Genomic DNA, 137,472 nt, shown 5'->3' with positions numbered 1-137,472 from the left:
AAGAAGATTAGAAGAAGACAACCGGGTGCGTGGCTAGAGGTCGTCGCCGTCGTCAGACGATGTGCTCCACTGCTCGTCGCAGCTTTGCAGGATAGAGATCGATAGATGGGGGGCGACGACGATCGGAGTCGGAGACAATCGGCGCAGAGGACCACCTGGGGAAAAGGCGAGGTTTGCAGCTACCTGCTCCTCCTTTTCCCCCGGTGTGGTGGCCTAGATAGCTTCGCTAATCGCTACCTCCCGCGCACTGTACTGCCATGCATACGCGCACGCAGAGGCGCAGCGGCCAGCGGCGGTGGCAGCGCGTGTTCTTGGATGGGGACCCCAGGCGGCCGTCCGGCCGGCCGGCCGGCCGCCCTCTCCACAGTGACGGCGCAGAGGGAAGAGGGGATCGGTCGGGCGATTAGGATTTGACCCCAGCCTCCTGCCATGTGCTGCGCCTGACGGCTGCGAGAAAGGAGTCGAGGCTCGTCACTGATGGATCGATCATGCATGGATGGATGGATCTCTCAATTGTCCCCCGCGCGCGTGGATCGCATGCACTGGGAATTGACGAGGTGATGGTGCAGCGAGGCGACACACGCAGCCAGAGCGGCACCTGCAAAGCTGCCTCTGGCAGCCTGGAAGGGTTCAGCTCACTTTCTCCGGTCAGAGCTCTACAGAAACCGGTCGATCAGAGCCTGCTTCGTTTGCAGTTTTAACTTCCGTTTGGCTTGGGGAGTGGGAGCAGTAAATCAATCATTTTGAGCCGCGATGCAGTGAAAGGCTAGGTCGGAAGAATTACATGCCATTGTTGCGTGGGTGAGCTTCTCCTCCCGGAAGAATTACAGTTTGGAAGCTTGTGCCGATGTGTCACCTGGCAAACAAAAGGGCTCTGCAGCGGCAGGCCGGCAGCCAAACCTTCATCAATCCACACGGCCAGGGTCAGTCGTCACGCTCGTTTTCTCATGTCTTGCGGTCTCGCAAAAAAGAAAGGAGCAGTCCGTTCCTGCCACAAAACAAGTGTTGGGCCGTCGCGTCAGGGGTTGGGCTGCGTTTGCAGGAAGAACTAGGCCTAGGCCCATCAAGGTGACAGCCCAAAAAATCTACCCTGTCTAAGGCCTTACAGACACAGATTACACGGCAGAGGTCTCTGAAGCCCGGCCCAAACAATGTTTGTAAGCCCTGTTTCATTCACGTCGCCCCACACGAGATAAATAGTCCCCCTCAAAAAAAAACACGAGATAATTAGTATAGTTACTTAATTAACGATATTCAAGCAAAAGTTAGGTGTACCTAGAAAATTCAAAACGAATAATAATTTCTAAAATTTTTAAAAAGATCTAAAATTTCTAAAAAGAGGAAGTTAATTACCGACACGTGAGAGGAAAAACTACGAAAGTAGCTGTAGCCTGGTACGTGCTGAAACTGCTAGGGATGCGACTGATGCAAGGGCTGATCTGACGAACCCGAGACGACTCATCATCGAGGCCAATCACAGCGTGGCCAAGTCAAAGGTTGTAGCGCGTGGTCCATCGTCCACACGCACCGACGAGAACACACTTGGATCATCAGGTTAAGGAACGGAATGGAACTTTCCTTTACGCAGGGAAATGGGAGTGGAAGTCCACTGTGGAAGGTATTCGTGACGTGCTGCATTCGTCGGCGGTCGGCGCAGCACCAGGGAGGACTGCAGCTACTGCAGTTGAGATTTAGCAGACGATGTTTATGGAGTTCAAAACTCGAGCTAGCTTTTCCTAATTTTCGGATGGAATTTGAATTCGTTTACGATCCTGGTTTAAAGATTGGACGAAAAGAAGAAGACGAAGAAGAAATGGGATCGGACGCCCCCCAGGCTTGGACGAAGGTCAGCTACACAAGCATACAAGTGGCGTGTGGTTCCTTGTCCTAGTCCTAGGCTCAAATTTTCAGTCGGGTGATCAACGCTAGGGAAATATTCTATCTACAATACTAGCATCTCCAAAGCGCACTATATGTAGACTATACATGCATGTATATTCCAAGAAATGCCTCACGGTGCGGGCAACATGAACCTAACCTGTGCGCACGGCCCATCTCTGTTTTATATACAGCACATCAGCAGGGATATGCTTTGGAGTTGAGACAAGATCATTGAGTGTAAACAGTATGTGACAGTAGTCAAAGCTTGCCCAAGGATCATCATCTCTCTTGTCTAACCTTATCGTGATCAAGACGAGTCGACGAGCAGCTCCCCCATGCCAGGTTTGCCAGTGGCTGCCTGGCTGGCGTGTCGGCCCAGCCCGTCTCCCCTTGGACTCCGGGGCAGACGCGGCGTGCTGGCGGCGACCGGCAACCTCGTCCACGTCGCTCTCTCTCTCTCTCTCTCTCTCTCTCTCTCTCTCTCTCTCTCTCTCTCGGGCCGCATCCATCCACAGGGCCCACCCACCACCACCGCACGCAGTCGCAGAGAAGGTCAGGAGGAGAGGGAACGTGTCCAAACACCTCACCACCCCGTCAGCGGCCTCATCCGCCTCGCCCTCGCGGCAGGAGGATGAGGCGCTGGGGGGGTGGGGGCCGGGCGCCAGCGAGAGCGGGGGCGGGAGCGAGCTGGTGCGCGGCGCTAACAGTAACGGATAGGGACGGCCTGCTTGCTTCGTCGGAGAGCCCACAGGAACAGCGGGGGGCGGAAACCGCGGGTGGGCGCGGTCCACTGGCCACGCAGGAGGGACGGCAGCCTCATCCGCTCGGATCCTCTGCGTCGGGCGGGAGAGGCTGGCAGAGCTCGGGACGGGATCCGTGTGCTCGGTACCTCGACGTGCTATGATTGAATTCTTTTCTTTTTGGATATGCTACATTTACCTTGAGATACGGTCAGATACGATGCTAGACTTGTACCGCTGTTTAATATGATTGGATAGATTGAGATACTGTTCCGCCAGATCACTAATCCAATTTGCGTGCAATTTGGCATACAGATCAGTAGCACAGCTACACCGCGCATATTCTGTGCTTCGCTGCAGAGGATCCCGGGCCTTGCGGCCTCCTCCAGCCTACAAAGACCCCGCGCACCCAAGTTGCGTCCTGGTCCTTGCTCTTATCCTATCCTGCGTTTCGCTTCATCTTTCCCCTCCCTCCCCCCATCACATACCATACCAAAGTTGTTGAGTTCCTGTCCCTGTTCTTGGACGGACACATTTATCCAATCCACCCGAGATTTGCTCGATCGCTCCGAGCACACACTGGCACCGCCCGGGCCGTCGGATCTCGCGGCGCAGGAGTCATGTCGACAGCGGTGGCCGAGGTGCGGCCGGCCTACGGGTTCCCCGGATCCGGGAAGAGGAGCGCCGGCGAGCAGGCGGCCGTGTTGGCGGCCGGGAAGAGGAGGAGCGACGGGTTCTTCATAGAGGAGGACGAGGCGGAGGAGGAGGTGCTCACCGAGACCTCGTCGCTCGGGGCGCCGTCGCCGTCGGGCTCCTCGATCGGGGAGAACTCCTCGTCGGAGGCCGGCGGGGAGGACGGGGAGGAGGAGGAGGTCGAGAGCAAGCTCAAGGAGGGTGACGCGCTCGGCTGCTTGGACGCGCTCGAGGACTCCTTGCCCATCAAGTGAGTTGATAAAGCTTTCATCTTTATCATCATCTTGGCTTGTTTATGCTTATTTTACTTCTGCAAAAAACGAAAACTTTTTTCGAAAGGAGAAATGTTTGGAGCCTTTGCTACATTGCTAATCTTGTTTGCGATGTGAAATGGAAGTCTAGTTCGCGAGAATGGTGTGAGAAATTGCAATTTATGGATTTCCCCTTTTGTAACATAGGAGGAAACGGAAGCTTTGACCCAATTGGCTCAGATAGCTCACAGAATTAACTCGACTTTAATTTGGTGTGATCAGGAAGGGCCTCTCCAGCTTCTACGCCGGCAAGTCCAAGTCCTTCACCAGCCTCGCCGAGGCCACGTCGACGGTGGCGGAGGCCAAGGAGCTGGCCAAGCCGGAGAACCCCTTCAACAAGCGCCGCCGCATCCTGGCCAACTGGTCTCGGCGAGCCTCCTGCAGCTCGCTCGCCACGGCCACCTACCTCCCCCCGCTCCTGGCCCCCGACCACGCCGTCGCCGAGGGGGACGAGGGCGAAGAGGACGACTCCGACGACGACGAGGAGGAATGCAACCAGCTGCCGCACCGCGGCAAGAACATCCGGGGTGCGCCGGCATTGCCATTGCCTCCGCCGAGGCTCCTCGGTGTTGGCATGCAGAGGAGGAATGGCCTTGGGAGCTTCAGATCCCCTAGGTCCTTCTCACTGTCCGATCTGCAAAATAGCAGGATTGATGGTAGTGATTAGCAGCTGCAAATTTGCTCCCCACTTTGGCCCCTCTTTTGGCCAGTAGAGATGTAGTAGCCACTTACTATATAATTCCAGTGTATAAGATCCAAGTTTGTTGTGTTCATCCTGCCTTTCTTTGACCTCAGAAGTTGTGTATGAACTGACCTAACCTGAACCTTGTATCATTAACTAATGATGATGATCGTGGTGGTTAGCTGCCTTTGATCCATTTGATTAATTTTGCTGCTGTGCCATGATTTGCTCGATAAGGTATCCCATGATTGTACTACGCCACCAGCTAACTAACCTGCCATCAGGCCATGACCAGTGTTATGGCTTGCTTTGTTTGCAGATGTGTTAGCCAATGAGTAAGGATCAAAGTCTGATCCGATCCCAAGAACGAAAGTCACTTTGCAGCTAGTTAACTTTGTTTTGAAAAAGCAGCAAATGGATCCATCCATCCCTGTTTCCCTCATCATTCTGCGTGGTGCGTAGATCGACAACAATGTGAAAAAGGTTTCTCAAAAATGCAAGGCAACGCCCTCTGTTTTCGCCAAACACAACGGGTTGCCACATAAACAAATTGCAAGGCACTACAAGAAGAAGAAGAAGAAAAATGGCGTGAAAGTGAAACCGTTTCGTTTTCCTGGGAAAGTGGTGGGTGAGGTAAAAGGGTGGTGAATCAACATCTTTCCTGACGGCTGCGCCACATTGTTTTCATACGCAATAGCAGCACCGGGGCGTCGCATGGGGGTAGCGACCTGCCGACCTTGCTGATTGCTCATCCTAGTATTTTTCTGGTTTCCTTGGCGAGTAGTCTCGAGCCGGAGAGATAACAGACAAGGGATGGCGATGAAGAATCCTATGCGGATTGTTTATCCTTTTATTGCTCTTTGGTTGATGCCCTAATCCTTACACTTGCATCTCCAATGCGAGCGATGTGATTGATAATTATACTAGGTTTGGTGGGTTAGGGAGGGAGGGAGGGAGGGGTCGGGGGGTGACTGTGCATGTGCAATGTGATCTTATCCTGTTGCACAATTGGCATTGAAAAATATTCTGCGTCCGTACGACGGATTAGCTAGGCAGCTTATCTTGTAGCATGCTTTGCTTGGACATTTTAATGCCTGGTAGTTGGGGGCCTGTCTTTCCAACCAGGGGGATTGGAAAGTTAGGTCAGCTCCAGCCTCCAATGGGACTAGCTGGAAGAACCAGACTACGAGCAGATCTTTCTTTTCTTCTTTTCTTTCAATATAAAAAGGTTGCTGCTTCTTTTTTAGCTGTTAGATAAACATGGCTGGCATGAGAGTGGATTCACCACAGATATTATCCTGATTCTTGCACAAAATATGAAACCGTTTTGTCCGTGAATATCCAGTCACCTTTCTTAAGGAAATGCCGTCTGTGCAACAGAAATAAAACCGAAATAGATTTTTTGTGCGTGTTTCATGCGTCACGTACATGTAGTTTATGGATAGACCCACTAAATGCGTGGCTGATATTTGGACATGTGATCCATGTCTTCTAGATGGGAGCGACTTCCGTTGGGACGACTACATCATCATTCGTGATAAAGGAAAACTGACGCTGAAAATGAAAGGCAAACCACATCGGAGTACTATCTGACGACCAGCAAAATAAATCGTCCGTCGTCACAAGTCACAACTGACGGCGAAAGCACAGGTTGGGCCATCGCATTGTCCTCGCGATCGTGGCCGGCTGCTAGAGCAACTCTCGTGCGGCCGTACGTGTAAACTAACCTATAGGTGAAATAGGAATCTAAGACACGAGAGTCATCGACGATACATGCTTATCCAAGTGTATTGCTGGCGATGCGTGCACGTGGAGTTGCCATTGTTCATGTGAATTCTCTTCCTGCCCAGTTTCACCGCACGGTTACATATTTGTGTCACTGACTCATTGCTAATTTGTTACCACCAAAGACACACTTCTTCTTATTCTTCTTCTTTCTTCTTTTCCCTTTTCTTTTATATTTTTTTTGCAGCCTACCGAATACAAACTTGGAAGGAGCAACCTTGTATACAAGAGAGGAGGACCTTCATCTTAAAGAAATAGGTACGTGGGCTCTAACCTACTGTAACACCCTAACTTTTCATCTATTGTAGTTAATAAAAAATTAATTAGAATTTATCTAGAATTTGTTTGAGTTCGTTTATGGCCTTAAGGTTTCTTTGTGAATTTATTAGGCATTAAAATCTTTTCCTAAAATTGACTTAATGAATCATAGGTTTAAGTGTGTTGCATTTCTTATTCCTTGAGTGTGAAAAATTTTAAAAATGCGTTCAGACGATGATTAGGTTCCTCTGAGACTTTTTCAGATTTTTCTGAAATTTATTCTTATTTTTTAGAGATTAATCCAATTTTTGGATGGTTCTACAAGTCCTTCTAGGAGCTCCAAGTATTTTATTTGGGTTCCTCGTTTCCCAAGTCATCTCCGGGAATTTTTCTGAATGTTTTGGAGTTTTCAAAGTATTTTCGTGAGTTAATTATGATTTCAGGATTTTTTGAAATTATTTTTGAATACGGAATCAATTCTCGAAATTAGAAAAAAGAAAATACCACCAGACTCTAACCCGACCTATAAAGCCCTAGCTACCACATCTAGACACCGAATGTACGCATCTGTTAAACTCCGGCGAGTTTTCCGACGAGCAAATTCGGCGAAACCGTCACTCCTCGGTCAAAGATGAGCGCACCAACACGTTCCTCTCGTCGTCCTTGTTCCGTTTTGCCGTTGAATCGCGAGTTTGGAGGTCGTTCTCGGCGAATCTCTCGTTTTCCCCTTTAGTTCTCTCCTGTTCCGGGTGCGCTCCATGGCCGGCCATGGCCGAGCTCCAGTTTGCCCAGCCCCGTGTCCTCCGCGCCACCGCCCTGTGCGCCTCCGCCGCCAGCCGCGCGCCACCGCCGCCGAGTGCTGCCCCTCCCGCGCCTCCAGTGCTCCGCGCTGCCGCACCGCTCGCCGCCCCGCGAGCCGAGCCGCGCCCTACCACCACCGCCGAGCTCCCCCCTCTCAGCCCGAGCGCCGCCGGCAGGTCCGGCCCACGGGCCTGTTTGGTTCCTTTGCTTATTTTTAAGCACGTGTCACATCGAATGTTTAGAGGGGTATTAAACGTAGACTATTTACAAAACCCATTACATAAGTGGAGGCTAAACGGCGAGACGAATCTATTAAGCCTAATTAATCCATCATTAGCAAATGTTTACTGTAGCAACACATTGTCAAATCATGGACTAATTAGGCTTAATAGATTCGTCTCGCCGTTTAGCCTCCACTTATGTAATCGGTTTTGTAAATAGTCTACGTTTAATACTCCTAATTAGTATCTAAACATTCGATGTGATGGGTGCTTAAAAATAAGTCAGGGAACCAAACCAGGCCGAAGTCGCTTCTGCAGTTTAGCCCTCGAGGAAAAAGGAAATCCTAATCTAAAAGTTTGTGTCTTGTAGATTTTGCGAAAAGTCCTAAGAAAGTTCAGACTCTCGTGATCCAGTCCGTCTTCAAGCTTTTGCACGTTAGCTCTCGAGTTTCTAGATAAAATTATATTTATACCCTTGTTTTCTCGCAGTTAAGCCCCTGGAAGTTTTAAAACCTCGCCAGCAAGTCCCTACAGCTTCGTTAAGCCATATCTTTTGCGTTTTAACTCCATTTTGAGTGATTCTTTCGCTCATGTGTTCGTATTAATGTGTAGATTAGTTTTGTACCACTTTTCAGTACTATTTATGATGATTTGTGTACTATTTTTAATTTAATTTATTTGTTTGCTTGTATGTGCGTGCTCTGGATGTTTACTTTGGATGATTGTAACGAGTAGAACGAACCCACTTCGAGAACATTCAAGAGTAAGGAGACGGAGACATTCTGAGCAGCAACAATACTGTGGATAAAGGCAAGTTGTGTCCTTAATCACATTCCATCCTATATAACATTTATATATGAAACATATGCTATGCACGCTTGAGTCTTAATTTGATGGGTCCTAATTACGGATGTACCTAGTTTTCATATTATTCCTTGTCAACCTGAGTTTTACTTTATTGTTGGGTAGCTATGCTAGTTGGTCCTGGTTTATGGTGGGAAGTAATGAACAATGATGAACTTGATTTATTTTATGTTACACACCTTTGTTAATTACAACCACTTACATGCCTTAATTGGAACATGGAGTGACCACCCAGGAAAACAATACAACCATAAGATCAACGGGCTCTGATCTTGGCTAATTAATTAGAGACTCTAGTTTGTGATAGTCTTACCGAAAGGGCAAGAGAGGCTCATAGGTTGTGCGATGGCTTGTCCAGTCAAGTGGTGTACGCACCACTTCGGGGAGGGTTCATCCCCTTATGAGGAAAACTTAGCAGGTTATCACTTATTAGGGAATTTTTGTAAAAGCCTCGTAGCGTTCCCATGCAGTCACATCTCGGTAGTGTGATAAGTGTCTATTTTTGCACAGCATGGTTGGGTCTAAAGTTCTCTTGAACTTTTACGCGACTTATGGTTAAAGTCTGCTACCTCTGCAGAGTGTAAAACTGGTATATCAGACGTGCTCACGGCCAAGAGTGGTCTGGATCCTCGCATGATAATTGAACTTGAAGAATAATTAACATATGTTTTACTTATGTTCGTGATATATCCTTACTCTTATGCTTAATTGGGTGGTATAAACTTACATCCTAATAAATATGCTAATAAAACTTGACAACTTTAAAAATGTTCAAATGCAGTAAACCAGTAAATTATTTCCTGACTTGGCCTTACACTACACATTTCCCCGTACTTGCTGAGTAACAGGTACTCACACTTGCTATATCTGCTATTCAATATAAGACAAACTTGTTGAAGACTTTGAAGATTTGCTAGGCGTACGTTTCCCTAATCAACTGCCTATGGAGTTGTTGGAGATCCGTTGCTTATACTAGAGATTTTTTTATCTCATTTCTGGTTATGTAATCTATGTAATTTTCTCTTTACGTTATAACATTGTATTTGATATTTCCTAAAGTCATTGTATGTGTGAAATTTGATCCTAGCACACGTATGATAGTCACCTGATTTTGCTCTTAAAACCGGACGGTGACACCTACTCGAATCATGGATCAAGCGGAGACCTGGGAACGGAACACACAGACAGCCAGAGTGGACTGACTGACTGAACTACATACCCAGCTGAGGCTGATCTGTTTTGCTGAGTGGGCTGAATAATAAGCCCATTTTCGCAGACTGGGAACATGTCGAAGCCCGAGACCACCGTTCCGGCCGTGAAGTCAACCATCTACCTCTGTTGATCCTACACATAACTCAGGTCTAATAGTTCATGCTCGTCTATTCACGGGTCACCAATCCAATCACACGCATAGGTCCAGGCTTGAGGATGGTCCGCCCGTTTCTTGTATCTGCCAGCTCCATAGGTCGAGGTCGCGAACTGCTCGGCCAAGAATTTCTGTAGGGGAGGTGTCTTGTGTGTCGAAACAGGACTCATTCTAAGTAACACGAATGTTTAAACAAATCTAGAAGGGGCCTACAGAAAAAAAAATGGATCTAGAATTTCGAATCGAAAGGATATTTTCACCCACCGTATCTGACGGATAAAGATCTAACCGTTTTATAGCAATTTTGCACAGCGAGCGATTGCGACGTAGCGGCTGCTGCCTAGTCAAGGCTGTCGGGCTCGGGCCTTGTTCTCGTCGTCCAATTTATATGCTGCCGGCCCCCGGCCCGCGAGAGCAAGGCCTGGGCTATCTATCTGTGGAAACCAGGCCGGGCCCCATCGCGCGAGCCCTTCCCCCCTCCGCCGCCGACTAGGGCACCCCCGGCACCCCCCGATGATATGTTTTTTTCTTCTGATACTGGAAAGTTAGACCTTTTTCATATTCAGAAGATCCAAGTCGGAACCGGCCTGTGGTAAACTGGTAATGCATCAAGTTTCTGATATTTGGTCATTAGTTTATCTCTTGTAATTACCATGGTAGTTTGTTGTTGGTGAACTGCGGCATCTTCTTCCTAATGCGAAGTTCGAAGCGGATTTCTCGCTTTTTCAAAGTTGGGATCAGCATCTGCTGGTTACATTACATCCCTCGGATCCGGTGCTGTTCCTCATGTCAAAATGTCAAATCCGAACCTTGAACTGAATGAAACCGAGCTTAAATTTTCTTGCATCTCGTTTTGTTAGCGCAATCATTAGTCTCAGTTGCTATCTAGTAGCCATCCGTACGTATATGTACTCTGCAAGTTGTGTATACTGTTTTTTCTGTTTAGTTGGTCTGGTGCCGTGCCTTGCATGCCAAGATCTCTAATTGCTCTTCAAGTGGCATCACTGCATCAGCAAGGGCAAGTTATTATTAGTTATTCGTGCGAGCGAGTAACCAGTGAATATATTTCACTTCTTGTTGAACGAATTTAGCTTTTGTTTTTTCTAGATTTTATAATTACTGTGCACCAGAGCTTTTGGTTCAACTGGTATTTGACAAACTTGTTTGGCCCTTCATTGCGCGCATATAGCACTATTACGTTTCAGGAGGTATGGAGTAAATACAATCTTTTCTATTTGCAGCATACGTTTCATGTTTCAGTGGGGTGTGATCCCTTTTAGATAGATAGGACTCATTTTATCCATGGTCTTCTGGGTCATTGTTTGACTATTGCATGCCTTGTAGCAATCTTGTTTGGAGCATAATTCGAGATTAAACTACCATGTTTCAGAAAAAACGAAAGGATGGAATTGGAATTTAAGGCACCTGATCACAATATGTGGAAAAAGGAGGCAGCTGCCTGCGACAAAGATAATGGTAATGGTAAAGATGAACCGATTACAGTAAGAAACGAGTATCCTCGGCTCCCTACCACTTATTTTGAATTTAATAAGGAATTCAATTTGAAAAAGGCTGAGGAGGTACGATAACTATCCATCTGTGTGATATTCGCTTCCCCTTCAATTTTCTTCCCGTAGTGCTGACTCTTGACATTCTCTCTTTCAGATTATGTCAGAAAGGCATATTTCGATGGCCCAGTCCATAGCAAATGACATAATAATCCCAGACCCTAGTCCCGAGGTAAGTTACCTTCATTTACAGAATTCAACTGATGAATCTTTCCATTAGTTATGTTATTTTGTTTAATCATGTAATTTATAGGCTACTTAACTCTACTGAAACAATTTGTTTAGTGTTGTCATATATGAACCTTCGAATAGGAACATATGGTTGATTCACATGCATGAACCATGATAGGCTTTAGATCCCCTTATATTCTTTCTCTTCCCTTGTTGTTAATGCGTCATGTTTGGCTTCATCTCTACCTACCCCAACTTGCTTGCTTTACAAGGTTTTGTTGTTGCCATATATGCACCTCCCTAGGGCAGTTTATTTGTTGTGCTTTGTTATATGGATAGCTGATGCCTTTCACCTTTTTCAGTTGTGATGGATCCATCTAGCGGGTGTGTGAGACCTTCTTTCACAAATATTACCAATTGGAGCCCATTCTTAAAAAGGACAGTGTCCAGTGCTTCCTCCAATTATTCAAGAACTGTGCAGGCAAGGGCATGTCATGGAATCTTACCATCACTGCACAAACCTTGACTCACATGGTCAGTTTCAATGCCCTGCAATGTGCAAAAGTTGTATTGGAGGGCAAGGCACTTGAGCTCCATGGGATGCATGCTAATCCCAACTGCATAAACTCCTATGGATACTTCCCGCTCCATGAAGCTGCTGAAAGGTTCTCTATTGACATGATCGAGCTGCTCTTATGCCATGGTGCATCGGCCAATGTACGCACAGTTGGTAATGATGTCATTGAGGACCTGCTCCCGCTCCATGTTGCAGTTGAGAATACTTGCCTGCATAAGTATCTGGAGGACAATCTTTCTCTCAGCCAGAATCCTCTGGAATACATCTACAAGCTTGTCCTTCTGCTGTGTCTTCCTGAAATGGTTTGTGTCACTCTCCTCCATACACAAAGTACTACTTTTACATCATGACAATAAAAAGTAGATGTGGTCTTGCCATAGATCCCAGACAGCTGTTAAAATAAATTAGTGATACCAAGGACTGAGCACCCTTTTCATCTCGACTTGGCAGAGAAAATATAGTTCCCCGTTGATAATCTTTTGCCTTCATGTGTGCATGTTCTTATAGTAAAAGACAAGGAGTCTTCAATAAATATACAAAAATGTTGCTATTAACTAATTTTATTTTGTTTTCCTTGGAGATTGTCCCTAATCCATATTTACTTTGACTGGAGACAGAGCGATATATAGAAAGTTATTCAGCACTACTTGCTTGCATACAAATGCTAAATGGTACTTCCATTTTGTTTGCTTGCTGTTCTACAGAAGATCTTCTTGGATACAACTAGACTGCTTGCAGAAAAAACAAATAATCTACTTGAGGAGCTCTGGAATTACATCGAGGATGGAAAACTTATCCAGTCCGCAGTTCTACTGCTGGCCGCTCAGGAGCAGATCCGTGGAGGCTGTTCCTCTAAGATGGATGGCAAGAAAGATGGGTTTGACATTCTCAATAGGCGTATACTGAGGCTTTATCTTGCCTTAAGGTGGGGGAAAGGCTCAAACGAAATGACACATGAGCTTCTGGAGGAAAGGAGGACACTTATTCATTGTGCAGGGCTTCTTGTTGATGTAATTTCCCATGTTGGTGAACCTCTTTCTTCATACATCCAGGCACATTCAGAGGTAGGCAATTTTTGGCATATTGCCGCTACGGTGCCTCAGATGTCTGCTTTTATTGTTTTAATATTTTTATTTTGCTACAGTTAGTGCTGTTGATAAGAAAATACATGCCCTTGTCTTATTAGCATGAAGAATGTTAATATTCTCATGTCAACTGAAAAGAATAATATATGTTATATTTGACAGACTTGTAATTTTTAGAAAAAAGATTTGTCTCCGGCCTCTACGACCGCACACAGCCAATATCTTACATCATTCTCAGCATAAACACTGATTACGAATTAAAGGGAAATGTTATATTTGACAGACTTGTAATAAGAGTTCATTCTTTTTAAGGGATCTAGACAGAAATGAACTCTGAAAATAATAACACTTTTGCAAAATCACTGGTTGGTTTGCAAGAGTCTGGTTGCACGGATTTACATTGCCGGCATAACTTTGTTATTTGTTCTATCTGGTGGAGTTTCAACTTCACCTTAAAAACATCTCAAGATTATAATAACCTAAAAGTGTTGTGGCTTCTCATAAAGCTTAAGAGCCCCGTTGTGTTGTGTTGAGAAGCCGGAGGCCTTCTCAAGCTTGGACCATGGGCTTAGCCCATAGCAGGAGCGGTCAATCCCTCCTAGGTTTGCTCCAATAGTGATACTCATCCTTAAGATAGGATAGACCATACTCTTGTCTGGTCGACTTGAGATAGGATTGCATTAGTTAGATACTATATACTAGACTACTAGGGTCTATTCCATCCCTAGAATCTTCCCAAATAGCTACTCAGAGAAGAAAGATTATGGAAGGAACTCAACCTTAAGTGATATATGTTTTACTATCTGAATTCAAGAGTTGGTATCAAGCAATAATAAGATTGCAACACAGTTACTGATCATATTGATATCGTACAATTTGGAGTATGGAAGCGTTATATTTTGTTGAACTCATATGAATTTCGTTTTACCCTCTTGCTGCAATGTTTCAAGAGGTGTCTTGCTTAAACCAATGAACTTTTCTTACAGCAAGTATATATGAACTACTGCCGTCTTTTTGCATAACTCAGAGAACTACACTTCGAATCTCAAAATTATCAATGAACTAACTACTAATTTTTCGAACCCTTATCCTAGAAGGCCAGAACTATACATATTGTGCCCATATTACCATAAAGATGCAAAATTTTACTAGCTGACGACAACTATGACCCCACATGTCATCACATATGGCTCTGCTATAACCTCTGAGTGGTTGACATGTGGGCCTAATTAATATTTCAGTTCACGCCAAAAAAAGGTGTAGTTTTCTGATAATATGTGCAAAGAAAGCATAGTTTGTGAAATTTCTTTTTCAGGAAGTGTAGTTTTTGATAATTTTGAGCAAGTAAGTGTAGCTCACTGAAATGTATTCATTCTTTCTTGATGTTTTAGGTTTGTGCACTCAAATTTAGAAGAACAAACATGACCACATGCCTCCACTAAAGTTATGCCTCTTGCTTCCTCATTGAATCAGTTTGTCTCGACCACCCACAGTAACCAATGTACAAAGGAACTGAGTCTTGTAAATTGTCATTATCACTAAATAAATTGAGATGTAGCAATTTATCTTCTTGGAATACTATAACATCAAATAAAAAGGATCACTTTTGATGTATCAAACTAAAAGAATCGGAGGGAGTATCCGTTAATGCAGTAAACATGAACTGGAGAGAGCAAAATTCTACAGTTTCTATTTTAGGTAGTAACCTAGCCTCATATCAGAGTTACTATAAGTAGAACCTTTATACATCTCGTAACTAATTACTATATTATAATTATGCAATAAATAATGAATATATTTTTACAAAATGCTATATGTAAGATAGCTAACGAGTCTGTATTAATTCCATTACTAAATTGTTATAAATTCAAGTTGTGGTAATGTAGATCAGGGGTGAAGCCAGCCCAAAAATCCACCGGGGTCAGCTCTTTTAAATGATGGGGTCAAATCTTACTTATCTTAGTGATGAACAGTAATTAAGCTTAGGAATTCCATAATCCATCAGGGTCAGCTGACCCCGATAACAAGGCCTGCCTCCACCCCTGATGTAGATACAAACCATTCAATGTTGGGGCACAGATAGTGGTGACCTTGTTTGGTTACAAATGAGTATAGATTTATAAAGAGCTTCTATAAGTATGCTTGTGGTCACTACTGGTGTAAAGTTTCATATTAGAACAAGTATTTAATTGAATGCAATTGTATGTTTATAACTATTTTTTGCACACTGTTCTATTGCTTTCTGATTCATATTGCAACCCATTATTTCCATCATCTCTCTGCTACCATGGGTTATATGATCGCTACATTACAAAAGGCTAGCGATGTCTCGCCTTTTCTGTTTATTTTTGCTATACCTTATACAATAGCTTGTATATCATACAGGTCCCCCGTATGGAGGTCTTGGAACATGTTTCATCTATCCTCAAAGATTATGCTTTTCGCCCTAGCCCTACTGAAGAAGTCATGGATACTATAAACCTGTACTGCTCTTTGTATGCTTCACACAATAATTTTCTATGCGTCTCCTGCATATTCGAGAGAAAAAATAATTTTCTATGCCAATACATGTTTATTTTGTTGATTATTTTATTTTGTCTTCCACTTTTTCTTGAAGCCGGCCTTATGACTGCAAAATGTCAGACAGAGAGTCATGTAGCAAAGGTGTGTTGGGTGCATGGTTCTTTTTTCCATTTGACAAAAAATGAGCCCTAACCTCTCCTTTTTTTCATGGAGAACAGGACTTACGGATGCAAACAGGGCAGTTACCGAAACAGCTAGTGTGGATGCTGCAGAGGAAAAGGTAAAGATAATCATATATTACTGTACTGGAGCATCTCTATCTTTGCTTCTTGATCTTTTTGCAAAGTGCCATGTTGTGAGATATAATGCACGAGGTGTTGTTCACACAACCAATATTGAGGGCATTGTAGTATGCAGGGGGCAGCAGTCAGATCAGTCACTTGCATGTTTACTTTGTTATCAAGTTAGATTTGGTTGCTAGTTCATTGTTTTGGGTCTAGCGTATATAAGCCATGACATTATCTCTTTATTAGAGAGGCAAAGCTGTTCTCAATTTCTCATTTCTAGTCCCATCTCTCTCACCCCCACCTTCTACAAGAAAGTTCTTGGGCTTGACGGTATTTCCCCTGTAATCGTCTACATGCTCCAGTTTCTGTACCTTCTTTTTTTTTTTGAAAACTAGTTTCTGTACCTTTGCATTTTATGGAACAATACAAACTGTCTTAAGTCAGGGAATTGTCCTAGAACTTAGTACCCTGTGAACAAATCTGGAAGTAATTGGTAAGCTATAGGTAAAATGTATTTGCTTTACTTGCATTATGCTAACATCTATTTTCTTTTTTTGTGAGTGCATGATCTTGTAGCTCCCCTTGTCTTGTTTTGGTTAGAATGGTAATAAGTAATGATATCGTGGTGGTACAAAAGAAAGAAAGCTACAAGAATTTCTGCCTTTTCCTGTTTCATTTTTTTAATTTTACAACAACTTTAAAATTATGTAAGGAATTTGATTTCCCAAATTGATGAACCACATTGCTTTGAATTGCCACAGCATTCCAACTATGATTCGTCTCTGCCATGCTAATGTGATGGAGGTTCTTGACCAAAGAAAAGGGTTAAATGCAATACTGTATTAATGAAATTCAACTAGTGTTTGCCCAAAATCTTATTGAACATATTAGCTCAATAACATGGCTGAACCGGGAAGTGATTCCCCAGTAACGACAAAGGGGGCTGGCTTATTATTGTTATTTTTAACACCCTGGTGTTGTTGAATGATTTGTTGCATCTGATATTTATTTGGTGCCTGTTGGAAAGATTGTGATAAAGGGAAAGGCGGAAAGCAGGTAACATAATCTTTAAAGGCAATAACAAAACAATGTGTCGCTTGTTATGTTTGTGCCATGCATTGTGCTGGTTCAGCAGCTTATCATGTTATTTGAGCATGCTACTTAAGTATCATTCATATTGTGTGTTGACGAACATACGGCATCTCAAGCGAGAGGTGTCTGATCATGCTGAAGCGATGTTGCTGGCCTTTTGATGTTGTACCTTTCTTCGAAATATGTGACAGGCAGCAGGAAAAGAAGTAGGTGATGGATGGGACCCCACATATAGAAGGAGAAGTTTCTTACCATGTTGGAGGGTTTATCCAGCCTATGCAAGAGCAGATGCTAGGCCTGGGCATGATCTTGAACACCGTGTCTCTCGGTGCAGCCCATTTGTCAATGGATCTACTTCAACTCCAAATCATAACCTTGGTTCGGTGGGAAGAACCTTACCACTTGCAAGCAATCATCAAGCCAAAAGGAGCTTTAGCACTGCTTCTATTGGTGCATTTAAGGCTCTTGAGAGTGCTAAAGCATGCATGAGAAGAAACTAGGAAGGTACAGCACGGGCTCTGTTTTTCCCCCTCCAGGTTTGCTGAACTTGGACGTTCCTCTTTCTTTCTTCTCTCAGATATCTTTCGTAACATAAAAAAGCTTTGGTTTTCTCTTCCCATTTTCGTTTTCTGAAGATGAATCACCAACAAGTCGATGCGGCAAATAAGTGTCGTCCTGCCAACAACACAGTAACGTTGCTGTATTTCCTTGACCTTTCTCCTCTCCCCTCTCATACAGTTCCAGGCGGGCGAGAAAAGGGCGATGCCTCTCCCGGTGCCGATTTGGCTGCGTTGCTTTTTTTTTTCATCGATTCCGGCGAGGCGGCGGTTGATGTTCCTCAACGGCTTCAGATTCCCTTGCTGTTGTGGTGGAAAGCTCCGGTCCGGTCAATCTGTCGGCCTCCGGCGGCGGAGTTCATTGGAGTTGAGGACGAAGAAGACCTGTGTGAGTTTGGGTGTAATTTTGTATTTCTTCAGGTTCTTCTTTGTAATTTGCAGTCGTACTGTGCTGCTCTTAATATAATCCCTCCTTTTGTGAAAAAAAACATTTCGTGAAAAAAAAGTGTCGTCCTGCCTGTAGAGTGCGTGCCTGTAACAGGTGGATTACAGATTACTGAACAGATACGGCAAGATAGAATGAAATCCGGTTTATAGGAGCACCGTATAGGCAACGCAAGAAGGGATAGAAAGCGATGAATATTCCTGCAATCCACGAAACAAGGAGCAGACATGGCAAGACAGAATGGAATCCGGCAACACAAGAAGAGATAGAAAGCGACCTTGTTCAGCGTGAATGGATCGAGAGCGGATCCTTCGCCCCAGAACTCTGCGGAGTGTCAACGTCCAGATCGAGGCATCCACGCATTATAAGGCAACATCCTCCCACAACAACTCCTGCTCTGCTTCGGCCGCCAGCGCGGCCTCCACTTCGAGGCCTCAAGCGATGCCCGAGCGCGACATCGCCGCCGCCTTTCATTCCCCGGGTTCCAACGGGTTTATCGGCTTCAACCCGCAAACCGGGAGTTATTTCCTCGTTTTGCCTGGTTCCTGAGCGGTCTCGGACCAACCCGGTCACGAACCTAGGACGACGGTTTCATCTAGCTTGGTTCCAGTCCGGCAGCCAGTTTTGTTGAACCGGTGAACAGGGCTAGGATTACTGAACAGGGAGAACTTCGTTGGTATCGGGTAGGCCGAGCTTGGTGTCCACAGCTGCAAATCCACAACTGATACCGACGCATGTAGGACGCGACCAATGGAGCTAGTGAGAAACAACCATCTCCGTAGTCCACGACACGTACGCAAGGGAGTGCGAGACGGCTCCTTCCACAAGGCCAGCTCTTGCTCAGCGCAGGCGGTGAGCACGCTGGGTTCTCTGGCCAGGAACAAGGCATCGCTGGCGAACTCCGTGCCGGTCGGGGCAGCCGGTGGCCATGCCAGGTCCGTTGAGGCCGGCGGCAGCATGACAACGGGGCCGCGTGTGCGTGGGACGAGGCCGAACCACGGCGTCGCTGCCATCGCTACGGGCAGGGTAGGAGCCGACCGGCGGCGGAAGGTAATGAATGGATGGTCAGGACTCAGGACTCACAGACTCAGGAACACGGGAACTCGTGTGGGGAGGGAGGGACGGGGCCACGGATACATCAGATTTTGCTTCATTATTGTGGATATTTTTGGATGTTACGTGTCGATAAAAGAGTACGAAAGTAGGAACATTGATATATTAACATATGACAATTACAAGGTTCCTAATATTTGATATTTTAGAAGCATAAAAATCATCGGTCATTCATCTAGACTACTTTATTGATCTAGATGTTAAAAAATGACATGAAACTTTATGGCAAACATATATAAATATAATACATGAATAAGAGAAGTGGCTTCACAAGTCTTTAGCATATCTTTTTCACATGGAATACAGTTGTCTAATACTCCATTCGTTTCTGTTTATAATAAGGCGCACACGCATATTAAGATTTAAACTTTACAATCTTTGACCAACAATTTAGCAAATATTTTTTTTATTTTTTACACTCCTCAGGAAACCCACAACCTCATCAGTGTTATAGCAGCCTTTTCTTCTAGCGCCTCAGGTTGTTTTGCAAGCCTTCTTTTCTAGCAAGTCGGTCCGCAAATCAATTGCCAAGACCTTCCCATCTGATTTCTTGCTTAATTCTTTAAGACCATCCAGCATTTTTCTGGCCACTTCAGAATATTCATGTTTCAATTCGAGGCCACTGAACATTGCAAGGCAAGCAGTCGCATCCAAGTCCTTGTTATTAGTCTCCCTCGGTCTTAAACTCACTGAGGAGAAAATGACCGCAAGTCTATTACTTCGACAACACCTTCCAAGTTTCTCATGAATTTATCCACATTGTACATGTCTTGGAATTTTCTGTTCATAAAACTTATGCCATTAGTTGAGATGGACAATAATGGTCACATTTATGAAAATAGTCGTGAATTCCTAGAGTAAAGGCTCATACTGTATGCACAAAATGTTGCAGCATTTACGTATCTGCAACAGGATTTATCTTAAGGAAATGAAAGTCATCTTCTTATCAAAGAAGCATACCTCTTGTTTCCTAATTCATTTCCTCTTATATCTGGAAGTACAAGTGTTGCACCTAGATACCTTGCAACAACCACAGCATCTGTGATCTGCAGATGAAAATTGTGGAATGGTGTTCCATGAATTCAATCAAACAGAATAGCAGACACATGGCTTTGTTTTTGCTTATATGAGAAATCATGCCAACAAGTTAAGAGTTAGAGGTTCACCTGTGAGATGTGATATTCTGGTCCCATAGTCAAGGAGAATGTCACGTAACCATTAGATGGTTGAGTTTCTACAGAAATCATATTAGTTAGTATCAGTAACCACTTTTTTTCAGGAAAAGGTTCAGATCTGAAGAACTTATAAAATTTAAGAATGGATTATTACTTACTTGGACTTGGTATGGTCCAGCAAGGTTTAACCTCCTCATCAGCGTCCATTAGGTTCTCAACTCCACCCGTATTGATATTGCTCATTTCAGCATTATCGTCAAGCTTCATTGTGTTAAACTCTGCACCTGTTGCCTCCAAGCCCAGCTGTTCACAAACATGGATTCCGGTTACAGCAAGCCTTGATCAGTTGAAAAGACAAATCCTCCCAATAACCCTGATCTATCAGATACTGATAATATCACTACATCAGCTCCCTAGTCTGCAAGATTATGCAGATAATTCAGCGGTTTGGCAAATTAGATGCAGCCGGTTAGTTGAGGACACCTTTTAGCTTTTCATTGTTGGAGAGACTGATGGAACTATCTTAAATTTTAAAATGCGATGTAGGATAGTGACTGTTTGCAAAGAGATTTAAGAATAATGACTTCCCCCTTTTGCTTTATATCCACCCAATTGGTGTTTTTCTTCTCAAGGATGTGGCCCACCATCAGGCTTTTTCTGGGGACGCTCCCAATAATGTGTTGTTTACAGATATCGAGATTCTGATTCCTTTGACTTAAGTACCTAATAACCTCGGGGCAACGTGCTAATGGACTGGAATTGAATAATATAAACCCTAGCTAAGCCCCAGAAGTCAAGGCCGCAGAACAGTGCGAGATCCCCCTTCAGTATTGGATCCCCAAATCACTTCAGATTTGCAAGAACTAAACCGAAATGGAAATCCTAATCACACGCCGCACTCCACACAGACCAGCAACGGGACCAATCGCCGCCATCCATGTCCCCTCACACAAACAACACGGATTATAGTAGAAGAAACAAAAGCATAAAAATCATCGGTCATTCATCTAGACTACTTTATTGATCTAGATGTTAAAAAATGGCATGAAACTTTATGGCAAACATATATAAATATAATACATGAATAAGAGAAGTGGCTTCACAAGTCTTTAGCATATCTTTTTCACATGGAATACAGTTGTCTAATACTCCCTTCATTTCTGTTTATAATAAGGTGCACACGCATATTAAGATTCAAACTTTACAATCTTTGACCAACAATTTAGCAAATATTTTTTTATTTTTTAGTATAAAATTGACATGGTTGGATTTGTAATCAAATGCACTCTCCAATAATTATAAGTTTAGAGCCATAAATAATATAATATAAGATAAATAAATGATCAAAGTCTAAATAGTAATAATTTAGCAAATAATTTTTTATTTTGTAATGTGGAAAGTAACTCAGCGAAATCACTGTCATTACGTGGCACATCCTTAAATATCTCCACCCAGATCAACCATTTCTCCTTCCAAATAATAAAGGCCAGCTTGGCTATTCCCTTCTTAGTGAGCCTACCAAGTGCTGGTCCACCACTTTGGATCTGGTTTAGTTCATCAAATGACGCGTCACATTTCCCTCAAACAAAGCTTATGTTGCTTTCACGAAAATCATATTTCAATAGCTCGATGTTGCCATAGGTGTTCAACCAATCATCTGCAACAAGCACCCTTCGATGGATGATATGATCAATAAGGGGCTTCCTCTCTGATTCCTTCAAACCTTTCACTCTCAGCATAGCTTAGGTACAGTACCTTAAGTTTACTTATTCCATGAACCGTTCCATGAAAGAAGGCTATCATATCATGATCCACATTGGAGGGAAGCATCAAGCAATGAAAAGCAAGCAAGGGATGAATGTCGCTTTCAAACTCAGCTCTGAGTAACCTAATGTCAAGCTCCGTGCTGACGGTAATATCCACATGCTGAATAAAGCCACTGCTATCACCAGGTCCAAGCTTATAGAAATTCTTGGTGTAGTTAAGCTCACTGTCTGAATTATTGGCACCAAGTTCCTGACCATCTGGATCTGACTTTGTGCTGAAGTGCCTCATATTCTGGAGAAAGCCAAAACTATCACTAGGACCAAGCTTATGGACACTCTTAAAATTCCCAATCATCTTTTGGGTCTGGCATGGTGCTCAAGGGCCTCCAGGGAACAACAAACTGTAAGGGCTTCTGAGCAGAAATGACTCTTCTATGTTTCATCAGAAAACTCTTCTATGTTTCTGAGCAGCTCAATCGAAGTTAGGTCAAGAAAGTTACTGTGGTAGGGGGTGAGGAGGTATTTATACCCCTTCACCAAAAACTAGCCGTTGGGAACGACGAGTTCCGGAGATTCTGGAACTTTCTCCTAAAAACTCTGGAACCTTCGGAGTATTCCGCAACTTCTTGCGGAAACTCCAAAACTCTCAGGTCAACACCTCTTTGTGTATATCCCATGTGAAGTGCAAGTGCGAAGGTGTCTCTCATAGGTTGGTTAGGTCATCTTGAGCACCTTTTTTAATGTAAAAACCACGGATTAAGTATCCCTCTTAATAGTGCGGCATTCTTCCTAAACTCAAATTCAAATAAAAAATAAATTTAGTCTTCAATGAACGCCTTGTTCACAATTTGTTTCCTTTTTGAGGGCCATTCAAGAGTGCTACATGTCCACCAATCCTTTTATACCTACTCATGCGCTTGAAAGTTCATTAGACACTTAGTTTTGCATCATTAACTTATCAAAACCCACTTAGGGGACCAAGATACTCTTTCACGCGTGCTATGACCATCTCTAGCAGTGTCTCTATGGTCAGATTAACTCATATTGCCTCTCACTTAGGGGAAAATGGTTTCAATCATTTTTTTTAAAAAAACTGTCTTCAAATATGCACTGCACTTTATTAACAGTTTGGTAACTTTTGTTGATTATACAAAGGGCCATCACCATGAATACATTGAAAAACTATTGTAATTGACACTAAGATGTAGCATTGATCGTGTGGTGGGTTGAAATATATATGCTGCAGTTGAAATTCAAGTTTTGTTATTTCTAAATGAAAAAAGCCTTGATCTTGCGCAATGTTATTGGTCAATTCTTCCTAGAATGACCATTATGCATGATATGAAATTTGTCATTACAATTTCATTCACTTGCTTATAATCATCATGTGTTTTGCATGATTTTTTTAATAATTGTTATTTTGTTCAAATTTATGTGCCTGTAGCAAGGCACGGGCTATTACCTAGTAATCATCATTTGGGAGAGGAAGCAATATGCGGCCCGGCCTGGTTTTGGCAGATAGTCCAGGCCTCGCTCTCGCACGGTATTCCTATCTGGCTTCCAGAAGCCAGACTTGGGTTAGCTTGGCACGAGCCTGGCTCGTGAAAAAACAATTTATCTGTAAAAGAAGCTTTTCTTAGTTCTTGACTTATTTTGTAGGAAAATGTTTGGTAGAATGATTTCACCTAACTTTTTAGAATGTATAAAAGATGGCAATTATCCATTATGCCCTTGCATATGTATGTTGCTTGCATATACGAGTTTTATGTGCGGCCAATGTTGATAATGTGATTTGTGTGAAATAAAAAATAGTAATAATGTAAAAGATAGCTAAGCTAATAATTAGGTTTGTAGTGCTCTTAACTTTTTTTTTCACTTTTCTTTCTATTTCTTTCTTCCTTTTTTATACCCTTTTCTTTTCTCTCTTTATTTATTTTTTCCTCCCATATATCTGGTCCTTCTCCTAACCGCAGCTTTTCTTCCTCAGAGCATCTCCAAGAGAGTTGCTATCTCACTCTTTAAGCTAAAATTTAGCAAGTCTGCTAGAAAACTACAGTCCAATAGAGTTGCCATCCGACTTGCCATCCCATCTGACTTGCCAAATGTTCCTCCAAACTCTCTGAACTTGGCAAGCAGTTTTGGCTTGCTAAACGTGGGTCCCGCACACAAAATGGAGAGTGCAAGATTGAGAGTCTGTTGTGGTAAGAAATAGAGAGGCTGTTAGAGTGAATGGAGAGTGTAGATGTTTAGAGAGGAACCTAGTTATTAGGATTTGGAGAGTGAGAAATGGATAGTCTGTTGGGATAAGCAACTCAATATAGAGAGGAATTTTTTTGCCAACTTGGTTAGAGAGTTAAATGGAGAGTCAAAAAATGGATAGTCCATTGGAGTTGCTCTTATCCAAGCAGCACTGTAGCACTGCACCGTTCTGCTACCTACACCACTCCTCTCTCTAACTCTGCAGCGCCGCTCTTCTGCAGCCCCGCTCTTCTGAGACCCCACTCCTTTTTCTAAACAATTTTGTGGTTGCTTAAAAATAGGAACTTTGGAGTTGAGATAGACCACTCCTTTGCATTTGTAATCAATTTCCAGAACTGTGTCCTCACATCATCACCACCTCACCCCTACATGGAGATTAACGTCACCAGCCAACCAGTCATAAAGAGGCAACAGAAGTTTGGTCCAGCACTTCTAAAAACATACATACTGCCATCCAGCACTTTTGAACTCCAACACATCAGGTTCAGTGATGCTCTGCAATGACAACTAATACAACAGGCTTCGGCAATGTAAGTAGGATCAGTTGATATAAAATAAGTATTGCATAAGAGTGGTTTGCCTATGCATGATAATGGTAGTCTTGTAGCTTGTCCATTTTAGGTTGCTTACCCAACATGTAGTTTAAGAAAATCTCCAAAAGTCCAAACTGCACGGAAAAGAGAAGGAAATTTTAAGTAGTAGAATTCAACAATATTAGATTTTACTTTGTCATATTAAATTCAAGAAAGTGTAGGAATCTGAGCAAACATGAATCTATATTCTAATATCAATTATGAAAAATTGCTCTCATACTACTAGGCCTATGATGCATACTATCAGGGTGACCTGGACTCCCAGCAAGTTCAGCTCAACTGCAAAATCTTACTTCATTTCAGTTTTCATTGAAACCTTTTCAGCTTCTTAACAGATATAACAATTTCTTGCTAAATAATCTATAGTTGATATGTTGCTAAATAATTTTGATAACTTGTGTAGCAACCAGTACAGTAATAAAATTCATGGCCTGATCCATCTATGGTTTGTACAACTTAAGACTCCATAAAAAATTCAATCCAACAGTGCACACTGTTTGTAAATTGTAACTCAAGCAACCTTCTTGGACAACAGCACACCTAGATACGAAGAATCGTAATATTTTGCATTGAACCACCATTAACCAATAACCTGGCTTTCTTGGCAGAATGGCATGGATGGGAAGGAATCAGTAAAAGCAAAATAAAACCATATTTGGTATTGATTGTACAAGGGAAAGAAGGAAAATGATGTGTCCTAAAATCTAGAAGGCAAATCATTGGGCATTAGTCCTCACAAATACAATGGTTAATGCAGTTCTTGATACCTAAAGCCGCCCATTTACAGATTAAGAGTTGGGAGCCAAAAGTTGAATTTGAAATAAATGCCAGTGCTTTGTAGGCTTGAAACCAAAATTCATAAAATAAATAAGGATTGGAGAGCCTAAAGCTGATATGAAACAAATACCACTGCATGTACCCCTGAATCCAAAATTCACAAAATAAACTGCATGTAGTCCTGATTATATGTTTGTTTGAAAATTAACTTTTCCACCTCTACCATGTTAAGATACATTGCATGGGCACCAGTACAATAAGTGGCCTCAATAACAAAAAGATTGGCTCAAGAATCAATATTAATATATCATCACTGATTGCTATAGAAAGTTGACGAGCAAAAGGCCAAAGTCTCCTAACTGCAAATTTTAAAGAAATATTGTCGAGAAATTAACATGCACAAAATAAAGTAGTCAAGAATTCCCATATTCAGAATATGAGAGCATAAAAAACTATTTCCAGTAGGTCTAACTATGGTTCAATCTAGCGAGTGTGTATAAGTGTAAACTGGGATGAAGTAATGGCTCTGAGAAATTAGCCTATTTATGTTGGAAAAAAAATCTCAGTTCTATCAAATTAGGAGCAAGATTAAAGCTACTGTCATCTAAAGGCACATAAACACAGGGAGACTCAAAGCAAACGATGGATAGTTGGATACCTTATCTGCAATACCACATCGCAGAGCAGGTCACAGTCCTCCATGCCCTCCAAATCTTCAATATGCTAGCACTTTGTGATATGTTCTGAAGAATGCGCTACCAATATTCCCGGCCTCTTATTCTCTAGCAAGCCAGCTCCTCTCAAATAAACACATAGTAGCATCATTCTTCCTTCACACCTTTATTCTCCCTCTGCCTCCACCGAGCAAGCAATCCTCAATAGCTAGCAACCTGCCAACCAGTTTCTTTCTTTTTGTTCCTCCAAATTAGCAAGCAAATATAATCAGCAGCACCCGAGCCGGGGGGGGGGGGGGGGGGGGGGGGTTGCGGCGAGAGGAGGTCGGGAGGTCGCGATGGGGCAGCGGCAGGCACGAGCATCCCCACAGCGGTGACCCGGAAAGCAGGCAGCGGCGTGGCACGGTGGTGCGGAGGAAATGAGGGAGGGCAGTTGGAGCCAATGTGATGCGAAGGCGGAGACTGGGGATCGCCAGCAGCTCGACGCTCGTCCCCACCACGGCGGCCACGCTCCCGGCCCTCATCCTCCTCTCCACCGCCGCGCGGCTACAGCACCCCCGTGGAGTAAAGCAGCCCTCTCCGCACCCTGACCCCGCCGCCTACACCGAAGCGCAGCCACGGCGGGGTCGTGGACCCGTGTGGAGCACGGGGGCGAGGCGGACCGCTGGGGAGCCGCCGAGCCGGAGGGTCGTGGGGTGCGGCGGTGGGATAGGGAGCGGGAGGCGGCGGCAGACTCTCGGGATCGAGGCACGGGGAGACGACGGAGGAGGACAGCTTTGTCGCGCCTTGAAATTTCTTGAATTTTTAGGATGTGAATAAAGGAAATAATTAAATAATGATTTTTTATAATTTTAAATTTTTTTCTAACGTTTATTTTTCTTTACAGGAAATTTAATATAGAAAAAATAATTATTTATTTTTGAATTTAATAATATTGTTATGTGTCTGCGCATTCATGCGGTGCATTGTTTTTGTTACGTTGAATTCAAATTTATGTTTGAATTCAAATTTGAATTCGTTTGAGGAAGCCCTTTTTCCTTTTTCTTCTTCCTTTCTTCTTTGGGCCGACTTCTCCCGCTTTCTCCTTTTCGGCCCAGCCGTTTCTCTGGCCCATCCCTGCGTCGGCCCAACGCCGCACCAATCCTCCTGCCGGCCCAGCAGCTCACCCTCCGGCCCAACCCGCGCTCCCTCCGCTGGCCGGCTCAGCTCCCGTTCCAGCCGTGTCATCGTCCTCCTCCCGCAACCGCCTGCCGGATCCCCTCCGCTTTCCATGCCGCGCGCGGAGTCCGCCTCGAGCCCGAGCTCGAGTCCGAGCGGGACTCCCGCACCGCGTCCGCCTCGCCCTTGGGCCCGCACGCCGAGACGCCCAAAAATAGCCGCCGCCTCGCCTCTTTTCCCTCAAACCCTAGCTCGCCTCCTCCGCATCAAGCGCCGCCGTCACGCTCCTCCGCCGCCGCCTCTTCTTCTCCCTTGACGCCGCCCGAAACTCCGCGCTGCGGTAAGGACCTCGGCCGTGCGTTCCCAGGGCGTCCCGAGCCTTCCTCCGCCCGCACGAGCCGCCGGAGCGCCAGCTCGCCACCGTGCCCCGCACCGCCGCCTCCGCCGCGTTTCGCCCGTCGTCGACCGCCGCAATGCGCTTGCCGCACCCTCCGCTTCCTCCCGGTCCATCCCGCGCTCGAAGAGACGCCCGGACGCGATCGCCGCGCGCCGCCGATCAGCCGCCGCGAAGCGCCGCCGCGCCGCTACTTTTGCATTTAGGCCCCTGCAGTTTTTGCAAATTGCTCCGCAGTCCACCACAGTTCAAAGATCGTTTCAAAGAGGTTCTGTTTTCTTTCGTTTTAAACCCCACGTTTTTGCGAAATCAACCCGCAGTTCTAGGTTGCATTTTTGCGCGATAAACCGATGGTTTATCGCGTAATTATGTTTAGGTCCTTGGTTTCTTGCAGCTAAGTCCCTGAAAGTTTAGTTTTCTGTTAAATTCCTGTAGTTTGTTTTAAGCGTATCTTTTGCATCCTAGCTCCGTTTTTAGCGTTCTTTGTGTCCACGCGTTCGTCTTGTCGTGTAGAATAGTTTTGTAAGCTTGTTTCTTTCTGTTTATGATGATTGGTGTACTGTTTTTAATTTAGTTCTTTTGTTTGCTTGTATATGCGTGCTCTGGATATTTGTCTTGGATGATTGATGCGAGTAGAACGAACGTACTTCGAGGACATTCAACGGCAAGAAGTTGAAGACATTCTGAGCAGCAACACTACTTATAGGAAGGCAAGTGTGTTTTGTGCTTTTGTCCCAATAACTTTATTTAATCACTATTGCATATGTTTGCATTTAATTTGATGGGTCCTATCAAGATTCGCCTAGCCTTTATGATCACTCCTTGTCAACCTGGGTTTATCTTTCTGTTGGGTAGCTATGCTTAGCTGCTATACTTGGGTTATGGTGGTCCTAACGAACAATATGATGAACTTATTTTATTGATGCTATACCTTTCACTAATACAAGATCGTAAAGTTTAATCGGAACATGGAGCGACCATCCAGGAAAATAGTGCTACCACAAGACTAAATGGCTCTAGTCTTGGCTGAATAATTAGAAACCTTAGTCTGGGGTAATCTTAGTCATGAAGAGGCAAGAGGGGGGACTGAGTCGTTACATCATCGGCCTGTGATAGGTTGTGCACGCCAGACACCGAAACCTTAGCGGGTTAACACTTACTAATGAATATTTGTAAAGGCCTCGTAGCGTCCCTATGCAATCACACCTCGGAAGTGTGGTATGGTGCCTGATCAGCACCGCATGGTTGGGTCAAAGTTCTTTTGAACTTTTACGCGACTTGTGGGTAAAGATGTGCGACCTCTACAGAGTGTAAAACCGATCGATCAGCTGTGCTCAGGGTTAAGAGCGGTCTGAACCCTCACATGATTAATATACTTGAAGATGGACTTAAATCGAGGTTACGGTTGTGCCATATGCTTATGGCTTATGTTTATGTTTCCATTAATTGTGGGTTGGTATATACTTATACCTTAGTAATCAGGTGTTAATAAAATTTGACCAACTAAAAATGCTTAATGCAGTCAACCAGTCAGCCTATCCTTGTTTAAGCCTTGCATTCATATTCTCCTCACACTTGCTGAGTATGACATGTGCTCACCCTTGCTATAAGCAACATTGCTCAGAAGAAGAAGCTAAAAGTTTGCTAAAGATGGTGCTGAGTTCTAGGCGTACACAACCCCCAGTCGATTGCCTGTGAAGTTTGGAGCCTCTGTTTCCAGGGTTTAAGCTGTATATCTCTGATAGTCTTGTAAGTCTTTAATTGTATCTTTTTACGTGATACTGTTGCTGTTATTCACTTATGATGTCACTATATGTATGAAACTAGATCCTGGCATACATATAGGTAGCACTTGGTTTTGTTTTAAAACCGGGTGTGACAAGCTTGGACTGGTAGTCTCGGTTCATGGAGTCTATGGACCAGGGTGCTAGAGTAGTCTACGGTGCACCACATCCACACGAAGGGGTATGGTTTATATCTGATCTAAGCCATCGGTTTTGGATCTAAAGGTTGCAGCTTCATCTTCTAGCTCCGATCCTGCCCGACGACGACCACGCAGCGGCGCCATGCACGTGCATGGCTGGAACTTCGCCGGAGAAAATGTAGGACATAGTATGAATGGCGTATTCCGATGATAAACACAAAAACAGAAAGAGGAGGCAAAGGGGATCTCAATTTGAGCCTACCAAGGGGCTGCGGTGGTTCGTCTCCGACCGGGTCGTGAGTGCCGCCGCGGCCGCCTCCGCTGCTCAGGGAAGTACATAGCCAAACAAAGAGGGAGGAACCGAGGAAGTGCAGGTGTTTATCACGCGTGAGAATTGGCTGTCCCATTTTGAATCTCGGCAAGATGATCGGACGCGATGGTGTGGCGATTGAGGACGCGACGGTGGCGGTGTGGTGATGGACCACGAGCACGATTGGTGGGACGTGAGGGGAAGGATGTGAGGGGCAGCGGCAGCGGGGAAGGGGAGAGGTGAGAGGCACGAATCGATCGTAGGGTCGAAAAATGTTTCTGTACGCGGAGGGACGTTCCAGGGCGTGCGGAGGGGGTTCCTTCGATCGTAGGGCGCAGAGACCCCCGTCGCCGCTTCTGTCGGGCACGAAGGGCTCCAAATCGATGGAGCGCGGGACGATGGAACGGAGGAACCGTGACGTACGACATTTCGTCACCTCTTTTGCGTTTTTTAGGAGTAGAGATTTCCAGCCACTCATCGTGGTCCTCAGTCCTCCCCCCATCGCGAACCCACCTCTGCCCTCCGGCGACTAGGGCAACCCTCCCCGCCCCAAACTCCCGGCCGCCACCGCCCCGCACCCCAACCCCAACCCACTATCTCGAATTCAACTGCTTGATGATATTTTTCTTCTGATCCGGAAAGATTCACCCGGGAAAGATTCTATCTTTTTCGTATTATAAGCAGATCCAAGTCGGAACCGGCCTGTGGTAATGCATTACGTTTCTGATATTTGGTCATTAGTTCCTCTCTTGTTATCAACACGACAGTTTGTTGTTCTGTTGCTTTTTTTAAATAAAAAGAACCTTTGGTGAACTGCGGCATCTCTTCCTATGGCGAAGTTTGGAACATATTTCTTGGTACTTTAGAGTTGGGATCAGCATCTGTTGGCTACATTCCTCAGATCCGATGCTGTTCCTCATGTCAATACGTCAAATCTGAACCTTGGACTGAACCCGAGCTTAATTTTTTTGCACCTCGTTTTGTTGGCTCAGTCTTTAGTCTCAGTTGCTACCTAGCCATATATATATGTCCTCTGCGAGTTGTGTATACTTTTTTTTTGTTTTGTTGGTTTGGTGCCGTGTCTTACATGCCAAGTTCTCTAATTGTGCTTCAAGTGGAATCAGCAAGGGCAAGTTAGTTATTCGTGCAAGTCAGTGACCAGTGAATATCTTTCACTTCTTGTTGAACTCAAACATCTAATTTAGCTTTTGGTTTCTAATTTCATAATTCATATGCATCAGAGTTTCTAGCACCTGGGTTCAACTGGTATGTTATAAAGTTGTTTGGCCCTTCATTTCACATATATCAATCATTGTTACATTTCAGGATTTATGCAGTAAATACAATGTTTTCTATTTGCAGCATATGTTTATGTTTCAGTGGTGTGTGATCCATTTTAGATAGAATGCCTCGTTTTATTTCATGGTCTTCTGAGTCATTGTTTGACCATTGCGTGCCTTGTAGTAATCTTCTTTGGAGCGTAATTCGAGATCAAACTTCCTTGTTTCGAAAAACGCAAGGATGGAATTGAAATTGAAGGCACCTGCCTGTGACAAAGATAATGGTAATGGCAATGATGGATCTATTACAGTGAGAAACGAGTATCCTCGGCAGCCTGCCCCTATTATTGACACTACCAAGGGCGGTTGGAGTTTCCATGAGAAGGTCGATAACTGTCCATCTGTGTGATATTCCTCTCCCATTCTATTTTCTCCCTGTTGTGCTGACTCTTGACATTCTCTCTTTCAGATGGCCAGGTCCGTAGTAAATGACATAATCATCCGAAACACTACTCCTAAGGTAAGTTACCTTAGAATTCAATTGATGGATCATTCCATTAGTTATGTTATTTTGTTTAATCCTGTAATATATATGGTGCTTCTACTGAAACAATATGTTTAGTGTTGTCATATATGAACCTTTGGATAGGAACATGTGGATTCACATACCTGAATCATGATAGGCTTTAGGTCCCCTTATATTCTCTATTCCCTTGCTGTTGATGCCTCATGTTTGGTTTCATCTCTAGGCTACCACAACTTGCTTGGTTTACAAGGTTCTGTTGTTGTTATCACATATGCACCTCCATAGACAGTTTGTTGAGCTCCTTTATATATATGCTGATGCCTTTCACCTTTTTCAATTCTAATGGATCCATCTAGTGGGTGTGTAATATATTCTTCGACAATTATGACCAAGTGGAGCCCATCCTTAATAAGGATAGCGCCCAGTGCTTCCTCCAATTTTTCGACAAATGCGAGGGCAGGGGCATGTCATGGAATCTTACCATCACTGCACTAACCTTAACCTACATGATCAGTTTCAACGCCCTGCGGTGTGCAGAAGTTGTATTGGAGGGCAAGGCACCTGAGCTCTCTGGGATGCGTGCCAATCCCAACTTCATAAACAAGAATGGATACTTCCCGCTCCACGAAGCTGCTGAAAAGTTCTCTGTTGAGATGATCGAACTGCTCTTACGCCATGGCGCATCAGCCAATGTACGCACAGTTGGCAATGTTGTCATTGAGAACCTACTCCCGCTCCATGTTGCAGTTGAGAATACTTGCCTGCATAAGTATCTGGAGGACAATCTTTCTTCCAGCCAGAATCATCTGGATTACATCTACAAGCTTATCCATCTGCTGTATCTGCCTGAAATGGTTTGTGCCCGCCCCCCCCCCCCCCCCCCCCCATCTGCTGTATCTCGCGCGAACACAAAGTTCTTTTTCCAGCATGGCATGTAAAAAGTAGCTGTGGTCTTGCCATAGATCCCAGGCAACTGCTAAAATGAATTAGTGATACTAAGGACTGAGCACCCTTTCCATCTCGATTTGGCGGAGAAAGTATATAGTTTCCCGTTGTTAAGCTTTTGGCTTACTTCATGTGTCCATGCATGTCTTCAATAAAATATACACTAAATATTGCTATTACCTTTTTTTTTTCCTTGGAGTTTTTCCTTAATCCATATTTACTTTGATAGGAGGAAACAAAGCGATATATAGAAAGTTATTCAGCACAACTTGCTTTCATACAAATGTTAAATGACACTTTAATTTTTGTTCCTTGCTGTTTTACAGAAGATCTTCTTGGATACAACTAGACTGCTTGCAGAAAAGACAAAATCTACTTGAAGAGGTCTGGATTTACATTGAGGGTGGAAAACTTATCCAGTCTGCAGTTCTACTGCTTGCTGCTCAGGAGCATATCCGTGGGAGCTGCTCCTCCAATATAAATGGCAGTAGTAAGAAAGATGGGTTTGACATTATCAATAAGCGTCTACTGAGGCTTTCCATTGCCTTAAGATGGGGAAAAGGCTCAAATGAAATGGCACAGAAGCTTCTGGAGGAAAAGAGAACACTTATTGATTGTGCAGGGCTGCTTGTTGATGTAATTTCCCATGTTGTTGAACCTCTTTCAGCATACATTCAGGCACATTCAGAGGTAGGCATTTTTCTGTCTATTGCCGCTGCAGTGCCTCAGATGCCTGGTTCTTAGTATTTTATTTTTTTATTTTACTACAGTTAGCATTGCTGTTAAGAAAATACATGCTCTAATCTTAGTAGCATGAAGAATGTTAATAGCTCTTACGTTGAATGAAAAGATTGATATATATGTTATATTTGACAGACTTGTAATAAGAGTTCGTTCTTTTTAACGGAGCTATACAGAAATGAACTTAACTTTTGCAAAATCACTGGTTGAGTTCATTATTTTTAATGAATCTAAACAGAAATGAACTTAACTTTTGCAAAATCGCTGGTTGGTTTGCAACCTGTTGACTCTGGTTGGATTTGCATAGACGGCATAACTTGCTTTGTTCTATTTGGTGGAGTTTCAACTTCGCCTTAGAAACATCTCAATTTTATACTTTCCACAGTGTTGTGGCTTCTCATTAAAGTTTAAGAGAGCCCCTGTTGTGTTGAGAAACTGGAGGCCTTCTCAACTAGTGCTTGGACCGTGAGGAGCAGTCATACCTTCCTAGGTTTGTTCCAATAGTAGTACTCATCCTTAAGATAGAATATATCGTACTCTTGTCTAGTGAGCTAGAGATTGGATTGCATTGGTTATGAGAGTAGATACCATCTATTAGGGGTATTCCATCCCTACAATCTTCCAAGTAAATTTAATATCTGAATTCCAGAGTTGGTATTATATTAATAAGATTGCAACACATTTACTAATCAGATTGATATGTAGTACATATGTCACGAGGTTTCTTTGGTATAATTTGGACTATGGAAGTGTTATATTACGTTGAACATATGCCAATTTCGTTTTAGCCTCTTGCTGCAATGTTTCGAGAGGTGTCTTGCTTGGACCAATGAACTTTTCTTACAGCAAGTATATATGAACTACGCCTGTCTTTTTCCATAACTCGGAGAACTACACTTCCAAGCTCAAAAATTACCAATGAACTAACTACTACTTCTTCGAACCCTCAACCCAGAACTGTACTTATTGTGCCCATATTTTCATAAAGATGCACATTTTACCAGCTGATGACAACTATGACCCACATGCCACGCATATATGGCTCTGCTGACCTCTGAGTGGTTGACATGTGGGCCTAGTATTGCAGCTCATGCTAAAAATAGATGCAGTTTTCTGAAGTGTAGTTTCTGATAATTTTTTAGCAAAGCTCACTGAAATCTATTCATTCTTTCTTGATGTTATAGGTTTGTGAACTCATAATTAGGAAAAAAACATGACGATATGCCTCCATTAAAGTTATTTATCTTGCTCCCTCATTGAATGTCTAAACCACCCATAGTAAGCAATGGACAAAGGAATTAGTCTTGTAAAATTGTCGCTAGCACTAAGGGCTTGTTTGGATGCTGCCTGCCAGGCAGCTTGTCAGCCCAGGCAGCAGCGCCAGCCGCAGGTGTCCAAAATTGGACCCCTGAGATCGCTGCCTGCGCCAGGCAAATTTGGCAAGACTCGAAGCAAACAGGCCCTAAATGAGGTAGTGAATTCTCTTCTTGGAATCATAGAACATCAAATAAAAAGGATCACTTTTCATCTGTGGAATTAAAATAATCGAAGGGACTATGCCTTAAAACTGTCTCTTTTGTTTAATGTAATAAACATGAACTAGAAACAGCAAAAACCTCTACAATTTCTGTTGTAAGTCGTAACTTGGACTCATATATTGAGTAACTACTCCCTCCGTTCCGAATTATAGGTCGTTTTGGTTTTTCTAGGTTCATAGGTGTTTCCATGCATTTTAGATGCATACAAACACCTATGAACCTAGAAAAGCCAAAACGACATATAATTTGGGACGGAGGGAGTATTAATGAAACTTTTATACATCTTGTAACTGATTACTATATAATTATGCCATAGTAGTGAATATATTTTTTAGTTTGTATCAGATGCTATATGTAAGATGGCTAACAAGTCTGTGGTAATCTCATTAATATATTGTTATGAATTCAAGTTATGGCTATGTAGATACAGGTCATTCTATGTTAGGGTACAGATAATGCTGACCTTGTTTGTTTACAAATGAATAGACATATTTATAAAGAGCTTCTGTAACTATGCTGAATGTTCGCAGCTGGTGTTAAGTTTCATATTAGATAACCACTTTCTAAAATTTAACATGTTTTCTAAAATGTCTGCCCCTCAATTTTGTTCTTGTTAACATTCTTATTATGTAGTTTATAGAACAAGTAGTAAACTGAATGTGATTCTATTTTTGTAACTGTTTTTTGCACGCTGTTCTATTGTCTTCCAACTCTTATTGCAAACAATTCTTTCCATCATCTCTTTGGTACCATTGTTTATATGATCGCTACATTGTATGCACAATAGGTTAGCAACGTATTGCCTTTTCTGTTTATTTCCTCTACCTTATGCAACAGTTTGTATGTCATGCAGGTGTCCCGAATGGAGGTCTTGGAACATGTTTCATCTATCCTCAAAGACTATGGGTTTCTCCCCACTGAAGAAGTCATGGACACTATAAACCTGTACTACTCTTCGTACTGCTTCACACAATAATTTTCTTGGCAAATACATGTTTATTTTGTTGATTATTTTATTTTGTCTTGGACTTTTTCTTGAAGCCAACCTTATGACTGCAAAATGTCAGACAAAAAGTCATGTAGCAAAGGTGTGTTGGGCGCAAGTGGTTCTTTATCCATTTAACAAAAAATCAGCCCTAACCTTTTTTTGTCATGGACTTGTAGGTGCAAACAGAGGAGTTATGGAAACGGCTATTCTGCATGCTGCAGAGGAAAAGGTAAAGATAATTAAATGTTGTTGTATTGGAGAATCTCTATCTTCGCTTCTTGATCTTTTTGCAAACTGCCTTGTTTTGTTGTGAGATGCAGTTCATGAGGTGTTCGCATAAACAATATTGTGGGTAATGTAGCATATTATCATCAGATTAGTCACTTGCATGTTTAGTTTGGTATCAAGTTAGATTTGGTTGCTAGTTCATTATTATGGGCTGGTGCTTATAAGTTATTATAAGCCATGACCATTTATCTCTTTATTAGAGACGCAAAGCTGTTGTCAATTTCTCATCTGCAGTCTCACCCCCCCACCCCACCCCCCGAACACACACACACAACAAGAAAGATCTTGGCCTTGGCAATGTTTACTCTGTAATGGTCTACATGCTTCAATTCAGTACTTTAAATTTTATTATGGAACAATGCAAACTGTTTGAAGTCAGGGATTGTCCTAGAACTTACCCTGTGAACAAATCTGCAAGTAATAGGTAAACTAGATGTTAAATGTATTTGCTTTACTTGCATTATGCTAACATCTATTTTCCCTTTTTTTGGTGTGTGGGTGCTTGATCTTGTGATAACTGCTTTTGGTCTTGTTTCAGTTAGAACGGTAATAAGTAACACTGTGGTCGCAAAAAGAAAGAAAGCTACAGGAATTTATGCCTTTTTCCTGTTCCATTTTTTTTATTTACATCAACTTCAAAATTACTTAAGGAAATTGATGTCCCAACTCGACAAACTACATTTCTTTGAATTGCTTCCAAATAGACAAATACACATCATATTGCAATGCCACAGCATTCCAACTACGATTCGTCTCTGCCATGCTAATGTGATGGAGAATGTCAGTCTGGCACATTATTGTTATTTTTAACACCTTAGTGTTGTTGAATAATTTGTTGCATCTGGAATTTGTTTGGTGCCTGTGAGAAAGATGCTGATAAAGGAAAGTGCAGTGCAACCTCTTTCGAGGCAATAACATAAGTATGTTTCGCTTGTTATGTTTGTGCCATGTCTTGTCCTGGTTCAACAACAGCTTATCATGTGTTATTTGAGCGTGCTATTTGATTGTAACTTTATTGAAATATGTTACAGGCTGCAAGAACAGAAGTAGGTGGCGGATGGGATCCCACATATGCAAGGAGAAGTTATTTCCCGTATTGGAGATCACTGTTACGAACCCGTTGTCCTGTGAGAGTGTATCCAGCCTATGCAAGAGCAGAGGCTAGGTTCCCAATGGTCAATGGATGTACTCCAATTACAGATCATAAGCTTAGTTCAGTGGGAAGAATCACAGCACTTACAAGCAATCAACCCAAAAGGAGCTTTAGCACTGCTGCTATTGGGGCGTTCAGGCTCTTGAAATTGCTAAAGCATGCATGAGTAGAAAGGTATGCCACAAATTTTGTTTCCTTGGCCCAATTTTTCTGAACATGTCCCACATAACCACAAGAATTAATGCGGTGAAGTTGCTAGTAAGACCAATCGCCCGATAGGACTTCTGTAACTTACTTGGTAGGGTTAGGTATTCTTTTACCGTGTCTTGTTTTCTGCTGTTTAAGTTTGTATGACACCATGCTCCAACATACCTTTGTGCCACCATGTTTTTGTTTGAGCAGGTGCCTGGTGGCAAATGGGTGTTACAACGTGCAAGTTTCTCCAAGATCGAGCTGGTTGGTCACTGAGTGTTGCGTTTTTTTAGTGGATGTTCCCAATTAAATGGCATTGATGTGGCTAAACCTTATGCTACTATGGCCTTTGTGTGTTAATGGCCGTGTAATACTAACTGACTATAACAATTGTGGGTGACCTGGACCTAGACAATGCCCTAGGCTTAATGCAATGGGAAATGTGCTTTTTTCCTCCCAAACGTGTCGGTTTGTGTCTCAGACTCCAAAATGCAAATTCCACCCGCCTCTGAAATTACATACTATAGGGAAATGTTCATCGTGCCATCAAATTCGTTCGCGAGAGGTGGTTATCAAAGAATAACTAAAATCTTACGAAATTGGCTTCTTTTCTGAACTTCTGTATATGTGCTACGAAACATGTTTAAAGAGGACTAGGATCGTGCCCGTGCGTTGCTACGTGTGGCAAAATTTGTATTATATTATGATACACTGAGTATTCAATATGATGATAATAGTGTATTAAATAAACAAAAAACTCCTAACAAGAGTATAAAAATTATAGTGCTTTGTTATCGTACGATTCTAACAATTTGTTGTTTTTAGCCGTATTGAGATACACAAGGATCAATTCTACATAAGTGTCAAAGCAAATATGAAAACATATAAAGTGGCTCATATTTGAGCCTTGAACTATCAGATTAAATGCATGAAGTGCACAGGACTTTGAGTAAGAAGGCACAAAGCACTTAACATTTAAGTTCATGCCTGCCATCCGATGCTAACAAACAATTATTTTGCAAAGGAAACTAAGACTAACACACTGATCACTTGAGTGCCATCTTCGACCTTCCCCATGTTGTAATTTTATCTTGTTCTACAGAATTGTATTCACATTTGCCAGTGCACGGTTTCTACTAACTCAAGTACTAAAGTAGACATGTAGGATTGTATTGACGCAAAAATCGGACCACTGTGGCTCCATCGGTTGGGCTACTGTGACTTCATCTGCTGGGCTACAGTGACTCCATCGGCTGATTCTACCAGCCTTCGTCTTGTACCAGCACCTTCGCTACCTTTTGACGCCTTTTTTTCCGACACGTGTCAAAAAACGGTGTCAACAGATTGCTATAATAGCACCGATTAATCTTCTATATACCTATCTCATCAGCAACATAAGCTATGAAGAGTATTCATTCTTTTCACCAATCCATACTAAATAATAATGTATAGATCGCATTAGAACACATAAAAGGAAGTAGAGGCAAATAGTATGGGACCAATCAATATACTGTAGAATCATAGGCTTTCCCTTCCATCAATAACAGCTGGAAAAAGCTACAAAGAAAGTTAACAGTTTCAAAAGATAATGACCAAAAAACCAAGTAGATATTGTCCTCTTTACCTGAAATTTGTTACAGTTTTCCAAAATAACCAGATGGAGTGCACTCATAATATTGGAATGCAGATTCAATTTAGAGTCTTCAACCTATGAGAAGGTGGGCAGAAGGATCAATTAACATCCAGTTGTTTGAAAGAATATGAATAAGAAGTTATCACTGCCTATAAATATGCCAGCGAGGCAGTCCAACATCTGAAGAAAGCATCTATTCAGGCTGAAACAAAATGAAGTTTTCATCTATTCAGGCTGAAATAAAATGAAGTTTTTATCTGAATATCAGGCTGAAACAAAATGAAGTGTACCAGCTCATTGGCCACCCCAATGATGACTTCCCTCATGTGGGCTCAATCCTTGTGAGCTCATCTTTCCTGTCAGGCTGAAACAATGAAGTACGTGAGACCAAATTTGCAATATATAATTGTAACTGAATAGTAAGTCCTGGTTATATTTGTAATCGATGTACAAGTCAATGGCTTCTTACCATAGCACACGTTCATTTTCTCCGGTTTCATTTATCTGATAGTTTAAGAACTGCACAAGTTATCGTAAATTGCCTACCGGTGATGAGTATTCCCAACCAAAAAAATAAAATTATCCACATTCAAACTTGGTACTGCATACCAACCAATTGAAAAGGTGCAAAAACTAGGTGGCGAGATGGTAGTAATAGAATAGAAAATGGGAGATAACTGAAATGTGGTACCCTCCTGATAGGCTAAACAACAGCTCTCTTAGCACGAACATCTATATACAATGACTATAATAGTGCATGCTCAATCATTTTAGAGAATCAAAACAGTAGACAAGAAGCAGAAAATGGCATGACATACAATTTGCAGACCACAAGCAAGCAATGAGCTATACAGCTCGGTTTGTAATCTCTTGTCATCCTTAGTGTGCGCAACCTGGTCCGTAGAAAAGAATGAAAAAAATATAGAGGGGAATGATCAGTAGCAGAGAATTGGCAAGTAGAGATATCGTGCCTTTTGTAGTATTAAAGTCATCATCCCATAAGAAAACAAACAAAATAATTATATGTAAACCTTGCACATTCAAATGAAAATTGTGTAGCTTCTCAAAACTTTTAGCAGAATACAAAATGTTTTGCTAAATATTAGTTTCTTATAAATTTACAATACACATTCTTATAAAAAAAAGAAACCTAGAAACATAGGTTCAGTTTGTTTACTTCAGATTCAGAGTTGCTCCAAGGCAGCATGTTGCAAATTACTGAAATTAGCAAAATAACCTGCAACCTATAATTAGCTACAGGGAAAACCTATGATTAGGTATAAATAAAACCATAAGAGAAATGCACTTCACCCTGAAATATCAAGCACTACGCTGTATGGTAAGCACAATGTCTTCCTACAAGCAAACCCAGAACACAGTCATGATTATATTTCTTTGCAGCCACTCCACCAGTAAGGTGATCACCACGACCAAGACTTGCCGCGACCAGGTGCACCGACTAGGCGAACAGCACAACCCCTCGGCCATCAGAACTAAGACTTGCGGCCACATGAGCACAGGACTTGCTGCAACACGACTGCTTCACACAATAATTTTCTTGGCAAATACATGTTTATTTTGTTGATTATTTTATTTTGTCTTGGACTTTTTCTTGAAGCCAACCTTATGACTGCAAAATGTCAGACAAAAAGTCATGTAGCAAAGGTGTGTTGAGCGCAAGTGGTTCTTTATCCATTTAACAAAAAATCAGCCCTAACCTTTTTTTGTCATGGACTTGTAGGTGCAAACAGAGGAGTTATGGAAACGGCTATTCTGCATGCTGCAGAGGAAAAGGTAAAGATAATTAAATGTTGTTGTATTGGAGAATCTCTATCTTCGCTTCTTGATCTTTTTTGCAAACTGCCTTGTTTTGTTGTGAGATGCAGTTCATGAGGTGTTCGCATAAACAATATTGTGGGTAATGTAGCATATTATCATCAGATTAGTCACTTGCATGTTTAGTTTGGTATCAAGTTAGATTTGGTTGCTAGTTCATTATTATGGGCTGGTGCTTATAAGTTATTATAAGCCATGACCATTTATCTCTTTATTAGAGACGCAAAGCTGTTGTCAATTTCTCATCTGCAGTCTCCCCCACCCCACCCCCCCAACACACACACATACAACAAGAAAGATCTTGGCCTTGGCAATGTTTACTCTCTGTAATGGTCTACATGCTTCAATTCAGTACTTTAATTTTTATTATGGAACAATGCAAACTGTTTGAAGTCAGGGATTGTCCTAGAACTTACCCTGTGAACAAATCTGCAAGTAATAGGTAAACTAGATGTTAAATGTATTTGCTTTACTTGCATTATGCTAACATCTATTTTCCCTTTTTTTGGGTGTGTGGGTGCTTGATCTTGTGATAACTGCTTTTGGTCTTGTTTCAGTTAGAACGGTAATAAGTAACACTGTGGTCGCAAAAAGAAAGAAAGCTACAGGAATTTATGCCTTTTTCCTGTTCCATTTTTTTTATTTACATCAACTTCAAAATTACTTAAGGAAATTGATGTCCCAACTCGACAAACTACATTTCTTTGAATTGCTTCCAAATAGACAAATACACATCATATTGCAATGCCACAGCATTCCAACTACGATTCGTCTCTGCCATGCTAATGTGATGGAGAATGTCAGTCTGGCACATTATTGTTATTTTTAACACCTTAGTGTTGTTGAATAATTTGTTGCATCTGGAATTTGTTTGGTGCCTGTGAGAAAGATGCTGATAAAGGAAAGTGCAGTGCAACCTCTTTCGAGGCAATAACATAAGTATGTTTCGCTTGTTATGTTTGTGCCATGTCTTGTCCTGGTTCAACAACAGCTTATCATGTGTTATTTGAGCATGCTATTTGATTGTAACTTTATTGAAATATGTTACATGCTGCAAGAACAGAAGTAGGTGGCGGATGGAATCCCACATATGCAAGGAGAAGTTATTTCCCGTATTGGAGATCAGTGTTACGAACCCGTTGTCCTCTGAGAGTGTATCCAGCCTATGCAAGAGCAGAGGCTAGGTTCCCAATGGTCAATGGATCTACTCCAATTAAACTTTGTTCAGTGGGAAGAATCGCAGCACTTACAAGCAATCAACCCAAAAGGAGCTTTAGCACTGCTGCTATTGGGGCGTTCAGGCTCTTGAAATTGCTAAAGCATGCATGAGTAGAAAGGTGTGCCACAAATTTTGTTTCCCTGTCCCAATTTTTCTGAACATGCCCCACATGACCACAAGAATTAATGCGGTGAAGTTGCTAGTAAGACTAATCGCCGATAGGACTTCTGTAACTTGCTTGGTAGGGTTAGGTATTCTTTTACCGTGTCTTGTTTTCTGCTGTTTAAGTTTGTATAACACTATGCTCCAACATACCTTTGTGCCACCTCCCTAATTGGTTTTTCATGCAAACACATTGGGTATAGATGCCACCGTGGCAGTTACAGGATCAACTTACCTACATGCTGCAGAGGAAAAGGTAAATACGATATTCAACTAATACTGCAGTGTTTCTACCTTGGTTTTTTTTTTTTTTTTTTGCAAAGTCCCTTCATGTTTGCATCAGTGAGGTGCTGTTCACACTACAAACAAACAGTATCGTATGGTATTGTATCACATATAGCAGGAACTAGATGCCTCAATTTCTGTATTTCTCTTGCATGTTCAGAAAATCCTTTGGCTGTAATAATGCAAACCTTTCACAAAAGGGTATCGTCCAAGCTAGATCTTAGTATTCTGTGAATTAATCTGAAAGCAATTGGTCAGCTAGAGAGAAAATGTCCTATTAAGTTTTACTAATATGCAGAGACCTATTTTACCTCTTATCTCTCTGGCTGTCTTGTTTAGTCATTTTGATTATAATTTGGAGATGATATATGTGTAATATTTATCAAATCCATTGTTATGACTAATCATATTGCGAATTTGCGATGGCAAAAAGAAAAGAGCAGCCAGAGTATCTGTATTTTGTCCTGATTGGAAATGTTTATATTTTCCTTCATTTCTTTTTTTTTTGCAAGGATATTTTTCTTCATTTCGAATCCTGTAAAGAACAGGAAATTTCTAAATTGGCAATGTGATGTCCTCTGCGCACGCCTTTGAATTGCCTTTAAAATCAAGTGGTATATTTGCAATCGCTAGTACTCCAATGACAGATGATTTACATCTGTCAGACTGTCACACACTAATATAGTAGAGAGACTACAATGTTCCCATCTGGCGTTTAACCAAAGAAAAGGGAGAAACAGAATAAAACGTTAAAAGAAAATTAAAGTTGGCTCAGCCATGGCTGAATTGTGTAGATTGTTCAGATTCGCCAAATACATCCAATGTGAGACCTGAAAATGGGGCTCGGTACATTTTGTTTTTCTCTAACTAGCATGATCTTTGACTGCTTTTACTGTTATTGAACAATTTTGGCAATCAGAAAAAATTACTGGGTGCTTGTAAGATAGATCCTGATGAAGCAAACTTGCACTGTGAATAATCATCAGAGGCAATAGCAGAAGCATGTTTCAGTTGCTATGTTATGCATGCAGATTGCTCGTTCAGTAGTGTATCATGCGCCTTGGGCGTGGTAATCAGCTACTAGCCTACATTCTAGTAAACACCCTTTGTATCTGATGTTTTATTTTTAATTAATAATTTTGAATAGATTATGATATCTTTTGAACTAGTAGTGCAAAATAACATGCATGTACCATTTGGAGTGTGTTCCTGGCTAGTTGCAAAAATAAGGATGCTATGGGTTTCTAGTTTCTACGATCCTTAATTATTTTTACTGAACTCTGCCACAAGCTGCGCGGAAGAAAATCAGAGGATGGGATCCAACATACAGGAGGAGAAGTTTCTTCCTGTATTGGAGATCGGTGCTGCAAGCCAAGTGCCGTGTGAGGATGTATCCAACCCTATGCACGACGAGAAAACGAAGGCATGTCTGAGCTTTCTCTCGAACAACTCCGGAACGCTTCAAGCAACTCATCAATGGGCAGTGGAAATCGTAATAAAGTTGGCCAGTCGGGAAGAACTCCCCAGCAACTGGTGAGCAAACATCAATCGAGAAGGCTCTTTTGTCACCGCTGCGTTCACTCTCTTGAAGGTGCCAAAGAAAGAGTGAATGGTAGAATAATGGTATGTGTCGCGTGGTTTTTTTTTCCTGGTTGATGATTATGTGCGTTCAAACACAAAGTGCATGAAAGGAAAGCTTTGAAAACATATCATTGAAAGTGAATTGCTGAAGATATAACCTCAGTAAAATCCACGTCGATTGAGAATTCATCAAAGTTTGCTGGCCGAGTGCCTTTTTTTTTTTTTCAATTGAACAGATCGACGTGTGAATTGTGGCTTGTCGTACACTTGTACTATTGCTGCTGCTTTTTCTTTTTTACAGCAATCACCTCGGCTGCACGCAGTGTTTGTGTGTGAGCAGAGAGATGCCTCTGTGCCTGTGGTTAGTTGGGCAGAGCTGTGTATTATTGGGTACTGCCCCGCCGTACTAGGGGAGAATTGTTGGCTTTGATCTATAGAAGTAGCATTTTTGTTGCACCTTATCATGCGCAAATGGTGCATGCACGTTGCTGGTCTGCAGAAAACGCTCGAGGCATGACCTGACTGAAACTTTATCGGCAGAGTTGTGCTATGCTATGGTCTGGCACTCTGGCGTGTTGATTGATCGGACTGAGCACAGAGCACGCCAGGTCGGGTCGGGACTCGGGAGCAGCGGCCAGCGGCGACGTAGCAACGGGCCAGCGACGACCGCGCGCTGGCGGCTCGTGCGCCCAGCGCCAGTTGCTGCGCACTCTTGGCTCGTCCTCGGTTGACTCCCGAGGGCGCGGAGGCACGTGCTGTACTGCTGTGACCGAAGCCGAACCCAACGGGGGAGGACGAGCGGGTAGCGCGTGCTGGATCGCGCGCGCGCGCATGCCACGGCCGACGGCGCGCGCCGCGCGGAGGGTGCTTTTGGTCCTGGCCTTCCGGGGCTCTTCTCTGTTTTCAGTCCGGGACCAGTTTCTCCTCTCTTCCTACGCAGTAAGAAAGAGCAATGCTCAAACAAAACGGCAAAAAGTACAGCTACAGTACGCGTCAATAGAGCCATACTTGCCACCACCGTTGTATAAGCCGCGCTACAGCTGTTTAGTACTCTATCTTCGAGAACGAACTACATTTACTACAACTTAAACTGTCAAATCAAGATTGTTTAATCTCAGCATCTTTGCATATTAATGCTCGGATCTCATTCTTATCCCAAACTGCAAAAATCATGCTCAGCCAGTAATAATCTAGCACAGTATAAGTAGTACTGCATTTTATCCACATGGTCAAGTCAACAAGAGAGGAGAAATCACAGCCGTGACTGCTACCCTCAGGGCCCACCTGTCAGATTCAGAATAACAAAAATCCGCAGCAAAATCGTCCACCCCGGCCTCGCCACGCCGGGATACCCGCCGGCTACTCCGCCACCAGCCAAGCCAAACCGAACCCAAAGCCACCTTTTACTAGCGCTGAGCCGGCACCCCCGCGTGCGGACCGTGCTTGCCTCGCACTGTCGCCATCTCGCGCTCCCTGTCGGTGGTCGCCCCGCTCCTTGCCTTCTTCTCCCGGCTCCCCCACTCCACTCCACTCCACTCCACTCCCCTCCCCCTGTTTCCACTTCCCCCAGCCGGCGCGGCTCAGGCTCCGCGCTAATGGCGGTCGACCCGCGGCAGGTGGTGGCGGGGTTCCTCACCCTCTCCATGTTCGTCATGCTCGGCAACATGATCAAGCACGACCACTTCTCCTCCCCCGGCCCCCAGGTTCGTCCCTTCCTCCAAGGATCTCCCCTTCCCCTCTCTCTCGATTTCCTCTCATGGGGTCCGGTGGTAGCTTGCTGGTTCTTGATTTGGTGGTTGCGTGGCAACTTCGCCGTGAGTGAGAATCAGGCACTTTGTTTCTTCTACTATAATCCGTGTTGTTTGTGTGAGGGGACATGGATGGCGGCGATTGGTCCCGTTGCTGGTCTGTGTGGAGTGCGGCGTGTGATTAGGATTTCCATTTCGGTTTAGTTCTTGCAAATCTGAAGTGATTTGGGGATCCAATACTGAAGGGGGATCTCGCACTGTTCTGCGGCCTTGACTTCTGGGGCTTAGCTAGGGTTTATATTATTCAATTCCAGTCCATTAGCACGTTGCCCCGAGGTTATTAGGTACTTAAGTCAAAGGAATCAGAATCTCGGTATCTGTAAACAACACATTATCGGGAGCGTCCCCGGAAAAAGCCTGATGGTGGGCCACATCCTTGAGAAGAAAAACACCAATTGGGTGGATATAAAGCAAAAGGGGGAAGTCATTATTCTTAAATCTCTTTGCAAACAGTCACTATCCTACATCGCATTTTAAGATTTAAGATAGTTCCATCAGTCTCTCCAACAATGAAAAGCTAAAAGGTGTCCTCAACTAACCGGCTGCATCTAATTTGCCAAACCGCTGAATTATCTGCATAATCTTGCAGACTAGGGAGCTGATGTAGTGATATTATCAGTATCTGATAGATCAGGGTTATTGAGAGGATTTGTCTTTTCAACTGATCAAGGCTTGCTGTAACCGGAATCCATGTTTGTGAACAGCTGGGCTTGGAGGCAACAGGTGCAGAGTTTAACACAATGAAGCTTGACGATAATGCTGAAATGAGCAATATCAATACGGGTGGAGTTGAGAACCTAATGGATGCTGATGAGGAGGTTAAACCTTGCTGGACCATACCAAGTCCAAGTAAGTAATAATCCATTCTTAAATTTTATAAGTTCTTCAGATCTGAATCTTTTCCTGAAAAAAAGTGGTTACTGATACTAACTAATATGATTTCTGTAGAAACTCAACCATCTAATGGTTACGTGACATTCTCCTTGACTATGGGACCAGAATATCACATCTCACAGGTGAACCTCTAACTCTTAACTTGTTGGCATGATTTCTCATATAAGCAAAAACAAAGCCATGTGTCTGCTTTTCTGTTTGATTGAATTCATGGAACACCATTCCACAATTTTCATATGCAGATCACAGATGCTGTGGTTGTTGCAAGGTATCTAGGTGCAACACTTGTACTTCCAGATATAAGAGGAAATGAATTAGGAAACAAGAGGTATGCTTCTTTGATAAGAAGATGACTTTCAGTTCCTTAAGATAAATCCTGTTGCAGATACGTAAATGCTGCAACATTTTGTGCATACAGTATGAGCCTTTACTCTAGGAATTCACGACTATTTTCATAAATGTGACCATTATTGTCCATCTCAACTAATGGCATAAGTTTTATGAACAGAAAATTCCAAGACATGTACAATGTGGATAAATTCATGAGAAACTTGGAAGGTGTTGTCGAAGTAATAGAGGAACTACCTGATGAAGTGAGTGCTAAGAAGCCAGCACTTATTAGAGTACCAAACCGAGTGACTGAAAGCTTCATCACGGACACCATCCAGCCCATCTTCCAAACAAACAACTACTTAAGACTTGCGGTCATTTTCTCCTCAGTGAGTTTAAGACCGAGGGAGACTAATAACAAGGACTTGGATGCGACTGCTTGCCTTGCAATGTTCAGTGGCCTCGAATTGAAACATGAATATTCTGAAGTGGCCAGAAAAATGCTGGATGGTCTTAAAGAATTAAGCAAGAAATCAGATGGGAAGGTCTTGGCAATTGATTTGCGGACCGACTTGCTAGAAAAGAAGGCTTGCAAAACAACCAGAGGCGCTAGAAGAAAAGGCTGCTATAACACTGATGAGGTTTTGGGTTTCCTGAGGAGTGTTGGCTTCTCTGCTAATACAACCATCTACTTGACTGAGACCTGGTGGCACAAAGGCCTCAATGATCTGAAGGAAGAATTTCCAAACACCTATACCAAGGCAAGGAACTTACTCCGCGTCTTATTAATGTCAATTATATTTTGTTTTCTCCCAAGCATTTCTTCCTAAATGCTACACAGTGAGAGATAATCTCCTGTTCCCTTACCATGGTATAAAAGCTGTCAATCGTATTCTGTTTATGCTAACAGACAAAAAAAAGCTTGTCTTAGATTGCATAGGAAAACAAACACAACTATTCTTTTCAGGTAAACTAACTAGTGCAGTTTTGTGTTCCCACAGGATGACATAATACCAGCTGAGAACAAAGGCGAGTTCCTGAAAGCCAGCAACGCCGACCTAGCGAGGGCTCTGGACCTCGAGATCTGCTCCCAGAGCGACGTGTTCGTCCCAGCCATCGCCGGCCTGTTCTATGGCCACGTGACCGGTAAGAGGATCGCGTCGGGCCGTACCCAAATCCTCGTGCCTTCCCCTAGCGCCTCGACCCAGGCTTCAGACTTCATCTCCACTTACATCTCCAGCAAGAACCACCTCGCATACAAATGCTACTGCTAGCATGGCTTTTCTACCGTCGCTAATAAGAAGATCGGCTGAAGCTAGCCGCTGGGCAGTGCTGCGCTCTGGGTGCATATACAAGTACCTCGAGTTGACATGATGTACACTAGTTAAGGTTTTGTTACGAGGAATATTAATTAGTCGTGTGTTGTATGTTGGTTACTTGTTTGGGGATTGAAATTTGGTATAACAGCGAGGAGCAAAGAATTGCAAGTATGCTGTAAAATGAGCATGAGGTCTACCTGTTGCTGCGGAAACTGTGAAATGCGTGAGCTCTACCTGTTCTTTCATGGAAATCATTGCGTCGGCAGGTTGATGCCTTCACGCCGACGGCGGGCAATTGCGTTCTGTGGGCGACTGGGCGGCCCTGGGCCCTGGGGGCACGTTTGAGCTAACAAAGCACGGCGGCAGGTGGTCCCCGGCCGGACCCAGAACTGGCGTCGCGCCATGGGCGTTGGGCCCCGGGAGAACGATGCCGCTGTTGGCCCGCTTGGTCCAGGTGGGGGAGGCCACGGTCCCGCCATTGACCAAGTCAGTGGTGGCGCATGACTGCGTGCAACGGTAAAGACGTGAGTGATGAACTGATGATTGACGAGGGATGTTTTGCAGTTCAGACCCTGCTTTGTTGAACATTCCTGTTAGGCTCCCAGGGACCGGATCGTGAGTATATTCTCCTGATCAGGCATTGGCGTGCTCGATTCTTAATTGTTCCTGATCAGGCATCGCATTGCTGCACTGAGGCCGACTATAGAAATGACAAACGAGCATAATTAGAGGGGACAGCAACTGCAGTTCGCAACACAACTAGCTAACCAATAAGCCAACTAGATGGAAATTCATGGGCAATGTAGGTCTAGTTTCAACAAATTTGCAAAGAATGGAAAGGGTAGTAGTTGCACAGCACAGCCTGCAGCTGCTTCAGAAAATGCTGTTCAGACAAACGCCACGGCCTTTTCCTAAACGCCGTTCAGCTGCAGGTTTGCTGCACTTGCCAGCATCCCTGCTAAACCTCAGCTCTTGACGCCCTGCTCTTCATCTACAACGTGCAATGCAATAATGCAGGCAGGGACTAGTGTAAGCTTGCTGAGTGAATGCAGATAATCAATGGCAAATGATCGGGGGTTTAGACATACGCTCGTGAATTACCTTGGTGTGGTCTTCTTCCACGACAAGAACACCGCTTGAAGTAGCTTTGGAAAGGCCTGGCAGGCACGGGAATGAATTTCCCAAGATAGGCGAGGGGCCAGCTGGATTGAAAAAGGGCACGGATCATCAGAATGTAGTTATGAGTGAGAGACGTAAATGAACCGAGGATGATTGGGCTGTCATCGAATCAGATTCAGAGCTTGTGAAAGAGTACTGTAAAGGATATGTTGATTCTAGCCGGCAGTCATGCGTATTCTAGTTGTTCACTGACGTAGCAGAGAACATAACTGCAAGCTAGGTTTATACACTTAGGTTGATGCAAATGTGTTAACGTTCAACATCATTGTAGTTATGCATTCATTCTTCAAGGTTAGCATTACAAACTGTTTGGTTTGACATTAACCAGAAATAATACTTGGGCATAAGGAACACTAAGCCACGCTGTAGGTATTTTGAGTGAGACAAAAGTAGCATGCTTGCATACCTCACTGCACCGATAGCAACTGACAGCAGCCATAGTCTCCAATTCAGTCTAGCAGTATCGAAGAATTTCCCAAGGAACTCAATTATCAATATCTGCTAGAGAGTGTTAATACCTGCGCTCTGTCAAACCATGTAAAAGCATTCAAATAGCATATTACCTGAAGCACAGTAGTTGCACCCACTATGCCCATGAAAAGGTGGTTGTTTGTAACTTCCTTGAAGACATTCTTCTCTTCAGGCTTACGGGCATTAAACTCATTGAAGATCTGACACAAATGGCACAGCAGATATGGGAAAACAATTAAGAATACGTACCATGATATAATATAACACTTGCCAAGCCGCTAATAAGCTATAGAACACAAATGACTTTGGTATAAATTTACAGGGGGTATATCCAAATAACAAAGTAGAAATATAGCTAGCGTATAGCCTAAAAATTGACAACAATCTTATTACTGAAATCTTGAATTGGAGAGCAACCAACTTACTTGGCAGAAGACAAATGCATTAAAGACAAAGGTATTTTTCATTTTATCAGCATGCTCCCTACTTTCATTCTGTAAACGCAGAATCCTTTTGCCATCAAAATTGAAGATGAGAAGAACTGCTATCTGGTAAAGAGCCTGCAATGAAATCAATATGTGAAAATGTATACGAGCTCATTCAACAGGACATACTTCAATACATAAAGATGAGCAACTAAGAGACCTGGATAAAGAGGTTTCTCCACATAACATTAGTCACAAGAGGTTCCCTGCAGAAGTAAATTAGAAGTATATCAATACTGCTTTTTGCACAACACCTAACTACATAATAGAACAGAGTACACAAAACAAAGGTGCTCATAGCTATCAAGGATGCTGTGCCATGCCTTCGGCCAACAGGACGCCTCTTCATTAGGTTGTCTGTTGGTGGTTCAGTTGCCAATGCAAGAGCTCCCAGTGTGTCCATGATAAGGTTGACCCAAAGAAGCTGCCAAGGGTGTACATTAAGTAGACGAAAACAAACTGAACATAATTTGCCATAATTTGCAAGAAATGCACCAAATAAAATTCCTGCAAGGTCTAAATTAATTGGTTTACTATTTTTTTAAAAAAGAATAGCAATCTATTGTAATAATCGGTAACAATTTTTTCTAATAAACAGAAAGGATTTTTCATTATGCTTTTCATGCACATGACAAGCTAAACTACTCCTGTAAAAAGTGGAATAGGAGAGAGGAGATGGCTCCTATCGTTTCCCCTCCCGCCGGTGTCCACCCCGGAGCCGGCAGACACCACCAAGGCCGTGCACTCCTCACGGTCAACCTCCCAGCCCCTTCCCCCGGCGTCGGCTTACCCGTTCTCTCCCCTCTCTCCTTTGGCGCAACCTTTCAAGCCGGCGGGACGCTTGAAGGTGGAGCGCTGGAGCGACGGCTCTCCCACCTCGGACGTTTCCATACTGGGAGGGCCTCCTACCGCGACGTGCTGCTTGCCCCTGCCGACTCGGCCGCTGCTGCGGTGTCCATGGAGTCTTTTGCTTTGCCGGTCGACCGGCCGCCGGTGAGGGAGCAGCCGCGCCCGCCATGCCAGCTCAGGTCAGTAATCGTGGGCACCATCCGCTCCGAGGTACACCATGGCCGCTTGGCCAGTCGTGGTCCGGATGCGGATGGATTCCAGATGGTGTAGCGGAGGCGACGTTGCCGCGGCTCTGGCATGTGCCGCCCCGTTCATGGAGGCCGCCGCCAGGTCCCGGAGGATTTGAGGAACAAGTGCTTCAACTGTTTCTCCACGGCCCATCCGCGAACATGCTGTTTTCGTTGCCGGTGGCCTAGGCATCGCTCGTCCTGCTGTCCGGCTCGCCGGGAGAACGGAGCCCCTCCGGCCCGGGCACCGGCGTCGTCTGGATGCCGCGCTGCGGTGTTCCGATCGTCTTCTGCCCCAAGGAGAGTCTCGGTCTGGCGGCGCATCTCGGCTCCCATCGAGGTGTCGTGTGCCCAGGTTCAAGGGCGGCATACGACTGCCGGTACAGAAACCGGCGGCACGGGTGGCGCTGGGAGGCAACGAAGAAGGAACAGGCGCAGGCGCTCATCTACCCGCGGGAACTGAAGACCCTGACAGTGGCGGCGACGATGATTCTCAACCCACAGGGCCCTTGGCGCCGTCCATGGCCACTGCTTCACCATGCATAGGCGCGCCACCAGTCGAGAGGTGCGTCCTTGACTGGTCGAGTGACATGACCCGGGCCGAAGACTCTCTCCGGCATGCTTTCTTCGTCTCGGTCATCACCAGCGGGCGGCGATCTCAAAGGAAATGGTGATGGCTGAGCTTGTGAGTCGATTCGAGCTGCTTGCTAGCTCCTCCTCCCTGACGCCGGCGGAGCTTGAAGACTTCCCGCTCGTCCTGCCGGATGAGCAAACAGCGTCGCGTGTCTATGGGAATGGCAGACCCATCAGAGCACCGACATTCAGACTTCACCTGAAACGCTGGTCACGGCAAGCTCATGCTGAAGCTGGTTCTTTTCGAGTATTGGTGAATTTGACGCTAAGGGGTGTTCCACAGCATGCATGGAATCTAAGGACGGCTGAGCATCTCTTGAACAAGCACTGCTGGGTACTCCGTCTTCTTCCTGAGACGGTGGATCGTTCGGATTTGACATCCTTCAAGCTCTTGGCCTAGTGTTCCCAACCTGAAGCAATTCCATCGGCCAAGTTCTGGAAATTGTTGAGCCGCCCACTGGAGACGATGAGTGGCCACCGATCAAGAGAAGTCTTTGCTACAACATCAGCATCTCTACTGCTGTCATCTTCCCAGCTGAGGGAGAGGGCGCCTCTGGTTCGTCTTCCTCCTCTGAGGGTGATGGCCATGGTCCAAGGCGTCAGCGCCGTCGTCGATCGCCGTCTCCTCCCCCGCCGGCTGACTGCTCCGGTGAGGGTCGAGGAGCGCAGATCCCGATGCATGACAGCCTGGGACCCAGAGCCCCCGCTTCGGGTGAAGACTGTGGCCCACATCAAGCTGCCACGGCGTCATTCTCACCAAGAACCGAGGAGGTTAGCACTGAAGGCTCTTCGAGTCCCGTCCCGGAGCCGGAGGGAAGCATGACTGGGCCTTCGACTCCGGCTGCTTCGGGTCCTGCCCCCTTTACGCATGCGCCGGACTCGAGACCGGGAGGAGACGATGCTGACCCCAACCCTTCGATCCCCATGGCAATTACTGCTGTGGCGGCGGGCGTGACACTGGGCTGTTGCAGCTTTCTAAAATTTTTAGCTTTTAAAAAGTTTTAGAGGTCCACCTTGCTAAACTTTAGACGCTAAAGTTTAGCAACTTTTAGCTACTAAACTGCCAAACACCCTTGCTAAAACTTGCTAAAGTTGAGTTGATAAAGTTTAGCACTTTAGCAAGTTTTTGGTTGCTAAAACTTGCTAAAAGGTGGGCTGGACAACATATACCCCTCATTTATTGCTTATCTCCCCCCTCCTGAGCACCTTTAATAAGGGTAGATAGGTCCTTTTATAGCTCATTAAATGCATTTTAGCAAGAGTATCCAAACAGCTTTTGCTAAAGTTTAGCAACTTTTAGCGACTAAAGTTTAGCAAGTGGAAGTAAACACCCCCTTAGTCCCACTTTAGTCCATGGATTAAAGGTTGTTTGGTTACAGGACCATGCTGCCCTCCTAAAAGGTGAGAGAGAGGGGGGGACAATAAATAAGAGGTAGTGGGAGTCGGTTTTAGTCACTTTTAGGACGGGATGAAGGGATTAAAAGATTTGGAGCCTCAAGTTTTTAGTCAGTTTTAGTCAAGATGTTTGGCTCTTTAGTCCCTTTTTAGTCACCTTTGGCTCTTTAGTCCCTTTTTAGTCACCTTTAGCTCTGTTTGGGAAGGGGGTGTTAAAGTTTAACACCCCTTTTAACACCTTTTTAACACATTGGCTGCCAAACAGTTGTGTTAAAAGAGTTGTGTTGAAGTTTAACACCCCATTTTTTATAAATACATGGAGGGGGTGTTAAAACTTGCTAAAGGTGTTACAAGTGGTCCCCTAGTTCACATATCCCCTGGTTGCCCCCTCTCTCTCCTCCGCTGCCCCCCATCTTCCTCCCCCGATCCGCGTGCGGTGCTGCCGCTCTGCGCTCCCTTTGCTGTGCGCCTGTGCCCGCCGCCGCCGGTCGGCCCGTCGCACGCCGCCGTTGTGCCCGCCACTGCCGGTCCGCATTGCTCCTCCCCTCCGGCCCCCGCGGCTAGCAAGCGGCCTCGCGCGGGCGGCGGGCGGCGGCGGGCGGCCTCCAACCAGCGCTGCAGCCTCGACGAGCAAGAGGGGCAAAGGAGAGGAGGGAAACACCCCAATGTGTTGAATTTTAACACTCCATTTGAGGTGTTAAACTTTAATACCCTGTTAAAGTTTAACACGGTGTATCCAAACAGTTCCTTAGTCACTAAAATTTTAGAAGATGGGAACCAACACCCGGCCCGGTACATTGAAGGTGCTTCGAGTCTCGTCCCGGAGGATTGCGCGACAGGGCCTTCAACTCCTGTTGCTTCGGGTCCCGCCCCCTTTATGCATGCGCCGGACTCGAGACCAGTGGGAGCCTTGGTTTTGGTCTGCAAGAGAAGATTGATGTTGCTGCCCAGGATGAATATGGCAAGCTCTAAGGACAGCTCCTGTCTGAATCTCATGTCTCGGCTCTAGCGGCAATCTTCGGCTGGACAGTGGAGGAGGGGGAGCAGGCACGCTCTGCTGACCTGCTTGCCTCCCTCTAGTTTGTTTGTTTGGTCGCCTCTTTTTGCTTCCGAAGATGAATCCTTCCTCAATTTTGATTTGGAATGTGCGGGGACTCAATAGAAAAGATAGGCGCAACAAAGTCAGGGATGTCATACTCTCGAGCAATGCTGAGATAGTTTGCCTTCAAGAGACTAAGGTTGAGTCTATGAATCAGCGCTTGTTTCTCTCAGTTTTTGGCTCGTCCTTTGATAAATTTGTTGCTTTACCGGCTAATGGAACTAGGGGCGGGGTTCTGATTGCTTGGAAGAGCAACGCCTGCCAAGCCATCGCTACTCGGGTAGACTCATTTTCAGTCTCAGTTCTGTTCTCTGAACAGGAAGGCCGTAACTGGTGGTTCACAGGAGTTTACAGCCCTCAAGAAGATGAAGAGAAGTTACTGTTTTTGCAGGAGCTTAGAAACATCAGGGGCCTGTGCAATGGCCCATGGTTGCTTGCAGGTGACTTTAATCTAATTTACCTGGCAGCAGACAAGAACAATGATAATCTGGACAGAGCCATGATGGGTAGATTTCGACGCTTTTTGGATGACTCAGAGGTCAAAGAAATACCGCTGTTAGGTCGAAAATACACCTGGTCAAATGAAAGACGGTCGCCCACCCTTGTAAGGCTTGATCGAGCGTTCTGCTGCTCAGAATGGGAGGATATAACCCCATATTCAATCATGCAAAGTGCTGCTTCGGGAGTGTCTGACCATTGCCCCCTAATTCTTGGGCTGAAGATTAAAACAGCCGGCAAGCGACGTTTTCATTTTGAGAGCTTCTGGACCAAGGTTTCAGGTTTTTTGGAAGCAGTGCAGCAGAATTGGGAGGCTCCTGTGCAATCTAATTGCGCAGTTGAGCGACTCTTTCTTAAGCTGCAGCGCCTTAGCAAAGGTCTTCAAAAATGCGGTCGAAGGAAAGTGGGAACATTAAGTTGCAGCTGGAAATGGCCAAGGAGATTATTCATCGGCTTGAGATTGCAAGGGACTCTCGCGAGCTCTGCTAGTGAGGAATGGCTGCGCAAGAAGCTCAAGCTTCACTGCCTTGGTTTGGCCTCTCTTGAGCGAACCATTGCCTGGCTACATTCAAGAATCCTTTACCTCCGGGAAGGTGATGCAAACATAGCTTTTTTCCACCAGCAGGCTCGATTCAGAAAGAAGAAGAATTTTATTGCCAAGTTACAAGTTGATGACTGGCTGGTTACTTCCTTGGAAGACAAACAAGAAGCAGTCCTGGACTTTTATGATAAATTGCTTGGTACGGCAGAGGAGCGGAATTTCTCAATTGATTTCGATGAGATTGGCTTACAGCCTAGGGATCTCTCTCCTCTTGATGACCCTTTCACTGAGGATGAAATCTGAGCAACCGTTAGGGATTTGCCCCTTGATAAAGCGCCGGGACTAGATGGTTTTACTGGTCATTTTTATAAGTCCTGCTGGAGTATTATCAAAGGGGATTTGCTGGCCGCATTTCATACTATCCATCGAGGGCATGTGTTCAAATTTAGACTGCTTAATTCTGCATTCATCACACTTCTACCCAAAAAGATGGATGCTCTGCATGTCAAGGATTATCAGCCTATCAGCTTGATTCACAGTTTTGCCAAATTAGTAACAAAAGTTCTAGCCAACCGGCTTGCCCCTCTGCTGCCCTCAATGGTTTCCAGCAATCAGAGTGCCTTTGTCAGGGGAAGAAATATCCATGACAACTTCCTATTTGTCCAACAAATGGTGAAATCCTTGCACATGAAGAAAGAGGCCCATATTCTCCTCAAGCTGGATATTTCCAAAGCATTCGACTCGGTTTCATGGTCCTTTCTCCTGGAAGTTATGAGGCAGTTGGGTTTTGGGCAGAAATGGCGGGACATGATAAGTCTAATCTTGTCAACTTCGTCCACTCGTGTGTTAGTAAATGGGGAGCCAGGGGAATATATTCTTCATAGTCAGGGTCTTCGTTAGGGTGATCCTCTCTCCCCCATGCTCTTCATTCTAGTCATGGACGTCCTAAACTCTCTTGTGGAGTACGGGGCAAGAGAGGGATTGCTTCAGCCACTTGCTGTCCACCAAGCTCGACATCGGGTCTCCTGTTTTGCTGATGATGCTGTGATTTTCCTAAGGCCCGGGAGGACTGACCTGCAGGTGATCAGAAGCATTCTTGACCTGTTTGGACACGCGTCCGGCCTCCATACTAATCTGGTGAAAAGTTCTGTTTCTCCCATACACTGCTCAGAGGATGAAATGCTTATCACTGCTGAAGTCTTGTCATGTGCAATTAAGGAATTTCCATGCACGTACCTTGGTTTGCCTCTGTCTATTCATAAGCCCACCAAAGAAGTGCTTTTTCCCTTGATTGACAAAGTGGCTGATCATTTGCCCGGTTGGAAGGCATCTCTGATGAACAGAGTAGGTCGGTTGGTAATGGTTAGGGCAGTTTTATCCGTCACTCCCATTTATTCCTTGATAGCTCTTGATTTGCCAAAGTGGGTGCTTAAAGCCATTGACAAGAGGAGAAGAGGTTTTCTTTGGAAAGGTAAGGAACAAGCCAATTGTGGTAACTGCCTAGTGTCCTGGGAAAGAGTTCAGCGGCCCCTGGAATATGGAGGATTGGGGATTCTTAATCTAGAAACTCTTGGCTGCGCATTGTGTATCCGATAGTTGTGGGCTCAGAAAACTGATCCTTCTCGGCCTTGGGTTGGATTCCAAATTCAAGTTCCTCATAATGCCTCAAGGTAGCAGTCGACCATATTGTGGGCAATGGTGTTTCCACTCTTTTTTGGAAAGATAGGTGGATTAATGGTCAAACTATCGAGGAGTTGGCTCCCAACCTGTTCAAGGCCATCCCTAAAAGGACAATTAGAAGGACAGTTGCCCAAGCTCTTGTTAATCAAAGTTGGGTGGCTGACATCAAAGGCGCACTCTCAGTTCAGGTTTTATTGGAATATCTCCAGATTTGGGACCTTGTTGAGAGAGTTGTCCTGCAACAAGACGTCCCAGATCAACTCAGATGGAAACTCACACAGAATGGTATTTACAGCAGCAAGTCAGCCTATGTTGCCTTCTTTGTAGGAACCATTAAATTTGCTCCCTGGAGGAGGATTTGGAAGAGTTGGGCACCCCTTCGTTGCAAATTCTTCATTTGGTTAGCCATCAACAATAGATGTTGGACTGCAGACCGTCTTGCCAAGCGAGGATTGCCTCACCATGAAGCCTGTCCTTTTTGTGATCAGAAGGAGGAAACCATTCAGCATCTGTTTGTTGGCTGTGTTTTTACAAGGCAGATTTGGTCCTTGATCCTCCAACCTCTACATCTGACAACCCTGATACCCTCACCTTCTGAGGCCTGCTTTTCTGTTGGGTGGAGGAAGGCATTGCGCTCAGTGCCTAAGGAGATAAGAAAAGGGCTTAACTCGCTAATTATCCTGGTTACCTCGGAAGTTTGGAAACACAGGAATTCATGTGTTTTTGAGAATGCTAGACCAAGCACCTCCTTGCTGCTCCAGACAATGGCTGATGAGATTAGCATATGGGGCATGGCTGGGGCAACTAAACTCCAGGAACTCCTAGTGAGGTCGCAGGTCCCAACAGCCTAGGTCAGGGGATCTTTGGTTGAGGTCATGCTTGTTGTTGTGGCGCGTCTATAGGCTTCATTACGTAGGGGTGTGGGGGTGTCTTCAGTGCTTGGCTTTTAGTCCTTAACCGGACTTGTTGTACTCTCTTTTCTCTCTTAATGAAATGACACGCAGCTCTCCTACGTCGTTCGAGAAAAAAAAAGTGAAATAGTTATATAGAAATTAATTAAAAAGATCAAACACCAAGGAGAGTTGCACGCCTTTGTATTAATTGAAGGAAAGAACAGTCACCATACACTGCGCAAAGGGGCCATTAGGAAAATAAAGACTAAAACTGAAAGAGAACGAAAATTAATTGAAAGTAAGATTTATCCTAGATTCTTGTGCACAGATCAAGAGGAAAATCCGAACCTCAACGGCATTCAGAGGAACATCCCCTGAGGACACAGCAGCAACCACATTTATCACTAGGGCAGCAACATTAACAGTAAGTTGGAACTGGATGAATTTTTGAATATTTGCATAAACAGACCGGCCCCATCGAACAACCTGCAAAAGAGAATTTGGAAATAAACTTTCATATTCTATTGTCTAGACAAAAGTTACAAATAACCGTCAAAATCAACTAGAATCTTTGGGGGGTATGGGCCTCAAAATACAGTAAGTATAAAGCTTTAACATATTCTATTAATTCATATGCCAACTAACAACAAGATTACAAGAGATACGACCAAGTGATTTCGTGATTTCACACCATGCCACATTGGCAAACTGTGATGCCAAAAAAGGCATAATGCATGCTGTGATGATAGTAATACTAAGACAAGTCAAGCCTTTGTTAGAATGCGTTATGCTTTCAAGTTAGAGAAGACAACCTTGACTACAGAGGTGAAATTATCATCCAAGATTATAATGTCCGAGCTTTCCTTAGCAACTTCTGTTCCTGAGATACCCATTGAAAGACCTATATCAGCCTGTATGACAAAAAGTTCAGGATCAGGAGAAAGATACTGTAGATTGACACTATTATAGAAATGATAAAGTTGCAGACTGGCCTCATGCAATGCAGGAGCATCATTGGTGCCATCACCAGTAACAGCTACAACATGACCTTTTCTTTTCAAACATTGAACGAGCAGAAGTTTGTCATTGGGAGAAGATCTTCCCATTACCTGAAACAGAGAGTTGGTTGAGTGACTGATACTAGAAAATTCAAAGGTACTTTATGTCGTCAATGAGTTTTATATTATGTCCAACTAATCAACTAGTTTTTTTTTTGTTTTTGCCCAACTAATGCCTAATGTATATGTCATTTATTCTGGCATATAAAGTCCTAAAATCTAAAGTACTGGAGTGAGAGATCAATGGAGATTTACTGTAATTTTGTCAGCGATTTCTTCTCGTGCAGCTTCAGACATCTCACGGAACACTTTTCCCTCAATTACGCTAGGTTCTGAAGCAGCATCTTTTGTATCTAATATTCCACACTCCAAAGCTATGGCTTTTGCTGTTTCAACATTATCTCCTGTGACCATGCGTACCTTAAAAAAAGAAAAAAAAATATATATGAGAACAAACAGCATTAAAAATAAATCATTAAAAGTTGTGAGAAACAAATTATGTTCATAAAATGGATAAACGTTTGCACATGTTAAGTACAGATCATGATTCATGATCTAGATTAACCAATATAAACTTAGACCAGAATGAGAAGCTTAAATACAGAAGATGCATGGGACATAGAAAGGTACAGAGTAGAACATAAATGACTAAATGAGTACAGATGAAAACAAACCTTTACACCTGCAATACTGCATAATTGTACAGCACTCCTCACACCTGGTCGACAGGGATCCTACAGTAGAAGAAGCTCTTAATAGAAGGGTGAATATTGAATTCAATCACGAGGAAATTATAATTTATGGACAAATACATATGAGCTGAATATGTTCCTGCAGAAGCTAATAAACAAAAGGAGTTACTTCACAGAATATCTAAACACGACATCAAGAATAAGTTTCTGCATCATTATACTCTTAATAGCTTCTCATTATACTCATGGGACATTTGGACTTGAGAATGGTGTAGAAAAACATGCAGCGAGCGGATTCTCATTATACTTATGGGACTTGAGAATGATGTTGGAAAACATGCAGCTAATGACATGGAACTGAACATTTCCTTGCTAGTTGAAGTTGTATCACGTAAAGAGCATGGATTACTGAATTTAAGCAAGTTTCTGCATCATTATACTCTTAATAGCTTCTCATTATACTCATGGGACATGAGAACTCTGTTAAAAAAACATGCAGCTAGCAACATGGAACTGAACATTTGTTTGCTAGTGTAAAGAGCATGGATTGCTAAATTTTAAACAGTGGAAAGAAATTTTTTTAAAAAAAGTGCAGATGTAATATCAAAGTCTTCAAATACTCAGGAGTGGTATAAATAGACATAGGCTCAGAAGAATCTACCTTTATCCCGACCACTCCAATAAGAGTGAGATCATCCTCAGGTAACTTCCACTTGTCTAGAGATTCAGTTGGGACCATTTTAGGCTCCCAAGGGCAATAAGCAAAAGCGATGCAACGCAGTGAACTCATTGCCATATCATCAATTGATTTCTTGATCTCGCTATGCTGAAAAGAATACTTTAAAATTACTAGTACTTCAGTAATCAGAAGTACAGAACGAACTAAAAAGGCTGGCTCATATTTACCTTGCCAGAACTCATTGGCAGAACTGAACCATCAGTAGAAAGCCAGCTTCTGCAAGATTCTAATAGTAGCTCAGCTGCCCCTTTCCAATGGATGTGAACCTCAGTATCTGACTGCAGATAGGTGCACAAATAAAAGATCAATGAGGTAAATCTAAAAGGGACGAGGAAAGATTATCACGAAACAAATTTTGTCATCAAGACAAGCATTCATGTTATAGAACTTCAGTATAGCAGCATCTTTACTTCTAAAGAAGACCTAAAAACAGAAAGAAAAGAAACACCAATGTTGTCAGGGACAGATGAAAATGTGACAGATTATCCAACAAACACTTGGATAATATTTTTTCAGCATAAGAATAATAATGAGATCTGGAAATCTGGTCAAGAACTGTACACAATTTGATTGAAAAGTTCAAATGTGCACGGAGCCAAGTACTTAGTTTTATGGCCTCATTAGTTCCACTAGAAATAATCAAGTTCAGACATGATTATTTCTTGTTCAACACGAGATTATTCCGTTCACAACTTATTAGTACACCAGAAGAAGCTTACCACCTGCACTGCAACACCACCACGCTTCTTCTCTGAATTAAATGGGAGGACATGAAGAATTGAAGATTTTGATCTCACGTTCTTGAAATCCATCCCAATCTATACAAGTAAATTGCCAGATCAAAAAACGAACTTGGAGGAAATAACTCTAAATAAATGAGTGAATACATAGTACCATAAGGCCCCAAGAAAGAATTGCTTTTTCAGTTGGTGAACCAGTAACTTCAGCAGCCCCTCCATCCTACAGATAGGAAAGCCATTCTAACATGGATTCAATTGTTTGCCATGCTATGGGAACATCAGAGGATCAATGTCATGTGATTCATATAAATAAAACTTAACAGATAGATGTCAATCTAACGTATCAACTAAATTATGCAAACAGTACAGAGGAATATAGAATTATTACCTCTGGCATAAACACAGTCCCGTCTGTGTTGTGTGCAATTCCTTCAATAAGTAGAGCTGTCACACTGGTACACATCATGCCAGCATTATAACAAGGATCCAATTTTGTTCCACCCAAATATGCTTCAACAACTGTCATCTAGAAGATAAATAAAAACAAGGTGCCAAAAAAAATAGATGAATTTAAGGTGTCAGTGACTTTATGCCATCACGGGCTTCACAGTTAAGCACAAGAGTACAAGTATAAGAACACATGCTCTTGGAACTAGTAACAATTCATGATTTCTAGGATTTAATTGAAATAAACATGAAGTAGCACCATCCTGTACAGCACATTATTCTCCAAGCATCATGGGAATAACAAACGGCATTTTTGTAGTGAGTGCATATTGACTTCACCAACCTTATTCATGGTAAGAGTTCCAGTTTTGTCACTGCAAATAGTGGTTGCTGATCCCATTGTTTCACAAGATGATAGTCGTCTCACCTGAATAAAATATCATGAAAAATCCATAATGATACAAAAGGATATATAGTACCATATAAAAAGGCTTGCTTTGTAAATCTATCTGAAGGTTTTACCAGAGCCTTGTCTCGCATCATCTTCCTCATTGAATATGCAAGGCTGAAACCAAATGAAGCGACAGCAGTGTAATGTACCTAAAAACAATAATTTAACTTGTATGAAATATAAACAATCCATACGTCAATGTTACTGCTAAAGGAAGTCCTTCAGGCACAGCAACAACCACGATAGTCACCTATAAAAAAAGGGCACAATCAGGTAAAATTGTAAAAGCTGACAGTCTTATGATAACCCAAAAAACTAGCTATCGATACATACTGCGATTGTTAAAATTCTAATTGCCCCCATAAATCCCTGTTTTACACCAGTTGTTCCAGCCAAAAATTGAGTAGTCCCATCTGAATTTTTGGTACGTCCAGTAAAATATCTGCAGTTTAAGAAAAAAGGAGGGCCTTGTAAGAAATATATCTTGGAACTACCGCATAACTGTGTGAAGTATACCATATGGCCATAGCAACTAAGTCTCAAACAAACCTTATCCAAAGCACAACTAGAACAGCACCGGCAACCGTTAATCCCACAATACCAATAAGAGTAGCGACACCATTCAAACGAACCTATGTCAGTGCAAATGGAAGCATGGATCATCCAAATTGAGTCAATACAGATTCATACTACATATACAATCCATAACATAATAAATCAACATCCCTTCTCAAAAGGCAACTTAAGAAACTAACCTGTAATGGGGTTTCTTCACCAACATCCTCTGAAAGGTTAGCCATCAGCATACCCCATTCAGTATTGGTACCGACACCAGTTACCTTTGTGTTTGATAGCAATTGCACAAAGATTATGTTAGTGTTCAGTATGAATTGTCAGAATAAATGAAGTAGTAGCAACCAATACATGTAATATTGTACAAGAAAGCCTGTAAATAAGAAAGCAACACACTCAGCTCATCATCTACACTTTGAAAGACTCAACTAAGTTATACTCAGCAAGTGCTCAAAAAATAGAGTGGGGCTCACCAGCATAGAGCCATAACCATATGCAACCTTACAGCCAGACATCAAGAAAGGGGCCCTTTGGTCCTTATGAACCTGATCATGATTTATAGTAGTGAAATTTTGTAAGGCAGATTTTAGGAAACAAATAAAGTTTTTTTATCAACACTCACAATTTTGGATTCCCCAGTCATACTGGATTCATCAATTGCAAGAGAATAGCCAGATATCAGTATACCGTCTGCAGGAACCTAAAGATGAATGCACATAACCACATCAGAGGGAGGAAGGAAGAAGGAACTCAGATGTAGGCAGAACGAAATATATGAGGTATTACTTGGTCGCCAATTTTGAGCGGAACCACATCACCGACAACAAGGTCAAATATCGAAGCTCCTATTCTTTTACCACCTCTGATGACCTAATCATAGGTCACAATAAGTCATTAGCTGTATCCAGAACTAATATCTAAAATGATTGCACACATACCTCAACTTGTATGTTCTGTTTCTCCTCGTTCAGATGTTGAAACTGAAGAGATTGCCTATAGTCACTGGTAGCTAAGAGTTGTGAAGAGATAAAGCATTAGAACATGATAGACTCATGGCACTGTAACAGGAGGGAAATAATAAAAAAACAGAACATAACCATGTTTAAGTAAAATTGTTCACATACGAGAAGTTTGATAGCCTTCCCCTAAAACCTTAAGATATTTGGTGAAAAAGCTAGTGCACAACATTCAAATTTGTACTTTTTTCTTGAACACACATGAGAACCGCGTGTCATTGTATTAAGAAGAGTGAAAATAGTGGTCCAATTACAATACCAATGCACGGCAAGGGTAGGTGTACTCATACATTTGCAGAGTAGGAGGTCCTGACTCATGAGCTTGAAACCCAGCAGGACCATTTCATTTGAAAAAGAAAAGCTCTTAAGCCTATCGATGAACTAGTTTGTGCATGACTAACAGTGAAAGGAGGGAGGGGGCAAACTATAAAACAGAACTTTTACCTGTAACGAATATCACAAGAAAAACAGCAAAAAATATGCTTCCACCATCATACCATCCATCTTTCACACCCTAAATCGTGGAAACGGACATAATCATGGTTCCAAAACAGCCTAAGTATTAATCAAAATTACTTCCCAAATGGATGATAAGGCAAAATAACTGTCCTTTTAGAGGAGAAACGATCATCAGTGTGTCATAAAAGTACCTCTGTTGCCATGCCTAGTGATAACGATATAGCAGCAGCTACCATTAGAATAACAAGAGTTAAATCCTGACAAGCTTCAAATACAAAACGCTGCAAATAAGAAAATAATATATATTAAGTTTGAAGACACAGGCTGCTTATATTTCAAGCAATGAAATGCCAGTGAAGAATAAAATATCATTTGATGCGCATTTTTGTTATAAATTTTCGTTTTGCAAATAACACATGTAAATTTAGAAGTATTACATCTCTACTTTTTCCACAATATAATCAATATCCTATCTCGGTGGCAGAATAAAAAGGAACATAGGAAAATAAGACAGCCCTGTAGAACAACTGAACTAAGGTTAGTTTTTCCAAAACAGAGGATAGCAATCTGCACTAGAAAATAAGATATAGCTTAGGAAACTGTGTACCCATATGCTTCTTCTTTTCTTGTGAGGATATGTGTTTGCCCCAAAAATATCTCTCCTCAGCAACAATTCCTCCTCATCTGGACTTACTCCTTTGTCTAAGCTACTCTTTAGTAAATCTGAAAGCCCCCTAACCTAAATGGGATAATTTTGTAAGAAACATACCATCAAATTGCAGAATGGCAAGTGGGAAAATAAGATACAAATTCAAGTACATTTTCAATTGAACCTACCCCTCCAACCTCCTGAAAAATAATGGCATCATGGTCTCTGTTCAGCATCGTGAGTTTTTTCAGATCAACTCGAAATCTCTGAGAGAGTGTCTCAAGTTTTATGCTAGTGTAAGATTCTGCTTACATAAAAGCATTGAAAACATCACGGTTGCATTAGCGAAAATAAATTCAAAAAAGAAAAGAAATAAGAGAGAAGATATATTTAATTAAGAGCACCCAGATTATATGATGATAAAAATGTTATGGTTCTATGTAACCTATGTTGTGACAAAGCAATTACTAGCACATGAATAAATATGACATAGACGGCCATATAATCAGGAAAATGTGCAAGAGGTAGCTGGTAGGAAACTGAGGGGTCACTAAGATGAGTGAGCCTTAGCAAATTTAATTTAACATATGAAATATAAGAAATAACAATTAATACCAAATGGAACAGATAAAATTCATTACAATGGTAAGTTATATTGTGATCCGCTGTCCATTGTCGTGTCACCATTTACATGAAATTTTCCCTTGTTAAATGACCATTTTTAAGGATGGTGGAATCTTCCATCAAGCATAGGAGTAGTATGTTGAAAGTAGTACCTCCTAGATTCTTCTGGCCAGCCTCCTTGAAAAGAAATACTGCCTGAAGAATCCAGACTTGGAATGAACAATACATTTACTTCAGAAAAGAAAATGTTCTTTCAACTAGCCAATGAGATATTACTCGTATCACTTGTGCATGAGTTCGTATCATTCTTTTTAAGTTCTCTTTCTCTTCCTCCAGTTCCAGGTCTAGAGTATATCTAAAATGACGGGAAGCATTGAGGACCAAAGCTGCTTGCTGAAATGAAGAGAGAAAAGATCATTCCAAGTAACACGCATCAACTCTCTGTAAGAGAACACGCAGTCAGAAGTATCACCTCCTATCAAAGGATGCAACAAACTTTACTAATTTTCCCCTTAAATTTATGAGTAAAAATGTGTCACTATATTCAAGGAAAATCATATAGCCAACAAACTTTCCTGCTATCGGCCATGTGCGTACATACTGGAATATCTAGACTGCAGTATACCATCGTTGTACTTAATTCAAGGGAGGCAGCCCATAAGCTTCAAGGTAATGTTTCGACCTCGAGGTGGGTACCTAAAGACTTGTAAAAATTGATCCTTCCATCAGCACCCAGCATTCATCCATAAGAACTCTTTAATTCAGTGAAGACCATCACAAAGCAGAAAATAAATTAAACACAAAAATGGTGACTTTTGCTACGCAAACCAAGAGTCCCACGAAAGAATGGACTAGACACAGAAAGAACTTCTCAAGCACCACGACAATACGATGTGATAAACTGGTGATACAAGGATGAACAAACTGTTGATTTTGATCATCATCTACCGCGGCATCTACCAACCACAGCCCATTTCAGTTGAATCGTAGGGAAATTTCATACCCATCTCACAACAAGAGTTAAATTTGAATCAATCTATATTGATCGAGAGACACCATACCCTCCACCGTCGCAGGCGATCGTGCGACGCATTCTTACTGGGTATATCGAACGCGTCCTCTCCCTCCACCGCCTGCTCTTCCTCCGCCACCGCCGCCTCCACCACTGGGGCGCCGATCTCCGGCGGCGGCGAGCTCCCCGTCCCTGAGGCCATCAGCAACAGCCTTTGCAGGATTGACTGACGACGCCGAGGCACCGATCACTGGGCAACCTGCTAGCAGCAAGCACAGGCCGATCAGAATTCAGAACGGCCATTCATTCTGGAAGGATCGAGATACCGGGACGGCGGCGAGCCGGCGATCGCCTCACCTCGGATTTCGCGTGCGTTCCAACCGATTCTCCTTCGCCTCCGATCACGCCTCCAGGCCCTCTCTTCCGGTGTGAGTGAGTGTGTCAGTCTGCGTGCGCGCGGGTTTTCCGCTGTTTTATCGGGGAGCCGTAGCGACCGGGGGAGCGCGCGAGGGAAGGTTCGACGAAGATGTTGACTGCTGACGGCTGGCGCGGACTGACATGTGGGGACGGATCTGTTTATTGGCCCACACGTCGGCGACGAGGGTAGCTGTGGCAGTGGCTGACAGCTCGGGGCCGATCAGGATGGCCCACAGGTCAGTGTTGGAAAGGGCCGAATTCCGGAGATTTGAAATGGGAAGAAAGCCTCGTCCTTGGTTGCAAAATGGAGCATGGAGGAGTATAACTAGGGACGACGTACTACACTCTAATTGAATATCTACCATTTTTCTTGCAAAATCGCAAAAGAAAAAGGGTCGAGACATTCAATGGAACTATTTGAAAAGGTTGCATGTAGAGATGGCAACAGGTACTCGCTGGATAATACCATTCCATACCCGCACCCACCAACTCTATTTCTACCTGCTAAAAAAACCCATACCCACACCCGTGCGGGTTTTTCCCATCGGATAACCCGTACCTGATAGCATACCTGTTGTAATCTAATAGGATCGTGAACATAACACATGAGAAAGCGCATACATCAACAAATTTGAGTAAATAAAAAAGATAAATATAAATTCTTAACCAATTAATAGTCTAATAAAGCATAAATTATTAGTTAGGTATCAATATTAAGTTATCCTTCACTATCAATGTGAAGTTTATGAGTTTATCACATATTGTAGACGGGTATATTTTACCCACAGGTATGCAGTTATAGGTAGTATGTACCCGCACCTGCACCGGCTTACCTGATGGGTAGATGATATTGCCCATTAGTGTACCCCGGGTAGAGATATGTTTCCATACCCGCCTTCTTATCGAGCAAAACCTGTCGGGTACTCGGGTTTCGGGTACCCATTGCCATCTCTAGTTGTATGGATGACTCTTTTATCCCCAATTTTAGTTCTTGGTTCTTCTGTTCTTTGTAAAAAAAAATGCAGGGACAAAGCAGTCCTTGCTCCTCACCTTCCAAATGTCAAAATGATGTATTGCTCGGTCATTCCTTCTCTCTTAATGTCTTCCTTCCTACTCCTGGGAGTCCTCAATGACAGACAAGAATCACATGCGCAGTTTTGACACTTCTCTGTCACCTTACAAGAAACCATGCGCCCATGCGAAATCCATGAACAACAGAGAACTGCCTTTTTTTTTCCACGAAGGCTTGGTTGCTTCTCAACTAAGGAATAAACTGCTTTGCACTAGGTATTCCCCAGAGAATGAACTCGTGAGGAAACAATAGGTGCAGCGCGTGCGTTTCGACCATATCCAAATGCAAAAAGACAGATGAATTCGCGCATCTGAAGGGTACTTTGTATCTTCTCGAAAACGCACAGCCTTCGCTGCGCCACGGAGTTCCTTATCCGGCTACAAGCCACAAACCGGGTAGGCAACAGCTATGCTCGATGGCACGCACAATGCAAAAGATGCTACCAGCTACGCAGAGCCCCGTGACGACTTGTTCGTTGACAACCTTGTCCAAAGCACAAAGCACGCATGCGAATATGTCGTGGGTAGATGCTACAAAATGTCAGGCTTGCAATTGCCTAGAACTTCCTTGGGAACACCCACGACCCGGCCACGGGTCCCTTTGGAGGCGATATTCCAGTCTTGCCCTGAAGGGACGAGGCATCGACTCTCCGGTGACTGGTGAGTGGTGACTCATGCCTCATTCGAGACGAGGGATCTGTGACTCGTGCTATGGTTGAAGGCTCTAAGGGTCACAGCATGTGAGTCTGTGTTTTGACTTATTTAGGTAGAAAAGGATTGGAAGGAAATGAAGAGGATTGAATCTAAAATGAACTAATTTCCTCTATAATCCCTCCCGTTCTTCAATCCACCAGTATCCAAACAAAACTTCATTGTTTTTCTTCAAGATTTCCGAGGGTCTTGAGCTGTACAAATTGGCTGGCTAATCGCCTGTATTTGAGTTTACCTCGTCTGATCTGGTCTCCTCGACCCCTCTCGCTAAATTTCAGTTACAGTCCATTTGCGCTGTCACGTTCAGCACCCATGCTTGTACGTAGGAAGAAAAGCTAGGGCCCTATCCCCTAACTCAATAATGTGAATCTCGAGGAGTGCTTGACTCTTGTGGTCTCTGGTCCGGCAAGTCAAGTCGTACCGGCACAGAGCACAGACATCGCCTGGAAATTGAAAATCTCCATGGATACTTCCCAAATAATCTACGAAAAAAACTCTCTACTCCTAATAGAAAACTTGCCGAACTTGACCAGAGGTGCAGCCAGCCTGCCGCATTCCATGACCATACCTCAAATCAAACCCAAAACACAGATTTTATTTGTACAAGGCATGCATCGGCTGTTATTGCCTACATCCACCCCGGCAGCAGTGGGGCAGGGATTGAATTCTCCCCACGGGGACCCCTCTCCGAGATTAAAGAATCAGGAATCATGGTGGTGTAGCATCGCTCAAATCAGGTTTGACATAAACCACAGAAGATGAAGGCGTGAATCAAGCTCTGTGCCTTCTTGGTTTGCTCCGGGTCCCCAACAATAACAATTGTTGAATTTGCATCACCAGGTTTCGGATCGTGAACTGTAATTGAAGCCCCTGACATCTGGAAGATAATTATTGCCAAGATTTTTAGGACTGATACTACCAAAAGAACTATAAAGATTTATCTGAGATGGTAGATTTATCTGAGACTTGAGCCTAAATTATAAAGATTTCAAGAGAACTATTTCATTTGAGCTTTACAGTGGTGTGAAAAATTGAAAGAGTACAATCTGTAAAGATTAAAAGATGAACAAGCTGTACTACCATGTTCCAGAGAAAGGACAAATCTACATGGTGACAAGGTCCCCACTTGACGATAGTAAGTCAGGAACAATGGCATATCTTGTTGCCTTGATGAGCACAAGGCAACAAGAGACAGGCATATGCTGACTGCATGTTAGATAAATAGAAGAAAAAAGTAAGTACCTTTTTTATCTCTGCAATATCACTGCCATTGGTTCCACAAACAAAGCCTATATACTTGCAAGGAATAGCAACTTCAGTCGTTGTACTAGTTGGCGTAGCCACTTGATTTTCACTGTCAATGAGGATAAATCAGATCAGTGTCATAACCATTTTTTGAAAATAATTTTCATTTTTTCTCCGTTTGGGATTATGGAACCAGTGCATCCCTACAGATTTATCCAGGGCTTCAAGCCTTCTTGCACTTAATGAACATTCACTTACTCAAAAGTTTAAGTAATATCCCGAAAGGAAAGAAACAAACTTCATTTTTTTTTACCAAACACACGTCATTTAGCTTACCCTGCCACTGGTCCCTTTCTAAAATCTTTGGATCGCACCGCATCAGGCATATTTCTTGGAGCTTCACTGTTTGTATTTGGTGCCTGCATAGGAAAAGGGAATTAATTCTAAGCAATTCAACCACTAAAGCACATAAATCACAATGAAACATGATGTGAATGATAACAGCCTAGTACAAAAAAAAAACACTACAAAATTTACAAACTCTGATGACAGTCCTTCCAAATTGCTTACCTCAGAAGCCCAGGATCTTGGTGACGGCTGTTCCAAAAAAGGACGAGGACCTCCTTGTTCACAACCATATGAGTATGGCATCCTATCAGCACCCATATGTTCCATCGAATGCGCGGGAGGTGGCCGATGACCACCCGTTTCAAAGGGACCCATAGGAGCATCAGGTCTGAAAGAATGCATAGGATATGGAGGCATGCCCCCACTGTGATGTGGGTGTGGCGGAGGTGGTTCTTGTCTTGGTTGGTGAAGAGAGATGTTTCCAGCAGGTGGATATGGAGGCATGCCTCCACTGGGGTGTGGCTTGGGAATGATGACGTCCCTAATCCTTCCAGTGATATGAAGTAATGCATCGTGGATGGATTGGAAGCTACCAGTGACCTGTGAGAAACGGCACTCCAGAAGTGAACAATTATATTTTCCTTCTAGATTGTTATATCTTTACTTGTTTAGTATCTGGTCAGAAACAACTATGAATAACCAAGTACATTTTTCTTTGAAAGGAGAACTCAAGTGGCTAACTTACGAAAATTGAATGATTCAAATGATGTTTGACTGTACCATTTCAAAATGGAGGATCACTTGCAGTACAAAACAGATTTGAAAAAGTACCATGAATGAATTACAACATATGCAACCACGCAAAAAAATATTAAACATATTCTGCAGATCACTTTGAACCCTGCATTCCTTTTCCACAAAGGAGTTTTCAATATTTAATAAAATGACACATTAAATTTTTAGCTGTGAAAATCATTGCTAGTAAATGGTGTTCACCTCAAGTATAAGGAAAAGAGAGCAGAATAGGCAATATATTTGATGTGGTTTGAATCAGGTCAGAGTTTATTGATGTTTTTCATCAACTGTTTTTAGTTATCCAACTTTTCATTTATACTACAAGACTAGATTCAAAATGAAAAAAAACATCACTTAAACAGATTCAGTAGCTTCCATGCATATCAGTGAAACTTTCAAAAGGTCATGCAGACTTATGTACTACATTAGCATAGCATACACATAGTACAGCATTGTTTCTAAAAATCAAAAAAGAAGGATTGGGTGGTTGACTGTTAGAGTTCAGATATACCTGAACCATCTCATCATTTCGCTGTGCACATCTTGGAATTTGTTCATTCCCAAAAATTCGAATGCTAGCTCCTGTTAGCTTTCTCATCTCTGTAATAATGGATCCACCTTTCCCTAGCAGGCAACCAATATGTTGTGACGGAACAAGAAGCCTTGCAGGTGTAGGTGAATTTCTATCAATAGATGACTCTGAGATCCTAGAGTAGACCCGGACAACTGCATCTTGAGCTGGAGAATGCATCATGTCAGAATTCTGCACCAAGAGATACACATCCATCAAACAATGCTACAGATAGCAGACAACATAACTCTTATGACAAATTAATCAGAAACTCCAATTATAAGTCGGCAGAATACAGTTACAACAGTCAACTAGCTACACATTAACGTGGCATGCCAGTGCTTGCAGAGAAACAGATTCATATAACAAATTTCGATAAAAATATCTTGTTACCTAGGAAAACAAAGCTATTTCAACACTTGAAACAAAACAGGAGTAAATTGTTTTAGGTCCACAGACATACCTCGCGCGCAGATATGGAAACGATACGCTCCTCTGAATCAGCAACAGGCTCTAAAATCTTTATAGAAGCACCAGTTTCACTCTGTAATGCGCGGATAGTGGAACCGCCTTTTCCAATTATGCTGCCCACCATTTCATTCAGAATTATCATCCTGAACACTATCTCTTGTTCAAATAAGAATCTAGGTCCAGGGGCACCAGCATTACTTGGATAATTCCTTGTGTGGTAATCAGGAATGTGCGGTGGTAAATAGTTTCTTTGAGAATGAGGATCCATGCCAGGGGGACAACCAGTACCACTAACTGGAGGCCCAAATGGTCTAGACATTGGAATATTGCTTGTGTCTGGCCTAGGATTATCTTGGAGACAGGTTGAAACTGCAAGCAGTCCTTTCCGTACTTGAGAAAAGCTCCCACTTATCTAACAATAAAAAGCTACCATGTCAGAACAACCTGACTTTCAAAGATCGAAAATCTAAGTGAAAGATTAAATTGGCCCATACAATGATAAACACGAACTGCGAATTGACCAACTAATGAATTTCATGAGAGCATACAAAGGAGGGAATATTACCCGAGCCATTTCAATCTAATTTGTTCATGTGTGAAGATAAATTTCAACACACAGAAACACCAGGCCCTGCGAATCACCATGAATAACTTACAAGGACAGCAAAGTGCCTATTCTGCTATCTGTTATAAAAATTACCATGCTCTAAAAGTATTGTCTTTTCACTATTCTTCCTACAGCAATGCAATACTTGAGATCACGTTCCGATTCAGAGGGAAGCATTAATATTTCCAGCAATATCGCCAGCATTCAACAGTCACGGCATTCCATAGTTAACCACTACGCGCTGAGAAAAGACGGTTGAATTTTGCACCCAAGCAACATTGAAGCATCGGTTTTAAATGACGAAGGACCTAGAGAGGCATACATGGATAAGCTCATCCCCCGGCCCGGCGCAGGGAGGCAGCTGCTCCCTGTTCCGGAACACCCTGATCTGGGCTCCGCTCTCCTGCCGCATCCGCTCCACCGTCTTCCCGCCCTTCCCCAGCACGCACCCCACCTGCGCGCCGGCGGCCAGCATCCGGCAGCCGACGGCGCCCGTCACCTCCCTCTCCTCCTCCTCCCCTCCCATCGCCTCGTCGCCCCCGACCCTGTGTCCCACCACGCGCTCCCACGCCCTGACCGCCGCGGCGGGGGCGTCCGGCCCGGAGATGACGAGCACGGCCTCGTCCCCCACGGGCGGATGGTCCACGTGGAGGTCCCGTGAGGGGCGGAGCGCGGCGGCGCGGCTGGAGGGGCATAGAAGGCGGAGCGTGGTGGTCGGGCGCTTGGTGGAGGGTGAAGGGGTCGAGGAGGAGGAGGAGGAGGAAGCGGCGCCGCCGGCGCCGGCCGGGGTGGGGACGGCTTCCATGGGGGGCTTGGACGGTTAAGCTAAAACCCTACTGCTGTCAAAGTTCGCTGACCGCCCGAGTCAGTTACGGCAACTACCGGGCCTGAGCTCACGCATGGGCCGTCCGATTGAGCATCGACGGCAAGGAAGCGTTACTGCTTTGGAACTGGAAGCGTACTAGAATATGCATCACTTGAGCATTGAGACTTGAGAGCACCCAACGTTGAAGGTACCTCAACCTTGAATCTACATTTTTTTCCTTCCACACTCGACACCATGAGTTTCTAGTGTTATACTGCACTATGCAAAACATTCCTCACCTTCTCAAAGATTTTTTTTCATGGAGAAAATGTTTTAAGTAGCCATATCAAGGTGGTTATCCAAAATTGCCACCTAGAGCAATATATGGGTGGGGGGAATCCCCCCCTCCCCTTCACACACGTCTCAACCACACAAAAACAATCATATAAAAATTCATATGAGTGTTTTTCTAACCTCACAATTGTCGGTTCCTTGGCGGATGATTCGATGGTTCGCTTTGAATTTCTCGATTCTCCATGTTTGAGGGAAGATCTAGGTTGGTGTGGTTTGTGCCGATTGAAATCTTGAAGGAGGGTAATGGGCAAAGAAAGACAAAGACACGGCAAGTTAGGACTGATACATTCCTTAAGCAGGGGTAGCGTATGCAATAAAAGGGGAAGTGCAAGAAGTAGCGCCATCCAAGGAGGCCGCAACATAGATCAATTTTAGAGGTGGAAGTCATGTACCTTGTAGGGTTGTTCTAGGTAGGAGGGGTAGGAGGCGGCGCGGATAGCGGCAACAAGGTTAGGGGTAGGGGAGGAGAAGAGGCGAGGGTGATATAAAAAGGGTAAAAGAAGCACTAAGACCGCATGATCGACATCTAATAGTCGAAAAGTTATGTATATATGGACAAAGCACCCAAACACAGTTACTGGTTCTTTTTTCTAAACAAATTGCTTATAAAATTGGAACTGTTCATGTTTTTTCATGCCATTGGTTGCCTTCTTACTCGTATCTACTACTTTCTTTCTACTTTCTTTCGTAAAAAAAATACTTACGTCTTTCTACTTCTCATGGTCTTTGACATGCGGCCTTTGACTACTATTTTCTCCTAGACATATATTTATAAAATCCAACGAGTTCATATGGTTATAAAGTATTTTTCAAGACAAACCTAAGTATGATTGTTTTCTATCTCTCCAAACTAACATTTAGCGGTCGAAATTTCAAAGTTTGTGAACAGATAAAATCACAAAAACATTGAGTATTATGATCTGAGGGAGTCCATGTTCATGTAGTGACTGGTGAACAAACATCTTTGAACTTCCATGGGCTGAGATCTGCAGAAAATCAAGCAGTAGTGTGCGTTAGGATGTTTTAATTAGACCCCACTGTATGAGATCTATGCCAAATTGAAAACCATTTCTTAAAGAAAGAATCTTATGTGAAACAACAGGATGAGGAGGTTGAATTTGCTCGTGACGACGTGACATGTGGTTGTATGTATATGTACTTGAATCAAAGTTTACGGAATAAATTAAAGCTTGACTCTCAGGAAATTCATTGTTGGACTTCCACATTTTTCATCATTAAACTTTTCCATCCAATGTCCATTTTGAGCTCTAAAAGAAACCAGCACATATGTACGACTGCCTTGAATCTCGAAGAAATTTGACTAGTATTTTTCAGCGCAGAAGCAAATGATAGAAAATGGCAAGTAGAATCTTTGTGTGTCAGCTGACATGCAAAAGCATGAATATGGATAGATGATACATTTTTTTTTTGTTGAGATTGCCAAACTAAATGAGGGCGGACATATCCAGAGTCAACCAAACTATGGCATTAAAAAAAGGTTTGACAAACATAAACCTAGAACAATATTGGTGGGAGAGACAGGGTGACACATTAGATATCTGATCTATTCCAATAAAAATTAGGAAAATACATGTAAAAACTATTAGGCACAGACATTTTTCACCACAGTTTTGCCAATGATTGCAATCTTTTTTCTAAAAAAAGGTGAGCTGTTATTTATGAAGGCAAAAGGACGCAGATCACACACACGATACGCGGTACGCCGGTCGGTGCCGAATAGCGTGACGTGTAGTGTGCGTTGTCGAGCGATGGCCGTGGTAGAGCCAACGGCTGAAATGAAGGCTGTGACTGTGAGCGTACATCTTGGCCCCATGCACACCAAGATAAGACTGCAGGACACATCCGTTTCGGTGAGCAAGTTAGCTGAGCGCCAAGAGGCCTAGCTGCCAAGCTTTTGTCCGTGCTCAAGCCACCAAACGCTTGCAGCTCAACCCTCGGCACGGCAAGAGTATTTGCACGCTAGCTTCATTCGTTCATTGGACTCTCTTACTCCCTCCGTCCCTCGCACACCCGGCCACACGGCAACAAAACAGTCAGAGAAATTAAGAGCAGAGCGAGCGAGAGCGAGAAGCAAGCAAGCAAGCGCCATGGCGGCGTCCAACGGCGAGGCCGTCCACGGCCGGTTCGACGTGATCGTGGTGGGCGCGGGCATCATGGGCAGCTGCGCGGCGTACGCGGCGTCCTCCCGCGGCGCGCGCGCGCTGCTCCTGGAGCGGTTCGACCTGCTCCACCACCGGGGCTCCTCGCACGGCGAGTCCCGCACCATCCGCGCCACCTACCCGCAGCCGCACTACCCGCCCATGGCGCGCCTCTCGCGGCGCCTCTGGGAGGAGGCCCAGGCCGACGCCGGCTACCGCGTGCTCACGCCCACGCCGCACCTCGACCTGGGCCCGCGGGACGACCCCGCGCTCCGCGCCTCCATCAGAAACGGCGGCGCCGCCGAGGTCGCCGCGTCCTGGCCGTGGGCGGGCGTGTTCCGGGTGCCGGAAGGGTGGACGGCGGCCACCAGCGAGCTCGGCGGGGTGATGAAGGCGACCAAGGCGGTGGCCATGTTCCAGGCGCTCGCCGTCAGGAAGGGCGCCGTCGTCAGGGACCGGACGGAGGTGGTTGACATCGCCAAGCCAGGTGAGCACGCGCGCGCACCTCGTGCGCTACTGTCTTCTTCCTCCTCCCACCGACGCCTGAGCTAATCCTCTTGGAAGCACTCGGCTCCTGCATGTGAGCCACTGGCAAGCATGCACGAGCCAGCTGACGTAGCTCTTCCGCGGACCATATGACCATGCAAAAGCTCCTGTGTCCTGAACCTCGCGTAATTAAGAACAAATCCCTGTCACTTCATATCTCATCATCTTCCAATGGTTCCAAGATTGCAAATGTGCAGTTGTGGGATAGTAGCCTAGTAAAAACAAGCACAGGACTTTCATCGTGACGGTTGGTGATTGTACAAGAGGTATTTTCTAGGAAAAGTTGGAGCCTGAAATTTGAGCTAAATCCTTAAACCTTTGATAGATCAGCTTGAGCAATATGCTAAGCGGCAGCCAAGAGTTTATTATCATTATTACATGCAAGTGGTTTTTAAATATGGTTCATTTCTTGTACTCTTAATTGTGACTGCACAGCTAATCTTCTGCTCTCATATGTCACATCACACACGCACTAAAGCATGTAAAATGATTCTAGCATCAGCCTATCTTATTGTTGTTATAGCATAATTTTTCCAACTCAAACTGTACTATTCATTTGAATAATCTCAACAATTTTGTTTGCCACTGATTGTGGAATCAGGCAAGAGGTGAAGTACCCACCAATCTCTGAGACCAAAGAGTATTTTAAACTAGATGATAAAGTTACCGATTTTTAAAAGATACGGAGGATTTGCAAGTTGCAAACCACCACGTGGTCCTAGTGTTCGCGTTCAGAGAGTGAATTTTTGTGAACTGCAAGGACTAATTTCAATGTTCAACCTGAATTTTGTATGCGACTTTCCTCAGCGGATGGATCAATCTTGGTGAGGACAGCGAGTGGCGAGGAATTCCATGGCGCCAAGTGCATCGTAACGGTTGGCGCATGGACAAGCAAGCTGGTCAAGTCAGTCATCGGCATGGACCTGCCGGTGCAGCCGGTGCAGACGCTCATCTGCTACTGGAAGGTGAAGCCCGGCCACGAGAGCGAGCTCACCACGGAGGCCGGCTTCCCGACGTTCGCCAGCTACGGTGACCCCTACATCTACAGCACGCCGTCGATGGAGTTCCCGGGCCTCATCAAGATCGCCAAGCACGGCGGCCCGCCGTGCGACCCGGACAGCAGGGACTGGTCCACGGGCGCCGCCGACCTGGCGGAGCCCGTAGCCCGGTGGATCGACGCCTTCATGCCGGGCCACGTCGACACCGCCGGCGGGCCGGTCATCCGGCAGTCGTGCATGTACTCCATGACGCCCGACGAGGACTACGTGATTGACTTCCTCGGCGGGGAGTTCGGGAAGGACGTCGTCGTCGGCGCGGGGTTCTCCGGCCACGGGTTCAAGATGGGGCCGGCTATCGGGAGGATCCTGGCGGAGATGGCCATGGATGGGGAGGCGAGGACGGCGGCGGAGGCTGGAGTAGACCTCCAGCCCTTAAGGATCGATCGGTTTGTTGACAATCCAAAGGGAAACCTCAAGAATCCTGGAGATCAGGACAAATAACGAGCACCGTCCCTCTATGGGAGATCAGATCTTCAACCATTCATGATCAAGTCAAAATGTGTGTATGGCATGGCAATTGCTTTGTCTGGAATAATCTGTCGAACATTGCATTGTAAAACTTTCCTTTGTTCTGTTGGAGTGTCAGGAAATTGAAGTGCATCGCCTTTGCATGTGTACCAAAAGCCACCAGCTCAACTGCATTCAGCTGTGGATAAATGTTTCAGTATTAACTGGTTTGTTGAGAACTTGCGATGCCTCTTGTGTAGTTCTGAATTCTGATGATCATAGGCTGGCAATCAAATCCCTTGAGCAGATTTTGTTTTAGTTCTAAGGAATCCCTTGTGAGGATTCCTTTTTTTTTCACTCTTTTACTTTGGCACAGATCTTAGCATGCACCCTCACATGTGGAGTTGGTAACCAAAGTGCCCCTAGTCGTGTTCATGCATGGAATCTAAACGAAAGAGACCTGCCTCCCAACCATTTGCCAGATGCTGATGGTACATTATTGCAAGGTCACTGCAGGAATATGGTAGAACTCAGGTACCTCCAAAAACGCAGAACTAGCTCGAACAGCTCGGGGGTCAGTTCTACTACTGATTGCTGTTGATTTGGTGAAGAGATGAGCATGTATATACCGTCTTCGTTTTCAGCTGATGCAAGTCTTCAAGCTAGCGCTAATTGAGCACGCGTTGCTTGTCCCATCTAATGTCCGATTAGGTGGCATCTCTATCTCAGAGATTACAGCAGGCTTGACTCATATTCTGATCCTATCACATGATGATGCGTGTCGCTGCCATAGGCTCATCGCTGATTGTCCGTCCCTGTCGGAAGCTTTGTCGTTTGTTCTTATTTTGGTTGCTGTTTTTCTCTTTCCAGTAGTTTGTTTGGTTGTTGTTGTGCCTCAACTGTGGCACGTCATTCATTTGCCGTATGCTCTCCTGTATCTACTAGCTGACTCCCACTGCAATTAGTCTTGAAATACCGTTGTGCAGTGGCGGCGGCAGGATCAAAATTTAGCTTACTTCTTCCTCCTCCATCTCCACCCTTTCTTCCTCTTTTCTTCTTATTTTTCCTCTCCTCACCTCGTCTTCTTCCTTTTCTTTGTGTGTGTGGGTGGGTGGGGGCTACAGCCCCCTTAGATCCGTCCCTGCCGTTATGGTCGTGTGTAACATTCTTTTCCTCTTAGTGAAGAGAGAATTCTCGAAAACAAATATCCTCTTTGAGAACCAAATATGAATAGATTGTGCATAGCCTGCTTGGCAGTTGCGGAGCTAGAAAACAAGTTAAGAGGGGCCCATTAGTACTAATATGTTGCTTAACATATTGATATTTTAATTTATAAGCACTAATTTGTAGCTAGTCAATAGTATTTGCAATTGGCAAGAAGTGGCCATGGCCCTCTTTGGCCAACATGTAGCTCCGCCAATGCTGCTTGGTTGGGCTCCAAAATTTGCCCAACCAAAATTAGGACAAGCCCAAAAACTTTGGCACTTGTTTGACACCCAATCAAGTGATATCTTCAAGTTTTTGCCTAGATTTTGGTTAAAATTTTTTATCATGACTATGTTTTGGCATGCCCTGGATTTGGCATGGCAAATTTTGGAGTCAAACCAATCAGGCTCAGCATACCTATTCATAGGAGAGCTCTCTTCTTCTTTCTCATCTAACTCCACGCCCTCTTCCACTTCTTTTTCTTCACTTCCCTCTCTCCTCCTCTTCCTTTAACTCAAATTGAGTTTCTGGCCCACACACACAATGTTTGCCTACATGGTTGTTTAGTCCGTTTACACGCTGTGTAAACACTACACAATGCCTAGCCGTGTCCGTTTAATACCTGTTTATCATGTTTAATTGATCATTTAGTTCGAATAAAAAACTAAATGGTAGGTGACCGACTGTTTAGCATTTAGAATAAATTACACATACAAAGTACACCTGCTATCACAATTTTCTGATGAACCATAGTGCCTGCCTTCAGTGACTTGTCCGGAACTATGATATTTGTAGGATATGTAGTCAAGGTCTCAAGGAGACGACATGATAAGTTGATAATGATGCTGTAATTTTCAGAGGGGCAAAATCAGGCTCCTATTGTTCATCTCATCACAGTGGGGCCACCATCCGGATGATTTTTTTTTTGTAACTTGTAACATGGACTCGTGTCCATTCCTAGGCCATCCAAGACACTTGCAGAAAATTAAGCTTCATTTGAAAGAGATATTCCTATTATATAAATGGTAAGTGCTAGCTGGGATTTACTAGAAAAATAAGAAGGAAGTTGTGGTGGGCAGAGGATGCCCAGACTACATATACACTAGTAAGTGCCATAAATTCGAAATTAAATAAAAAGTAATTTATTCTTATTTTTCAAAACAAAAATATTATATGAACAAAAGCCAAATGCTCCCCTCTCATATGTGACATGGCCGAATTATATCTGATAGGATTTGCCTCTAGAACAAAAAGTGAGGTCTCTATTCGATCGGTTAGAACTTAAAAGTGCAGTGAAACGGTGTACCGCAAATTTTGGGGCAGCCCAGAAAACAGCCCCATGTATTTCACTTGGGCTCACATCGCAGCATGGTGAAACTGAACTCGCGATCCACCGTTTCCTCTGGTCATGCTCATGGTATCTAGCATGAAAGAGACGCGCGCGTGCCTCTCAGCTCTCAGCCATTTGCCGGAATTCACACAGCTCCAAAACCCAGTATGCAAGTGTCCTTATTAATCCAGAAGCCTTTACACACAGTACGTGCGACAAGAGATTATCTTCTTGACTCAAGCAAGGGTCAGTTGATCCTCAGCCAACCATATGCAAGTGCAGAAGCTAGCCATTGGGTGACCTGTTACTGTTAGGCGGCACCGGCATCGCCATCTCGGAGACGACAGAAGGATTGGAAGTCTTAATCCTGATCTTATCATCTGATGCATGCTGTCAGATCGAGCTGATGTGTTCCTTCCATATGTCCTGGGGCTTCGTCGCCACAAGATATCCAACGAATCGCAGTGGAAGATGACTCAGCCAGCCCAGCGCTGTAATTATTATCAGAGCCGAAATTCAATCTCCACGACCACGTGCTCACTTTGACTGGGTGAGTCAGCGTCAGTCAACTGATGTTGGATGGTTGTCGTCACAGATACGTTCCTCCGCTGCTCCCCAGGCCAAACGCTTGCAGACAAGAAGCATCTAGTACATTTTGGTAGTAGACCCACTTGCTGATATGTTAAGTTCAGTACAAGTAATAAGAATTTTTGCAAGGGAAAAACCATATTCCATTTGTTTTATTTTCGGATCCAGCAATGTCACTGGCTACCAAGACCTTGACGTCTATGGGCGAAACTTCTCCATAATCCAAGACACGTAGTCGTAATTCTATGTAACGATGATTAACCGTGAACAAGATAAAATTCAAAGCTTTCAACTCCTTAATTTCACATATATATTCAGGGGTGAAAATAAGCTTAGGGCCGGATCTAAGCGTATGGTGGTATTTTCATACTGTAGCTATTGTAGGTTAAAAGATCCAAGGCTAGCTAGCTCTAATTTGTCTATTAGTGGCGCTTGGCATCGGTCTAGCCCAGTTATACCCAGACTCTCCTCCCTTGCTTGAGCATCGAAGCATCGGGCTTTCAAATTATCCATGGCACGCACGCCACTCTCTACGGTAATCTTCGCTATTTTCATGAAGTGGCAGAGGCGTATAAACTATAGAAGACACATCCTCGGCCTCCAAATGTGATTCTGTTCTCTCATTGTCTCTTATATTCCTCAGGAATGAGAATGATCTGGGATGGGGTGGGATCGACGAGGAAGGTGAGGTGGGATGGGTGCAAGGGGTGCTCAAGCCCCGTGCCCCTACACCGTTAGGTCCATCATCAAGACAATGTCATTTCTTTTCATGAATAGAAGTAAGACGTCTAATTTAAAATTGATGATACATCACTTATTAGGTTAATTGTTCAGGTTGAATTAGGCTTGGTCGATTGGTTGTGGACTCGTGGGAACCGAGCGGCTCAACTTGTACCCTGGTAAGGTTTCTTGGATGGAAGTCCACCAAAATTTGAGTTATCGACTCGGTACTGGTACTTGTATTTTTTTGAATTTATTATATGATTTAACTGGCGATATTCTTTCAGTGGTAGGCGACACGTGCCCGTCAATAACGAGGCATCAGTGGTGACTTCGTCAATCTCGAGAATTCGTCGACTCAGTCTCTTAGAGGTACTCATAGGGGTAAAGTTATGTGCATGTATTCATAAAGTTAGGTGTATGTGTTTATGTAAGGGTTTGCGTTGTGTTAAAAAAAAGTAAACATAGGCTTAAGAGTCAAGACCACGGTGTGCTTGGGGGTCTATGGTTCCGTTGGAGGGATATAGATGAGTCAAACTGTGATACAATCCACGCAAGTATAACAGGACTCTGATAAGGGATATGGGGTCGTCTTTTACTGCAAGACCACATTATGGAGCGGCCTTGCTCGAACCTAGCCGTTATAGCATCTCCAAGAGTGACAAATATTACGTCCAAAACTCAGTTTTGTGAATGGATACAACGCCTCCAACAGTGGCCCAATCTGAAGGCTAATTTTTTACGCGCCTAATACTAGAGCCAGCTGGAGCCATATTTGGCCCGCTCGCGCTCGTTCCCGATCCACGAAATCGATCCAATGCGCGCCAACGTTTCTTCCTCGCGTTTTCTCTCCGGTAGCGCACAATTTCCCCTCTGCGCCCTCCAATTTTTCTACGCTGGCGCCGACGGCTCATGCCCTGTTCTCCGTCGGCCCATCGGCCTCTCCAACCATCGCAGGTGACGTCGCCGCAAGGCCGACGGTCTCATCATCTTCCGCTGCGTTCTTGTCGAGTTCCGCCGTCAGGATCAATTTCACTCATCGAGTGCTGCTTCGCCGCAGTTTGCAGTTGCCGCCGGCACCTGCCCGCGTTGTTTTTCTTTGATGGAGGACAAGGCCATGATCAGTGCCTGCCTAGGGCGTCATCCTTTTCACTTGCAGAGTTCTTCTAGTCTAGGCGTTGGATATCTACTCCGGCACATCGTCCTTGAGACCTTTTACAGGGACACAGCACTGGGTCAAGGGCTCAAGGCATTCTGTTCTTTGTTGACGGAATCTCGCGTGGTTCGTTTGGTAGTTCTTGCGAAGAAATATCAACAGCTGGTCCATAAGTAGATGATGTGGCAGGAATTCATTTTTTTGGGAACTAATTATTAAAAACTGTTGGAGAGGAAGTCTTTTTTTCTGCTCCCAATGGTTTTTGGCAAGTCCAAAAACCAGGTTTTGGGGACTCTAATTTTTGGGCACTCTTAGAGATGCTTTTAGTTGCAAGCAACAATTTTTCCTTATGTTCACTAGAATCTAGTCCACTAGCTGGACAGTCAATTTTACAACTACAATTCTGCAAATGCACAAGGTATGGTAGCCAAATGCCAGAAAATAATTCATTCTTCAGTCTCTTCTCGGATCTCTACATTGATCCATGCCTGCTGTCCCTATGTTCATCTGCGCTCAGATCTTCCATTTCTTCACCCACCTCTTCGAGAAGCTTCAGCTTCACCTTTCTCGTGATCGACATGAATCATGCATGCGTGAACAAGACCAACCGAGCGCCGTCAGAAAAAGAAGGCGAGCACTAGCAGTAGCAGGAGCCGTGGCCGGATGTATATTGTGCTCGCCGACGAGGCCGCCATCGCTGGTTGACGGCCCCCTCCGCCGCCGCCGTAGTTGTAAATCGGCGGCTGGAAACCACCGTTGCTGTAAACCGGCGGCGCATTGTTGCCACCGTTGTACACCGGCAGCGCATTGTTGGCGCCGTCGGTGCTCTGGCCGTCCATCTGTGCTCCGAGAAACACGGCATCCGACTTCTTTATCCTGACGACACAAGTCCGAACAACGAAAGCTATTACATTCGTATTGTCATGCATTGGAAATGGATCGTCAATGGCAGGTTTGTTGTTTAACAATTGAATTACCCGGAGGTCGGGAGGCAGAAGGCGATGGTGTAGTCGGAGGCTTTGCAGGTGAAGGTGCTGGTGCTGTCGTCGTAGGCGTAGCTGTACGCGCGCGGGCAGGCCGACTTGAAGATGGAGGAGTACACCGTCGGGTGGCACGCGTCGGGCGTCGCGTACGAGCCGCTGCAGCAGTACCTGTCCTGCCCGAACGCCTCGCACGCGCTCCGGCACGCGATCGCGCCGCCGCCGCAGTCCACCTGCAGCTCCTTCGGGCACGCTGCCGGCCGATCACCATCGACGGAGAACACAAAATTAAAGCCATGGTTAGTCAGATGCCGGCCGGTGGCAATGCATTTTCACCGGCGCATGGGAGTGGCACTCACAGCGGTTGAGGTCGGCCATGCAGCCGGTGGCGTTGCAGGCGCCGCCTGTGCGCGCCCGCGGGATCGCGACGACGGGCAGGTTGTAGCCGTCGACGAGGCTCACGTCGTAGAAGTCCTGGCCGCCGCTCCCGTCCAGAGTGACCTCGAACAGCGTCGCCGGCGGCGTCGCGCCGGCGCCGCGGCACTCCAACCGCCCGCCGCAGTCGCCTGTGTTGCAGACGCCCGCGCCGTCGGCGTCGAACACGCACCCCGTCCGCGCCCATATCCGCCCCGACCACCCCGCCGGCGCCGCGAGCTGGACCGTCTGCCCGGGTTCTAGCTTGAATCCCGTCGTGGACAGCTGCGGCGTGCCGGAGCCGGCGAGCGTCCCCGGCCAGATCGGGTGGGGGCAGTAGTTCGAGACCGTGAACGTCATGGCCATTGAAGCATGGCACCATCGCGCGAACACTAAAAGAACAAGCAGCCATAGATTGCAACTTCTTGGTGGTTCTCCCATGCTACTGATTTGGCTATGGCAATAAATGCGGCAACTGATGTGGATCGGACGGAGAAAGGGGAAGACATTTGGGGCATCCTTGAGAGATTTAAAGGTAAGGCAAGTGCTGCGGAGAAAGCTTTTCTTGGTGACCTTGGTTTAGCATGTCGCATGGATGGGGTGGCCTGGGAAAGAAGAAATACCTTTTGCGATGATGCAAGCTGATGATGTTAACATGAGTTACTTGGCCTAGGCCCATGCCGGTAATGCTTGTGACTGTGTATATGCCTTAATTCCTGGCCAGATATACTTTGTTTTGCTTTTGCCGGTCTGAACCAATCTTTGGTGTCTACAGCCTGAACATTACTTAGCAATGAACTTTTGTCTCTAACTTGTACAGGATGCGATTGTCAGTACTATACATGGACATGCAGATAAACATTCTTTTTCATTGCATGCAGAAACAAGATCTTGAGTTAGCATTACTAATGCCAGAGTATCGCAGCATCAAGAGTTCAAGATTCTGAATTTCCTACTTGTTAATGCAATTCACTTGGACTAAAATGGAATTATCAGCAACTATCTCATTGAGGAATTATAATTACTGGAATCAAAGTATATGCCATTTCAAAATGGTATGTAATTTTCATCACATAGCCTATGAATCTACGATAGAATCCTGAGAAGATGCTTCAGGAGGCAAACATGCCTTTGTATCGGTAAGAACTACTGTACAAGGAAAGAATCACATAAGAAAGCGTCAGCGTCAACAAACGGGCACAATGATCTACAGAGATGCATCTATATATTCCAGGCATGAACTTTGCGATTGGATCAGGTGAAGCATCAGCCTGATTGGGTCACACAGAGAATAGATCATACAGGATCTAGCAAACTTATGCTGGCTCTGCACTCCGCAGTGCCTACCTTCCAAGTCATCTCAGACGTGTATCTACGTTTGATATCATAAACAATATACAAGCTAATAGTCTCAATTTAAGAATACAGAAAGTGATCATAAAAAATTCATCAAGGCGCAATGTCACACGTAATCCATTGCAGAGGCGAACCTTGTTTAGCAAATGCAGGATGGTACAACAGGATGAGAGCTACAGATGCACACAATAGCACTGTATTTAGGAGGAAAAACAACGGTCCTGCCATTTTTTTAGAACAAAATGGATGAAACATTACATGTCTAAAAGTTTGCCACATCATAGGAGTACTCAGTCTTGTCAGAAGCACAACAAACAAGTTTTCTCTTGCAGTACCACTACATAAATGCTAAAATAGAAATTTAGCATCATTTTCAAATGCTAAAAGATAAGATTTATGAAGCCACTTCATCTTTATGTTCTTCAGCATCGCCCTCAGGAGCATCGGAGTCAACTATTGTGATACCCTCAAGATCTAAGGGTTTTCCAGTCATTGGATGAATGGGGCGCCTATCACGAGGCCCACCCTTAGGAGTCATGGCAAGCATTGGAGGTGGGGGAAGGAGTCCAGCCCGAAAGAGAATGCGCTGAACTGGATCTGATGGTTGTGCCCCAACTGACAGCCAATACCTATGCCGGAAGAAAGTTATACTTTGTTACATAGCCTTCAAAGCAGGAAAGGATAACAGCACAGCATATATCTTGGAAGTAACTTGATCAAAGAAGAAATCAACGTCAGTAAGGTTGCTTGGTTCTTGCCAAAATGCTAAAAAAAAGGGGAAAGGTAGATAATACAGGGCAGGTGGTATTATCCCTCTAGTTATGCTACCATGAACATCTTACACATTCCACAGCTCCATCTTAATTTCTTTACCTATCTTCTTCAATAATTTTCCTATTAAAAATCTTCTCAGAGAGAGGTAAGTACAACAATCCTTTGCAATTGGCACTACGAATTAACTAGCAGACAGAATCACCTCAGACCACACAAACTCTACCATTTTCCCCACCTTCCCAACATCCAAAATGGTATGATCTAACCTCAACTTAAGCATGAAACCAAAACACTAATCCAACCGAACGTCTAAACTAGTCTCCAAGTAAATCTTATGTACGTCTTTCGAAATCAATCACACATTTAGTTTAAACATCTTGTGGGAATCAGGCCCCTGTTAACAACTCTTCTTTAAACTACGTTATACTAGTCACAGTAATAGCTGCAATACACAAGATTCCGCTAAAGTAATAAACAAGACACACAAATGGCGAGCAAGTGAAACGTACTTCACCCGGTCGAATTTCAGACCCATCCTCTTGCCACCATCCTGCCCTGCACACAGCAACAAGAAAAACACACAGCTTTTATCAGGTATTCAGTCACAGCTATACTCCTCAAAGCACATATAACCGTATTTCACTACTCTCCCCATCTGAAACAGCGTTACAAGACGAGGACGCACGCACAATCAATGGGGGAGAAAACTAAGCTGGTCAGCAACAGCTGCAGAAAATGGTTCTTGAGCCGGTAAATAAACGGATCAATCAATCTTACGGGGGCATTCGAGGGCACGCGGCAAGAGAGAGGAAGGAGGGCAGTAGCGTAACCTAACCTGGCAGCGGGTTGTAGTAGCCGAGGACCTCGAGGTGCTTGCCGTCGCGCGGGGAGCGGCTGTCGGCGGCCATCACTCGGTAGAAGGGCCGGTTCCGGCACCCGAACCGCGCCAGCCGGATCCGGACCACCATGGTTTCGGCTTCCTTGATTTCCTCGCCGGCGCCGGCGCCGCCGCCTTCTCACCTCCTACGGCTGCGCTGCGGGTCGTCGTGTGGGCGCAAGGGTTCAAGGGAGGGGATGAGAGAGTGCGAGCGAGATCAACAGAGTGGGCTTCGATATGGGCTGGATCTATACATTCGTATTGCATATGGCCCTTGCAATTTGTTCACATGATTAAGAGTTGTGGGCGGAAGAGGAAAGCGTTCGGAAAAGTTAGTTTATAGGCCAATTTTTTAGGCCCACTTACATTCAAAGTTAGGTCTCGTTTAGTTGGCTGAGGTGCCAAATTACTGTGCCAGCACTGTAGCACACTGTAGCGTGTCGTTTGTATTTGTGAATTATTGTCCAAATATTGACTAATTAGACTCAAAAGATTCGTCTCGCAAAGTACAACAATACTGTGCAATTAGTTTTTAATTTCGTCTACATTTAGTACTCCATGCATGTACCGCAAATTTGATGTGATGGGGAATCTTCTTTTTGCATAGTGTCAAAGTTGGGAGTTGGGAGGTAACTAAACATGGCCTTAGCCAATTAGAGCCCGTCTCGCCTTTTTGCTGACAAATTATGATTCATTTTGCATGGATGACAAAAAATAACATGTGAAACTCACATTAGCTTCATCAATAATAACATCTGTATATGCATCATATCAACATCTTGAAAGTACACTAAACTTCCTTTGCTCATACAGTTATTTTCAGTTTAGAGTGTAGAAGGAAAGCAATCAATAGTCCAGTACATTAGGCTTCAGGTAGCACCAGCATCACCATAATAGAGCGCTGCTCTCGGCATGACTGCTCATAGACACACAGTAATGCTTGCCTCGGGCACTGGAGGCTGGAGCGAGCATACGGCTTACTGCACACTCTAGTCAGCCACTCCAAAGCGCGCTTGACACGGTTGGTCCCGAGCCATGCTTTTCCTGCCCAAAAGACACAGGCACAAATGCAGGTTATACTTTATCCAAGAACACAGAGAACAAGGAGTGGGGGATGAGGAAAGAATAAGCAGCAGGAATTATTGAACAAACAATTATATGCTTTCTTGTTCGCATTGACATTGTTCTCTAACAAATGGCAACAATCTCAGCATCATTGTCCATAACAAGTGTCAATGATCCATGATGCTGTGCATGTTTTTCCTACCTACGAACACCTAAAAGCGAAAGAACCGGCAAGGACAGCCATTTCTTGCTGGGATCAACAACTAAGAAAAGATCTATCTGTCAATAAACTAGAAACTCCTACCAGCATTAGCTTCAAGGAAACTGTACACGAGCACGGAGCTGTCTTCTATCTCCCATCGCAGATGCATTGTATCTGTCTGGGAAAACCTCCACACTAAAACAATCCCTGTCAGAAGAAATCAAGGCAATATGGATTTAGTCATCGGAAAATATATTCAGTGTAATTCTTCAACAAAAGTAACTGGTCGTTACACAAATTTGCCTACTGAGGCAGAACATTTTTTTTACAACAATCAAGAAATACTGGAGGATTGTTTGATTTTGAAGCAAAGGTTCACATGACAACACATTCTGAAGAAACCGCATAGAATGTGCATGCACACTTATATACATCAATATTTGCAGATGGGATGAGATAACCTTTGGGGAAAGCAGACCAGAACTAAGCGCCCCGCCCCCCCAAACACACAGACACACACAAATTTGATCCTAGGTACACCAAAATATTTGTATATAAAGGCATCGGCGCTTCTATGCTCAATTTGTGCGAATTCTACTAAGCGTGAAAACTGAAAATAATTCTTAACAGAAAGTTGTGAAGAAATGTGTTTTAATTTTTATGTACCATTAGGTAGATGAAAATTATAAACTAAATACTCTAATCTTTTTCTACATTCTCCTACTATCCATGTCAACTGTCTAAGAGCCTAACTTCCATGCTTCCATAATGCTTTGGTAGCTACCCGAAAGTTAGCGTCCATTGAACAACAAGAGGAATGATTGACTTCTGTCCCCCGACAATGTTGGGTTGCGTTATACCAACAAGTATGAATTAACACATATATTTCACTTATTCTGGTATTAACGGTCATAGCAAGTAACAATGCTACTTGTCAGCTGCAAATTGTTGTTTCCATTGCAACTGCAGATTCTTACCAAAAGCAAAGTGCAGCAGAAAGATAGCATAATAGTATTACATTTACATTTAAAAAAATCTATCTTCATATGAATACTTAGCTAAAGTTGATAGGAGTTCCTATAAAATCCAACCTGGCACCTCTCTCATTCTTAATCATGGAAGGTGCTCCTGTGGAGTGAATTCATCTAGAAGAAATCTAGCTTCTAGCTACTCACATTTCAGTTTCCAAGTGGATGACCGATGTGAAATAGGCAATTTTTATAGGCCAGTTAGTTCTGCCGTGAATATATGAATGCTTACTAACAAATCTTGGCCGTGGAGTAAGTATGTCGGCAACAAGTGCTTGCGTGCCTAAGTTTCTTACAAACAACTTTTGATGTGATTCATTGAATTGGTCGTTGTTTGGACGCTGACGTTGAATGACATTACAAGTTTATCAGTAACCCAAATTGACGTGTTTCCATCAATCAGTCACCAAGAGTAATTACGGGTCAATCTCTCTCACATATCAATGACGTATGATTGATCTATTCAACTTCAAAGAGCACAACTAAGGCCCGTTCCTACTTTGTGGTGTACTCCAGTGATGTCTTTAGCACCCAGTTTAATAATGATGTGAACACAAACGTGACACTGCGCAATTTCATATTATGGAGTGCTTCACAAGTAAAATTCTTTATTCATCACAGAAAGAACTTTCACTACAGATTGGAACCTATCCACACATTACTGCTGCAAATCAGGGGGCATACAAAAGACAAGGCCTACCAAAAAGACTTGTTGATAGCAAGAATAGACAGGTCATTTAGATGTTGCTGTGCACATGGTTAGGAACTTAGGATGCCTTTGAACCATTTGCAGGTATAATGTGTCTATCAGCACAAAGTATGAATTTACTTTTAAACGCTGAAGAAATTACCATATTTTCAATTGCTGCGCATCCAGATGGATACGGAACATGTTTCAGATGTTTGCGTCCAGATGATGAAGAACACATTTCTTTTTTGGGATCAATACATGTATAACTATGTATGTTAAATTTTGCTCCAAGTTTTTTAACAAATGACTATGATACAGAAACAGAGAAAATCACTTATAATTTTGAAGTGCCAACAATCTGAAATGTGTATACACAGCACAGGTATGACGAAACTTCCAGAATCACTGTCAATGACTCATAGTCGTTTGCGTGATCCTCTACCACAAGGCTAGGTCTCAGGCTTCTGTGATGGTTTTGTTGTCATTAGCATATACCTGAGTATGCTACATTTAATCCCTTGGTCATCAGTTTACCTTTGTTTTACTCACAAAGTTTTTGTTTTAATTGACACATGTTCTTTTCTTTGTAAGAATAACCACAAAAATTAAGAATATGCACCATGACAGGCATTAAACACAAACTGCTCCTACAGAAAAAAAAAATCAAGGATATTTTCATCTTTTCAAGGCAAAATCTACGATATTCACCTTTCTGAGTCAAAATTCCAAAGGCATGAAATAGAATAGTTTAAATAATAAGATCACTCCAGAATGTGTCCAGCAGATGCAGCATACTAGTGTACCTGTATTCATGCTGGAATCAAGATTACTTGTGTGCAACCATTCTCTTGTCGCTACTGGCAGAGCGATTCTTAAATCCAAGCACGTTGATTTCTTTTATTGGAGTTTTAAGTAGTGTCAGAACTTCATTCATTTAAGATGTGGATACTTGGACACACAGAGATGAACAAATTCTACTATCGAGCATGGCCCATATTCATCTTAAGTTTACCAACTCACTGTAAGCTTTTTTTTCCACACTTATTTATACTAATATGAGCATTAAATTGTTAGGAAGCTACTAAGATGGCATTAGCACAAATAAATATGCATGAGACAATCAGACAAACTAATTGCACCAGCAGAAGTAAAACATTGATGTGTTACCTGATTAGGAATTGGAGGTTGCTGTACATCTACACCTCACTTTCTAGACAAGCCATACTACTGCCCTTGGAACACCCAACTATCTGCAAGCAGTCAGCAAGTAGTGATCAACAAGCTGAAGATAGAATAGCCATTTAGTTGGCAGATCAATTACTAGACCACCAAATGCAAGCGTAAAAAACTGACAACTGTCACAGGTGTTTAAGGCAAGCAATAGATGTTAGAACTAAGTAATTAGCATGTGAAGAGTTCAAATCAGTATTGATAAACAGCCTAACTGAATATTCCCTTTTTTTTGCTAGAGTATAATATCAAAGATTTTCCTACTTGCAGAAATTCACGAGTACAGTATATGCTGAAGCAACTCAAATACAGAATTCTGAAAATTTAACCACCTATGTAGCAAGGTTTCAGCTAGTTCAACAAGAGCAATGTACTTCGATCACTCCAGCCAACTCAAATTAAATTCCATAATGCTTTGTCCAAAAGAATGTCATTTTCTTATTGGTTCAATAAATTCTGCACTACTGATGCTGCTTGCTGGTTTACCACAAATACTTCAAGCAGATGCCCAAAAGGTTTGGATCATGACTGCTGAATTCATTGAGCCATATAAAAAATGTTATCGCGCAATAAATTTGCAGTCAATGTTCAAAATGTCAAAGAGCAGATAGGGAACAGATTATGTGCTTCCATAGAGAACAGATTGACCAACATGATACCTCATAGCAATTAGAAGTTCAGCATGCAAAAATTCAAATTTCTATCATGGTGAGTCACATGGGCACCTTTTTTGGTCTTCCTTTGCATAAAATGCAACTATTTAAGTTACTGGAGTGGCTCAACATACTATAAATTGGCATTGTCAAAGACCACTATTCACTATTCTATATACTGTTACTGTGATCTGGATTTTTTTTTTAAGGAAAACACACTGGAAAATGGAAGCATTGTGAAAGAGATTGGGTAGTGCAATGTTCAAGCAATATATACTACTAAAAGAAATTTCAACTTACAACTCTACCTGTCACAAAATTTAAGAACAAGTTAATAAACTTTTTTCTTTGGAAACAGATGGCAGGAGCTCTGCCTCTTCATTAAATAAGGGATAAGAGTTTAAATGTTACAACACTCCTATCTTTAGACACCAAGGACAGAAACACCGATTGCACCCCAAAACTGTTGCACAAAACATAAAAGCGCCCTGAACCTGGGACACATCCGCAAATGAGGATTCCCTTCTTTGTGACAGCATCATGTTGGAATAAGTAAAAGGATTAAACATGAAGCTTCCAGATATAGTGTAGCTCAATGTCCACATTCTCCACGTAATTCTACAAGGACATCTCTGATTAAGATGGGATACAGCAATGTGAACATGATCTTTGAAGTTTGCAGCCTGTTAGCAGTCTTGCAGGAAACTATATATTAGATGAGGGAGGTAGAAGCTACCTTTCACAGGTCATGAGACTGTTTTCATCATTAGCGACAATTGTTCTGTTTCAATATCCCTCCATCTTTACAGTGTTAGTTATATTTCTTTTCTTGCACTCAACCACCATTAACTTCCCACACTCAGGCAAAAGGAAGAGCACTATAACCTCTTGCGTAATAGAAGTTTCAAATGGCTTGGTAAATATACTCAAAATCCCAAATGAGTTCTAAACAATCTGAAGATGAGCGTGCTTATATTCCTTTTCAGAACCTATACAAAGTGATGAGAAATATATCCATCAATCATTTTTATCATATCAAGGTTTCGGCTATGACTAATTTGAACCTGTTCCACAGACATTCCTATCACGCAAAGGAGTCAACTAAACTGTAACATCCTGGCCCCCTTTTAGGTATGCGATTTCAAAGGAAGATATCCATACGCGCAGAGAATTGTAAATTTTGGCTGCGGAAAGATTGATGGAGGCACAAAGCTTCCATGTACTTTCTGCCGGTGAAGTGCTTCACAAGTAATGGGTGGTCCATTGAAACCAATCCTACTAATGTCAAAGGGTTGGTTTGCCAGATGCGGAGTTTCGCTAACGACAATTTGTTAGTGATGGCAGAGCGGTGACAAGATGATATTCAAAAGAATTTCTCAACAAGACTAACATATCTGCACAATTTTTCTGACCTATAACGCTTGAGCAAATTGGGCGTTCTTAATTAAACTGTGCATTTGGAAAAGCTGAACACTACACTAATCTTAAGAGCACTACTGCTACACAAAAGCCTTCCCTCACAAATCTACGATTATTCACATGATGCAGAGTAGCTTATAAGCCCTATCAAAGTCACTAAGCTCTACCCTTTCTAAAGCGAAGTAATAAATCCCTAAAAGCTTTGCAATCTGACCACCACAGACAGTAGCAGAGAAGACCGCACCTCCCGCCGCTGCAGTCTACCAGGACGCGTTGCCAGGGTCTCCGGCGGAGACCGCCTCCTCTCCTTCCCACCGCTGCGCCTCACGCCCCCGGCCGCGTCCGGCGGGAGAGCCCGACGAGCCGCCGCCGGTCGAGCCATGGTCACGCGCGGTTGCGGTGCGGTTGGTGCAGACTGCAGAGGAGGTGTGTGCGGATCGGTCCGGTTGGACCAGGTTCGGGTGCGGCCGTGGCCCGTGACCGTGCAGCCGTTGCAGGGGTCAAATTGGATTTTCTGCTAATAAATCCAATTTCTCAAAAAGGAAAAAAACGAGACTCGACAAAAAAAGGCCAGACGGTTATGAGTAAAGAATCCGGCAATTTGTGGTGAAGATTTTTTTTTTCCAACTCAAAAGATGAACACATGGTGCACCGAGAGATTAGTTTCTTGTTGACCTGCTGCATTTGCATTTTGCAAAGTTGGGCCCTGATTGTTCCTAGAATCACACAGTACATTACATAGGAACAACCGCAGCTAGCTAGTTTGGTCCTGCGAGCAGATTTGCAGCATGTCATGAGATCTCATATGACACGGAGGTCGCAGCTGAGGACATGGCAAGATGGGGGAAGAAAAGACTGAACCCACAAGAAACCAACTCTAAACTTATGGAATTGAGCAAACCCAGAGAGACAAATTCAAGAGAGAATTTGACCCACAAGGAAACTTTCACTAATTCTTGTCAATCACGCTTTGAACAACATCAACAACCACAAAATGGCCCTGGAGAGTCACCCGCACCAGCCTTTTTCGAATTCGAACTATCAATTCCTCAACTCACTTTTCAGGTGGCCCTTTTCAGATGTTACTCTGCAAAAACAGTAGTCTCAATGATTGTGCCCAACAACAACAACTCCTCTCAAATCAGTGCATGTTGTGCTCGGTAAAACATGCATGAGAACCACGCACAATTCAATAAGTGGAAAGAGGTCACTTCAGCATTTCATGATCGGATCGTTCGAGCTATCGGTTCTTGCCACAAGAAATTCAGAAATTTCAGACACAACCAAAACCAGTAGTATCTTTCAGTGAAGATTTAGTCAATGTGCAGATATTCAGGCCTACTCAACTGTCAGTGTCCGTACTTCCAGACAAATTGGCACAAAGAAAATGGGAAGGGCCCAAGTATGGGGAAACATAAGAGGGCGATTTGGGTGGTCAACGTGAACAAGAACCCTAGATTTAGGCGTGCATATTAAAGAAAAACTGTTTTTTAGGGGAATAATTTGATCGTGGGTGCTGTACCGCTGTGGCATGTGAGTGACGACCAAGGATCATCTGGTTTGAACCTGCGCTTTGGGCCAGCCTGATGAATTGCTGTCCTCCTACAGACCCCGTTTGTCAAGATTGCATCCTACTGTCATTGTCTTGATATTCACAAGACCTGGAGAGCAGCATGGAATGCCACAATGCAAGGCAGTGTCTTGCAAGTGGACAGAGGCGATGACGCTATGGCATCATCCTCTTTTTCCTACGTTTCAGTTGCTAAAACTCAGATAAGTTTGTTTGAAACGCTACAAATATGTGAGGAGGGATCACTAACTATTGCCTTGCTCAAAAGATTAAACAAAAAGGCTCAATTTTGTATTACAAACAAACACGCTCAATAAACTCCTCTCTGAATCTCTCCACCAAATTCAAATTGCGCCACACACACACACACAGCACTACAGCAATTAGCCCTGTCCCAGCCGATGATGATTAAGACCAAAGGAAAGCACAGCACAAGCTACAAAATGGACAATAAAGCAAGGGAATAATCCTAGGCCGGTAGATGACCGTGAGGTGCTGAACAGTTCGCTGCCGTTGCTGCAATGCAATTTGTTTTCTACGCGTTGGTTGGGATTAGAGGGAACCCAGGCCCGGCGCCCCTGCCCGACTGCCGCTCCCTACCCCCGGGTCAAGGGGAGCGTGGGCCCCTGCCGACGTGGCCGTATCTGGCGCCGGGCCCACCCACACGTGTCCTGATTGCTAGCTGACTCTCGTGTGGAGTTATCTTTTTTACAGTGTGGTTGCGTTGCTAGCAGTTTGCTGCGGGCGGCGTCCCTCGACGGGTGTTTCAGAGAGAATTCCTCAATCAATCCATTTTTGCATGCAGACGCGCTTGTAGCGTACTGATCTGGGTATTGCATCGGGATTTATTTCTAAAAATTAATTCTGCAGTTCCTAGACGTATGCGTGAAGCTACAATGGTAATTGTGATGTGCCCGTCACCTATGAAGCTATGTGCGACTTCATCGATATCCACCGGAAGGATGTTGTGTATGTACAGTTTGTAGGTCCAACATGCGCATATGGGTATGCGTGGAGCATGCGTAGGTATAGTATGTGTTTATGTGAGATGCTACACTGTACTAATAAAAAAATCCATCTTTGTATCCTCTCTACGTACGGAATTAGACTACTTCAGTTCCGTTGCCATCGATCGGATTATACATGTTTTGACTTCCATTATTATGAAAATTGTTCAGGATAAGCTACGTGCGTAACAGCGTATACGTATACATCTCTCTCCTTCGTAGCTTGTTCTTCTAAAACTTCTTCTAGGTCAAATCGATCAGTACTACACTACTAGTGTACTACGTACGTATGAGTTAATCGAGTGATGTCACCTGACAGTTCACAATAGTTGACACTAGTATGTGTATAGTGTGTGTGTGTAGATGTAGATGCATAACGCAAAGATATGCAGCAACCAGAACGCGCAGAAGATGTTTATTTTGAGCATATATTGAGCTGATCGATCGAGCTGCACATCTATAGCTAGATTGCGAAGTTGTTAATAAGCATTGAGCTGCATGGGGTACAGCTCGATCATGGATGTTATTAAGCATTTATATTAGGTGATTATATATGCTAATCCAACAAATCAACTACTGGCAAGAACTATGGACGACGCGGCCATGAAAATTGAAAAGACAAGCCATGGCAAGGAGGAGCACTACTGCCACCGGCTAGTACGACGACCATATCCTAGGCACTGCTGCGACGAAGACGACCCGGCCGGCCCGGGTTGAAAGGTACAGCGGCGAGCGCGTGGAACAGGACGCGCGCGACATGCGACGACGCACACGTCCAGCTTGTAGCTCACGACCCCCGGTTGGTAAAAGCTTCTCCGAGACATCTCTTCCGATCCAGAGCTCGTGGCTCGTGGCCCCCTTATATCTTTCTCCCTCTTGCGTGAAAAAACACCCCAAATGTTTCAGAAGGGGCCGGGGCCAACAACAAGTTCAACCAGAGAGCGAGCTGCCGTGCGTGTGTGTGTGGGCAGCAGTATGCGCTGTTCTTCTTCCTCTTCTCCTCTCGTCGCCTAGCAGCTCATTATCAAACCCTTTCTTGTCAAATCATTTCGTTCTTGAGTCCGTTAGAGTTTTTGCCTGTTGTGTCTTCTTCAAGTGCTGCAACAAGAAACCGGAGGCTTTGTCTTGTGCACAATCTAGCAGGCTAGGGTTAGGGTTTCCTTTTTTGGTTCTGATTTTGTGCTGTGTTGAGATCGATCGATCGATCCTGTGATCGGAGCATGGACGGGTCAGCAGCAGCATCTGCTGCTGCAGGAGATGGAGGGGGAGGGGGAGGGTCGAAGAAGGAGGAGAGCTTGCCGCCGGGGTTCAGGTTCCACCCGACGGACGAGGAGCTCATCACGTACTACCTGCGGCAGAAGATCGCCGACGGCAGCTTCACGGCGAGGGCCATAGCCGAGGTCGACCTCAACAAGTGCGAGCCGTGGGATCTCCCGGGTAAGGAGAAACGAACTGGATACACACATGGCACATTCATGCATGCTCATGACCAGATAATAAACTCCATTAACTGATCATCAAAAGCTATTTTTTTTCTTCTTAACAATAACATGCGCGCATGAGCACATATATTTTTTCTCCTTTTAAGGATAATTAGCTTTTTATGCAACCATATATTTATGTGTGCGCATAAATTCAAGCATCATATTACCATGTTATTGTTGACTTGTTATATATCGATATATAGATTTTGAACAACTAGGTACGTGTAGATGAGGTCGTGGTTAATCTTCAAGCATCTATCGTATAGGAAGAGTTGTCTAATTGTCACACACGTTTGGTGCATATGCCATGGTTAATTTCCAAGCATCTCTAGAGTAGTTGTCTAATTGTCACACGTTTGGTGCAAGTTTTTCAAAAGCTAGAAAAAGCCTCAAACTACTACTTGTTCATATATTCGATATATGAATGGGTCTCAAAGGTTTCTTTATTTCTTACATTTTCTATTCTTTCTGTCTACTCCGTCATTGCAGCTTTGGTATGCTGTGTGCTATATATGTTGCCATCATCTTCTCTTTTTTCCCCCCTTTTTGTGCGTGGAGTGTGCATATGGTCCAGTGTATGCCCTCCTTGCACTCCTTTCTTCACTTCTTCTGAACGAGGGATATGAAATTTTCTAGTTGTCACCGTCTTAGTTATGTCCTTAAAGGAACAAGTATATTATTGATCCCCAATTTTACTCTTCCTCTCTCACAACTATATACCTAATTAGAAATTACTACGGGTGAACAACTACAGGATAGATGTTCCGCTATATATCTTCGTTATTTGAGTTGTGCATATGCATGTATCATTATTTAATAGAAGTCATCTTTTGGTTGTTAACATGCACTCCCTCCGGTCACAATGGTGTTGTTTTAGAGATTGACACGTCAGCAACGCACCATTATGGCCAGTTGGCCACTAATTAGCAGTAAAACTATATATATGCAAATGTAGCGAAATTGTATAAATTGTTTTTCATGATATTGATGGCCAAAGTTTTTCTAAACGGGTTGATTGCATCCACCTAAAATGACAATCTTTTGCGAGGAGGGAGCGTATTCTTCTGAGACGGGGAGATCTACACGCCTATATACGTGTTATTAGGAAGAACAAAATACTCATAAATATTCCTTCAGGAAAGTTAAATCCAGAAGATAATGGCGAGAAAACAAGTTGGTGCCATGATATTACTCTCTGTACTGTGATCGCAAAAATTTCATATTGTTTTGGTGGTGCATGTGCTTTCTTGGTCATCCGACAGAGCGAGAACTGCTCTGGAACAAGTTCTGCAACTTTAACTGCTTTCTTAAATAGAATTCTGATGGGAAATATATATGTATATATATAACAGTTTACAAAAATTAGTGGTCACGGGTCTCATGACTCATCACATACGGAACCAACTCTCGAGCAGGCACTTTTTTCTTTTTTTGCATCGTTGCATATATAGTTAAGATGGAATCACTAACAATTTGTGAATCTCTACCATTCGATGCCAGAAAAAGCGAAACTCGGAGAAAAGGAGTGGTATTTCTTCAGCCTGAGGGACAGAAAGTACCCAACGGGTGTGCGGACGAACCGTGCAACTAATGCTGGCTATTGGAAGACAACGGGAAAGGATAAGGAAATCTACACCGGGCAACTACCAGCCACGCCAGAGCTAGTAGGGATGAAGAAAACCCTGGTGTTCTACAAAGGAAGAGCTCCTCGGGGCGAGAAGACCAACTGGGTCATGCACGAGTATCGCCTGCACTCCAAATCAGCCCCCAAATCTAACAAGGTATATGCAGTGCACATACATCTATATAAATTTAAAATTTTTACAGCATATGCATATTTCGCAAAATTAGATTCAGTGAAAAATTATATGATCGTCGTACGTGTAGAGAAATTAAAATGTTTGTGATCATATTTGTATGAGACAGGACGAGTGGGTGGTGTGCCGGGTCTTCGCCAAGAGCGCGGGCGCCAAGAAGTACCCGTCCAACAACGCGCACTCGCGGCCGCACCACCACCCGTACACGCTGGACATGGTGCCGCCCCTCCTGCCCACGCTGCTCCAGCACGACCCCTTCGCGCGCGGGCACCACCACCACCCCTACATGACCCCGGCCGACCTCGCCGAGCTCGCGCGCTTCGCCCGCGGCACGCCGGGGCTGCACCCGCACATCCAGCCGCACCCCGGGACGGCGGCGGCGGCGTACATGAACCCCGCCGCTGCCGCCGCCGTGGCGCCACCGTTCACGCTCTCCGGCGGCCTCAGCCTCAACCTCGGCGCCCCGCCGGCCATGCCGTCGCCGCCGCCTCCGCCGGCGGCGCTCCACGCGATGTCGATGTCGATGGCGATGAGCCAGCAGGCGGCGCCGAGCGGTGCCGCAGGAAACCACCAGGTGATGGCGGGTGATCACCAGCAGCAGATGGCGCCGGTGGGGCTCGGCGGGTGCGTGATCGCGCCCGGAGGAGACGGAGGGTTCGGCGCGGACGCGACCGGGGCGCGGTACCAGAGCTTGGACGTGGAGCAGCTGGTGGAGAGGTACTGGCCTGCCGGGTACCAGGTGTAGTAGCTGTGGATCACACTCACAGTGCCGCTTGCAGTGCCAAAGTGGCAACCAAAGTTGTTGGTCGTGTCATGCACGTAGGGGGACAAGGTTTGAGGTGTCTTAGTCTAGTTTCTTGTTGTATCTGTAGCTGAAGTCCTCTCTCTTTTCTTGGTTTTGTTGTGCTGTAAGCCTATAACGATGTTTATCTGTCTAGGGATTAGTTTGTTGTCTTGGCTTGTAGAAACCGGAGGATAGGTTGCCTGACGCTGATAACATGTGCACCAAAAACAGGCTTGATACCGAGCTCATATAGGGCTCTAGATAAGAGATTGGGCGATCTGTTCCTGATCATTGTGCATGTTTCTTCAAACCTAACATTGGAACTCTGAGTGGTACCAAGGCCATATATATGATCGAGGTTCCTGTAGATCAATGTGCATGTTTCTTCAAACCTAACATTGGAATTTGGAACTTTGAGCAGAGGTTTCTTCAAACCTAACATTGGAACTCTGAGCTGGGTTACGTGATTTGTCGTTCCGGTAATGGTCGTCATGAAACCGACCAAATGCAGTCAAGTTTCCTCTTCGACGAAGAGAAGACAGCAGAGGTGGCCGCCTGCCGTGATTCGCTCGAGCAACCGGACTTGGCCTCGATTTGGAGAAACATCAAACAGAGGCTGAGGTAAACTAGGGGTGTACGGAAAACTGGTCTGAATTATGAAGGTTCACGGAGTACCTTAAGTTTAGATGTCGAAAACATGCGTTCACTGGCAGTGGAAGCTACTACAAACTATCAACAAATGTGCGGCATAACAAATCACGACTTGGCGGACTTGCACAAGCTCAAACACATGCCACATGGCTAAAACAAATAACCAATGCAATGAAATGAACACCCATAGATTTAAGCTCGCAGTCCCTACTGTGATCAAATACAAACGGCAACTACAACTCTGCCCACGCAATTGGGCAGAAACACAGTTCTTGTGTGTATTGTAACTCTTACATACACATCAAGGTTCAGCGATGGCCCCAGATCACCATGTAGTGTGTTATGTGTATGCCTGACAACGAACTCATCAGTGAAAGGTAACATGGTCAAACTTCACAATCTGCACAGTACAAAGTCAAAAACTCCATCAAAATGCCAGGAAAGCCACAACATCAAAGTATTTTTGAGCCAACAAAGAAAATGGATACGTATTAGAAGGAACAAATAGCTGTACCTTCTTCAACTACAATATGACACACCGAAGACAAGCCTGAAGTGTTTACCTATTGTCTATTTGTCAGCATGCCGGCGCTTATGTCTTCGATGACCATGGTTGGCATTACTGCTCCGTGGGGTTTTCTTCAGCTTCTTGGTACTACATGAAAATAAAAAGATTGAAATCAAGTGGCAAATAAAGTCAATTCATATAAAGCCATGCCATTATAACAAGCAACTAAAACTATCTCAACATTGAGAAAAGAAAACACGAACCAGAATGTTTCAGTTACGAGTGTGTACAAAACAAAAAGGGGCATAACCAGCAAAGCAGCAGCCTGTAAACAGAGACAATACAGTAAGCCCCTTCGAAAAAGTAAATTACCGTTAAAAAAAGGTTTTAACTGATGGTCAATTGGTTCCTACCAGATACCACACCAGCTCTTCTGTTGCAAATTGTTTTGTAAATTCATGTTGGTGAAGGTAATCCGAGATACTTTCCTGAGCCTGGAGAGGAAAATGGCTGAGGTTCTCATCTATGGTTGTAAAACTTAAAAAAAGCATTTGATTATACTAGCAGTAGCACTACATCCAAAACAGTTTAGGATAAATAAAAATATTAATTTAATTTTTTGGCATTCATCCATCAACTGAATGAGAAAGCATATTGCAATTTAGCAGTAGTTTGAGATATTTAGTCAAAGAAAAGAAAGTAATAAAAGACCTCAGCAACCAATTTATTTCACTAGTCTTCACACATACCAAAAGGAGGGGAAAAACACAAAACCTCAATATTAAGGTTTTTTAAGCAGAGAAAATACAGCAGAAGTTACATGAAATAGTGCTGATGATATAAAAGAACATACGAGTTAAGATCAACTAAAACTATGGTAGAAATCCAGCCAACACTTCCAAAATTCAGAAGAATAAACATAGACACATAAGAACTACAACAAAAAATCTGGACCAAGGTATAAGGGAAAAAGGAAATAACAAATACCTGGTGATGATATGTAGCAGCTGTCTCACGAAATTGTCCATATACATGACGTGCTCTTTTAGTATAAGGCTTCATAGTAGTTCCAATTTTCTCGACATGTGGTTTAGTAGCTGTAGCAATTTGATCAATATAGGGTTTTGATAATTTCTTGGCTTCCTGAAAATATAGGACCGAACGATTATATATCGATAATTTTGCAGGGTTTCTTGGTGGAAAAACTATGGCATAGAACCGTGACTTCGTAAGTGCTGGAAATACACCTGGAAGTAGGGATCAGCAACTTTATGTGCATTTACAAGATGAGGCCTGATAAAATCACTTGATGTTTGATAAACCTCCACTGATTTCTCTGAGACCATTTGGACATAAGGCTCCATATTTTTCTTCAAGTTAACCATTTTTTCTTTAGCAACAGGCATCCATTTCTTCAAGAAGGGAGATGTCATTGTTAGTAAAAACAAGAATCAACATGGCAAAGGGCAAAAATTAGAAACGTCAAGACAATATGACATGATATCAAGCTAATGCAGTTTTAACACTTTATGCACCAACAAATTCCTTCAATTACAGATTCACAACATGATACATAACAGGATTTGGCTGCAGACGCATGAAGATATGATTCGCATTTAAGGCTTTAAATACATCTGCTCTTACATATTTCAGCAACTACAGTTTCAGGAATATGTCAGAACATTACCGTCTTAGCAGTTTCCAGATGGGGCTCAGCCCATTTCTTTGCCTGGGCTGATTTTTCTGATGCCTGCAGTTGTTTATTTCACAAGGTATAAATGTCAAATGGATAGATACAGTATCAATTTAAGTCAGCTATTTCATCCTTAAATAAGAATAATTCCTAGGAAGATACACAGAACCTTCTGCAATAAGCTATTGACAGCAGGTTTCCCGTGTTCGTTCCAGTGATTTGACATCACCTCCTGCATAGTAACACGATGAATGTGGTGAGAGAAAGTAAACAAAGAGGAGGAATAGTATTTAGGTCCACTTGTACCATAGAGTGGGCTGCATGTGTTGCCAGCCAAGGTGGCAACCAGGCTCCATGAACCTGCCAAAGAAAATAATCAAGAAAAAAGGGTAAGGTTCAAAGCATGAAACAACAAAGAGTATCATGCTCAAGTGCTCATGGAAACCATAGCGATTTTGAAGTTTTCAATGAACAAGAAGTTCCTGATAACAACTACATGCCCAGGTACCAGAATGTGCAAGCTTCCTCACAATTAGAGCAGTTCAACTGGAAACTTAAGTTGAAGTTGAATTGTGTTGTTAGAAAGGTCATTGAAATATAGCACCAAGATGTGAAGCAGATAGTTTATCAAACTTCTATACTTTAGTTACATCAACCTGACAAGCACTGATATAGGGTATCAGATTTAGAGCGTGCTAAGATCCAGCAAAAAGAGAATGCTATTCTGTGCAACTTCATTACAATTAGACCAGCCAGGGTGACATACTAAGTTGCATTTGAATTGTGTTGTTAACAAATCATTGATATACTGCACCAAGATGTGAAGCAAATAGTTTAACAAAAAAATTTACAATGAATTTACATCAACCTGACAAACCCTGATAGGGTAGCAACTGCAGTAATAGACATATATTTTACCTCTTTTAGCTGTTTTGCTTTTGTTGTTGTTTCCAACTGCACCTTCATCAGCTCCTCCTACAAACATGAGGAACAAAGGTTGAAGACAATGCAAACATGCTACATAGGAACAAAGCATCAAAGTAGTCACATATCCTACAAACCTCGGCAACTTTAAGAGCATGTTCAGTCTTCTGAATCCTGCGCTTTTGATCATCGCTCGTCCTCTGGAGCTATTAAGAAAAGTATAGAAGTAAGGGAAGTGCTCACAAAGTAACAAAAATGAACTAAATCCCTTTTCTTTTCTTTTTGAGGGGCCTAACCCTATTTTCACAGAAACTGTAATAAAGGTGAAAAGAAAGGAAGAAAGCATACAGGATCTGATAATCCAGCCTATGCCTCAATAGGCATTAACCACAAGCTTCCTTTTTTGTGGGGTTTTATAACTAGACTGTAACTCAACAAGACATGAGCCTCATCTATACTTACGAAAAATAAGAAAATGCATAATACATGGCACGCTCTGTCATGCCATGGAACTCTGACAACTATTCAAACTTCTATTAGTGACTAAAATCGCTTGTGATAAGAGGAATATTCAACCTCAAATTTTCATGACTCTTGTGTCATATAGTTACATATTCACTTAAATTAATAAGGACAGGGAAGAAAAACAGGGAAATTTCAAACATCTACCAGTCACTGGAATTGAACACAAGGAAAAAGAAAAGCAGAAAGCCAAGTAAACAAAGCATACTCGCTGTTTAACCATAGGAAATTCATCGTGACCACTAAATAATGCAAACCAATCCAAATTTTAGTCTAGTAAAGAAAAGTAGTAGTGAAATGTAGTAGCAAAGAAGACAACTCCGCAACCACAGCTGCACACTTACTTTCTCCAGCTTCGTATTCAGCTCTTGCACCTTCTTATCTGCATCGCCAACCCTAGCCTCGAGAGCTGCCTTTTTGCCTTTTTGTGCTGTAATATCCTTCTTGAGTTTCTCGATCTGGAAGAAGTTAAATCAGAAACCACAATCTTCTGTCACACTAACAGTTCATGGAATTCTGCCAGCCCACTACCTGCTTCTCAAGCTCAACAGCCCGTGCATTGGCCTTGCTTGCCTGCTCCTCTGCAGCTAAAGATCCCTTCGCCTGTATAGGCAACAGCAAACGAATATAGCTACTTCAATAAGGTATAAGCAATGCTTCAACAGTTTATTCATTGTGGGCTAAATCACCTGGAGGGAAGTTACTTCATTCTGCATAGCAGTTATCTCCTGTGACTTCTCCTTGATAATCATATCCAGCGTTTCAATTGCATCATCCTTGGTCTTCAACTCCAGAGTCTGGTCTGCAATGCGCGACTCTGTAGAATGAAAACAATCAGGCTGGTTTCTAATTTATTCAAAATTTCAGGAAGAATCAAGCAGTATTTTGTCATTACTAGAAGTGGGTACAACTTGCACTCTGCAACACAGCATATTTTACTCAATCGCTTCACTCTCAAACTAAAGCTGAAATTGTACCTTCTAAAACATCAGAAATTGGTATGGGCAACATTGCTGCGCTCTAACTTGCAAGGGGAAATGTTGGGGGACCATGAGAAGGCTTTTGCTCTAAATTGCAAGGCTTCAACACAAACATTTCCCAGATAAAACTGCCCTTCGTCAAACCATTTGAAATTGCCTCAAGCTAAAACGTAAATCCAGTGAAACAGCAGCCAATCCATAGGGTTCTCACCAAATCCCTCCACGGCTCCACCCATTAAACTCGCCCAATCTCGCATCGCCCCGTTCCGTCACAACATATCTAATCGCCACCTAAACCCTAGCGAGCCAACTAAACCCCACCGAACCCAGCAGACCCCCAACGACGCAGCAGCAGCAGCAGCGAAGGGATTAACGGAACCGGAATCAGGTAAACGTGCACGCACCTAACGCGGAGATCTTCGCTCGGAGCTTGCCCAGCTCGGCGGTGAGCACCGCCGCCTCCTTGGCCCTCGCGTTCGCGGCGATCTCCTCCGCCGCCGGCGCCACGCCCTCCACCGCCGCGTCCTGCGCCGCCGCCGGCCCCGCGACGAGCAGCAGCAGCGCCGCCGCCGCGGCGGCCAGGAAGAGCCGCCTCGTGATCCGCATCGTCACGAGATTCCACGCGCGCTCCTCGCCTCGGCGCCGAGATGAGTAGTGGGAGACTACTGCGAGGAGGGATGGAGTGAGGGACAGGGCGGCGTGCCGGTCGCTCGCCTACTTCTTACTAGTCGCCCCCTCCTCGTGGCCGAGCTACCCGTCCCGGGCCGCTGCTCCGTCCAAGAGGACGCACGTGGGCGCGGCTGCCTCGGCCCTGGGCTTGCCTGGCTGGCCGCAGCAGAGGGGACGACGAGGTGGGCGGCACGTGGTGGCCGGCCGTGCACCGCGACGGTCGTGCTGTTACGCGTTACTGCTGCTCGATGGGGCCATCCGAATTGGTCGTCTAGGCCGTGGCCCGTGCACTACGGCCCACACGGAAGATGGGCCGGAACGGGCCAACGCTACCACATGCGTTCCGCGTGACGGTTGATGACGACGGACGACGAGACGGTACGCGCCCCCAGGACAGGAAGACGAGAAGACGACAGCGGCGGCAGCTAAAGAGGAGCCGTCAATGTCCGCACTTAACTCTTTTCCACCTCCTCCACGGCTCCACCCGACTCGGCGGCCTCCGCTCATCCGCCCGTTCCTCGCCGACGCCGTCTCTCCCACCGACCGGTGTGGCGCTCCAGGAAGCCGCTTCTTCTTCCTTCCAGGTACCCGCTCAGTTCTTGCAGCCTGTGGCAGTGTTCGATTACAGTTCAGCTTTCTAGATATGTGTGGTTGTTTGATCCCCGTAGCGACGCGCTCCTCGCCCCGGACCGTACTGGAAATGATAGCCTTGATCGGATTGAGTGGTCACTTGTGTGGATTTGGGCCCAGGATAAGCTTCCAGACTCCAGTGGTTATTTGTAGTTGGTCGATTGGCTTGTTAGCTCTGCTCGGTCTGCGCAGCTGTTAGGTGCATGTTCAGCGGTTCAGTTAATGTTCTTCCAGTTTGTCATAGGGATCAATCTTTAAAGTTTTTTGCGTGTTTATGCGATATCTTCTTGAACTTGTGACTACGATAGCTTTCGGGGCCATCTCTTGTAGTTGTACTAGGTCTTTCATTTGTTGGTGTGGGTGTGATTAGTAGCATGCGGTGCTGAATTTTATTTCCTCGAATTTGGTCAATTTCTAGCTTTCCTAGATTTACATAAGATGTAGTGGTAATGCTCAAACATTCTCAGTGTATTGATGAGTATAGCGGTGTTTTTAATTTTTAGACTGTAGCGCACACTGCACAACCACCATATGTTTTAGTTGCAAAGGGAACTGCTTCTTGGACTACCCAGGCATATGTTCAACGAATAATATGGACATTTGGACTTTGTTTTAGGTCACTAATATGAGTAAAGAGAGGTTAAAATCACTATACCTCTGACATGGGAGAGGTTCAATGCATTTCTTTCTGTAAGGATTTTTCTTTTTCTTTTTTTTTTGGTGGAGGGGTGGGGTGGGGAGGGGGGATGTAGGAGGCAGCCTTCCTTCTGGTCCCTTTTGCTAAGGGAATACATTACATGCACTGGTTGCAAAATATTTTTGATTGACTAAACAGGTAGTCAGTTTGCTCAAAACTGTGAAACTTTTGTTTCCTTATCTGATGATGGCATCTTGTTCCATAGTTTGTACATTTATGTCTTTGGCGTTTCAGCGTTATTACTGACTGCTGACAAGTATTTTAATGATGTTGAAGGCAAAATTTTCATAATATCTTGGTGTTGAACTAGACATGAAAGTTTGTATGCTTAACCTTCATTTTCTGTTTGACAGTCCCATGACAGACAGAAGTGATGGACCAATTGCTAGGCTCCCAGAGCATCTTATTGTAGAAATATTCATTCGTTTACCAGTCTCCGAGTGGGTGCAAATAGCATGTGTCAACAAGCAGTGGGCCAACATATTTGAAGGAGATTGCTTGTGGCAAACTGCTATTGCAAGGAACTGGCCATCTGCTGGTCTCCAGAAACGCTGGCCTGGGCCAATTCCCAGAGGTTCCCCAAGGAGGTGAGTACTGAAATGTTGGTGTTCAAACATTCAAAACACCGCAAATGCTTCTCTCTCTAGGCTTTTGCATTTAATTTAGGCAATTTGACTTTGAAGTGAAGTCATTGCACTTCTCCTTTTAAGAAGAATAAAGGAAAAATAAAAACTGGCTTCTGCTATACAAACTCACTAGACCAGAACTGGCAAGTTGTTGCTCTCTTTGGATATCATCTAGCTCTAGTGTTGTGAACATCAAATGAAAATAGTTTCTTGGGTCATTTTAGGAGATTCCAAGCACTATATGTCAGTGAGAACTTAGTCCCATCTGGTGGGGAGATTGATGAGCTTGTTGGTCACACTTATCTCTACTTAAAAGAACAACTTGAGCGCCCTGCCATGCCTCCTTCCAGCATACTTCATGGCACCATCATTGGTGAGGTTTTCTGTTCAACTTCCCCAAGAATGAAGTTACTTTTAACTAATTTCAGACAAAGTGATATGCTGCAATGGATCATGTTGACTAGTGGAATATTTTTTATAGAATTTGTCTGGCATCGTAAGAAGAGCTAATGTATCTGTATAACCGCTAATCCTCCAGTTAAAGTTAGTGTGGATGAGTTCTAGAGCAAATGAGGTGTTCATGAACTATATGTATACCACAGCTCATTAGCAACTGCAGGTGTTAGGTTATGAGGAGCATAGGAACATTACTTAACAGTCTTGACCCTTCCTCTGTCATATAGGCTCGCTGAGTTATTCGATAGCTGCCTCGATGGAATTTTCTGTACTTAGAATACATGTTCAGAGTTAAGAATAGTGATTTCTCTGAGGATCATTGATACTCATGCTTATGCTGACAAAGAATTAACCTACTATTTCTCCTCTGTACAGATCAGTTCATTGCTTGTGGTAAAACAGGAGAAAAGGCTCATGATCTTTCTTCGAAAATATGGCTTGCAGTCATTGACGGCTTGGAAGAAAACCAGAAAACATTCTTGCTGTTAAAACACCTCGCACGAGAAGGAGAAGTAAGATATCATTCTCATTTTTGTTTACATCTTCTTTAAACACATACAAAAGAAGCACTTTTGACATGCTGGTACAATGGACTAGTTATGCACTAAATTTCTAAAATTACCAAAATGATCTGCTGGCTTCAGAGTGTTCAGATTTTTTTTTTCAAAATTTTCACTGATGGATGGTGATGTTCATGTTTTAGTACTAGCAAATAGGCATACTATAGATTACTTAAGGTTGACCTGCATGCGCCAATGTTTGTAGCGCATCGCTTACGTGCTTCTTCTTTCATTTGCAGTTTTTCCTTCCATTTCCATACTCCAGATCATATAAGGTGCTATGGAGGGTGTATGACAAGCTGTTCACTGACTTCCGTGACTGTTTCAGCGGGGCTGATTACCATGATGCACTATCAACTGCGAAGTCTAGGTTTCAGCCGGTACCCTCAACATGGCTTGGCCATTAGCGCACAGTTGTTGCTCTTGTTGTGCGCTTTGCATCATCGTGGATAAAGTAGTGATGTAATTTCCAAAAGGCAAAATCCGGTGCCGAGTGGTAATCCAGTGGATGATTCATGTACATGTAGCATCTTGACAACTTCAAGAACTTTAAACTGTTGTTTAAGTGGAAATATTCCTGTTTTTGCAAGTCCCCTGAAACTGCTGTTTGAGTGGAAACACTCCTATTTTTGCAAGTCCCTTGAAACTGCTTTTATACAATTCACCGTTTGCTGGGTTAATTCAGTGTATACAACACTCCCAGTAGGCAGCCAGCTTCTACATTTGCAGCTTGCAACGGAAATTGCTGGTTTTGTTTTCAGAATAACCGACAGTTTTTTTTATCTCAATATCTGACGGCTTGTTCACTAATCTGCATATAAACAATCTTTTGTGTGCTGTAAAAGAGTCACTCTGTGATTGGGAGTGATGAGTGGTTATCAGACTACTGAAGGTAAATTGCTTGGAAAAATCGAAGCATCTTTGGGCACATCCTGTATTGCAACCTGTAGGATTACTGGTGCACTAGTGCGATTCAGATGTAGCGGGTGTACTTTACCGGATGCCTGATTGGGCAATTGGTTCAAAACTACATACCCTTACCTTTCCCCTTCATGGCAAATCACAGTTTCTGTTAAAGGCATGCAGAATATATTCTTCACGGAACAAGGTGAAGGGAGAGAAAAATTGGAATAGCCAAAGCCAATACAACTTGCCGTCACAAACGAAAACCTTGTGCACCATTGCTCTTTCCAGCAGCACAGTTCACATGCGGTGGTGCATGCTTGTGCATCAGATCATCCTCAAAATCACGCGCACGGCATGAGGACGGCAGTCCATAACGACCTTCTTACACTGTCCCCAGCTTGTCGCGAATTGACTATATATACTCTCACCATCATCATTGCGCCTCCGTGCACCACCGTTGCAGACGACCGTCCTCCGTCCCCAGACCAACAAGCTCCAAGCCTCCAACAATGGCGAGGCCGTCCCTGCTTCTTCCTGCCCTGCTGGTCGTCGTCGTCGGGGGGGTATGCGCGGCTCCAGCGTCAGCGTGTGCCGACGACCCCATGCTGGAGAGGTTCCAGCAGTGGATGGGCAGGCACGGCCGGCTGTACGGCAGCACGGGCGAGAAGCGGAGGCGGCTCGAGGTGTACCGGAGGAACGTCGAGCTGGTCGAGCAGTTCAACTCCATGGGCAATGGCGGGTACAAGCTGGCTGACACCAAGTTCGCTGACCTGACGAACGAGGAGTTCAGGGCCAAGGTGCTGGGGTTCGGACCTCACGGCAGGACCGGGCACACCACCGCGCCAAGCACCACGACTAGTGTTTGTATTCTCTTTCTGTCAAATTATGAGACGCTCACTAATTAACAGCGATCATGAACTGTGGTGGTTGGAAGTTTCTGAGAAGCTGTTTTCTGATGATTTTTGTGCTGATGCAGCTGGTTGACAGTGGGATGGCTGAAGATTATTCTGATCTTCCGAAGAGTGTGGATTGGCGGGAGAAAGGAGCCGTGGCGCCGGTGAAGAACCAGGGGGACTGTGGTGAGTGTACATAGCATCAGTGAACAATGATCGTCTGTGGAATGATGGGATGTGACGCCTGTTTTCTGATGAGATTTTGCGTGTTCTGCGTAGGTTCTTGCTGGGCTTTCTCCGCCGTTGCGGCCATGGAAGGCATCAACCAGATCAAGAACGGGAAGCTGGTGTCCCTGTCGGAGCAGGAGCTCGTCGACTGCGACACCGAGGCCGTCGGCTGCGCCGGCGGGTACATGAGCTGGGCGTTCGAGTTCGTCATGAAGAACCGTGGACTCACGACCGAGAGGAACTACCCCTACCAAGGTGCACGCGCGTCGGCACGTGCCCTTCCACATATCTGGCTGCGCCAAGAGAATTGTATGGCTTGACGCTTTTGTTCGTTTGGACGATGATTCTGCACGCAGGGATGAACGGCAACTGCCAGACGCCGAAGCTGAACCAGAGCGCCGTGAGCATCTCCGGGTACCAGAACGTGACTGCCAGCAGCGAGCCGGACCTCCTGCGCGCCGTCGCGGCGCAGCCGGTGTCCGTGGCCGTGGATGCCGGCAGCTTCGTGTGGCAGCTCTACGGCGGCGGGGTGTTCACGGGGCCCTGCACCGCCGAGCTGAACCACGGCGTCACGGTGGTCGGGTACGGCGAGACGCAGGGTGACGCGGACGGCGACGGCGGCGGGACGCCGGGGCAGAAGTACTGGATCGTCAAGAACTCGTGGGGGCCCGAGTGGGGCGAGGCCGGATACATCCGCATGCAGCGCGAAGCAGCCGGCGGCGTCGCGGACGGCCTCTGCGGCATCGCGCTGCTCCCGAGCTACCCGCTCATGTGAGCCGGCTCTGGCTGGCGCGCACAGCGTCGGAGCTCTGGCTTGCTACTGGAACTGGATAGTTTAGGCAGTGATGCGCTGATGTATGCTATGCGTATGGCCAATTGACCATACCACCATGGTGATCAAGTGTAAGAATACAAATATCCAAAACCTGGCAGTTGAACATCTCGTGTAAGAAACAATCGTGACGTTTGCCAGCTTTTGAACAAAAAAGATGCTGTTTTATCGCAACAGCCGATAAGATTGCAGCTGCGGCATTCACAACAACTTACGAAAAACCTGCCTGCAATCAGCAGGAGAATCACAACAGGATTGCTAAACACCGCTCATACAGTAAGGAGCTTCTCGAGAAACAAGTTATAAAGTTACATCTTTTCTACTTAGGTACCAAAACACCAAAGTTCTCGTGAACCTAGGTCTCCAGTTTCTGAGGGTATTATCGTAGCCAGTTATGATCATAAATAACACAACTAGAAATATGTAAAGCTTCTGGTCAATCCACAGGCTACAACAAAAATTGCAAGATGCAGTGATGCTTTGCAGAAGCCTAGATGTTCACATCATTTCTTCAGCAGCTTCTTCAAGACATCCTCAGCGTGACGCTCCATCTTTGGTAGAGCCCAGTCATGCTGGATGATATCCAAGCTGTCCTTTTCTGCACCCAAACTCTGGAAATGGCCAATCAAGAAAAGTAATTAATGACACAAGCTGACAAGCATATGTATATAGGTACTTGCGAAACAAACAAACAAACATTTTGTAACTATCAAGAAACTTGCTCTGAATAAACCAGAAACAGAACACCAACAACTCAGTGAAGGCTAGATAAAACGAGATGTGCATTGCTGAGTTTGTAAAATAGCCATCTCAAATAGCAAAAAGATGATGTCAGGAGCTGTGCATAGGAACCATAGAATTCATTTGCAGTATTATATATCTGACAGCAGAGAAAGAGGAAAGCATATACAGATTTACATTATCCTTGACAAAGTACCTAACTTCTACAGTAGCATACAAGCAAATAATAAATACCAAGCAAATGGTGCATAGGAGGTTCTTGATTGTCCTTAATTGTATATTGTTACAACTTCCAAAACATTCAAAAATTCATTCACAGAAGCTCCACCAAGCTACATGCTTCTATGTTACGTGAAGCAACAAGGCAGTTGAACTAAACACGGGACTGAAAAAAAGAAGTGAACGACTAAAATGCTAAGCAGCGTTATTTTTATTCTTTATATATGTGAATGTGAATACAACGATGTGACATGCAAGTGTAAATGTATCAGCAGGAAACAAGCATAAAAAATTCATTATAAAAAAAGCATAAAAAATTGCATTAGAAAATAGAGAGAGAGCATAGTACCATTGCTGGGTTAAATCCAAAACCACCACCCATTTGCATCATCTTTTGTGCATCATCAGTTGCTGCATGTCATGCAAAAATCATAAAACTTCCATAAAAAAACAGAAGGCAGGTCACAAATATTACTACTAAGTTTTTGTTTATTGGACTAGAAGTGGACTAAACAGTGTCTCGTACCATTTTCTTCGCCAAGGATCAGACTGAAGAGACCTCTCAAGCCGAATAAATTTAGGAAGTACCTATATTAACAGCAAACCATTAGAGAACTTTAGACCCTGTAGTTGCCATATCACCAAGATCATTCCTTGAAAATAAGATAATAACTTTATGCATACCATGAACGGCTGCTAACATAGCTGACATCAACAGTACTCAGGTCAATCCCATTTTGCAACATTCCCCTGAATCGTTGAGTCAGTGGAAAGGGGATTTTCGCTGTGAAAAAATTGGGAAGACATGTGAGTCCAAGACTGCAGCTAGCCAGCTACATGATGCTGTATTGTATACAAGATGACAAAAGGAACAGAAAATCATAGAGCGCATGGCTATATGTCAGCGCATGTACGCTGAATCCACCAACCACGTCAAACCCATTAGAAGTTTCAAGTTTTAAAGCATGCATGTTTCTTCAGAATTTTATTGGACCAAGTTTGTCAATCACAGGACAGCAGAGGCTGAAACATGCATGGCCGAGAACCCGATTGTGTATAACAACTTTATAGTAGCGAAAATAAGTAATAACTCAGAAGGTAGCTTGGTGGAAGGGGTCAAATTATCTACTGAACATTGTTGTACCAAATGGGCAAACATGCTTGGCAGCATCTCTGACATCTACTGATGCTCTCATAAGAAAATTTTCATTAATTAGACAACATATACTCGATAGGTTTGAAGAGACTAGGAAACGCACCACTACACTTCAGTTACTATCAATGTTCTTACAGCATCATGTAACAAATATAATATGAACATGGAATGGCATATGAAAATAGCAGGTATCACAGTAGTACACACATACCTGCAACAAAACCAGAAAAGAAGAAGTTCACCCATGCAAATGTAAGTGTCTGCAGGGAAAAAAATAAGACAAAGCATGTTAATATGGTATAGAAAGCACAATTAATATGATGCACATAATTCAATTTGCAGAGCACTGAACCTGAGGAACTATCATGGACAGATTCTTCTTCATCATGTCCATGGCCATGTTCGGATCTGAAAACATGGCTGCCTGAGCTTTCTGAGCATCTTCCTTTGGAACATGAAGTAATCCATTTTCCTACAGAGCACTAGATATTGTCACAGCAATACACACACAAAAACCATGTGGCAATTGTTCAACCAGTATTTTAAATCATAACAGTGGACCATCATCACCCACTGTGGCAATTCTACAAATTTGTGACTACCACTGCAATACCTATTGCTCTTTGGCACGGTATTCCGACTAAACAGAATTCGTTTTACTGGTCCTTCCTTAATTAGGCTTAGTGAACAGTTGACGATTCAGGTGCTACAAGCAGAATTACCTCGTTGGTGTAATAATTCTTGCGTGCCTTGAAGGCCTTCGACGGGATGAACTGCGCATTTGTCCTCAGGTTCCTCGCCCTGATGACCACCTGCCTGCGGTGAAGCAAAAAACCCTCGTCAGCTAGTAAATCAACAGCTGAACGCCAGCAACTACAACCCATATCCTCTAACACACCCGCAGATGCATACAAATCGAGAAATCAAGCCCCCGGATGTCGTTTCCGGATCTAGATCGCTTGGATCGAGCGAACCGGGGAACAGATCGGAAGGGAATTGGGGGAGGAAGGGCGAGTAAAGTACGTACCCTTCCCTGACGAGCTTGGGATCGGGGGACGGGGAGGCCGCCGGCGACCTCATCATGAGCTTGGAGACGAAGTAGCGGAGCACGCCGATGAGGACCATGACCACGGAGAGCGGGATCAGGACCCAGTCCCGAATCGCCGTGTCCAGCACCAGCTCCTCCGCCATCGCCGCTCGGAAGGGTGGGCGCGGCGGCCGGCGGCGTCGAGCTGAGAGGAGCCGACGGTAGCGAACTCGCCGGGTTGCGTACGGATGCGGATCGGTGGGTCGAGGCGGAGAAGACTACGAGCTCTTCGATTCGACGGCGAGTTTGTGACGGTGGTTTATTGGGTCGAGTACGATTCGGAATAACTTTTTTTCTTTCCAACTGTAGATTAGCCCAGGCCCATTTTACACTAGTTCAGCAGCCCATACGGCCACATTACACAGACGAAAGTACCCTTTTTTCCCCCTCTTTTTCCTTTCATTTTCCATTTTTCTTTTTTCCCTATACGCCATAAGACGTTGGACCTCCTTTTTGCCTTTTTTTTCCCAACGCCATGAGACGTTGAAACAAGTTTTGAATTTTTCTTATGTTATTATGGTGATGTACTTCAATTTTGGTAGGTACTAGGTAGACACGTCAGTTGCGACAATGCAACCATTGTGCAATATGCCCATGGTGTATCCATAAAAAAGTTTTCTTTTTTGCGAAAAATGTTCCAACCTTTTGGTAAGGTCAGTGCGCATTGGTGGAGAAACTAGTATATCCTAAGATTTTTAATGAAAAAGGAAAAAGCTTGAAATATTACTTGAATTTTAGGCTCTAGACAACTGGGCGCAGGCTCCATTCGAGTAGCTAGTTAAGTTTCATATTTGCTCCAGAAATCGTGTCAGCACTCAACAGCCTCGCAAATTGCAATGATGTTTCCTCGACATCAGTTCGACAGGGACGATGCTATGATTTAGAAATGAGAACCAGCTATGTTAATTCATAATTCATAGATCAAATATTAAATGTGCATCTAATTCGGCCTTAATCTAAACATATTTAACAAAAAGAAAGAGGGGGGGGGGTTCATGGCCCCCGCCAGCCCCCTAATTGAAGTCTTAGAGTCTGTTTGGCGTGGCTCCATTTCAGAACTATAGCAATTTCAGTAAAAATTCCAGTCAAACATCCTAACTCCAAAATTTTATGGAGCTATAGAAAATGGAGGTGGAGTTTTGGAGCATCTCTTTTGCAGTTCCAAAACCACCTCTTTTAACCTCCTCGTGGAGTTGGTGGAGACCCCCCCCCCCCTGCGCGCGCCCCATCTCTCCTCCCGCGCCTGTTTCCTCACGCGCGCGACTCCTCTACGCCCGAGCACCGCCGGCGCTAGGGTTTCCCCCGCCGCCACCCACACCGGCGACCACCATCAATCCGACCCCGCCGCCGGCCACTGAGCCCCTCCCGGCCGCCTAGCCCCACCAACCACCTAGCTCCTCCCGGCCGCTTAGCCCCGCTGACCGCCGCCGGCCGCTTGAGCCCCGCTGCCGTCAACAGTGCCCCATCCCCGTCAACAACCGCCCGCCTCTCTCTCCTCCTCCTGCGTAAGGACGGCGACGCGAGCTCCCAGCAAGGGCGGCTGCGCGAGCTCCCCACGGGCACCCTCTTCTCTAGGCCCGGCGTTCGCCCACCTCTTCCTGAATTGCTCTCCTCTCTGGTCCTCTTCCCTCCTCATCAATTGCTTCGTTCTCCACACACTCAATTCCGTTGACCAACTTGTGGTTCGTCGTGCGCACGTTGCAGGAGGGACAGCTTCATCACCCACCGCGCCTTCTGCGATGCACTAGCGGAGGAGAGCGCCAAGGCATGTGCGGAGGCCCCTCCCACCGAGGAGAACGGCAGCTCGGCGGCCGTCGGTCCGCCACCGTCTCCCCCGTCCACTCAGGCCCCAGTACCTGCCGCGCCGGTGCCGCTGAGGCAGCAGCAGCCTGCGCCTGCGCTGCCTCATTTCTCGGAGCAACGTAATGGTCAGCCGTGGCCCCGTCAGAGGAAGAAGAGGATGGGGATAGAGAGGATGACAAGTGGGGTCTGAATTGGGGGGCAACAATGGCAATGCACACTGAAATCAGTCTTTTTTGGAGCTGAGAGCACTCTTCTGGCCAAACATCCCATCTAGACCGCTCCAACTCCACCTAGAGCTGGCTCCACATGGAGTTCTAGAGTGGAGCAGCTCCACCTAGAGTTGGAGCCATGCCAAACAGCTGAGCCTTAGTTAAGGCCAATTCTGCTTCAACTACCGTTGTTCTTTTTTAATTTCATCTCCTTCGAGTGGCTAGCTAGGTTTGATATTTGCTCGCCAAGTCTATCACAGCCTTTTAGTAAAAAGGGAATCTCTCCCCATATGGGCTAGGGACCTACTATGTTGAGACAATGTGGGTGGAGTTGGTTTAGTCCAACTGTAATGGGAGATTTTTTTTTCTAAAAGTGCCACACCAACAAATAGAAAATGAAATTACGGATGAAACTATTTCTACAATGTTGTGGGGGGAAATATTAACGGCCTCCTAATGCCGCTTAAAGCAACAGTCATGAAGGCCCTAGCCCATCTAAGGTAGCGGAATTGCCATCGGCCCAACAGGGAAAGAAGAGGCCACGCTCCGCCTCGCTCAACCAGGAGTCCCGAGGTCGGATGCTCCCGACCCCTTGCAGGCCACGCTCCGCCTCGCCCGACTGAAGACCCGGGGTCGGACGCTCCCGACCTCTTGTAGACTACACTCCGCCTCGCCCGACCCCGAGTTCCGGGGTTGGGCATCCCCGACCCCCGGAAGACCAAGCTCCGCCTCGCCCGACCGCAGATCTAGGGTCGGGCTGATCCGAGCCCGCCCGACAAGTATCCGCCTCGGGCGCTGATCTTGTGGGTCCCCCTGTCAATCTCGCCATAAATGCGCCGCAGGTATGTCAGGAAGAAGGATGATCGCACTCCTCACGCAACCTACCGTAAGTACCCATGCACGGCCGCACTGTACAAGCTACAGTACCTACGGCCTCCTTCCATTCGCCGCAAGGCACTCATGGCCTGCACCGCCCGGAGCAGAGGGAAGACTCGCCCGTCCTCGGGCCCCGCGCGCCCGGCAGCGGGGATGTGACGCTCGCTCTCCGCGAGCCATCAGCAGGACGGCAGCATCCGCCGTCCCTCCCAACGGACACCAGAGTCACGACGAAACGCCCTCATCATGACCCGGCGGCTACAGCCACCGAGGAGGCCATCTGCAGGGCGCGACGACAGTTGGCGCGCGGCCACCCTCCTCCTCCAGCATACGCGCCGGCAGACGCCGAAGGCCGGCGTGGGCGCCGGGAACCTAGGAACTTGATTTCTCCCTTCGTGTTGTATTTTTACCCCGCTATGTTAAACTCTTTACTGCTCTCACCACCCGGTCTACCTGTAACCCCGGCAGTCTTCTTACGATATAAAAGGAGCATCGGGGGCCAGAGACCGGGTCTCGGATTCTTTGTCCCTCAAGCCAACAGCACACTCTCGCATTCCCTTAGAGCACAAGCACCCTCAAGAGACCTGGGATCAGACGCCTCTCTCGTCCATCTGTAACCCCTACTACAGAACCCCGCGTGGGCAACACGAGCAGCCTCGATACTTGACGTAGGGCCTCCTTTGCCCGAACCAGTCTAACCCCGTGTCTCCCACGCCACCATCCGAAGCATTACGCGCATAAAAGAAATTTACTAGTCTAAGTCTTGATCCGCAAATCTTGACAACGACAAATGTATTGTTTTATCTTTGCTATTTTATAGGCTCCCATGACATTTAGTTACATGACTCATCAAGAGTTGGAAACTCGTGGGCAAGCGGTTTTATCTGCATGAATTGATTCCTTTTCTCTTCTTTACTTTTTTGTCACATCATCTAAAAGTGTTAAGTGCCATGTAATTTAATAAGAATAAAACTCCAGCTAGAACTTGTATATGAAATAGCGATGACCACTACTCTCTCCTCGTTTTTTACTTTGACAAAAATCACTCTATTATTTTTTTATTTGTGTGATATAAAAGTATAATTATGAGAAAATATTTTTAGATACAGATCTAAGGGCTCCTTTGGCAAGGCTCCTCGCGAGGGGCTCCTCGTGCGGAGCCGGAGCCGGAGCCGCGGAGCCACTTTTTTGGGCTCCTCCATGCAGGCCTAAAACGGCTCCGGCTCCTCCCAAATGTGCCAAAAAATGGCTCCGCGGTCAATGCCGTTTGGTGCGGCTCCAGCTCCTCCGTACTTCGGTAAGCGCACGGAGCCGGAGCCGGAGTCCTGCCAAACTGGCCCTAATTATATCAAAGTGATACGGCTCATCAATTCGCTGTACAAAACCAGAGGTGCAGGTGGACCACCCAGCAATGCGATGGAACAAGAGACCCCACCTGAAAAGGGATATCCTTGAGCGATGAATGATATAATTGCTGTCGAGTGGCGAAAAACTGAACAATTCCTAGGCAAATTGAGACTGCTAATGATGATTCGACCCTTTTTCCAAGATGACTGAATGCAAAATGTAAAGTCTTGCCGTCTTGGTTACCAGAATTACGCTATCAGGGCACGCGCGGGAATCGTGGGCGACTCGCCAGCAGCCCAGCACACAAGGCACCCGCGGGAATCGCCGGCGACTCGCCAGCAACCCAGCGCACAAAGGTCGTCATCGAACATCGACTCTGCAGGCGCCGGGGCTTAACAGTAACACGGAGCCAAAACTTCGCGTCCCAAGACGGAAGAAAAGGACTTCCAGAGAACAAACCAAGCATTCAGCTAAGAATGACATAAATATCTGGACCCACCGCATTTATCATATTACGAGCTAATGAAATCGGTTTATTAATAAAAAATCGATGATCAGATGTTCAGAATTGGTGAGGAACAACAAATGCCTCCACTCATCGGCCAAAAAAGAGCAACGCATCCTATCTACCCATTCGGTGCAGGTGGGATTCCGAAACTTGAAAAGGGACCAGTAATCCCAGCCAAGGAGCAAACTTCGTCGACGGCAATGCCCTTCACTGCAACAGCTAACACTAAACACGCTGCTTGCTCTTATCCTTGTCAGCGAGAAGAATGTCCTTCCATGCCTCGTAGAACATCCAGGTGATGCCGGAATTCGGCATGACCTTCAGGCAGCTTGCGCCCCATCCGCGGTACACTCCCAGGAGGCCTTCCTCCTGGATCACCTCTGATAAGGCCGCGATCATGTTGGGCGGGCACTTGCCCTGCAGGGCACCGACCATGAGCCGCTTCCTTGCTACTTCCAGCGGGAAGCTGATTGTGCTTGCAGTAAGGCCTATGGATCCAACAGCAAAATGTCAGTCCTGTTCGCTCAGACTCCAAGCTACTACAGTATTAAGCAATCACTATATGGAGTGCCCTGATTTTGCTATTCTGTCATGGAATTCAAGATAGAATCTTTGAACTGGTAAACCAAAACCAAAGGTAATTTGCTGAGACTAGATGTAATGTAGGAAATGCTGAGTCTTTTACCTGAAAGTGCCCCAATAAGTAGTAGCTCAGGACGACTCAAAGATGATTTCTTATGTAAGCGGCAGTAAGAGGTCTTCATTGTATCATACATAAAGTAGTAGCATGTGCTGTAAGGAAGCATGCCAATCAGTGTTGGACAGAGACCAGAATAGAGACCACCTATACCCTCAGTCCGGTAGATCCTGCTGAAGGCAAGGCTAATGGTAGGATAAACCTCTCGATTGATAGTCAAACGATCCTGTCAGAACATCAATAACGTGACAATAAGTAATGGTGTAATATGATTTTTACAGTTGAATATATGAATGAAGAAATAGTGATAGCGCTGGCTGTCAACAAGGCCTCGATTCAGCAATCACCTTGATAACTTCAAGAGGATGGCACGCCAATGTTCCAACTATTCCAGCAGCAGCACCGCCAAGAGCAACCGGAGATAAGAAGTGGAGTGGCAGCTCGATTTTCAGATTGCCAAGCTGTATCTTTGGGTATCCATCCTCTTTCCATTTCTCTTGTGCTTCTGCCATGCTCCTTTTGACACACTCGAATGTTCCGAGCTCCACTGCTTGTGTTGGAATAATGCGAAGCATGTTGATTGTATTTCCTGCCCAAAGCCCTTGCCACCCATTTTGTCCAATGATCTCCACAAAACTACCAAAAATATGCCTAGATCCTACTCCTACAACCATCCTTGTCCTGAAATCAGTACACAGCAGTAATACATGACCATTCCTTTGCTTTAATCAAGAGATAATTATAAAACTAAGCATATGATGTTCAAACAAATTAATCATCAGCATGTGTCCAACTATATGTTTTAACAGGATAGTTTGTAATAAGTTTCCATTAGATTTCAAAATACTATATTCTGCTGCGCATGAAATGAAATAATATGTTTATACATGACAATGTGGTAACTATGCTTGGAAACTTCTCCCTTTTCCATGCTAAATGGTTTTGATTATATGCTGGATTAATATGACAAGAAACTGCATGGAGGGTTAAAAAACAAAATAAACGTGCTACAGGTGCTAAATTGGTGGCACATCTGATGTTGAAGTGCGTGCATCAACCTTGAATAAGAAGGAACCAAAACCAAGCTTACAGTCTCAATGTTGAGCAAGCTAGGTAGGATTTGCATCCAATGTTGTAATGCTTAAAAATTGAACTGGACAATTAAATTGCAAAGGTTAACGTAGAGATCAAAGTTTGTGAATACCTTATAGTCTCAAGAGGAGCAAGAATAGCTTTTGACATAGCACCAGCTAATGCCCCACTGGCAAATTCTCTGAACTCTCTGCGCCCCAAAATATTCTGCAGGGAATCAGACAAAGCGAACGCCTCAAACAATCACTCATAAATTCATCAGTATCTTCAAAGTTTAAACCTGTAAGGCACCTATAGAAATGAAAATAACCTTTCTAGAGAAAGCCTACCTGCAAGTGCTTTGACATTGTATGCTTATAGATGTAATGGAGAATATAGAGTAAGATTCTTCAAGGTACACGATACGTACGATAATTCTTTTGTTTTTTGTATAGTGTAACAAATTAGCAACCACATTAATCCATCATAAGAAAGAATCATTTCAGGATTTATGATAGATGTAGTATCTATACATTACAGTGCAAAGTACAATTTATTGAGATAAGTAATGTACACCCAACTACGTGCTACTGTAGCCCCCCCTCCCCCCCCCCCCCCTCCCCCCACAGGTAATACCACATATACACATCTCCCATAGCCCAAAGATTGGTTTCGCAAACAATGGTTAGAATTTGCAATGTTGTCATAGTCAATAAAAGAGTGCTCAAGTAAGAGCAACATCATGGTAAAGGCAAGTTAGTTTTTTTTTTTTTTTTGCAGATAACATAGTAAAATCTGTTAGTTGGAACATGGAGTAAAGAAAAAAAGGCACAGAGGAACAAAGAGACAATTGAATTTCGATGTGTGTACATCATCCAAATATGTGGATGAAAGACAACACAAGGCATGAAGTGAGTAGGACAGTTATCATTCCATCTGTGAAAGGAAACATTTTTTTTTTAAAGCTATGATAGAAACATTTTGTCCGGACCTGTAACACAGATCTCTAACAAAAAGAAACGTTTTTCTAACTTGGCTTAGCATACAAAACAATTTGACTTAATCTCTATTGAATCTTGTTTATTCCATTTGACTTCTGGAAACTTGTTTGATCTTCTCTTCAAGGTTTTCAATCTTAACTAACAAGTATGGGTGTAAAGAGTTTTTCCAGGCTGAGTTTTAAATATTAGTATTTCCACTTCTAGCGTACATTTGGGCTAGACATCACTGTCTATAGTCAGATGTAACTTTCGATAACCAACTAATTGTCTAGGTGAGGGGGAAAAATAAAATTAGAAAAAAGGGCACAGGCACATTGATTGTATTCACGATATGGTCCTAACTCCTAACATGGTATAGCATCATCTATGTCTTAATTGTTGCACATCTATGGAAATTAGGCAAATAGGTCTATGACTGGACAAAATAAGGTGGAAACAATTATTTGGATGCAGCCACGAGATGAAACTCTTATCGACAGGAGGCACCTGCAGTTGACAGGATTAGAGGTGCCTCGGTTGGAAGCTGAACTAGGCCAAAACTCTGCAACGAAGCAGCATATTAAACATCTTCACCGGAGCAAGCTAGCAGCAACGTGGTGGCAAAAATCTCGCTAAATCAAGCACAGTCCGAATGTTCAGCAGCAGACAGCCTGCCCGTGTGACAAAACTTAGGAATCTGAAACTCAGTGACGAATCGTCGCATCAAAAGCCTGAAACTAAACCACGCATCCAACGGGGGAAAAGCACAACACGCCAGTTTCTGTTAGATTAGAAAAGTATATAACCGACCAAAATCGCAAAGGCTTCATCCCCTTCGTCGCTCCAGCAGCATGGAAATCGCAAAAACTCAGGAGGAGGGGTGGAAGGGGGCGGGGGGATTTCCTTACCCTCACGGCCCCCGCGACGTCCGGCATCCCGACGCCGATGACCTCCGCGACCTTGGCGCCGTCGAGGCCGTCGTCCTTAGGCAGCGCCATGACGAGGAGCTCCTTGTATCCGCCCCCGCCCGACCCGGCGCCGGGTCCGGCGAAGCCCACGCTAGCGAGCGATAGCTTCCCGCCGCCGCCGCCGCCGCCCGGCGCGTCCTGGTAGCCCATGGCGGCGCGGTCCTGCTTTTGGATGTGGGAGGGCGGAGGTGGTAATAAAAAGAGGATACAGGGGGGCGAGTGCAAGCGTTGTCTCTGCTGCTCTTTTTGCGGCTGCGCGCGCCTTTGCGAGTTTGCGGTCCCGGTCCCCCGACCGGGGATTCCAGGAGGGCGAGGGAGTGACGGACGGAGGTGGTGCCTGGTCCGCCTGGACGCAAAGTGGGCACGAGTGCGACTGTTTGGTTACAACCGTTTGTGATGGTGACGCTCAGCGTGACGAGCGGACCCGCCCGAGTTCGATACCCACGGTCGGGTGGGTGTTGCACCGGATTTATTTCCAAATTTAAATTTGCAGGTGAAGTTATAATGGTAACCGTGACATGTCTATCACGTTGCGACTTCGTCGATATCCGGACGAACGTTGTGTGTATAATTTATAGATCTAGTATGCGCACAAGGGTGTTGGTGCAGCGTCTGTAGGTGTAGTGTGTTTTTTGATTAAAAAAGAAAAAGAAAAACATTTTGTAGAAATTGTGCCAAACAGACTATCGCGTATTGCTTGGTATAAGTAATTATATTGATTTTATTTTGATGTTTTCCTGCCATTTCGCCTCTGACTAACTTATAGACTTTTCTATGTTGGATCTCTAAAGAAAAATACGGCAATGCTACAGTACGGATGTTCGGGATCTTAAAAAAATCGGATGCCTCAACGTATGTTTAAAATAGTTAAACATCGATATTGCAATTATTGTTTCTGCATGTTTCACAATGAATGTTGCACGAAACAGTCTTCATATTGCGGCGGGAATTTTCTATCCCGGAATCGAACGACATAGTCATTTTTTCACATATTTTTTCAATGTTGCAACTATAAATTTTCGATGTTGCAAATATTTTATTTCGATGTTGCAACGGAGCGCCCGATGGAAAAATTCCCATCAGACATCCGGGCACTAGCTGCATCGAAAAAAATATGTCACTCAAAGGATTGCATGCTTAGGGGAGCTTCTCCAAGTTCCTCCCTATTGTGTCCAGCCACGTGTCCCATGAGACGGGCGTTCATTTTCCTCCGTCCAGCGAATGCTCGCCGCATGGTCTCCGTACCGTCTATGCCTGCTGCCGTCTGCCGCATGGTCCGTGGTCCGCTAATGTTTGCCTGCCCTTGCGCCCGTATTTTTTTTTTCCTTTTTTGAAAGTTTCTCACAAATATATCCGTGGAGGTATCCTTTCAAAATCTGAACTCTTAACTCGACACCATCATTGGTGGCGCCGAGCTTACAAGTCTCGGCGCCAACTAGTTCGACGACCGTCTAGGTCGGGGCCACGTTGGCGGCGGGAGTGCTGACGTGGCAGCCAACATGGCACCAAGATGTATGGCGCCAAGCTTGGCGCCAATCACCACGGCGCCAAGCTTAGCGCTTTAACCTAACGCCCAACCTTGCTGGCCGAGCTTTCTTCCTCTTCTTTCTCCTTCCTCTCGGGTTTTTTCTCTCCCCACTTCGCCCTACATCACGAATCGGCATATTGAATCTTGGAAACTTTGATTTGATTTGTAGATCTTCGAGAGCAAGGTATCCTCCCTCCCTCCTATTTTTTCACATCGATTCAATATATATTAGTCGGATTTTTGAACTTAGGGTTTCATGCAATTTTAATATTTATATTATACAATGGTAGGATGCTAAGACGTAGAAAAGCTAGGAAACCAAGCTCTCCAACACGCATGATCGAAATGAGCAAGATTGCTGAACTCGTGTACTTTTGGATCACAGCGGTCGGGAAAGATACGCCTTAGCATCTCAACATCACTCTCTATCAGCTCTTTAACAGGGCGATCATCATCATAATGAAGAGCCATTCCCATCTCATATGCCTCCAATCATTCATAATTTCAACACTATTGGAGCTATGAAATCCATCTCCACAGTACACTTGCGCAGCAACAGGGGGTACATCCACATTGTCAGGAATGTCTCCTGCAACATAAGTAGAAATACGAGGAAAGAGTGAAAAAAATGGACATAAGGAAGGGGGTAAGCTCCCAATAACCATGCGGATAATACACTTACTCGGATGATTCTGTGTCAAAGGGATCTCATGAGAAGAATCTACCACAACATCATGAGTCTGACAAATATCTCCAACTATCTTATTGGGGGCAGATTGCGCATTGGGAACCGTAGGTGCAACCTCCACATCCATATCAGGTTCTGGGACGGGAGGGTGTGCCTATTGATCCATTAGTGGGGAAAACCCATGAGGGATGAGATCAACTAACACCTGACGCACAACCACATCCAAACTTTGGAATTGACACTTTATAGCCGATCTCACATAATTCTCCCACTGGTCTGCACACCCAATTGGGATCATCTTCCTTAGCATGTTAGGAAGGGAACCTAGGTGAAGTACACCCTCCACTGCGATGCTATCATCTCCATAATGTAGCTCCTCCCGAGCTCTTGCAACCAACTCACTAAATGAAAGCTTCTCATTGAATAACACAGGCACGCTTTGCATCTCAACAAACTCAACATATCCATAGCAATCTCTTTCCATGATGCCTCCATGATATATGCTCACTAGGTTGTCCATCTAGTTCGTACACAAAAGTACGCACAATTCCTTTAGTCATATAAATGAAGCATACTAAGTACAAGGTCTCTAATATGTAATAACTAACTAAATAGATGCTATCAATTCACTACTAATTAAGTACTACTAACTAACTATGTCAAGTAACTATCTAACTAACTATGTAACTAAGTATATAACTATTTAACTAACTATCTTACTAACCATGTAACTATGTAACTAACTATATCTCTAACTACGTAAAAGTATCCATCAATCAACCTATCAATCTCTAAATCATCTACCTAAGTATCAATCTATCTAACCATCTATCTAAATATCTATGTACCTATATAAATCAATATTACACTAACTAATTATTGTTAACTAAGAAGAAAATTAACTACCTTGCTCGAGTGGACAGGAGGCGGCATGGAGGCAGGCTGAGGCGGCGCCCGACGCCCAAGCGTAGGGGTGGCGGTGGCGCTCGGTGCCCAGGGGCTGGGAGTAGTGGCTGGCGGGCGGGGAGGAGCGTGGGCGACCAAGGACGGCGAGGAACCGGCGGCCGAGCGGGGATGAGCGGTAAGTGGGCGGGAGGAGAAAAAGTGAGAGAGAGATACGAAAGGAATTGGGTCCCTCTGTAAGCCAGCTTGGCACCAAGATGTATGGCACCACTAGCGCCAAGCTGGCTGCCACATCAGCGCCCATGCCGCTAACGTGGTCCTGACCTAGGCGCCAAACCAGTTGGCGCCGAGACTTGTAAGCTTGGCGCCACCAACGATGATGCCGAGCTAAGGGTTCAGATTTTGAAATGATACCTTCAGAGATATATTTTGTTGGGAGGTAGGCTACGCTAGCGTAAAACAAATTTTTTCTACCGCATAAATCAGGAAAACTGCCGTATATGGATCACGGGATTACCACTCGATGCACTAGTGCGAAAGATGTAGAATCGCGTCGGGGCAGCGAAGTCGATCAGCGTAGTCAAACACGCAGTCGATCACGTCAACGTCGAGTAGCTCCTCAGCAGCTCGTCCACGTGCAGCAAGGTCGTCCTCGTGCCGCGGCTCGTCGGCGGCTCGTCCAAGTGGTGCAGGTGCAACACCTCCAAGGTATCCATATGTGCAGGAAGGAAGCGTCGCAAGCTGGACTGCTAGGTTCGCGAGTTGCAACAGGGTGAGGGCGTGGGAGGTGCGGTAGATGTGTTTCGGCCAAAAGGATTAAACCCTAGGACGCCCCCACCCCTCTATTTATAGAGGTTCCTGACGGGTCTCCCATTAGTACTCCTAAACCTGATTCAATTCGGATCACATCCGAATTGGGCTTCCAACCCCTTAAGTGTGTGACCCTATAGGTTCGGATACTTATAGACATGGCCCGAGTACTCCTACTCGGCCCAATAGTCGATAGCGGCCTCTAGCAAGACGTGCCAACTTCTATACACACACGAAGATCATATCAGACGAACCATCACGACATCACGTACATGCTATTTCCTTTGCCTCACGATATTTGGTCTAGTTCCAAGCCGACCGCTCTTTCTCGATCCTGTGATTCGGAATTCCTTTGTAGGTTAACTCTTAACCGTACGTAGCATAGCCATGCATTTTCAGATCCGATTACTCGAGGGGTCCAGAGATATCACTCTCAATCAGAGAGGGGCAAATCCCATCTTGATTGACCATGCCTCACAGCATGCTTCTTGACAAACCCGAAAGCTACCTTTTTAACTACACTGTTACAGTATAGCGTTTGATAGCCTCTAAGTAAGTCGATCCACATCTGGAGTACATGCGACAATCTCAGGTCTATGGACAAAGCGTACATTGTCGGTGTTTTATACTGGCCGTCTACCAAGGGGTATCCGAGGTAGCAGAATGTGTAGCGGGGGATCGCCGGACCTTGAAGGTAAAAGCGAGGACACAAGATACGGATTTAGATAGGTTTGGGCCGCCGGAGTAGCTTAATACCCTACGTCCTGTTTGGGGGTGCTTGTATATTGCGCCCTGCGCTTGGGTGTTGAGATGTGATCTGCCGAGCTAGGTACCCCTACCCTCCTTTATATACTCCAGGGGGCAGAGTACTAGTCGGATTACAAGGAGAACTCCTAGTAGGATTACACGGGATGAGTCCTAGTAGGATTACAGGGGAATCCTAGTAGGAGTCTGACTTCTTTCTTCCTTGCGGGTACTGGGGATGTATCCCCGACAAGCCCCCGAGCGCTTCATAGTCGAATGCAGCAGTCTTCGAGTAGTCTTAAGATTTTCATCGAGTAGTCTTGGTGCTCCTCGAGTACTTTATCTGGCGGAATCTTCAAAGCTTCTCAAAGCTACCATGAGGCTATGGTGTGCTCAAAGCCCTGATCAACTTGATATTGTAGTCTTCATATATGGAGGGCGGCGAAAGCCGCACTCCATATGGAGTAGCCCCCCGAGCCTTAGGTTGAATCGTAAAATCAGGCTGAGGGTCAAAAAATCTTGAATTTTCTTCTTCCGGCTTGAAAAATTATTGGGTGTAGCTTATCAGCCCCCGAGCCTTGAATTGATTGAATAATCAACTTAAGGATCTTAAATCTTCATTCCAGTCATCATCCGAGTAGTCTTGCGGCGTCCAGCCCCCGAGCTTGTGCCAGGTGAGCCGTAGGAGCCACATCGAGTAGTTATTGGCACTTAGCCCCCGAGTTCGGGAACTAGTCTGTACGCTTGGCATCCTGGAGCATCGTCACCGAAGTTTGATCTGAAAGAAAAGATGCGTGCATTATGTAGCATTTTTGCAGAATATTGAAACTGTTGAAATTTATTCAGCGATCAATGTAAACATTGTGTCATGCTCTTGTTCCAGTCATACTCTTCCCGAGTAGTTAGCCTGTTATGTTTTAGGCTCTCAGTCCCCGTTTAGCCACAGCCGCTACGTGTGTGAGAGTTGTGTCTCGTGTACGTGTATGGGCATTGCTGTTTGCACGTGTATGCGTGCTAGCATTTGGCGTCACAGGTGCACCCGAGGCTCTCACGAGTTAAGGCATGTTCTGCTCGAGAATAGTGACCTTAAGAGAAGACAAAAAGGAAATAGTCGCTGTTGCAATAAAAAGAGAGTGCGGTAGTGCGAGAGAGTTTGCTGCCCTCCGGTGAATAGAGCGCATGTTGTGCGCGAGAGTTTTCGGCGAGTAGAGCGCGTGTTGCGTGCAACTGGAAAGTAAGCTGGAAAATAATTTAGAAAAGTGACTTAGCTTGATTCGTGGATGATTATTGACAAAGTCGGTCATTGATGAAGCCGTAACGGTTGTTGACGAAGTCGACTAGTCGGAGGCAATTCTGACTAGTTGTCAACGATGCGAAGTTTGCCCCGACTAATTTTTTAGTCGAGACAAGGAGTTGGAGTAGTCCGCCCTCGATTAGCCTTGTAGTCGAGACGAGTAGTAGAAGTAGTCGTCAACGAGCGTCGCAATGTGGTCGGAGTAGTCGTCGGCAAGGCGCCCATAGTAGTTGGCGAGCGCCGCGACGTACTCGGAGAAGTCGTCGGCGAGCGTCATGACGAAGTAGTCGTCAGTGTGTTGCCGAGCGAAGTAGTCGAGGAGAGTAGTCGAAGTCGTTGCTGAGCCGCCCGTAGTCGTCGGCGAGCTCGCAACGTAGTTGAAGTCGTCGACGAGCTGCCCGTAATCGATGGAGTCGTCGGCAAGTCGACCATGGTCATGGGCGTGCCCGCGACATAGTCGAAGAAATCATCGGCAAGCTCGCGATGTAGTCGGACTTTCGAGTTGTAGTCGAACTCAGAGTCGTTGTCAGACTTCGAGTCAGAGTTGAAGCTGGAGTCGCCGTCGGACTCAACCCGGAGTCGTCGTCGGACTCGGAGTTGTAGCCATACCCGGAGTCGCCGTCGGACTCCCAGTTCAAGTCGTGGTCGGACCCGTAGACGCCGTCGGAGTTCGAGTTTGAATCGCGGTCGAACCCAAAGTCATCGTCGGAGTACGAGTTTGCAGTCGAACCTTGATCCAAGGTTTAAGTTGTCGATTTTCTCGTTGAGATTTTCTGCTTCTTGTGGAAGAGAGTTCCCATCGAGGCGCTTCTTCTCCTTATTGTCGATGATGCAGCGTTGGAAGGACCCAGTGTCGTCGGTGATGCAAAGTCAGGAGTCGAAGACGAAGGTTGCGTTCGGTTTGAAAGCGAACGCCGGCTTGAAGATGAGGTCCTTCAAGCTCGCCCGATGATCTCGACGATCTGCCCCACGGTGAGCGCCAATGTCAGTGTTTTATACCGGCCGTCTACCAAGGGGTACCCGAGGTAGCAGAATATGTAGCGGGGGATCGCCGGACCTGGACTTGAAGGTAAAAGCGAGGACACAAGATACGGATTTAGATAGGTTCGGGCCGCCGGAGTAGCGTAATACTCTACGTCCTGTTTGGGGGTGCTTGTATATTGCGCCCTGCGCTTGGGTGTTGAGATGTGATCTGCCGAGCTAGGTACCCCTGCCCTCCTTTATATACTCCAAGAGGCAGAGTACTAGTCGGATTACAAGGAGAACTCCTAGTAGGATTACACGGGATGAGTCCTAGTAGGATTACAAGGGAATCCTAGTAGGAGTCCGACTTCTTCTTTCCTTGCGGGGACTGGGGATGTATCCCCGATATACATGTTGTGTAAAGAGAGAATTACTTCTCGTGTTGGGTCAGTCCTAGCACATGTCTCTATATGTGCCTACATTATTAGTTTGATATCTCCATGTTCATGACTTGTGAAATATAGTCATCAACTTTTACATATACTAGTCTAATATTCATGTGTGTGCACACATGAACTCCGACTAAGGACAACTTTTAGAATAACCATACAAGTAAAGAGTTCCACGTCCAATTCACATAATTGTAGATCAATTCAAGTAGCTTTTAATGGATATTCAATGAACACAATATATAAATCATGGATACAATCAGATATCATCATCTCTATGATTGCCTGTAGGGCATACCTCCAATATATGTGTAAGAAACTTGAGGGGGGGGGGGGGAGGGGAGGGGGAATCGGCCGTTGCGCTGGAATTGGGCATGCTGGCCTGCCTTCATTTTCTTGCATCATGCCCCTTCATGTGTTCGTCCGTGCCTCTATTTTTTCGGCCTCATTTCGTTCCTTTGGGCTTATTCCCATATTTTTTTTCTTGGGTTAGTTTGCCGTCAGTGGTCCGGACGGGGACCGCGTCCAGGTCACGCAAGGGTCCTGTACACCCTGATGCGCCGCGTCCTCCGCTATTCGTGGCGGCGAGTCGTCCATCGTCTTCCTCGGTCCTCCTCGACTCCCTCGCCTGCTTCTTGCTAAGCTGCTCCTCCCCAATTTCGTTCCGTGGATGTGATCCTATGGTAGGTTTTGTAGTTTCTGACAGTTGTCTGTTGTTGTTGTTTTGCTTTCCTTTCCTTCCTTTGTTTTTAGATACCCATTGCTTTCATTATCACCCTGTCCCTATCGATAGGTCTCTATCCCACGGTATGGTCCTGGCAATATTGGCTTCAGTTTATTGCCTTATTGGCTCGTGTCATCCTAACCATTTAGCGTTCATTTTCATTGGTTGCTCCTTTGTTTGCATTGCTGTCCTCACACATATGAGACGTACTCACACGCATACTGATTGCTTCTTTAGTGTTCTATTGTTAGATGTCTTCTCTGATGTGTTCCAATTTGGATTAGCCATATATTTACACAGGAGAAAGCGCAGTACAACCCAAAAAATAGATCGAGCTTAGGTATGGCAACAGGCACAAACCTGTTGGGTTTTGTCATCCCTAATCCATGCCCACAAATATAAAACCCACCCGTTAAAAGATCCCTGACCCGTCATGGGTTTAATTTTATGTCCAAACCCACGCCCATCGGGTTAATGGGTACCCACAGGTCGCCCATGGGTACCAAATCAAGCAAAAAAAAATTGTTATATGTATATACATATAGATATTACATATGCATGCAACATTGAGGTAAACCAACCGTAAGATCAAATTATAACACCATGCTAACAAAGCACTTCATATCATTGACATAAATGCATAGTATAGATCTTAAACTACCAAAGTTCAGTGTTTAATAATTTAAGTTACGATAAGAAGTAGCACATGCATATATGATATCAAAATTGAGGTGTGCGCTAAAAATATATGCTTATTTATGGGGTGTTTGGATACCCCATGCTATGCTTATTTATGGGGTGTTTGGATACCCCATGCTAAAGTTTAGCACATGTCACATCGGATGTTTGGATTCTAATTAAGAGTATTAAACATAGGCTAATTACAAAACTAATTGCACAGATGGAGTCTAATTCGCGAGATGAATCTATTAAGCCTAATTAGTCCATGATTTGAGAATGTAGTGTTACAGTAACCATTTGCTCATGATGGATTAATTAGGCTTAATAGATTCGTCTCGCGAAATAGAGGGGTTCTGCAATTAGTTTTATAATTAGCTCATGTTTAGTCCTCCTAATTAGCATCCGAACATCCGATGTGACATTGCTAAAGTTTAGCACCTAGTATCCAAATACCCCCTATTAGTATATGGCCGGGTCTAAGAAAACCTATGGGTTCGCGGATTCGGGTTCTATGTTCCCAAATCCATGCTCGCGAACCCGATGGGTCTCACTTTTTACCCATTAATAAACCCACTAATAGACAAATTAATCCACGTTCGTTCCCTAATGGAGTAAAAACCTATCGGGTTTTGGGCACCCATTGCCATCTCTAGTAAGCCTAATCATTACCTCTGCTGCACGCTCAGAGTAGGACGTTGTCGACAGGCGCGGCATAAAGTTATTTCATGCCACTTACAAAGGGGCTGTTTGGCAACAGGCACATCAGATGTTTGGATGCTAATTAGGAGTATTAAATATTGGTTAATTATAAAACTAATTGCACAGATGGAGTGTAATTCGCGAGATAAATCTATTAAGCCTAATTAGTCTATGATTTGACAATGTGGTTCTACAGTAACCATTTGCTAATGATGGATTAATTAGGCTTAATAGATTTATCTCGCGAATTAGCACATGGTTCTGCAATTACATGGTTCTGCAATTAGTTTTATAATTAGCTCATATTTAGTTCTCCTAATTAGTATCCGAACATCCGATGTGACACTGTTAAAGTTTAACACCTCATATCCAAACACCCCAAAGTCTACACTCTACCATAGCTCCGAACTCCGGTCCTTCTTAGAAGAGAATAGCAATACCCTGTCCTTTAATAGAGTAGGAATATGATTTTGTAAAAAAGTCAAACAACAAAAACAAATACTTCAATCCCTTCATTTCAAATTCTAGATTATTTTATCTTTTCTAGATATCGTAATTTCATTTCAAATTCTAGATTATTTCATCTTTTCTAAATACGTAATATACATAATGTATATCTAGGTATATATCAAAACAACGTACCTAGAAAAGATAAAATAATTTATAATTTGGTATGATGTAGTAAAATACATGTATTGGAAAACAAAAATGATAAACACCAACCTAGGACACGTAATGCACATGCTACTACTCACTCTATTATCATTTAATAGGGATATTTCAACTTGGCACAATGTCTAAGAAAAACAACTATGCTTACCATCTAATAAATGCAGACCATTTTTTCTGATAAGCCCTCCAATGTTTGCCTCAATGACTCCTCATTATTTATGCAATTTATTGCCTCGATCTACATCAATGGCAAATACAACTATCATTAGTGAAAATCTAACTTTTGAAATATCCCTATCAAAAGAAAATGGAGCAGTATCATTTAATGCTTTGCAAACCCAACCACTATCATTGTTGGGCTCAATCTAATCTTTCCATTAAACTCAACAAGATTTTTTCCCAATAAAAGCTATGTGTTTGTTCTTTTTAAGGGATCTTATAAAAGAATTTTGATATATATACAATTTTGGCGTAGTACAAACCGACCGGTTTGAATAGAGATTTGAAATATCTTGTTTGAGTGCGTTTTTGGTAAAGCTCACAGAGCTAATTCTCTGCTGATTCCAGTAGGAGCTCTGCCAAATAGTTTTTCAGAGAGAGGTGATTCTCTGCTAGTTCTGTGAAGTGATTCTCTAAAATGAACTAAGAGGCTGAGAGCTAAAAAAAGTAGCTTCTCCTGATTCTGTGAAGTGATTCTCCATTCTGATTCTTATAGTTTATACTAAAGAATCAGGAATCACTTTCAGCCACATAATCACTTCTCTCGGAGAATCAACTCCCACAAAGAATCAGAATCAGATGGAGCTCTACCAAACACACCCTGAATCACTATTTATATGGTTTCAGGGGGTGTTTGGGAGCACTCCACTCCACGAAAAATTGCTCCACTCCACCAACTCCGAAAATTTCGCAGCCAAACGCGTCTAGCTCCAGCAACTCCGGCTCCAGGAAAAAGGTGGAACAGGGGGGTAGATCCACGTTTTTTGTGGAGTACCTCAAGGGGTGCTCCAAAAACTCCCTTTACAGACCTCCTCGTGGAGTTGGTGGGTATTTACCCACCATTGCCACTCGTTACACACATACCGGTTCGATTCAATGAAAAGAAAACATCCCGACGCCCTGGCTTGCCGCGCCGCCCCTGCCTGCTTGCCGCTCACCGCGCCGCCCCAACGTGCCGCGCGCCGCGCCGCCCCTGCACTCGCCATGCCGCCTCGGCTTGCCGCGCCGCCCGCCCGCCCGCCGCGCCGCCCGCCCGCCCGGTGCCCCGCGTCGCCCGCCTGCCGCTCGCCGCCCGCCGCTCGCCGCGCCCGCCACCCGCCGCGCCGCCCCGGTCTGCCGCGCCTGCGCCCGCCCGCCCTGCGCCCCGCGTCGCCCGCCCGCCCGCCCCGCGCCCCGCGCCACCCGCCCACCGCCCCTGCGCCTCGGGAGAAGAAAGGAGAAGGAGAAGAAAGGAGAAGAAAGGAGAAGGAGAAGAAAGGAGAAGAAAAGGAGACTGACAAGTGGGACCCATTCACATGGGTATAATAGACCATTCACAACAAGTGCTAATGTTTTTGGAGCTGGAGCACTGCCATTAGCCAAACATGTGCAGCAGCTCCATGTTTTTTTGGAGTTGGTGGAGTGGAGCTAGGAAAGTGTGGAGCTGGTGGAGTGGAGCTGGTTTTTCTGGAGTGGAGTGCTCCAAAACAAGCCCTTAACATAGCACGGACGAGGGAGTCATAGAACTATAGAAGCCTTACCTTTGTAGCTTTAGCTCGATTTCCTATCTTTCGCACTGTAAATCTTAAGAATAAGAGTTTACGATATACGAGTAAGATGCACAATCAACATTTCTTTTCTTTCCTTCAAATTGCATGCCCTATTTCACACATGGCTAGCTAAGCATCATACTATCCGCCATTTGCTCAACATTCATGTTCATTTTGTTTATAAAACGAATGGACTCTTAAGCACCCGATTCTCATCTCATTTATATTTTCTCGTGGAATGCATGTGCGAATCGAAACCACGATTTGAAAAATAGGACTAGCGCATTTCCATAGATATTTGATATTTAAGTTGGTAAGATTTAAATGTATATTATCACTAGAAAAAGGCAAAAGCTATCATTTAGGTATATGCTTATTTAATTTTCTCAGATAGTGGTTACGAATTCTGTTTTCTACTTTCTTAGATATTGATGAGGCATCGCCCACTCTCTCCTCAGCATCCTTTTAAAGCATAAATGACGAGTCTTCCTGTCTCATCTTTCTTTGCTCGTCTCCAACTGCATCAGTGTCATCATGTCCACATGCTCCTGCCTCTTAACCATTTGCTTCTCTCGCTTGAGTGATCTTGTCCACCCAACAGGCTATCCTACATGAAGCGTGTTACCGGCTTTGGCGCCGCCGCTAGTTCGACCTTCCACACGATAAGCTCTCTCGTAAGGGCATGTGTGGATACACCCCGCTAAACTTTAGCACCTGTTACATAGTCTAATTACAAAACTAATTGCACATATAGAGTTTAATTCACGAGACGAATCTATTAAGCCTAATTAGTCCATGATTTGACAATGTGGTGCTACAGTAACCATTTGCGAATGATGAATTAATTAGCCTTAATAGATTCGTCTCGCGAATTAGCACTGGGTTGTGCAATTAGTTTTATAATTAGCTCATGTTTAATCCTCCTATTTAGCATCCGAACATCTGATGTGCTACTGCTAAAGTTTAGCAACCGCCTTTAGCAACCGCCCCCTAAGTAT

General features: G+C 44.4%; 15 protein-coding genes and 1 pseudogene across 18 annotated transcripts; 8 read left to right on the top strand and 8 right to left on the bottom strand.

Moving 5' to 3' along the window:
* Positions 1-3,025: 3,025 nt before the first annotated feature.
* On the top strand, positions 3,026-4,512 carry LOC117846031 (uncharacterized). Its single transcript, XM_034727130.2, has 2 exons — positions 3,026-3,564; positions 3,848-4,512. The coding sequence occupies exons 1-2, from the start codon at positions 3,242-3,244 to the stop codon at positions 4,290-4,292; spliced, it is 768 nt and encodes a 255-aa protein (XP_034583021.1). The 5' UTR covers positions 3,026-3,241; the 3' UTR covers positions 4,293-4,512.
* A 6,460-nt stretch (positions 4,513-10,972) lies between these two features.
* Positions 10,973-17,982, top strand: LOC117843090 (uncharacterized). Its single transcript, XM_034723655.2, has 8 exons — positions 10,973-11,182; positions 11,268-11,342; positions 11,723-12,220; positions 12,623-12,982; positions 15,389-15,486; positions 15,621-15,667; positions 15,745-15,806; positions 17,097-17,982. The coding sequence occupies exons 1-8, from the start codon at positions 11,006-11,008 to the stop codon at positions 17,403-17,405; spliced, it is 1,626 nt and encodes a 541-aa protein (XP_034579546.1). The 5' UTR covers positions 10,973-11,005; the 3' UTR covers positions 17,406-17,982.
* A 1,454-nt stretch (positions 17,983-19,436) lies between these two features.
* On the bottom strand, positions 19,437-20,508 carry LOC117844322 (protein MANNAN SYNTHESIS-RELATED 2). Its single transcript, XM_034725055.2, has 4 exons — positions 20,354-20,508; positions 20,187-20,254; positions 19,981-20,066; positions 19,437-19,800 (listed from the first exon to the last, which is right to left on the bottom strand). The coding sequence occupies exons 1-4, from the start codon at positions 20,460-20,462 to the stop codon at positions 19,707-19,709; spliced, it is 357 nt and encodes a 118-aa protein (XP_034580946.2). The 5' UTR covers positions 20,463-20,508; the 3' UTR covers positions 19,437-19,706.
* A 6,984-nt stretch (positions 20,509-27,492) lies between these two features.
* LOC117846148 (uncharacterized) lies at positions 27,493-38,162 on the top strand (annotated as a pseudogene).
* A 7,673-nt stretch (positions 38,163-45,835) lies between these two features.
* Positions 45,836-48,939, top strand: LOC117845674 (protein MANNAN SYNTHESIS-RELATED 1). The gene is made up of 6 exons (XM_034726737.2): positions 45,836-46,120; positions 46,930-47,074; positions 47,174-47,241; positions 47,362-47,447; positions 47,628-48,210; positions 48,451-48,939. The coding sequence occupies exons 1-6, from the start codon at positions 46,013-46,015 to the stop codon at positions 48,721-48,723; spliced, it is 1,263 nt and encodes a 420-aa protein (XP_034582628.1). The 5' UTR covers positions 45,836-46,012; the 3' UTR covers positions 48,724-48,939.
* Positions 48,940-49,200: 261 nt separating this feature from the next.
* LOC117845673 (calcium-transporting ATPase 5, plasma membrane-type) lies at positions 49,201-67,361 on the bottom strand. Its single transcript, XM_072291479.1, has 30 exons — positions 66,319-67,361; positions 65,731-65,846; positions 65,501-65,632; positions 65,085-65,174; positions 64,879-64,948; positions 64,357-64,427; positions 64,205-64,288; positions 64,041-64,118; positions 63,892-63,963; positions 63,601-63,684; positions 63,395-63,477; positions 63,179-63,287; positions 63,040-63,095; positions 62,917-62,959; positions 62,738-62,821; positions 62,336-62,473; positions 62,102-62,167; positions 61,927-62,025; positions 61,375-61,485; positions 61,130-61,294; positions 60,451-60,510; positions 60,032-60,196; positions 59,531-59,827; positions 59,067-59,204; positions 51,064-51,327; positions 50,844-50,978; positions 50,511-50,618; positions 50,354-50,445; positions 49,870-49,970; positions 49,201-49,759 (listed from the first exon to the last, which is right to left on the bottom strand). The coding sequence occupies exons 1-30, from the start codon at positions 66,392-66,394 to the stop codon at positions 49,734-49,736; spliced, it is 3,213 nt and encodes a 1,070-aa protein (XP_072147580.1). The 5' UTR covers positions 66,395-67,361; the 3' UTR covers positions 49,201-49,733.
* Positions 67,362-69,902: 2,541 nt separating this feature from the next.
* On the bottom strand, positions 69,903-74,257 carry LOC117846071 (KH domain-containing protein HEN4). The gene is made up of 7 exons (XM_034727173.2): positions 73,737-74,257; positions 72,800-73,219; positions 72,277-72,528; positions 71,193-71,570; positions 70,959-71,041; positions 70,620-70,731; positions 69,903-70,254 (listed from the first exon to the last, which is right to left on the bottom strand). Exons 1-7 carry the CDS (start codon positions 74,217-74,219, stop codon positions 70,111-70,113), a joined length of 1,872 nt encoding a protein of 623 aa, XP_034583064.1. The 5' UTR covers positions 74,220-74,257; the 3' UTR covers positions 69,903-70,110.
* A 2,167-nt stretch (positions 74,258-76,424) lies between these two features.
* On the top strand, positions 76,425-79,022 carry LOC117842269 (probable sarcosine oxidase). Its single transcript, XM_034722658.2, has 2 exons — positions 76,425-77,219; positions 78,086-79,022. The coding sequence occupies exons 1-2, from the start codon at positions 76,682-76,684 to the stop codon at positions 78,775-78,777; spliced, it is 1,230 nt and encodes a 409-aa protein (XP_034578549.1). The 5' UTR covers positions 76,425-76,681; the 3' UTR covers positions 78,778-79,022.
* Positions 79,023-83,966: 4,944 nt separating this feature from the next.
* Positions 83,967-85,883, bottom strand: LOC117846361 (pathogenesis-related thaumatin-like protein 3.5). The gene is made up of 3 exons (XM_034727502.2): positions 85,123-85,883; positions 84,761-85,016; positions 83,967-84,659 (listed from the first exon to the last, which is right to left on the bottom strand). The coding sequence occupies exons 1-3, from the start codon at positions 85,616-85,618 to the stop codon at positions 84,401-84,403; spliced, it is 1,011 nt and encodes a 336-aa protein (XP_034583393.1). The 5' UTR covers positions 85,619-85,883; the 3' UTR covers positions 83,967-84,400.
* Positions 85,884-86,622: 739 nt separating this feature from the next.
* LOC117846362 (small ribosomal subunit protein bS16m/bS16c) lies at positions 86,623-88,476 on the bottom strand. Its single transcript, XM_034727503.2, has 3 exons — positions 88,143-88,476; positions 87,817-87,862; positions 86,623-87,162 (listed from the first exon to the last, which is right to left on the bottom strand). Exons 1-3 carry the CDS (start codon positions 88,273-88,275, stop codon positions 86,928-86,930), a joined length of 414 nt encoding a protein of 137 aa, XP_034583394.1. The 5' UTR covers positions 88,276-88,476; the 3' UTR covers positions 86,623-86,927.
* A 9,452-nt stretch (positions 88,477-97,928) lies between these two features.
* On the top strand, positions 97,929-101,425 carry LOC117845630 (NAC domain-containing protein 46). Its single transcript, XM_034726693.2, has 3 exons — positions 97,929-98,486; positions 100,034-100,314; positions 100,460-101,425. The coding sequence occupies exons 1-3, from the start codon at positions 98,270-98,272 to the stop codon at positions 101,093-101,095; spliced, it is 1,134 nt and encodes a 377-aa protein (XP_034582584.1). The 5' UTR covers positions 97,929-98,269; the 3' UTR covers positions 101,096-101,425.
* A 527-nt stretch (positions 101,426-101,952) lies between these two features.
* Positions 101,953-107,213, bottom strand: LOC117845629 (uncharacterized). Of its 4 annotated transcripts, none has more exons than XR_004638101.2 (15): positions 106,817-107,206; positions 106,122-106,249; positions 105,964-106,035; positions 105,777-105,890; positions 105,048-105,116; positions 104,905-104,961; positions 104,293-104,346; positions 104,156-104,218; positions 103,981-104,043; positions 103,541-103,705; positions 103,281-103,436; positions 102,707-102,787; positions 102,557-102,618; positions 102,300-102,440; positions 101,953-102,185 (listed from the first exon to the last, which is right to left on the bottom strand). XR_004638101.2 is itself a non-coding variant. In XM_034726692.2 (15 exons), the coding sequence occupies exons 1-14, from the start codon at positions 107,016-107,018 to the stop codon at positions 102,356-102,358; spliced, it is 1,371 nt and encodes a 456-aa protein (XP_034582583.1). In that variant the 5' UTR covers positions 107,019-107,203; the 3' UTR covers positions 101,953-102,185; positions 102,349-102,355. The 4 variants fall into 4 exon arrangements, 1 of the variants encoding a protein (XP_034582583.1); XM_034726692.2 differs by having other exon boundaries at positions 102,349-102,440; positions 106,817-107,203; XR_004638103.2 differs by lacking the exons at positions 102,557-102,618; positions 102,707-102,787 and having other exon boundaries at positions 106,817-107,213.
* A 285-nt stretch (positions 107,214-107,498) lies between these two features.
* LOC117845633 (uncharacterized) lies at positions 107,499-110,639 on the top strand. Its single transcript, XM_034726696.2, has 5 exons — positions 107,499-107,665; positions 108,762-108,995; positions 109,259-109,407; positions 109,866-110,002; positions 110,290-110,639. The coding sequence occupies exons 2-5, from the start codon at positions 108,766-108,768 to the stop codon at positions 110,455-110,457; spliced, it is 684 nt and encodes a 227-aa protein (XP_034582587.1). The 5' UTR covers positions 107,499-107,665; positions 108,762-108,765; the 3' UTR covers positions 110,458-110,639.
* Positions 110,640-111,413: 774 nt separating this feature from the next.
* LOC117845631 (senescence-specific cysteine protease SAG12) lies at positions 111,414-113,047 on the top strand. The gene is made up of 4 exons (XM_034726694.2): positions 111,414-111,816; positions 111,933-112,035; positions 112,129-112,332; positions 112,434-113,047. Exons 1-4 carry the CDS (start codon positions 111,466-111,468, stop codon positions 112,850-112,852), a joined length of 1,077 nt encoding a protein of 358 aa, XP_034582585.1. The 5' UTR covers positions 111,414-111,465; the 3' UTR covers positions 112,853-113,047.
* Positions 113,048-113,164: 117 nt separating this feature from the next.
* Positions 113,165-116,360, bottom strand: LOC117845632 (uncharacterized). Its single transcript, XM_034726695.2, has 8 exons — positions 116,053-116,360; positions 115,748-115,841; positions 115,378-115,497; positions 115,237-115,285; positions 114,554-114,653; positions 114,396-114,457; positions 114,219-114,280; positions 113,165-113,520 (listed from the first exon to the last, which is right to left on the bottom strand). Exons 1-8 carry the CDS (start codon positions 116,214-116,216, stop codon positions 113,413-113,415), a joined length of 759 nt encoding a protein of 252 aa, XP_034582586.1. The 5' UTR covers positions 116,217-116,360; the 3' UTR covers positions 113,165-113,412.
* Positions 116,361-120,859: 4,499 nt separating this feature from the next.
* Positions 120,860-124,793, bottom strand: LOC117845770 (probable mitochondrial adenine nucleotide transporter BTL1). Its single transcript, XM_034726836.2, has 5 exons — positions 124,512-124,793; positions 122,757-122,851; positions 121,900-122,233; positions 121,541-121,778; positions 120,860-121,343 (listed from the first exon to the last, which is right to left on the bottom strand). The coding sequence occupies exons 1-5, from the start codon at positions 124,719-124,721 to the stop codon at positions 121,081-121,083; spliced, it is 1,140 nt and encodes a 379-aa protein (XP_034582727.1). The 5' UTR covers positions 124,722-124,793; the 3' UTR covers positions 120,860-121,080.
* Positions 124,794-137,472: the final 12,679 nt, after the last annotated feature.

This window comes from Setaria viridis, chromosome 2 (genome assembly GCF_005286985.2).
Source record: "Setaria viridis chromosome 2, Setaria_viridis_v4.0, whole genome shotgun sequence".
Classification (NCBI taxonomy): Eukaryota; Viridiplantae; Streptophyta; class Magnoliopsida; order Poales; family Poaceae; genus Setaria; species Setaria viridis.
The sequence above is the reverse complement of the archived record's forward strand: the minus strand, read 5'-3'. Positions and strand labels throughout refer to the sequence as shown.

Excerpts from the sequence above, each read along its gene's own strand:
- LOC117845632 (XM_034726695.2), bottom strand. The coding sequence starts at position 116,216 with ATGGCGGAGGAGCTGGTGCTGGACACGGCGATTCGGGACTGGGTCCTG. Across the intron at positions 115,498-115,747 it reads AGAATTATTACACCAACGAG|GAAAATGGATTACTTCATGT; the intron begins GTAATTCTGCTT and ends AGTGCTCTGTAG. Across the intron at positions 114,654-115,236 it reads CTTTTCTGGTTTTGTTGCAG|CGAAAATCCCCTTTCCACTG; the intron begins GTATGTGTGTAC and ends ATTTTTTCACAG.
- LOC117846031 (XM_034727130.2), top strand. The coding sequence starts at position 3,242 with ATGTCGACAGCGGTGGCCGAGGTGCGGCCGGCCTACGGGTTCCCCGGA. Across the intron at positions 3,565-3,847 it reads GAGGACTCCTTGCCCATCAA|GAAGGGCCTCTCCAGCTTCT; the intron begins GTGAGTTGATAA and ends TGGTGTGATCAG.
- LOC117845631 (XM_034726694.2), top strand. The coding sequence starts at position 111,466 with ATGGCGAGGCCGTCCCTGCTTCTTCCTGCCCTGCTGGTCGTCGTCGTC. Across the intron at positions 111,817-111,932 it reads CGCCAAGCACCACGACTAGT|CTGGTTGACAGTGGGATGGC; the intron begins GTTTGTATTCTC and ends GTGCTGATGCAG. Across the intron at positions 112,333-112,433 it reads GAGGAACTACCCCTACCAAG|GGATGAACGGCAACTGCCAG; the intron begins GTGCACGCGCGT and ends TTCTGCACGCAG.
- LOC117845633 (XM_034726696.2), top strand. The coding sequence starts at position 108,766 with ATGACAGACAGAAGTGATGGACCAATTGCTAGGCTCCCAGAGCATCTT. Across the intron at positions 109,408-109,865 it reads ACTTCATGGCACCATCATTG|ATCAGTTCATTGCTTGTGGT; the intron begins GTGAGGTTTTCT and ends TCCTCTGTACAG. Across the intron at positions 110,003-110,289 it reads ACCTCGCACGAGAAGGAGAA|TTTTTCCTTCCATTTCCATA; the intron begins GTAAGATATCAT and ends TTTCATTTGCAG.
- LOC117844322 (XM_034725055.2), bottom strand. The coding sequence starts at position 20,462 with ATGAAGCTTGACGATAATGCTGAAATGAGCAATATCAATACGGGTGGA. Across the intron at positions 20,067-20,186 it reads CAGAATATCACATCTCACAG|ATCACAGATGCTGTGGTTGT; the intron begins GTGAACCTCTAA and ends TTTCATCTGCAG. Across the intron at positions 19,801-19,980 it reads AATGAATTAGGAAACAAGAG|AAAATTCCAAGACATGTACA; the intron begins GTATGCTTCTTT and ends TTTTATGAACAG.
- LOC117846362 (XM_034727503.2), bottom strand. The coding sequence starts at position 88,275 with ATGGTGGTCCGGATCCGGCTGGCGCGGTTCGGGTGCCGGAACCGGCCC. Across the intron at positions 87,863-88,142 it reads CTACTACAACCCGCTGCCAG|GGCAGGATGGTGGCAAGAGG; the intron begins GTTAGGTTACGC and ends TGCTGTGTGCAG. Across the intron at positions 87,163-87,816 it reads CTGAAATTCGACCGGGTGAA|GTATTGGCTGTCAGTTGGGG; the intron begins GTACGTTTCACT and ends CTTCCGGCATAG.
- LOC117845630 (XM_034726693.2), top strand. The coding sequence starts at position 98,270 with ATGGACGGGTCAGCAGCAGCATCTGCTGCTGCAGGAGATGGAGGGGGA. Across the intron at positions 98,487-100,033 it reads CGAGCCGTGGGATCTCCCGG|AAAAAGCGAAACTCGGAGAA; the intron begins GTAAGGAGAAAC and ends ATTCGATGCCAG. Across the intron at positions 100,315-100,459 it reads CAGCCCCCAAATCTAACAAG|GACGAGTGGGTGGTGTGCCG; the intron begins GTATATGCAGTG and ends TGTATGAGACAG.
- LOC117845629 (XM_034726692.2), bottom strand. The coding sequence starts at position 107,018 with ATGCGGATCACGAGGCGGCTCTTCCTGGCCGCCGCGGCGGCGGCGCTG. Across the intron at positions 106,036-106,121 it reads ATGAAGTAACTTCCCTCCAG|GCGAAGGGATCTTTAGCTGC; the intron begins GTGATTTAGCCC and ends TTGCCTATACAG. Across the intron at positions 103,437-103,540 it reads TTGCTGATCCCTACTTCCAG|GAAGCCAAGAAATTATCAAA; the intron begins GTGTATTTCCAG and ends CTATATTTTCAG.
- LOC117845674 (XM_034726737.2), top strand. The coding sequence starts at position 46,013 with ATGGCGGTCGACCCGCGGCAGGTGGTGGCGGGGTTCCTCACCCTCTCC. Across the intron at positions 46,121-46,929 it reads TCTCCTCCCCCGGCCCCCAG|CTGGGCTTGGAGGCAACAGG; the intron begins GTTCGTCCCTTC and ends GTTTGTGAACAG. Across the intron at positions 47,075-47,173 it reads CTGGACCATACCAAGTCCAA|AAACTCAACCATCTAATGGT; the intron begins GTAAGTAATAAT and ends TGATTTCTGTAG.
- LOC117842269 (XM_034722658.2), top strand. The coding sequence starts at position 76,682 with ATGGCGGCGTCCAACGGCGAGGCCGTCCACGGCCGGTTCGACGTGATC. Across the intron at positions 77,220-78,085 it reads GGTTGACATCGCCAAGCCAG|CGGATGGATCAATCTTGGTG; the intron begins GTGAGCACGCGC and ends GACTTTCCTCAG.
- LOC117846071 (XM_034727173.2), bottom strand. The coding sequence starts at position 74,219 with ATGGAAGCCGTCCCCACCCCGGCCGGCGCCGGCGGCGCCGCTTCCTCC. Across the intron at positions 73,220-73,736 it reads CGGGGGATGAGCTTATCCAT|ATAAGTGGGAGCTTTTCTCA; the intron begins GTATGCCTCTCT and ends TTTTATTGTTAG. Across the intron at positions 70,732-70,958 it reads AGAAAGGGACCAGTGGCAGG|TGAAAATCAAGTGGCTACGC; the intron begins GTAAGCTAAATG and ends CCTCATTGACAG.
- LOC117845673 (XM_072291479.1), bottom strand. The coding sequence starts at position 66,394 with ATGTATTGTTCATTCCAAGTCTGGATTCTTCAGGCAGTATTTCTTTTC. Across the intron at positions 65,847-66,318 it reads TGGCCAGAAGAATCTAGGAG|AATCTTACACTAGCATAAAA; the intron begins GTACTACTTTCA and ends TTATGTAAGCAG. Across the intron at positions 64,119-64,204 it reads CGCTCAAAATTGGCGACCAA|GTTCCTGCAGACGGTATACT; the intron begins GTAATACCTCAT and ends ATTCATCTTTAG.
- LOC117843090 (XM_034723655.2), top strand. The coding sequence starts at position 11,006 with ATGGAATTGGAATTTAAGGCACCTGATCACAATATGTGGAAAAAGGAG. Across the intron at positions 11,343-11,722 it reads TCCCAGACCCTAGTCCCGAG|CGGGTGTGTGAGACCTTCTT; the intron begins GTAAGTTACCTT and ends GGATCCATCTAG. Across the intron at positions 15,487-15,620 it reads GTCATGGATACTATAAACCT|CCGGCCTTATGACTGCAAAA; the intron begins GTACTGCTCTTT and ends TTTTTCTTGAAG.
- LOC117845770 (XM_034726836.2), bottom strand. The coding sequence starts at position 124,721 with ATGGGCTACCAGGACGCGCCGGGCGGCGGCGGCGGCGGCGGGAAGCTA. Across the intron at positions 122,234-122,756 it reads GCTCCTCTTGAGACTATAAG|GACAAGGATGGTTGTAGGAG; the intron begins GTATTCACAAAC and ends TACTGATTTCAG. Across the intron at positions 121,344-121,540 it reads ACTTATTGGGGCACTTTCAG|GCCTTACTGCAAGCACAATC; the intron begins GTAAAAGACTCA and ends TTGGATCCATAG.
- LOC117846361 (XM_034727502.2), bottom strand. The coding sequence starts at position 85,618 with ATGGGAGAACCACCAAGAAGTTGCAATCTATGGCTGCTTGTTCTTTTA. Across the intron at positions 85,017-85,122 it reads CATGGCCGACCTCAACCGCT|CGTGCCCGAAGGAGCTGCAG; the intron begins GTGAGTGCCACT and ends ATCGGCCGGCAG. Across the intron at positions 84,660-84,760 it reads TTCTGCCTCCCGACCTCCGG|GATAAAGAAGTCGGATGCCG; the intron begins GTAATTCAATTG and ends TTGTGTCGTCAG.